Below are 144,179 nucleotides of genomic sequence, written 5' to 3' on the forward strand. Positions count from 1 at the left end.
TAAGGTGGTTTTTAGGTAGGAAAAGTTGAATTGTTTGTATTGGAATAAATAAATAGATACATATTCTACTATCAAAAAATATTTTAGTATGGGAAAAAATGTTAGAATTTCAAAATAAGGGTTGAATTTTTTTTTTTACTTCTACCATCATGTAGAAGCACCTCCCATGTTGTACACATTACCTCCAGACACCCTGTATATCTCGCCATAGAAGTTTTGCATAGTTGCTTTAATTTTATTAAATCCTTATTATTTCCTAAAATACATATGATAGATAAAATTATATTAAATCAGATTACATTACATTAAATAATATTAAACTACACAAAATTACTATAAATTACGTTAAATTATATTTCACAACATTGAATTACAAAGAGTTACCCAAAAATTACATTAAAAATACATGATCGAATTAAATTATATTATATTGCATTATAATATTTTGAATTGCGTTAAATTACGTCGGTTACAATTAATTACATTGAATAATTAAAATATTAAAATATTTTTAAATATAATAAATTAGATAAAATAACCATAAATTACCTCGAATTATGTATAATTATGATAAATTACATTATTCCATCAAATTACATTAAATGACAACGAACCAAATTAAATTGTGCAAAATTAAGTTAAAATACTTTAAATTAAATTTATTTTAAATTCAATTACAAAATATTATATTATTGCAGAATTCCAGTTTCCCGTTTCTTCCATACAACCTAAGAGTAGAGTTATGGTTGATAATGAAGGGTTATGAAATTGTGGCATTTTCAGCATGATTAACTAAATTAAATTTTAATTTGTAAAAATATATAAATATGAATATTTTTAAGTGAAATAAAACAACTTCAAATTATTCTATGGGTTTTGTGAATATCTACCGCAATGGCAGCAATGGCGTTGGTATCATTTACAATTAATTTGTTGGCATATTTCTCACCTACCCGTTTCTCTTACAGCAAATATTATGTACTTCATATGATTGGTTAAATGTAGACTAAGTCTATTTGTACCGCTCTACTCCAAACAGGAAGATGTGATTTCAGCAGAATGGCGCTATGCAGTAAACATAAACAATCAATATCTCTTTAAAGCTATTTTTATTACATGTGAATTCCATGTTTTATTATCAGTTGTTGGAACTGGAAAAGAGTTTTATCCAAGGGAATACCCATTGAATTAATAACACGCCTGTTTAATTCTGTGCATACATTACTTTGCTTGCATAATGAAGGCGACATTTGCCTCTGGAACCCTAAAATATTATTTTTCAAATCTTGTATTAGCGGTCAATGGCAGCGGGTGCATGGCTTTGCCATGGGTCATGTCATAATGAGTGTTTTTGATGGAGTCAACCATCTGGGTGTGGGCGTTTCAAGCCCTTTTAGGGATCAGTCAGACTCTAAAACCTCTAACCTGTCATTAAATACTTCTTTTAATGAGGATGCAAGGTTTTTGATACATTCTTAAAATGTTGTTTTAAATTTTGAATATCTTAACTGAAATATTTTCCATCACCTCTTTTCTAAAATATTATATTTATGTTTACACTTAAGTTTCAATGTCACGGTGAAATAGATAACTTTCCAATATCGGATCGATAGGCGTAACTACCGATTATTTTATACCGAAGCACGGTCTCACCGTTGATATCCAGACCGATGTTGATAACGCAATAAATCAGAATTCAATATACGCCGGCAACACTGACACTGAATTGACATTCCTAAACGTCAGACGGCCACGTAAAAGTTAAAAATACTAATAAATCGACAATGTCTAAATATTAACGTTAATAAACATTTGAAGTCCGCATGTACTTTTTGACACAAGTTCACGAGGTCATAAGTCATAACTTATCACTAACAACTTTTGTTTCTCGATGCAGGAACGGAATGAATTGATCGATTAGATGAACTAATTAAGTGTATGGATTTAAATATGTAGATTTCTTTCAATTCTAAGAGCTTCGTTACCTCAATAAGCCAGATATTTTGAATAGCGAACGACATTATCCAAAAAGTAGCGCATATTCAGGGCTGGCCCTGAGCCAACGCGGCGCCTGGTGCGAGTAAAATGTTGACGCCCCTTGTCAAAACCAGTCAAAGCCTTCATAGGTAGGTGATCACTGTAATCAATAATATTCGGATGATTTGTATTTTGTGTAGCGCTGTTTTTGTGAAAAATAAAAATGTGTTTAGTATTGATTTTGCTACTACGTAGCTAAAACGAAAACTTATTACTTATACTTACCACCAAAACACACTGTTCAGTGTTTACACGTGAACAGTAATTTTACATATTAAAATATTTTTTTAACTTCTTAGAAAGCTGTAAAGTCGTGTCTGAAATGTTGTTGCCGGAACACTAAAAGTAATTAGGTACTCATGTGTAGACATCTTCTGGAGTGATTTTGTTAAAAATTTGTCCTTATACTAATGAACAAGTTTTCCACATAAAATTCTATGAATTCAAAGTACATCAGAAATACCATGCAAAATTGTTGACTAAGTTAGTGAGTTTTCTAACTCATTGGCTACAAGTAGCGTTTTGTGTATACAAAATACCTAATTCCTCTCTGGATTTAGAGTGCAAATATTTTTTTTTTAAAATGTAAAATATATATTTTTTTGATAAGTTACGTCTTTTAGGAGTTAGGTTTAGTTAGGTACCCTCCAAAAACCCTTAAAGTTAGGTACCATCCAAAAACCCTTAAAGTTAGGTACCCTCCAAAAACCCTTAAAGTTAGGTACCCTCCAAAAACCCTTCAAATTGCTTAGTTTGAGCCCCGTCAACAGTCGTACACATTTTTTAATGTATTTAAAAAAAACAAAACTTAAAGACAGAATATTTTCTTCTAATATAGTTAGAGGAGAAAACAGGGGAACACAAAACTTCGATTTGGACTCTTTTATTTAGGTACTAGCGGAAGTCCCCGGCGTTGCCCAGGCTTTAATTTTTTTTACTCAGATGTAGACAGTGCCCTTCCTCTTGTTTCGAAGGTCATTTGTGCAAAATTTCATCAGTCTTGAGATAAAACTGTAGATATGTATAAAAATCAAATCCACCATGCCCGCCACAGTCACTCTTCTTTACATAAAGAGACTTGTGGATCCCCCGCAATGCTTTACTATTGCCAATATCTTTCTCGGGCGCCTCTGACTTCTGTTTACAGTAGTGAATGGTGCATTTATACATTCGAATGTATACATTTTAATGTATACCAAAATGTTACTTTAAAAAACTACATTACATCGCCTTTAATTCAACTCCGTATCTCTTTAATGTGCATAGATTTTGCATTAAGCATTCCTCGGGCGTCTCCAACATCGTCTACCATTTAAAAATCTCTAAACACTCCTGGCACTAATAACAACAAACTTTTAAACTTTCACCGATGTCAGTCGACTACTTTTGTTCAGGCTGAATTTTTATAAATATTAATAACGTTCCCGAACATTCCACAATATTCCAGAATGTTCAAGGATGTTCTGGAATTTTGTGGATGCCCCCGAATATTCTACAAATTTGTAGAGGGTGTACTTATATCTTCACGCACGCCCTTCAGATAAAAGCGGGAAACTTCTTCATGGATGGGGGATAGAGGGCTACCGCACCATATAACTCCCTTGATCGTATCGGGACTCGTTGCTGAGTTTTAGCGGTACGCACATTGTACACTTACTTTTATAATGTATATTGATAATGTGTTTTGGTATATTGTTTTGTACAATACCTATTACTGCGTTTCCTCTAATTAACCATCTAATCAGTGAAGCAATGACTTGCACAGCAGTCGATTGAATATCACATTTGAATACAAAAATAATCTTTATTAATTCATTCTGTAGTGGGAAAGAGAGTGCATAGATTTTTAAATCTTTTTTCCACCCTCCGTAAAACCATCAGTAATGTGAATGTTCCAATTCGTTGTTTTGTAACCTTAGAATAAATGGTTCCATGATGCACAGTGACAATTCAACATACCTTTAAAAAGTGATATAAAGTTCATTAAAAGCGATTAAAAAAAAACTAACCTATGTAACTTATTTAACCTAGTTTTTGTTCACTTTTCATGACTTTAAATCACTTTTTAAAGGTGTGTTGAATTGTCATTTTGATGAGTTATTCGGTCACTAGAATAAATGAATCAAATAAAATAATAATAAAAACACAGATTAGAAAATTTAAATTTTATTAAAAATATTCGACAATGACATTCAAAATTTTACATCACAGGAATAAATTACAATTTTCTTAAGCAGAAATGTCAAAAAGAGGACAAGAAATTAGTATAATAAACGAAGATATAATTTACGGTGAAAATGAATTTTCTAAAAATGAACAATTTTAAAAATAACCTGAATTAATTACACAAAACAAGATTAAATCAAAGGATATAAAAATAAATAAAAAATTAAGGGGTCGCAAGTAGATTTCATTTTACAAAAAAATATTTTAAAAATCGAAGGTTAAAATATTTGTGAAAGGGTCAAAACGTCAAAACAAACTAAAAGAACATTATACATATTGCTATTTTGCTATTTTACCCATAGTAGTCATTTTTTCAACAAATCAAATATGAGATTAAATAAAATTTCAAAATGCTAAAATCAAACTATAAAACGGACATGTAGCTAAATACTATCTAAGTCATGATTCATTAAAAGTAACCCTCGTAACATTAACTACATTTTGACATATACAAAATCTATAACGGTATTCAAAAGTTGTGTTTCGTAAAAAAAAACAAATATCTATTAAAAATACCACGGACAATGATTGTTAAATGAAAAAGTAACATTTGAGAATCTTTTAAGATTATGTAATAATAATCATATGCAGTCCAAGTAAGGCTATTGTATTCGATTTCATAATATTTAATATTGTTAAAACTCTGATAAAATTAAAGCAAGTATAAAAAAAGATAAGTACTTCAAAGTTATTTGTTAAAAAAACTTTTTCTTTACCAAACCCATACAGGTTTGACACCGGTAAAAGCCCAGAGATCCGGTTGGCCGGCATGAGGCTCCTTTGCAAAGTCGCTTTTGGTCCATTGGAATGGGGGGACGGAATATGGCTTTGGAGGATCAATTTGGATGTTTGTATTGACAACGTGCTCCAGAGCTTCTTCAAAATCTTTAGGCTCTTCTTCGTCACCTTCTGTTGATTCCTCAGACTCTGAAGACACGAAAGCTATGTTGGATTTACGGATTTTGTCAAGAAGGGCAGCAAGACCGAATTTTGCCTTCTTCCTGGTTGCTGGCGTGAGAAGGGACTCGAGGGATGCCTCAAGAGCTCTGGAATATGATGGTCCCGAAATGGCTTCGAAATCTTTGACTCCATCAGAAGTTCCTGAAAAAAATAGTTAAAATGTCAATATTTGATAAAGAAACATAAATTGTCTTCAAAATATAAAATAACCAACACCATTGGTCTAGGTGTAGTTTTCGTTAGCTGTGTTGGAAATCAACCAACCTTGCTAATGTAAAACAAGGCCCAGTTGTTTCGTAGAAATTCACGTGTAACACAGTCATCAAATAACCGTTCAGTGCCATTTTGATTTTTGACATTTGAAAGGTCGCGTTAAACACTTCCAATCAAATTGTAATAAGTTGAAAAGACAATGTTTCATTTTCATTTTAATTTCTGTGAAACAACCCGTCCTCAGGGTGCCTTCGTTAAGGTTAAACGCAACGCTCGTTGTATTCTACGTGTTCACAGATGGCGTTAATTAATTAATTTTGTTTAACTCTATGCACGCGGCCGTATCAACTGTTGTTACGGCAAAAAGTCCATACTCACACGCGGCCGTATCAACAGTTGATACGGAAACTTTGAATGCCGATATTCCAGCGGTCTTTTGACATAAATTTATTTCCCGCTCGCTTGAACATTTGTAGAACTATCACGATGCTGACATCTACAAGAATTTCTCGAAAATAAATTTGTGTTTCATTTAAAAACATCGATAATCAAGTGAGCCTCTTCGCGCCTTCGAGTGCCATAGTTTACAATTTTGTCAACGGATGGCGTTAGTTCAATTTTGTTATTATTTTGTGACATAAAATTTACGTGTCCAGTTTTAGAAAAAGTTTTCATAACAAAAAATGATAAGTGCTCATGGTGTTCCACTTGTGTCTATCAACGCAGTGGCCTAATTACACACACGCCGAGCGAATGGCGGGACCACATTCAAAAGATACGGTACGTCTTTGTATGAAATTTTATGTTTTTGTTTTTATAAACATCCAAGAGTGTTGACACACGAGGATTTGTTATCATATTGTGGAGAATAATCTGTTCTGTCTATATAGTCCAATAAATCATGCCAGAATGCTATAATTTGACATTTAATTGCGTGCATAGGTATTTGAAAATATGTACCGCGTACGGGTATAGATAAAACGGAGCAAATTAACGCGTTCAAAAGGTTAAATACGCTTTTGCAAGGTATTGCTTTACAACATTGAGACAAATCATTTGTTTGCGCCCGTATATACGCAATATGAATATGAATCAATAGTTTTGTTCGTTTAAAGACTTAATTCTTTCGAGAAAGGCACACAAATACAATATTTTACCGATGATTCAATCCAATATTGTATTTGTATGCCTTTCTTGATAGAATTGAGTTTTTATATGGACAAAACTATTTATTCATATTCATATTGCGTATATGAGGGCGCAAACAAATAATTTGTCTTAATACTGTAAAGCAATACCTTGCAAAAGCGTATTTAAACAAAATTAATTAATTAACGCCATCTGTGAACACGTAGAATACAACGAGCGTTGCGTTTAACCTTAAGGCTAAACGTAATGTATATTATAATCTACGCGTTCATAGATGGCGTTAATTTAATTATTTTATTAAAATACTCTTTTTGACAAACCTATTTATTCATATTCATCTGCTTATGTAAGGGCGCAAATAAATAATTTGTCTTAATTTTGTAAAGGATAACTTGCAAAAAGTGTATTGTTATAAAATACTTAAGTTAACGCTAACTATGACCTCGTGGACTATAACATACATTACGTTTATCCTTAAGTGTTTCTTTTTCAATCTACAATTAGAATAAATGAAAGATTATTGGACTTACCACTGAAGGCTTTGTTGTCGATAACACCCATGGGCACAAGACCACTGGTGTCTTCTCCAAGCCATCCATGGAGGTCTCCTCTTGCTCCAAGACCATGCCAAGATCCTTCATCTACCAGCCTGTCTTCAATTTCTTCAACACTATCAGACTCCAGATTCAGATGTTCAGCTGACGCACTTTCAGAGCCTTTGTCTTCGTCTGAATCACCCAATTTAGTAAGAGCAAGCTGTTCCAGGATTTCATTGACTTGTGAAGTGATGTCTTTTTGTTCTTGCAGTGTCAGAATTGAAGCGACACCATCCGAATCTTTTGATTCCACGTGGTTCTTGACTGTTTCCAAAGATTTGATGATCTCTTTCACTTCTTCTGAATCTGAAACGATATCTTCTGGTTCAACCTCTGGTTCATCTGGATTTGGTTTTGGTGTTGCTAGTTTATCATCACTGATGACTTCTCTTTCGTAGTGGTTACTGCGCATCAGAAGAAGAACAGTCTCAACGTCGACGGCTGTCTCAAATCCATTTTTGAATAAGATAGCTCTTGGTGATTTGAGTAGAGAGTACATGTCTCCATATTGAGATTCCATCTTTTTGATTCCAGAGATTTCTTTAATATCCTGAAACATGAAAACAGAACATGTAAATGGAATTAGAAAAAAGTAAGGTTAGGTTATGTTGGGTTTGGTTCGGTTGGATGGGGTTGGGTAAGACTAGGTTCGATGAGGTTGGGTCAAGTTAGTCTAGGGTAGTTAGAGTTCTTTAAGAAAGCTACCTGATAATGCGGGATTCCATAGTCGGCCCAATAGCCCTTGGCCCTGAGGACGTTGGTCTGGTCAGCAGCGTGAGTGTGTCCAGGCAGCTGTTCCACTTCCCAGAGAAGTCCCGGCCCTCCGCTGTGCCAGACCCTTCGTCTCAGCAACTTTCCGAGACTAGGATGCGCTCTGTAAAATAATATAGAATCATTAATATCAGTACTTGAAAACTAATACAAAAGGCGTATGGAGATTAGATGCTTTACGAAGCAAGAATACCTCCAACTATAATTGAAATAAACTTCTCAGGGTCTCTTAAATCAATGATTTATATATCTTTATACTTTATACTTTCCGAATAAACTATTCTATTGGTAAAAGTGGAGAGATGACATATTTTAATGCATTTCATAGCACTAATTTGTGAAAAATCACACAATGTTTGGTTTTGAAATGAGTATATGCTTAGTTCCTACCGGGATGTCATTTATCCAGTTCCTGCCTATCCTTAATCCTTACCTTGCTGGAAAGGTATTTGAAATTTGGAACAATGGCAAGAACATAGTGCAAATTCGAGGGCATTTATTTTGAAAACAGAAGAAGGATTGGGACCATAGGACTAGAGGTGAGTCATACTAGTTCGTCTTGATACTTGGAACAACTGGTACAAGTGAGAATAAATACTTATTTCAAATACCTCTTCCCTAGTATATCGCACTTATACTTAATTACCAGTGATGGTATGCCAAAAAGAATTTTTGTGTGGGGTATTGCTCACTCAGTGATTCCCCACAATTAATACGTGGGGGGGAGCTTTCCAAGGGAAAAATTCCCCACATTTTTTTTCGTGTCCTCTGGTGTATTTGTTTTGTGGATAATGCATATTTGGGTTAAAGGGGGATGCGAAAGACGTGCAAGACGCGCAATATTCGCAAGACGCGCAATACTCGCAAGACTCACAATACCCGCAAGACGCGTAATACTCGCAAGACTCACAATACTCGCAAGACTCGCAATACTCGCAAAACGCGCAATTATTGAGAACAGATACTAAGTACGAAAGTATCTTTGAGATATCTGTTCCAAACATCCGCTCTAGCAAGAGAAGCAAGCTGTTGGTGTTTTTCTTGTACTTAATCTCGTTGAAAAGTAAAAAAGAAGGAAATTGGCTATCTTGGAAGGGCATAATATTGTATAAGTACTCGTTACAGTGGTGAGTGATTGGTCAGCCTGTTTTCCCTCCTTCCATACACTGTTCATTCCTACAAATACTAGATATGCATCACCTAATTCCAGCAAACACCATTTCATTTTGTCTTGTTTAAATTATTTACAGTCCACTTTCATGTTATCTGAATCTGTAATCCGTAAGCACTTTCGGATGAAACACCAAGATCGACTGAAAAATACTACAGAAAGAAAATGCAATAGGTATGTGACAAAAGGAAGAAGCTTATCGCAGTTCACAATGTACTGTATTCAAAACCTTGGAGACAGATATTCCTAAAGTACGATCTCCGAACTCAGTAGTTACTATCTGTGCTTTAATTTTTCAACCGTCCACTTCCAAAGTTCCTCGCGTTGTTCACGATTCATACATAATGTGTAACATAAAAAAAAATTTAAAAAGTTTACACACCCCAAATCGCCGTCGATAGAAGAATGTATATATCTATACAGCGAGTTGTCAGGGCTGGTGTTAGTCTTGGTGAGTGCAGGGGCGGGGGCGGCCGTGGCATTCAGGGAGGTCAGTTTAGCCAAGTTCAGCACCGTCCATTGCATAAGGGCGGTCCCAGAGTTGACTCGGGAGATCAGGCGTGACCAGTGGAGTCCGTCAGCTGCTAGGCGGTTGGCTGCCATCACTCTGGGACCAATCAGGACCTTAAAGAAAAATAATTATTGAAGAATTTTTTGCAATAAGAGAACATGATTTTTTTTTTAATACCACATTGAATGAAGAGGCTAAAAAAACGAATAATTAATTAATAAATTAAAAAATAAATAAACAGTTTAATTTTAAGCCCTGTAGATGCTTGTACTAAGCGAAACCGGTCAGTTATAGAAAATTAAATAAATAATTTTTTTGGTTATAAACAAAGTAATTGTTTTATTTACGTCAATGTGTCGAACCACAAAGTAATTGCTTTCTACCAAAAACTTTATTAAGTCATTACTCGACTAAAAATTCTAGAAAAAACAGCAAATATATGATTTTTCTTCAACAGGTTTAAGTGACAGGTTTACTGTCACTTATTTTCGACACCTTCACAATTGTTCCAATTACTTTCCTACATATTCAAGCATTTTCAGAGATCATTTTCAGAGATGATGATAGGAAGTGAGTATATATAATCATTGCCACACAAGCGATAGCCACTCAAATACGTGGAGCACGGCTAATGCCCTTGAGCGATAGCTAGCCTTATTTGAGTAGCTGTGTATAATTTATTTTGAACTTCCCACAGTCAGCTAATATGTTTAATCGCTAGCTTGATTAAGCTTCTATCAAATACCAAAATATGTCAGTCAATAATTTTCCTCTCATGGAATATTCTATATAGGTAGGTAATATTTTGTGTCATGTAGTCTACGTGTAGATGTTATTTAAAATAGTAGTTTCTAAAAATTGAATTTTTTATTGTCTGTGACTATAGTCATTTCCGGTAGACCATAGACAACATACAGAACTAGTAATATTTAAGATTGCCCCAAATAATTACAAAGTAGGGCATTAAGTAACTGACATACAGTAATCAAGCGTTTATAAAATTAATGATTTTTTTTAAATTATATTGTTATGATGCAGGGCTAGACTCCTTTTGTTTTAATATTTTATTCATTAATTTATTCTGCATCATCACATTTATCCTCGCCGATTCTCTAACCTAGTTAGGAACTGGGCGATTGTCGCGGGTATTGGTTTTGGTAAAATTTCGAATCATAATTTAAAATTTAAAATCTGTACCGGGCGGAAACAGAAAAAAAACAAGAAAAAGACTTCCTTGCCTGCAGAGAAACCGAGGGTGGGCCTGATCTCTCGGCAGACGACAGTCACAGTTTTCCGGAGTGAAATTGTTTGGGAATGGTTTCCCTTTAATCGGAGTGGCGAAGTCTAATTTTATACGCGGAAATTGCATAATAAAATCGTATAAATGGTGTAAAATACGAAGTTCCATAGTGGAATTAGTTCCGTGGCTCGTTCGAATATTGTAACCACGCGGCATCATGAATCGCAAACGGAGTCAGACGTGTGATCTGCTTGAATCCGACCCATCCTTTATGGGATGAAGAAGCCAGTGGCTTAAAATATTGTGCCAGGTTCCCGGAAACCTAAGGATAGTATTCTTTCTCGCGGTTTGGCACTACGCCGACCGCATTTTCACCAGGGCCGTAGGGAGGCCTATTTTTCCTTACATAAAGGGAATCCTCGCCAGGATACACGGATGCGACCGCGGGCACCAGATTCCTCTTCCTCAGTCGCCAGATTACCAGTTTCCTGCCACGGACAGTCGCCAGGAGGCGGAACTGACTCTTCCTCTTGCTCCGTCTGGAGCCCCCTGGAGCTCAGCCTGATGAGGTGCTGCTCCAGCTCGAGTAGGATGTTACTTAATTAGCTAGATAGATAAAGCGTGGTCGGAACCTTGGGGGTAAGCTTATATCTAACTTTTATTATATTGTTTTCGTTATAACTCACACGGTAGAGTGTATAGACTTATATTGTATTCGAAATAATATACATTAATGTTACTCTAAACCTTCTTTCCTTGACTCTAAATTACACATTGTAACCTGACACATTTCTGGTTTCGAACCCAACCCCCTGAGAACCCTGGGATCACAAACATTCTTGTGGGTATCTAACCCTCAAGAATTGGCGCTTCCAGTACTGGATAAAGTTTGTGATTCCACATTCATTATTATAACCTAAAATGTCTGGTGAGTATTGTAGGCTGCACGTAGCAAGTAACCATAGCAACTACTCTACGTAGCAATATAAAACCTAAAAATATGGGATAAACAATGAAATATAAATGGATTCATTGGCTTTTAACCACAGTAGGCAATTTATAATATGTTTTTGTATTAATATTAGGAGGTATGATTTTTGGAGAGTGTGGCCGAAACCAAAAACAAACGCTTGGAAATGTCTATCGCTCAAGGCTTTTTTTAATTACTACGCTATCCAGGGGCATTTCTCTCAGACTTGGCCTTGAAACTCATTTGAAACCGCCACGCCCACCTCAAAATTCTTATAGAAAACGAATAATATGGCTAAAAGCTCAGATCTCATTGGTAAGAGTAGAAGGATTGGTTTGATCTCTCGCTCTCTACCATAATGACTCGTGTAACAGAAAAAGATGACGGAATTTTGCCGTTTGACAGTTTTCAAATCATTCCAACAGAATGAGTGGTTTATTTATACACGCGGGTTGTCATTTCGCGTCGAAAATATTGCGTGTTAAAGTTGTTCGTGATAAAAATACAATATAAGCCAGTATAGTGTTAGCGAGTTACAAACATATATTCAACCTACCTACGTAAGTTCAAGTTTAAAGTGAATTGACAGTTTTTAGGTTATTACGTAACATACTTTCATATGTCTTCCTCCACAACGTATAAATGTTATTTATTATATCGACCAACTTATTCGTGTTATTGATTAGTGTTATCCTGTATTGTCTAATTGTTTTGGTGAAATTAAAGTTTTGAAACATATGTAACAATGAGTTCAAAATAGGCAGAAAAATGTCGGAATTCATCGTCGTACTGTCGGACAATCATGTTTTGGAATTTTTCTTGTAATTTTGGGTTTCTTCTTCTCGGATTAACAAGTTTCATCTTAAGAAAATAAACTGTAAAAGTTCATTTTCTTAGTCAGATGAACCTTGCTCTCGGGAAACATTTCGACATTTTTCTGCTTCAAGGACATTTTTATTTTTATAATAGTTTTTTTGGGCTAGTGAATGAATAGAGTAGGCTGAGAGCAATTATTTTGTCTATGGTCGCATCTTTTTTAAATGGCCTTGAGTTTCCTCTACCTTGTCTACTGCTCTGCTCCGCACGGTAGGTACTGCTTGTATATCTGTGGTTAAGTACTGTATAATTCCGTTACATACAAAAAGCCCGAAGATATCGATCTAGAGAGTGGTATATTTATGACGCTATCACTCGACTGGATAAAGGTTCACCTCTTGATTTCGAAGATGATTGAAGCAAGATGGAAATGCCCAATGAATGGAGAAGAATAGCGAACTACCGAAGTCTGTGGAGAACACAGATCCTACCCTCCATCCTATTCTGATGACAATGAAATATAATCTTACATGATCGAACAGGTTAATTTTGGCCCATAGCTCCGGATTAAAGTTGTTGATGGAAGTCCCAGAGATGGTCATGTGGTGCTTGCTGCCAGCGTCACCGGAGATGGTGTAGTGCTCGTCCATGGAAGACACGGCGGCCGGGTAACCCGAGAAGCTGATGCTGGAGCCGTAGATCTTGGCGGAGGAGGGGATTAGGTTGTGGTGGTAGTTCAGCTTGTAGTGTTTCATGAGGCGGAGCATGGTCTTGTAGCTGGGAATAACAAAACGAATGAGTACATTAATTACCATCAAAATCATAACAAAATTTTCATATTTATTTTATAAGTTAACTAAGTCCAGAATTAAATTTATTTTATAAGTTAATAAGTTGAAGATTTCTAAAAACTCTATATAAAGCCCGAGTAACGCCGGGTACTTCAGCTGGTTGAGATATAAAGAAAAGCGTGAAGGCAAAACAATAAATACCTTCCAGCGGAGTTGTGTCCAACGATAACCTTCTCTCTCTTAGGTGTGACATCGTCCCCATCATCAGCCACGAGCCTTATGAAGGAAGCTGACAGACCGGGCAGGTCCTCGCCAGCCTGGGTCCTAGATGAGATGTTCAGCATCCTCTCAATGGTGGTGACATCGTTCATGGAGTTCAGCCAGATGAAGTCCACCAGAGGGATCTCAAGCTCGTTGCGGCTCTTCTTGACGGCGAAGTTCCAGCCTGTGGACAACCCGTCAACTTGGTGGTAGAAAAGATTTACCTAGAAAATAAAGATACAATACATATAATTATGTTATCTGGGTGTATTAACACACGTCGTTATGCTATGATTAAGATAGTTCAAAGAGCTCACAGGCGCACGGTTGAAAACCCAATGCAAATGTATCGGAAAACAGGAATTTATGCATACCTAAAATGTTATCATTTAAAAAGTTAAGGAGATTTATGTTTCTGTTCTCACACATCTGTACGATGACTTCATAGTGCTCATTTGTTACATGAAATCACCGTGCACGTGTTCTGTAATCTTTTAAGGCTGAATTATGCTTGCAACTGTGGGATTTGAGTAATTAATTAACCCTATTAACACGTGTAGACAGCGTTAGCCCAATAAATAGGAAAGTAACTGGTCCAACCAGCAGTTGTCCAACGACATTCGTACAGTTAGCGTTTCATTTGCAAATTCTTAACCAAGGCTCAAGGCAAGAAGAAGGCTGCAGTTTATAGTCAATGTCACTTATGTGAGTGTCCAGTGCAGCAAAGATATTAAAAGCATTTACTGAAGGAGCTAGTGGAAATATTAACATGGCACGGTCACCTCGGGAAACGTATACCTTTGATAGGAGTGGGAAGCACCAACAGCTGTAGGAAGTGTGAAGAGAATGAAAAAGCTGCGATGTATCTATAGTACCAACATCACAGCTTGGTAGGAAGAAGGCTCATGTACCTTAAAACCTATGTTGTGCTAATATGGAGACAAACAACCATTGACAACCGAAGTGAGATTTATTAAAGAGACTGGACTACTACCGTGATTAATTTTTGGGTTTTTATGCCATGTTGCGCTTCCTACTGTTTTGAACAGCGTTTGGTGTGCATCATCAGGCAGATGTATAGATTGTTATGAAGTGTGCGATTATGTATGCAGAAGTGATGCCATGTTGCAAGCGTTAATGCTCTTATGGTCAGTATTTCAGTATTAAGAAAATTAATGTGGTTTTTGGCGTTTAGTTTTGGTATAATAGTAAAGTATCGGATTCCAAGAACAAACTATTAAGATTAGCCTTGTCGTCACATAAACACACACTTACCACAATCTACAGATCTTTCTTGATGATGGACATGGTAACGCTCTCCGAAACGTTAGCTGAAGAAGGAGTACGCGCAACATGGCATAATAACCCAAAAATTAATCATGTTTATACTTTCGGCAGTGAAAATCTCAAGTCATATTAGACTCGACTATCTACAGAATAAGGTGGAACTTTAAAGAATGCATAATACACCGATGTCCTGATTTATGCAGATCTGATATATCTTGACGGAAACTATGCAGACCGTCGACATATTAACTGCATCAATAATAACGAAGCAATACAGTAACAAAACACATCTAACATGGTATTCAATAACTTTACCTGATGCCATAAAGCGTCTTCTTGATTCCTGATTCCTCTGCTTCTCACACCAGCCACGTTGTCTTCCAGCTGTTCCCGTATCTTCGCACAATCCGCAGCGTGATGGTTGCATCGAGATTCTGGAAACAAGAATTCACATAATCTAATCATCAACCGAGAATGGATGTTAGAAGTCAACTTGAATACCTACAATTATTCTCCCGCCTGCAATTGAAAGAATTCAAAATAAATTCTTATGTTTTCTGAGTTTTAAAATGGGAATCCAGCAATATTTTTGAACTACAACAATCTTTTAAATAATCTGAAAGGATTTTTACTGAATTGGAATTTAAATTGTGCATTTAGTAGTCCAGAATTGCTTGCATTGATAAGCTTTAAAATTCCACTACGTAATACTAGAAGTTGGAATTTATTTCAGTGTAGACATTCTGGGTCTGACTACCGGAATATTTATGTACTCCTCTTTGCCCAGAATACTAATGGAGGGAATTAATTATGCCGAATCAGTGGATATCTTCATGTTATCACAAAATAAATATAAAAGTTTGTTACTAGGGCAGTTCAGTTATAATAATACTTGGATGACTTGTATAGCGCCGTTTTTGTGCAAAAACACCTCAAGGGCGCTGTACAAACTTATAATACATTTCTACAGTGATCTATGTTATTACTTAACTATTTATGGAGAAAATATACAGTACAATACTTACCTGGTAGGTCACTTGAGATTAACACTTAATTATCATTATCTAATTGTTTATTGGCGAAATTTAGATACAGGATTTAGGACTTAATTGAAAAATTGAATATAACTTGACTTTCTCTTAGGGTTGGTATATTTAATTTAAGGGTACGACAGCTTAAAAAGGTAAGTTTTTAGTTTAGACCTGAATTCTGTTGGACTTGTTATGGATCTTAGTTCCGGAGGAAGTTTATTCCAAGCCTTCGGCCCAGATACTCCGAAAGCGCGATCACCAAACTTAGTATTTGGCTTGCGCATAGGTTCTATCTAGTTATATAATACATATAATATAATAAAGATACAAAATAATATAATAAATATATACATATAGTAAAGAAAGACAAAAAAAAAGTAAATTTTTATTATTTCTGTGTAAGCGTTCAAAGATGGTTTTAAAGGGAGATATGTAAATACGAATGTTAGAGGGAGCGCACTAATATTAAAAAAACTATAATAATTAAGCGAAAATGGTTAAAATATTTAATAAAACACGACTCGTTTAAAAAAGATAAAAAATCTCTCACAAATGCTTTAGTTGCATTTAAAGAGATACTGTAAATTTTTTCATGCCTATAACATATTAAATAACAGAACCAAACGTGTTTCGAATAATTTTCGGAGCTTACTTTGCGATTTTTTTCTATCGATCGATTTTCATATAGTTAACGTTTCGACATAACAAATGTACAGATATTATCTTCAAAAATAACACATTTTTTTGGAACTTTAAACTTAAAGAGTTAACGAGAAACTTCTTATAAATCGGTGGAAATTGAGTATGCTGGGGTATCATAAATAAATGAATATTGAATGAATGCATGTTTCGGCCAAATTTCGATTTTTGTTATGTAAATATCGCACTAGAGTCCCAACTGCTCCCAACTAATTGTATTGAGAATGAGACTACGGTATTCCCAATTGAGGTATGTTGTGAGGGGAAGTACCTGGCTATACAGAACTGGTCACCCATGGCTAGAGCCATTTCAAGCAAAGTTTCAATACTGAATGGTGGTCTAAGTACCAGAGATAGAATTTATTGTACAGGGTGCGGCGCAGGAATAACCCTATTTAAAAAAAAATAATAAAACAAAAAGCATGGGATATTTCATTTTTATTCTTTTTTCTTTACTCAGAGCCAAAATGAAGCACCCTGTATCATGTTCATCAAAACATTCATAAGCGTATAGTCTTCCTAATTGAAAACAAAGGCTAAAACAACAGTCCACAAACCTTGTCACTGTTATACTAATAACTAAGTTATCACTTATCAAGAGATAATAGACATGTTTATTATCTATACAAAATATATATTTAGTTCTACTAGGACAAAAATAGGACCTTGCATGATGAGGTTGTCTCTTACAGTGAAATTTAACGTTACATATTTACAAATTTGTCATATTGATTAGAGCATGCTGAGGAAAGAATTTTTTTAATTTTTGGAAAATCCCAAATAGTATAGAAGATATAAACCGCCAAAATGTTGGTATTTGCGACTGGCCGAAAGGCGTGTGACATCACGGTACATATTTATTTATTTATTTATTAACGGACAGTAAAATGAAAAATACAGGAGCACACAAAGGTACATGGAAGCAAAGACATAAGGCAGATATAATATAAGAAAATACAGTGACAAGACGAATCAAGTCAAGACTACGCCGTGGGTCAGGACCACAGGACACTTATAATAATATATATTATATCACATATGCAGCTGAACTGCAGCACTTCCATTCGAATTATGAATTGCGTATTGTGTGACGTCACGGGACACCATTGCATCCGTTTTACCTTGAAAGAATGTGAACTACGTAATTTTAAGAAATATCGAAAAATTAATTTGAGTGTCATTATTAATTCTCCACATATAATACACTTTAATTAAAATAAAATAAATTTGAGAAAATTTCATTAAAAAGTTTATATAAATTGATAATATATTATTACATACGACACATATTCAAAGATTCCATAAAACAAATAAAAACTAACAGAGAGCAGCTTCCTTCAAAGGTATGACGCTTGTAATTTGAATGATTTTGTTCAATGGTGGGTCGGAATTTCAAGGGTTCTCTCATCACTTGAGCGAAGAGATTTAAAGAGTTAGTGAAGGCTTACCTATGATGTTCTGCCAGTGCCAGTGGATGAGCTGCCAGGTGAGGGCTCCCTCCAGTAGTCCTGCGGCATAAGCCTGAACCCAGTCTGGGTAGGTACCGTCAGATTCTATCTCCAACAAGGACCACCTACAAAAAAAACACCGTTAGAAAATTATGGGCCAATACTGGTAAAATCAAAGACAATTTTTTAAACAACATTAATACATGTACATCCGCCACTCCTGGAAACAATGACCCCCAGATTACTACCCACCTCTAAAGAACTGCCAACACTGCCTACGAAATACTCCACTGCCAAAGAGAAATAGAAATATGCCGAAGAATACTCCTTGGCAGAGAGGACGGACCGCCAAACAACTGGGTCTTGGCACACACTTCTTACCTAATTCTCATTCACACATGCTCCTCTATTATATTTAAAAAATAACAGAAATGAATATATTTAAAATAAAAGTAAAAATATGACTGAGTGTAGAGATTGATAAGCAACTTACAAACATTATGAAGACTATGTAAAGACAACTAGAAATTAAATACAAAAATATAAAACTATAGGGCACCTCAGAACAGCCCTTCCTAGTGATAAGGACTGTAATATTTTTCCGACTTTATGTCCGGGTTAAATCTTCCCCACAGGAAAAACTAAACCCTTCCACACACTTTTCCACAAATGATCATCTAGTCAATCCACATTATTCAAGTGGATTATATAAGCATAATTAATACAAAATAATACAAAAACAACACGTCAAATCACCAGAGATCAAATGGGAAAATAAATCACCGACTCCAGATATTTTCATGTCAGCGGGTTCGGCTCGGTATAACTTCTAATTGGACCTATAAATCCTACTGATTCCTCAATACAAATATTTGAAAATTCATTCGTAATCCTACATGTATTAAAATGACTGATTTTTGCATTTTTATGTATAAATTCTTCGACAGATCTAATACGCCTAAATTTCTGTGGCATTATTTTTATACTCTGCTTTATAATTACATCATCTACAAACATAGCCATAGAAACGAATACAAAAATCAACCAATCAAAACAATGACCGGTCAGTGGTTGAGTGGGCATAGTGCTTGGGTCTCACCCGAGCGTCGCGTGTTCGATTCCTCGGCTGGCTAAGTCCTCCATCACAACACAAGCAACATTTTCGGCTTTCTGTGGTGGTAGTAGGAGATTTTCAAACATTGTTGGGTTATCCGTGACCCGGGAATGTTTGTCTTTCTTTTTAAAAAAAAAAAAAAATGTTTTTTTTCTATGATACATCTATTTTCAAAAGACTGAAGAGAGAAGAAAACAAAAAATTGGTTTGACTAAGGGCTGAACCCTCCTATCCGGGAACTGGAGTCGACAACTCTACGAACCGATCCAAATCCGGATAGTATAGGACTGATTATTAACATTATCTGCTATAATGTCATCAAATTTCTGATAAATGTGCATATATCCGTATGTGCATGCGTGATTGCCACCAAAAAATTAAAGAATGCATTCTAATCGGCAACGAGTCTATCTACAAAGTTTCAGCTCGATCGGATGTCGTGAAGTGCGTTGATTTTTGCTTCCGAGATATGAATTCATACACGAAAACAAAAGTGAAATTTAAATAGATGTATTTGAAACGATGATAAACTAATGTTTATAAGACAAGGTTTTATGCATAGCATAAAGGATAACAAATAATTATAAGCAATAATTAGTCAAATAAAATATCAATACAAATTGAAAACATCTCCCGAGTAAAAATAAATGCCGCCAACGGGAATTGAACCCGTACCTTCTGACATCAGATGTTTTCAATTTGTATTGATATTTCAGGCGACTAATTATTGCTTATAATTATTTGTTACTAATTCATTGTCTAGAAAAAATGAATAAATTTTTCAAACTGCTTTACATAAAATATTTTAATTGTAAGGTACTGTTTTTATTAATCATAAATTTGAATAACTTACATCAGTATGTATCTGTCTAAAAATATATTTATATAATGGTTACGAATTAATCGGAATTAATTAAATAGTGAGCCTCGAGTGAACCCTTGTTATTAGAGTTTTGTGTTGACTTAAAAACAAAAAAAAATCACATATTCAACATTTCGAGAGATGCATAATCGGTTGACGGTTATGCAACTTGGTTACTCGACCACCAATCACCAGAATATAATTTTAATTTGATGTATTTATTGAATTGGTGTGACATCCGCGATAACAACGGAAATTCGTCAATCCCCTTAACGTGCATGAGGTTTTTTCACTATAACTTAATCAAAGCAACGGAAGTTATCAATCGCTCCGCGCACCCAGACACATTAAATTATATGTTTTTTCAATCGCTAATTATTGCACTCATTAAGAAATGGCAGGAAGTTAATCTTTTCTTGATATTTCTTGAATTGAAATTATATTACATAATATTCTCATCAGTAAACAGTCGATTGAATATGAGAACAATGGAAAATATCTGTAATAAGTCGGCAACAACTAAGTTTATTCAACAAATCTGAATTATAAGCATTAGAAGAATTGAGAAGAAGACTTTCTTACTTTTTAAAGCAGTATTTTAATTTGTCTTGGTGAAATTTTGCATTTTGAAAATTACTGTCTCCCTCTGATTTCGAAAAGCTCTGCTTAAAGCCCGGGCAATGCCAGGGACATAAAACAGAACACGTGCCAAATACACGCTTTCAAAGCTTTACACTCAAAGCTAAAACATACACACTTAAAAGCTCAAAGACCTGTGTTCTCTCAAAGATCAAAACTCAAAGATAAAAAATCAAAGTTCATCTCTACTAGAGGACTCTAGATCAACTAAGCCTAATAAAAATTATGAAATTTGTCAATGTAAACAAAAGAAATGCACATTTCAAATTTAGAATGATTGTAATTAATGGAAACAAAATATTTTTCTGTTCAAATTTTGTAAATGACACTTAAATTCAAAGCAAATCCGAGACCTAGAGTTCATTGAACCAAAGTTACAGACATTAGTATGTTTGATGATAATGACATCAATTGTTTAGAATGTTTGGATCAATCTTTCTGTTGCATGTGTCGTTTGAGAGATTGAGAAGAGATGTTACAACGGAGCTATCAGCGGTATGTCCTTAACGACTAGGCGTTGATGAAGCTTACCCAGTGGTGGGGAGGTCGGGCCTGTAGTACGCCCTGGCCACGCCCTTGGGCACCTCGGCCAGCTCGTTGCCCTGCCCCCAGAACTCGATGCGGAATCCCGCCTTTGTGCTCCAGTACACGGTGGCTGCATAATTCCCGTCGTCTTCAATCCTGAAAACCAACTGCGTGTTATTACTGCATAAAAGATTTTTAGTATTGATATTTGGTTATAGTTTCAATACCGCCTAACAGATGTCGGTAGAGTGTGAAGATCTAAGTTATTATTATTCTGTTTAAGTAGTATTAAGATATTTCCATATGTGGTGGTAGTTACGCCACATGACAGAGACAACATGTCGGCTATACGTGAATGATCCTAGGTGATCCCTAGACAGTTCAGTTCAAGTTCCTTCCCTCGCCAGCTTGAGATCTATAGACATTCATTGTAATTGTCTCACGATAATAAAGTAACTCGTATCCTTTGACGGACTGAAGTTTTTACTGAAATCCTTTTTGTGAAGAATATACCAGTACATTACACTTTTCATGACTGTATAGAAAACACTTTCCAAAAGTGTTCTGATTTGTCTTGTTAACGACTAAAACAGTCAATTAATTAACTCTTCGCCAAACAAACGTGTTGTCATTTTGTATGTGAGACGTTGAGTCACCAGGGATATATTCTTCATGCTTTGTTAAAATAGAGTGAGGTTCAAATGTGATATACGCCCTGAAAATCTATGATCTTCTTGGATGGAGTTAATATTTTAAGAATAATGGCGTGGTAATCGCCTGTGAATCGGACATTGATTATTGAAAACAATTTTTAATTGATTGAGATTCTTGTTTAATCTTCAAAATTTAAAAAAAATATATTACTTTCAATGCAATATGTTTAAAACTATTTTAGGGTTTAACGTACTTCCCTTAGGACGGGTTGTTGTAGAGAATCAAAACAATTCATCAAATTTCAAAGCTCTGTTAAAGTCCCATTCATGTTCTGTGACAACTGGCCCATGTTGAAATATTAACAGACTTTCAAAAGAACTTTCTGAAAATGAGAATTTCAAATTTCAAATTTGACGAGTTGTTAAAATTCTGAGAAACAACTTTACTATGCAGCTATCCCCAATCAAACCGAGACTGCCAATTTAAAATTTGACTCCAACAGACGATCTCCATGCGTCACACGCAACTGAATTATGGTTTGATAATTTGATAATAATGTTCTTCAAAGTAGACCTCAGAAATGTCTGCGTATGTTAAAAGTAGCGTTCGCTTAAGGTCAGCCTCGTTGGAGTCCAAATTGACTCTTATGCATTAGTTAGTCACATTTTGAATTCAAGTAGCTTTAGCTCAGTTTGTATTGGTGACAGCGGCATTTAAAGAAGAACATATTAAAAATAATTAGTAATTACGTCTTACCTTTCAACCTCTCCAACGAACAGCGCCACTATGCCCAGAATGCCCATCCCAGCCAAGATATAAGAACTAATTTTGGTTTGCAACCAAGATGCCCCTACGACTTTCAACATTATACCGGTAATTGATTTCAACAAACAGATAAAATATTTAAAAAATTCTCCTTATAATTAATACAATTTATTTTGAATGTCACTGAGATTATATTTTTATTTGATTATTTGCCCCTTTTTAAAAATTTGATTATAATATATATTTATAAGATGAAAAAGAAATAGAGGACTTTGATTGCCTTGAAGTGGCAAGCTGAGAATTGGGTACTCTCAAATGTATAGTCGACCATCGAAAATGTTTTCTATTGATTTTATTTATTAAAATAGACTATTGTTATTATTTTAATAGAAGATTGAAACGATGGAAGCCGCCTTAGTCTTGTCGCATTTAAAGGCTTTCGTTTTGCACATCCGGAAATGGTAGAACTTCCGGGAAGCTGCTGATTGGTGGACGCAGCCAGCTAATGGTGGTATCCAGGCGTATCTCTTCTTCTAAATTTGATCCTGAAAGAAAAAAAAGAAATTGTTACTTATAAAAATATTTTTTTATTTTTGGAATAACTTGAGCAAAACCTCAAATATATTATACTACAGGGTTTTCCAATAAGAGGTGTTATTTTGAATAGCCAGCTATTTCGGTAGATGTTACTTTTAAAGCTGTCATTTTTTGACATTTGACAAGTAGAAACTACGCCATTAATAAAAATGGAACGATACACGCTTCAACAATGCATTGAAATTATTAAAATTCACTTGAGTGAATCAAATGCAAATCATCATGAGTAATGAGGCCCATTTCCACCTCGGTGGCTTCATCAACAAGCAAAATTGTCGCATCTGGGACTCGAAAAACCCAGGAGTTATTGTTGAAAAGCCTCTCTATCTTCAACGTGTGACTGTTTGGTGCGGTTTATGGTCCGGCGGAGTCATTGGGCCTTACTTTTTAGAAAATGAGGCTGGAGCAACAGTTACGGTGAATGGATTGCGGTATCGAGAGATGATTAAGGATTTTTTATGGCCGGAATTGGATGGTATTGATCTGGATAGCGTTTACTTTCAACAAGACGGCGCTACGTGCCACACAAGCAACGAAACCATTGATCTTTTACGATTGAATACCAAAATAACACCTCTTATTGGAAAACCCTGTACAATATTAGCGATTCATTAACGAAATTTTTAAACAGAAAAATCAGAAAAAATCAGAACCGCTCTCTTCGGTGCCTTTAGCTCAGTTGGTAGAGCGGTGACCCTGCAAGTCAAGGGTCTTAGGATCAAGTCCTAGATGTGACCGTATATTTTTCTGATTTTTCTTTTTCAAAATTTTGTTTACGAATCGCTAATATTGTCTTCAATAATTAAATATAATAATTATTATTATTAATCAATTTAATTGTAATTTAGGAGGAGGGTATGGATACCGCCGCCCAGGCAACAATTTATTGGATAACCAACACCTCTGCCATAGGTCACCCCAAATGGTTCGATAAGATTTTAAAGGTGAGACCTTTTGACCTCTCCAGCTGAATTCATATGTCCCTCACACCTGGACACACTGATCCCCAGATTTCTACAACAGATTCCTCATACCTCTTTCCTTCCCAGAACTTCCTCTCCTACCATTACTTAAAAAGACCCTCCACACAGCACCCCCAAAGATGGCCCTTAGGGAATTATTTTCTTCAGTGTGGAGCTAATTTAAAAAATATATATATTAATTTGTGTTGTTGGTGCATGGGTGCGTGATTTAAAATGGTATTCCTGCGTAAGGCGTAAAATTATTCTAGTTTAATAAACTTTTCATTTTCAAAATTGGAACTACCTACGTATAAATCGGTTCCATGATAACTCAACACAGTGACAATTCAACACACTTTTAAAAAGTGATATAAAGTCATTAGAAACGATGAATTTTTTTTTTCAACCTAACCTAACCTACTTAACCCAGTTAATAAAGTTTTTGTTTCATCACTTTCCATGACTTTATATAACTTTTTAAAGATGTGATGAATTATCATTGTGATGTTTTATCCAGTCACCGTATAAATCATATCAGACAAGCGATAAAGTAAGTGTCAAAATTATTTTATTAATTAGTAACATTTTATTTGAAATTTGTCTTTCTTTTTTTTATTTTCCAGATGCTTAGATGAATAAATATATTGAAAAACTTTATTGAGACAACGCTAAACTAAACTACTTCAATAATGTAGGTCCAGTGGACATACATTGGCCGGAAAACAGGGGTTCGTGATACAAAACATGCTGACACGTGTGTTTTATGAAGGTGATGACAATCGACAAATAAATATATTTAAAATTATACACGGTCGGTGGCTGAGTTGACATCACGCTTGGGTCTCACTCAGGCGTAGTGTGTTCAATTCCTCAGCTGGCTAAGTCCTCCATCACAACACAAGCAACATTTTCCGCTTACTGTGGTGGTAGTAGGAGATTTTCAAATATTGTCAGATTGTTCCCAACCCGGGAATGTTTGTTTTTCTTTTTTAATTAATAATATCATCTTTGGGTGTGACACTATGTACTAAGTCCTTGAATGTGTTAACAGGTATTCGATAATGCAATTTGCGTATTTTAATATGTAGGTAATCATGAATCATCCACAAGATTATATCCACTTAGATATAGAGATATAACTACAAAGTATGAAGAGGTTGCCGAACTACTCGAAAATACTTACAATTATCAATTAAAGCAATCATTTAATGATTTATTCTGCCTTGATTTGCTTTAAATGGTAAACGCGGTAATTGTAATACTGGTAATTAAGGTGGTGTAATAGAACAGGTGAAATCGAAACAAAATGTTGACTGATTTCTGAAATGAATATCTATTTATTTACTAAAGATCCTGGAATTGATTCCTAGTTGTGACCGTTATCTTTATATTTATTAGAGATCCTGGATTCGATTCCTACTTGTGACCGTTATCTTCATATTTATTAGAGATCCTGGATTCGATTCCTAGTTGTGACCGTTATCTTTATATTTATTAGAGATTCTGGATTCAATTCCAAGTTGTGACCGTTATCTTTATATTTATCAGAGATCCTGGATTCGACTTCTAGTTGTGAGCGTTATCTTTATATTTATTAGAGATCCAGGATTCGATTCCTAGTTGTGACCGTTATCTTTATATTTATTAGAGATCCTGGATTCGACTTTTAGTTGTGACCGTTATCTTTATATTTATTAGAGATCCTGGATTCGATTCCTAGTTGTGACCGTTATCTTTATATTTATTAGAGATCCTGGATTCGACTTTTAGTTGTGACCGTTATCTTTATATTTATTAGAGATCCTGGATTCGATTCCTAGTTGTACCGTTATCTTTATATTTATTAGAGATCCTGGATTCGACTTTTAGTTGTGACCGTTATCTTTATATTTATTAGAGATCCTGGATTCGATTCCTAGTTGTGACCGTTATCTTTATATTTATTAGAGATCCTGGATTCGACTTTTAGTTGTGACCGTTATCTTTATATTTATTAGAGATCCTGGATTCGATTCCTAGTTGTGACCGTTATCTTTATATTTATTAGAGATACAGGATTCGATTCCTAGTTGTGACCGTTATCTTTATATTTATTAGAGATCCTGGATTCGACTTTTAGTTGTGACCGTTATCTTTATATTTATTAGAGATCCTGGATTCGATTCCTAGTTGTGACCGTTATCTTTATATTTATTAGAGATCCTGGATTCGATTTTTAGTTGTGACCGTTATCTTTATATTTATTAGAGATCCTGGATTCGATTCCTAGTTGTGACCGTTATCTTTATATTTATTAGAGATCCTGGATTCGACTTTTAGTTGTGACCGTTATCTTTATATTTATTAGAGATCCTGGATTCGATTCCTAGTTGTGACCGTTATCTTTATATTTATTAGAGATTCTGGATTCAATTCCAAGTTGTGACCGTTATCTTTATATTTATCAGAGATCCTGGATTCGACTTCTAGTTGTGAGCGTTATCTTTATATTTATTAGAGATCCAGGATTCGATTCCTAGTTGTGACCGTTATCTTTATATTTATTAGAGATCCTGGATTCGACTTTTAGTTGTGACCGTTATCTTTATATTTATTAGAGATCCTGGATTCGATTCCTAGTTGTGACCGTTATCTTTATATTTATTAGAGATCCTGGATTCGACTTTTAGTTGTGACCGTTATCTTTATATTTATTAGAGATCCTGGATTCGATTCCTAGTTGTGACCGTTATCTTTATATTTATTAGAGATCCTGGATTCGATTCCTAGTTGTGACCGTTATCTTTATATTTATTAGAGATCCTGGATTCGACTTTTAGTTGTGACCGTTATCTTTATATTTATTAGAGATCCTGGATTCGATTCCTAGTTGTGACCGTTATCTTTATATTTATTAGAGATACAGGATTCGATTCCTAGTTGTGACCGTTATCTTTATATTTATTAGAGATCCTGGATTCGACTTTTAGTTGTGACCGTTATCTTTATATTTATTAGAGATCCTGGATTCGATTCCTAGTTGTGACCGTTATCTTTATATTTATTAGAGATCCTGGATTCGATTTTTAGTTGTGACCGTTATCTTTATATTTATTAGAGATCCTGGATTCGATTCCTAGTTGTGACCGTTATCTTTATATTTATTAGAGATCCTGGATTCGACTTTTAGTTGTGACCGTTATCTTTATATTTATTAGAGATCCTGGATTCGATTCCTAGTTGTGACCGTTATCTTTATATTTATTAGAGATTCTGGATTCAATTCCAAGTTGTGACCGTTATCTTTATATTTATCAGAGATCCTGGATTCGACTTCTAGTTGTGAGCGTTATCTTTATATTTATTAGAGATCCAGGATTCGATTCCTAGTTGTGACCGTTATCTTTATATTTATTAGAGATCCTGGATTCGACTTTTAGTTGTGACCGTTATCTTTATATTTATTAGAGATCCTGGATTCGATTCCTAGTTGTGACCGTTATCTTTATATTTATTAGAGATCCTGGATTCGACTTTTAGTTGTGACCGTTATCTTTATATTTATTAGAGATCCTGGATTCGATTCCTAGTTGTGACCGTTATCTTTATATTTATTAGAGATCCTGGATTCGATTCCTAGTTGTGACCGTTATCTTTATATTTATTAGAGATCCTGGATTCGACTTTTAGTTGTGACCGTTATCTTTATATTTATTAGAGATCCTGGATTCGATTCCTAGTTGTGACCGTTATCTTTATATTTATTAGAGATACAGGATTCGATTCCTAGTTGTGACCGTTATCTTTATATTTATTAGAGATCCTGGATTCGACTTTTAGTTGTGACCGTTATCTTTATATTTATTAGAGATCCTGGATTCGATTCCTAGTTGTGACCGTTATCTTTATATTTATTAGAGATCCTGGATTCGATTTTTAGTTGTGACCGTTATCTTTATATTTATTAGAGATCCTGGATTCGATTCCTAGTTGTGACCGTTATCTTTATATTTATTAGAGATCCTGGATTCGACTTTTAGTTGTGACCGTTATCTTTATATTTATTAGAGATCCTGGATTCGATTCCTAGTTGTGACCGTTATCTTTATATTTATTAGAGATTCTGGATTCAATTCCAAGTTGTGACCGTTATCTTTATATTTATCAGAGATCCTGGATTCGACTTCTAGTTGTGAGCGTTATCTTTATATTTATTAGAGATCCTGGATTCGATTCCTAGTTGTGACCGTTATCTTTATATTTATTAGAGATCCTGGATTCGACTTTTAGTTGTGACCGTTATCTTTATATTTATTAGAGATCCTGGATTCGATTCCTAGTTGTGACCGTTATCTTTATATTTATTAGAGATACAGGATTCGATTCCTAGTTGTGACCGTTATCTTTATATTTATTAGAGATCCTGGATTCGACTTTTAGTTGTGACCGTTATCTTTATATTTATTAGAGATCCTGGATTCGATTCCTAGTTGTGACCGTTATCTTTATATTTATTAGAGATCCTGGATTCGATTTTTAGTTGTGACCGTTATCTTTATATTTATTAGAGATTCTGGATTCAATTCCAAGTTGTGACCGTTATCTTTATATTTATCAGAGATCCTGGATTCGACTTCTAGTTGTGAGCGTTATCTTTATATTTATTAGAGATCCTGGATTCGATTCCTAGTTGTGACCGTTATCTTTATATTTATTAGAGATTCTGGATTCAATTCCAAGTTGTGACCGTTATCTTTATATTTATCAGAGATCCTGGATTCGACTTCTAGTTGTGAGCGTTATCTTTATATTTATTAGAGATCCTGGATTCGATTCCTAGTTGTGACCGTTATCTTTATATTTATTAGAGATTCTGGATTCAATTCCAAGTTGTGACCGTTATCTTTATATTTATCAGAGATCCTGGATTCGACTTCTAGTTGTGAGCGTTATCTTTATATTTATTAGAGATCCTGGATTCGATTCCTAGTTGTGACCGTTATCTTTATATTTATTAGAGATTCTGGATTCAATTCCAAGTTGTGACCGTTATCTTTATATTTATCAGAGATCCTGGATTCGACTTCTAGTTGTGAGCGTTATCTTTATATTTATTAGAGATCCTGGATTCGATTCCTAGTTGTGACCGTTATCTTTATATTTATTAGAGATTCTGGATTCAATTCCAAGTTGTGACCGTTATCTTTATATTTATCAGAGATCCTGGATTCGACTTCTAGTTGTGAGCGTTATCTTTATATTTATTAGAGATCCTGGATTCGATTCCTAGTTGTGACCGTTATCTTTATATTTATTAGAGATTCTGGATTCAATTCCAAGTTGTGACCGTTATCTTTATATTTATCAGAGATCCTGGATTCGACTTCTAGTTGTGAGCGTTATCTTTATATTTATTAGAGATCCTGGATTCGATTCCTAGTTGTGACTGTTAACTTTATATTTATACGTGTCTTGTTCTGTTTCATGTTTCGTTCAGATTAATTAGTATTATTTATTTATTAATTATCTTATTCTTAAATGATATATTCCGGAGAAGATCACAAATTTGAGGTACATCTCTAAATAGTATAAAATAAAGTCGTTATCCGTCTGTTTGTGCGTTTAGTACTTCTAAACTACGCAACGGATTTTGATAGGGCTTTCACTATAATTATGGTAATTTTCCCGGAGAGTTTATATGTATAATACATGCATATTATATTTATAGAAAGTACAGAAAAGTAGATATTTTGTAATCAAGTCGTAAACAATATTTTTGAGCACTTACATTGCTAACGATAGCCAAACCTTATAAGGTACATCAACATAATTTACTACGGAATTGTATAGCATAAAAAGACTCACATAAAAGCCCGCCACGGTATATAACTCCTATAGCCCAGTCAATGAAGGTTTTGTGTCGGAACTAATTCCCCGGAAGCTGAATTTTTCACAGATGTTAGAAGACCTTTAGAAATGTATTTTTACAAAAGTCCCCGACTTTCCCCCTTGTGCTTCCTTCCCCACCCCCCCTTGAATATATTTTTCAAAGCCTTCCGGAATACGCTAATATCTCCTTAATGGTTTTATAAAATCATATTATTTATTTTTTCTTTAGTTTCTTATTAGTTACTCTAAAAAATTGTATTCTTTCATTTTTGCAAGAAAAGCTATACAATCTCTACAATTTATTAGTAAAGGAAAAATATCAGTTTTTAAAATAGTATTTCAGAATATATTTGCACATAACTTTTTTCTGAGCCTGTTAACGAAAAAAAATAAATCAACAAAACTTGTAGACAATATTTCTAGCTATAAAATAATGTATATAATGATGGGTTTTAATTTATAATAAGGCACGTAGGCTGTTAATAAGGAGCACGGCGCGCCTCGGCTCGAACGCGCAGCGGTTCGCGGCGCAGCGAGAAATTACAAAAACCTTAGGAAAGTAATGATTAATTCATGTGTTTGCTTTTTTTATAACAAATTCATCTAACTTTGAAGAGTTTTATTGTTATTTCCCAGTTTTAGTTTCGAGGGGAGGGGGGGAATATAAATATTTTCCCCTGCCCAATGAAGCGCTTTCATTATCCACCAACCGCCGTGCCCCGGTCTGGCTAAACAGTCATTTAATGTTGTATGATTGTTTGTAACTTATTATTTAAATAAACCAAAAATACCTACAACAGCGTAGGACTACCCTTTCACAACATTAAAATATTGCAGACCTTATGTTATGGCGAAGTTCTAAAAAATCTTTTGTGGAAATTCTCACTTGTTTTATTATGTGCACCTATCAACAATAAAATACCGAAACAACAAATCACTTAAAATAGTGCATAGATCTAAAATGGTTTACTTTCAAAGAAGCTTCTTAAAATATACCTCAAAAAATATTATAATGACAAAACGGTTTGTAAATTATATTGTATACTTATCAATATTATCTATGACAAAATGAGGCAAATATTTAAATAATTTTCTAGTCAAGAGAGTCTTCCATTTATTCGTCATATTGGGGTGTGTTCAGACATGATAATCCGTTACGGTTGTAGCACATGGCAGAGCAGGTAAATCCAGATTTTCTGCAGTCACAGTAATTTCCTCATCCAGACTTGCAGGAATAGGACACCAGAGAAAGAAGGTCATTAGGAGCAAATGGTTTAAAAAATATCTTCTTTCCACCATTTTCATTTACATTTTCATACCTCCATCCACAGTTTATAGGGTTTAGTTTGTTTCGTAACCAAAACTGTACTTGCAAATAAACTCTCAACAAATGTTGATGACACGATTCTGAAGTCGGTGGTAGTTTTGCCAAGTCAAATTTAGATTTAAAAGCTGATTTTGTCGTTAGTCTGGTAAACTTATAGTATCGAGCTTCATTTCAATTAGAGTAGCTACCAAGACTATACATGGCGAGAGCGAATTTTTCTCCATTTTGCAACAAGTTCTCTTCAGTTGCATCTTTTTTCCAGAAATGCCTCAGCTGCGTGTTTTGCTTTGGGATTGTTTTTCATCATGTCAACAACTTTTATTTTTCCTAACCCATATAAAGATGGGGTCGTATCACAGCCCGTAATGGCATGGTTATATAGCATGTGTTTTCGAATATCTTTACGTAACATTATAGGTTTTTCTATGATGTAGAAAATTCTTGAAGGGGCCTTTCCACCAACATCTTTACAGAAAAAAATAGATTTTCCTCCAGGAGCAAGATTTACAAGTAATACCAAAAGATCTTTAAGTGATTGTTGTTGGCACTATCCGTGCCAACAACAATCACTTTTGAGAAGATGTTGAGTTGTTCGATACCGGTTAGTAAAATGTCAATATCGGCATCACCTGCGGCCGTGACTGTTTTCAAACCAGATTCACTAAATTCATGACACAGTGCTTCAATCATTTTTTGTTGTTGTTTTTCTTATTAGATAAGAAAGCTTCCTTCTTAGTCAAACAACGTGTAGTGCAGTTTAATTCAATATCGCACGATGAGTTGCTAGCCGACCTTCGTCTTTGCTCTTCATATTTTACAGTTGGTTCTTCAGGGTATCCATCGAAAACGACAATAGAATGTTTGCCAAATTTAGTATGGACGAAACGTGAGTATGATTTAATGATGTCTCCGTAAGTAGTTTAAGTTTGCCAAACAACAGAGTGTAGGAGGTATCCCCCATCGATGACTATTGCAGCATTTTCCAAAATCAACTTCGTCATGAATACTTTCGATAAATACTTTCGCCATACATGATTTTGTTCCTTTACGAAGGGAGACTTCATCAAAAATAGAAGGAGTCTTGAAGCCAATTCATATCCTAAGTAGGTCTAAAGCTTGCTAGGACTATCACTAATGCACAGTATTCTGTTAAATAGCTGCTGGGGGTTTACTGCAACTTGTCTCGTCCTAACAGTTGCGGATTTGAATCTTGCTGGGTAGTCACCAGTCACCATGTCTTTCCTTTTCAGTCGTATATCTCCAAAATTACATCCTTTCATTTTTTGCATAGCTGCCAGGTCCACCTCATAAGCGTTATCACAATTGACACTATTATCCGAAATAAACCCTGAAGATAAAGACACCAGCTCCCCCGAGAGCTTGGTGAACGGGCTGTGCTGTCTTAGCCATGATGTATATTTTCCTATATCTAGCTCATCCCTTTTCTTCCGTGATTCGCGCAGCTCAACATGCTGTTCAGTAAAATTAAATTCTATTCCGATGAATTCTTCAATGCTCTGTTGCACTTTCACGCAGTAAGTGGTTCCAAGTTTCCACTTTGACAAAGCGCTGTCAGTGATTCCACGCCCATGTGTCAAACCTCCTACTGACTTCATTGGTCGCATGAGACACTGCTCGATGATTATGTCCGTCCACGTACTGGACCAATATCTGTCGCTTCTTCTTATTGTAAAGTACCCATTTTCAGTAAATAGTTTATATTCTTCTTTAGTGATTCTTGATTCGAGTTGCAACATACTTTGAACGTACATATGTGCTGATTTTGCGTATGGTAAATGTCCTGCCGGGTGGAAAAATGGAAGCATATCAACAATAGTATTTAGGTGCATTTTCCGATTCCCGGACTTCCCTGCAAATATAAATCTAAGCATGAGGTCGATGCAATGTAGAAGGTAAAGCCACAACTTGGCAGTTCTACTCGATGATTCCTTAATCCTGTCTTCACTTGCTTCAGTATATGGAATCATCTCTTTTTGATTGTCATCATTATTAACTTCCTCCATATTTTTTTTCCACGTAACTAAATCTTGATACATATTTTATATTTGTCTTAATTTCCCATCAATATCTCGGTATTCTTCTCTGATTACGTGGACAAGAGACGCTGCTGTTAAAGTGTAGGCTCTGTTTTCCCGAGAATATTCATGTCCCTGGAGCATCTGGGTTACTGTTGAGGACGCGTAAACTGATTCCCATAAATTTCCCACATACCTTTATTTAAATAATAAGTTACAAACAATCATACAACATAATATGACTGTTTAGCCAGACCTGGGCACGGCGGTTGGTGGATAATGAAAGCGCTTCATTGGGAAGGAGAAAATATTTATATTCCCCCCCTCCCCTCGGAACTAAAACTGGTAAATAACAATAAAACTCTTCAAAGTTAGATGAATTTGTTATAAAAAAAGCAAACACATGAATTAATCATTACTTTCCTAGGGTTTTTGTAATTTCTCGCTGCGCCGCGAACCGCTGCGCGTTCGAGCCGCCGCGCGCCGTGCTCCGTATTAACAGCCTATGTGCCTTATTATAAATTAAAACCCATTTTTATATACATTATTTTATAGCTAGAAATATTGTCTACAAGTTTTGTTGATTTATTTTTTTTCGTTAACAGGCTCGGAAAAAAGTTATGTGCAAATATATTCTGAAATACTATTTTAAAAACTGATATTTTTCCTTTACTAATAAATTGTAGAGATTGTACAGCTTTTCTTGCAAAAATGAAAGAATACAATTTTTTAGAATAATTAATAAGAAACTGAAAAAAAAAATTGATTTTATAAAACCATTACGGAGATATTAGCGTATTCCGAAAGGCTTTGAAAAATATATTCAAGGGGGGTGGGGAAGGAAGCACAAGGGGGAAAGTCGGGGACTTTAGTAAAAATACATGTCTAAAGGTCTTCTAACATCTGTGAAAAATTCAGCTTCCGGGGAATTAGTTCCGACATTGGGTCTTTTTTTCCCTTCATTGACTGGGCTATAGCAACGCCGCGCCGGGTAAACGTCAGCTAGTGTAAGTATAAAAGGTCATGGGGGAGGTTTTACTGTTTTGTGGCATTTATGTCAAAAGATGGTTGGTGAAAATGCTGAACTGTCTGTGAGTGACGTTGAAAATGTCGATGGTCAATGCAGAATCATTAAGCAGTTGAGTCGCTCTGTTGATTGGCGCGTTCTGATAGGCAGAAGACCTCGCTTTCGGAGTATGAAAAGGTACATGGGATCTCTCACAAGTATACTTGTCATGGACATATATGTTAACCTCTTTCGATATAAGTGGATTAAGTATGGTTCCAGATATTAGTTTAAAAAATGTTTGCCTAAAAATATTTGTCGGCTTGATTCTAAAGTGTTGAAATCGAGCACTCGAACAAGGATGGATATAGCAATGAATGGTACATATACTATCTCATATTTAGGTAACACATAAACCTCTTTTGTACTTTTACTATTTCTAGGATATGGTTTTGTTCAGACACTGCAAACAAGGTCTTCATTACGTTGTTCGTATTGCGATTGTTTTGTAGGTATGTAGTATGTGCAAAGGTATGGGTACCGCAGTCACATATCAAATATTATAAATGAGATTAAAACTTCAATAAGTTAATCCTAACTAACAAATAGATTGTGTGCCAATTTACAAATAAATAACTAATTTAGTTCATGAGCGTAAAATTGAATAATAACCCTCAATCGTGAAGGTTTTTCTCGTAACCCGTAATACCTATGTATTTATTTACAAAACATCTACGTTTAAATTTGCATAACGTACAACTATCATTTGCTCTGTTATCGTCCTTACGTTCGTCTAAAAATACTTGAAAACACGATAAGTAGCATCTAACAAAACATAGAAGCATCAACTAATACCAGAATAAACGTAAAATGCTACCGAAATAATTGCTAAAGCCCTGGAATTAAGATAAGGTGTGTTTACTGGGAGCAAATCACGCGGCGGAATCTGACGACTGTAGTCTCCTGTCAACTTCTGTAACCCTGGTAGCTGGTAGATGGTAGCTGGTAGCGTCATAGGCAAATACGAGTACGAATCTGCAAGATACATTATTTCTACCATTAGATGTCATGTCCGATTAGCCCTGTTCACACTCGTAAAATAAAGTTAACGTTTTTTCGGAACCGTTGAAATTGTGAAACGGTTTTGCAGATTTTGGGATAACCGCTTTAAAAAACGCGTAACTAAGCCCGCAACAAACCCGCGCTAAATGATTCCACTAAAGCACAAGTTGTTTGAGAATTCCAGGCGAAATCTTTGAAATAGCTCCCACAACATTTTACTTAAAAAAGTTTAGTAAAATTAAGCGCATATAATAAACAGCCGCTTTCAGCTTTTAATCAAGTTGTGATCAAACAACATGATAGTTGTATAGATCAAAACATGTTCAAAAGCTGAAGCTGACCTAGTACCGGCGTACCATTCAAATTTCAAAAAACAAAGCGGCGCTAATTGATCATTTGACGATAATTTTATTTGTCAGTGAAACTAGGTTGTTTTCCACAAGTTTTAATTACGTTAAAACCTAAAAAACAGTAAATAGGTTTATCTTGGTGAGAGTGTGTGCCAGGAACGAAAGTATGTCATTGGATAATGGTTTGCGGTGCGAATGTCGCATGTCGTTGGAAGACAAAAAGAAAGTGAATGCAAAATGCCGATTACGACTTCAGCCGCATTCGACTGCAGATTTAAGTATAATTTGTTCAATAATGCGGATTCATTAGATCTCTATTTTGCTCCATTTGAGGTCGAAAATGGTCGAATTAAACAGGACTTTTTAAGTTCCTTAAAAAATTATTTGTTGTTTTTGAAGATGTAAATCCAAACGCTAATTATATGAAATTCCCACGATAGAAAAAAAGTCGCAAAGTAAGCTCCGAAAATTAATAAAAACCAGTTTTGTTCTGTTATTTAATATGTTATTGGCATGAAAAAATTTACAGTGTATCTTTAAATGCAACTAAAGTATTTGTGAGAGATTTTTGATCTATTTTAAACGAGTCGTGTTTTGTAAGTTTTTAGATTTTCACGGCTAAAAGCATTTTTGTTGTTTGTTTTTGGGGTGTTATGCCGTGTTGCGCTAACTCCTTCTTTAGCCGACGTTTCGGACATCGTTGCAGTGTCCATCATCAGGGCAGATCCGGTACATCTTCGGATCTACCGGATCTGCCCTGATGATGGACACTGCAACGATGTCCGAAACGTCGGCTAAAGAAGGAGTTAGCGCAACACGGCATAACATCCCAAAAACAAACAACAAAAAAGAGTCGTGTTTTATTAAATAATTTCACAATTTTCGCTTAATTATTATAGTTTTTTTTAATATTAGTGCGCTCCCTCTAACATTCGTATTTACATATCTCCCTTTCAAACCATCTTTGAACGCTTACTACGGGGCCATTCCAAAAAAAAAATCTCTTATAGCCCAGCTACACTACTCGCGAAGTTGATCGAAGTTGACCGAATACGATAGTGTGGGCACGAACTTCGCTTCGCTTCGGGCAACTTCGCTTCGCTTCGCCCGACTTCCGATTGTTGTCGGTAAATGCGACCGAGTCAAAGGACTCGAAGCGTCACGGCATAAATAACCCAATCACTGACTGGTTGGACTGAGTTACTCGCGAAGTTGCACGAGTGTGTGGGCACGCACTTCGAACTTCGGCTAACTTCGTCGAGGACTTCGTCGAAGCGAGTAGTGTAGCGGCCGCTTTACATTATGAAACCGTTTTTCTACGTTTATCTCAAATATCCATTCATTACAGTAGTGTAATTTTCCCTTTGCTGCGAAGACACGAGTAGCAGGTGTTATTATTTTAATCGTGGTTCTTTCAGAAAGGTGTTTGACTTCCAGATGATTTTAAAATAGTGTACTTGCCCTTCGCTCCGAGTGAATCGACACCATTAACCTGTTGGGAGCATGTATAGTAAGGTTTTCCTGAACTATGTATATATTATATATATATATATACACTTGCCGATTTCCACCCGCCACACAATATTCCCCAATTAGGAGTGCCGCCATAAGTCTTACTGCAGTGTTTAGTAATAATAAAAAAAACACTTCCCAACCATTAAACGGTGTTTTAGTTACACATTGAATAAAGACAGTACAAGCTCTGTTTTGAATTCTAATAAGAATTCCACAAAAGCAATTTATGCTTTATGCATGTGTAATAATGATTGGATTATTTGTATAGCGCCTTTTTCGTGAGAAAATCACCTTAAGGGCGCTAATTTATTTATTTAATTTACTCCTATCACTTATACTTAATACTAATTACTTTTGGCTTATAACTAAGTTTCATAGCTAGTGACTTATATCTAGTAGCTTTCAACTGGTAAACATAAACCCAAGAAATCAATGTTTATATTTTGTAAACAATGAATCCAAAATAACAAGGTTTTTAAAGTTTTTCTCTTGGTATTCTAAGTAAATTAACCATATATTTTTTATTGAATAATGATTTTTTTGAATGATGAAAAGTAAAGTGATAATTTTCTTGCAGATTCCCTAAATAAAAGCAATGCGTAAATTTCATATTCTGTAAAATTATTCGATGAAAAATATATATTTTTTTTAAATATTTCAATTTAGAAATATAAAAGTCAAATACAAAATTTAAAAGGAAATTGTATGTGGTTTCTTAAACGACATTTACCACATCTTCAAAAATAAGAGATATTAAAAATTGTCAAGTTTAATTAACAAATAAACTACCCTCTTCCACTGTATAATTTTAGTTTGTTAGGAAGATGTATTGTAAAACAAATAATAAAATTTAAACTAATATGTAAACTAATATGTAAAATAATAAATTTTAAATTACGTTCAAAATAATTTATTTTTAAATGTAGTAAAGTGCAAAACCTTGACTTTCTTCAGAAACAAAAATCCTGTTTTATTCGAATATTCCATCAATAACATAGCTTTAGAAAGAGTCACGGAAATGAGAGATCTTGGAATTATTTTGGACGAAAAACTAAGGACGGGTTGTTTCGGAGAATTTGAACAATTATTCATCGAATTTCAAAGTTCATTTTCAAGTTCTGTAAATGATTTTTTCTACAATGATATAATAACAGAACTTGAATAGGACTTTCACAGAACCCGAAAATGAACGTTGAAATTTGATGAATTGTTCAAATTCTCCGAAACAACCCGTCCTAAGTTTCACCAATCATATCCATCAAATTGTGAACAAAGGTATGAAAACACTAGGCTTCGTATTAAGAACAACTAAAAATTTTAATTCTTTACAAGCCATTAAACTATTATACGTATCTCTAGTAAGAAGTCTAATTGAATATAACTCAGTAGTTTGGTCTCCATCTTACAAAATTCACATTAACAACATTGAGCGAATACAAAAAAAATTTCTACGTTTTATAAATTTTAAATTAAATATCCCTGTCGAAGACTTAAAATACAATTTCTTATTAAATACTCTAAAAATACATACATTAGAAGATAGACGTAAAATAAACGATTTAACGTTCTTATTCAAAATACTTAACTCTAAATTCGACTGTTGTGAATTCCTGCAACTTATAAACATACGTACACCCACAGTAACAACACGACAAAATACAATATTCTACAGCAGCACACATAAGCGTAACTACATTGCCCACTCTCCGATACAACGACTTCATACCATGGGAAATCATTACTTGGGTGATGTTGACATATTCAATACCAACTTGGCAAGTTTTGTGGATCATTTAAAACATTTGTTTCAACAATACTCCTAAACACATCATGTAAACCAACAAATAGCTGTAATTTTATGTTTTTGTTTCTTGTGTTTGTATGACTTGTTGCATAGCTTTTATCAAATGTAATTTTATTCTTATTTTTTATGTTTCAAAGTAAATGTCAAATTAAAATTATACTACCAACCGTGTAAAAGCCCTCTGAGCGTTAAATAAATGAATAAATAAATAAACCACGTCTATTAGTAAGACAAATGTTTAAAAATTAACTAAAGCTTAAAATGCTAAAGATTGAAGTACGGTTAATTGTATTTAGTTAATATGCATTTGCGAGTAATGGTGGGTACACACCTGATCCCTTCCTATGCATTTCCAAATACTATTCACCACAATATAAACAAACCATTATATGTATTTATTTACATAGGTACGCCTGAGTCATATTTTCAGAATATTCACATGAAATTGGTATTTTGTAAACCCAATAAAAACGCGCAGGTTTTTCCCCAATAATACAATATGAAGCACTTAACACTAATATCACTTTGCACTTACAAAATAATGGGTTCGCTCGAGAAAGATAACTAAACGTAAAAAAATCTGTAATGCAGAATTCGCTGGGAGAGTTTTACTTCCCGGATGTATTCTATATTTATGTTGCGTTCGGTTTGCCAAAAGTGATACCATTTTGGCGTCAATTCAATTCACGACAGAAGCTCTTTCTACGCGATGGTGATTAGGTGCGCATTACAAAGCATTGACGACGGAATTTTTTTAAAGTCAATCGCACTTGAGGTGAAATGACACAAAAATGTTATTTATAATAATTATTTTTATTACGTCGAGGATAAAATGCAATATAGGCGTGAATACATTAATTATTCATTTATTACTTTATTAACGCCCTTTTTAGGAGCTTTCAAATATGATTAGTAAAAATGATACAGTATATATTTATTATACATATCTAAACTGTCTCAGTAACAGTCTTTTGTAATTTTTAAGTGAAAAATTAAAGATATCAACTGACTTGGTATAATTAATTCACTCTATAAGTATTCTGGGCGATGAGGAATACATATGGTAGTTAGTACCCGAATTTCTCTAGAGAAATAAATCCCGAATTCAATTTAGTATCAGGTAGTGGAATCCGAAAGCTTATCAATGCAAGCAATTCCGGACCATTAAATGCATTATTTAGAATTTTATATAGAAATACCAAATCAGTGAAAATTCTTCTGTCAGACAATTAAAGCATATTCATTTCATTTAAAAGAGTGCTGTAGTTTAACAATATTTCTGGAATACCATATGACACAGTCAACAATATTTCTGGAATACCAAATGACACAGTCAACAACATTGCTGAAATACCATATGACACAGTCAACAATATTTCTGGAATACCATATGACACAGTCAACAATATTGCTGGAATACCATATGACACAGTAAACAATATTTCTGGAATACCATATGACACATAAGACAATATTGCTAGAATACCATATGACACAGTCAACAATATTGCTGGAATACCATATGACACAGTAAACATATTTCTGGAATACCATATGACACAGTAAACATATTTCTGGAATACCATATGACACAGTAAACATATTTCTGGAATACCATATGACACAGTAAGCAATATTGCTGGAATACCATATGACACAGTAAACAATATTGCTGGAATACCATATGATACAGTAAACAATATTTCTAGAATACCATATGACACAGTAAACAATATTTCTGGAATACCATATGACACAGTCAACAATATTGCTGGAATACCATATGACACAGTCAACATTAGTTTGTAACTAGGCAGCGCCTGTTTTAAGAAAATAATCACGATATTTATTTTTGTTGCATTATACGTAATATCAAATTGTAAATTTAACGTGGTTTAATATTAATTTATTTGAGTAAGTATGTTTATCTTTATGTTTTTCATATTTATATGCTCCCATTTTCTATATATGTTTTTAAGTTTGGCTATTTCATAGTTCTGTTTAGGAAAAAAAATGCACTAATTTTGGGAAAATCTGTTTTGTTAAACAACGAAAAATGCCCACTATTATTGTACACAGGTTCCTAGTTTTATAATTTTGAAATTACCTACTGTTACCAGCTCTCAATCGTGCATGTTAAGTGACGTACGTGTACATTTGGACATTCATTGTTTACGTGGTTTCATACAGCTGCATACTCATTTGGACATATTCATTGTTTACGTGGTTTCATACAGATGGATACTCATTTGGACACATTCATTGTTTACGTGGTTTCATACGGTTGCATACTCATTTGGACATATTCATTATTTACGTGGTTTCGTACAGTTGCATACTCATTTGGACATATTCATTGTTTACGTGGTTTCGTACAGTTGCATACTCAATTGGACATATTCATTGTTTACGCGGTTTCATACGGTTGCATACTCATTTGTACATATTCATTTTTTACGTGGTTTCGTACAGTTGCATACTCATTTGGAAATATTCATTGTTTACGTGGTTTCGTACAGTTGCATACTCATTTGGTTATTCATTGTTTACGTGGTTTCATACAGTTGCATACTCATTTGGACATATTCATTGTTTACGTGGTTTCATACATTTGCACACTCATTTGGACATATTCATTGTTTACGTGGTTTCGTACAGTTGCGTACTCATTTGGACATATTCATTGTTTACGCGGTTTCATACTCATTTGGACATATTCATTGTTTACGTGGTTTCATCAATCAGGGATGTTTCTGCTCATAATATATTATTTTCATAAATACGGAAAGCTTAAATGACAATAAAAAGAAACAAAAACATATTGATCGAGAAAATAAAAAAAATAAAATAAACGATACATTCATATAGTTTCTGACAAATACTCGTTAAAGTTAATTTATCGTTACAAAAATAACGTCCCAAAATAATATGCTAAATATAAAAAAAAATACAAGGAGGAAAAACAACACAATGAAAATGAAAAAACAATAATGAAGATCCATTGAGTTCATTATTCTTATCAAGAGGAACGGTTGTGCGGCCTTTTTAATACAAAACTTAAATTTGGATTTGTGGCCAAAATACTTGACCAAACTGAATATTTTTTCAAATCAAAATTAGCCCGTCGTTCCACGGGTTGGTAAGTAATCGATATAAACCAAATACTGTAAGACCCTGCGCAGAAAAGTTACACACTGAATTGCGCTGTAGATCGTTACCGTTACTGCGAACTTCATCTTATACTTATGAAGATTGCTTTTGACCCGTGGGACGACGGGCTTAGTTGTGTTTTATTAAATATATTCACATCACGCCTTTAAAATACAATATTTTTATATTAGCGGGCTAACTCTAACAATCGTATGAGCATATCACCCTTTCAAAGCATCTTTTTACTGTTTTGAACGCTTACTACGGAGCCTTAAATCCGCACACAATTTATGTTATCTTTGGAAATGCTGTGTAGAGGATATTTTTGAGGAGAGGAAGGAGTGTTGTAGGCGGAAGGAAACATGGATTTTTATCCGGACATACATTCTTCCCCGTGCTGCTGTACGTGCATAACTGCATAAACCATTTAAGATTCCCTTATTAAAGTTAATATTTAACGAGAAGTTTAAAAGCTTACAATTATGTTTCCACGAACTGTTCTCAATTGACCTCTCCTGACATCGCGGGCCTTCTTTTTCTAAATGGGTGACGATTTATCATAAAACTGCCGTGCGCACTATCAAACAGTATACTTCACTTAAGGTTCTAATCAACATATTATTTGTTTTCAACATTTCATTTTTCTGACAATTTACACAATGGCATGAGCACTTTAGTTTAAAATTATTATAAAAACTAAACCACATTTGCAATTTCTGTTTGTTTAGTTTCATGCATTGCTTTAAAACTTCTTGCAAAAGATTAATTGCGTCAATTCATTACTAAGTTTAAAATTCACTTGCAATGATTCCAATACACGAGATTGGGTGTCAACTTAAGATTTTGAAATTTTTTGTTAATACACTTATGTCTAATTATTCTTGTAGTTCACTATGCTATCGGAGGATAGCTACTCTCAATATCAAGACAATCTTTTACACTTCATTAGTTTATTTACAAAAATGCAATATTTCCGAAAAAATTCAAATTGAGATGCGACTGTACTTAATTTACTATTATAACATTTTGATACACAAAAATTAAAATGAATTATAAAATTGATTTGTTGGATATTTTACTTTTGCAATGAATACTGGTATCCATGACTAGTATGTGTTTCAAATGCACTTGTTGATTTTAATAAACTCGTTTTTAAATTTGGGGGTAACTTTTCAACTTAGTTAATTAATGTAGGGAATGCGTATTTTTGCACGCGAGACGCTTTCATTAAAATTTAAACAGTTTTATATTTATAATTAGCTTCACTTGTGTTTTTAACCCGATATTTAAACAATTTCACTTGACGAAGGTCCTTGCACTCAATTTAAATTCGGTGCTGATTTTCTTTATGAATTTGGCAGAGGAAAACCACCGCGCAGCTCTTTCCTCCAAGGACTGGAAAACTGTGAGAGAAAAGTCGGCTTTTCTCGATTTTGCATCGTTTTTGCAAAGATAAAATTATCCGCCTATGCTTATCTATTTGCTTTTGAAAAGCCTCGTGAAGGTATTCCGACGTTCTTATTACACTTGTCAGGCGGAGAAACAATTCATATCATTCCATGTGTTACGCTATTTGAGTAATTTAATTAATTTGATTTCAAAAGACGTGTTTCGTTATAATTAAACAAAAAAATAAATCAAAACGTTTCATTTTTATTTTACAATTTATAAAAGTTTGAACTTCGTTTTAATTTCACATTTCTTTAAAATTTGCTCATGTCATTCATATTAACCGTTCAGGAATCTGACATATTGAAAGTTATGAAAATTACATGCATTTACCAAATACTTTTCTTGAAAGGTGATGAAATTCGCTTTCAAATTATATTATTAGAAATAAACGATTTTTCACTTAAATATTTTTTTATTTTTTTTAATATTAGCGCGCTCCCTCTGGGAGATTTAAGATTTTGAACAAACGAAGATTTACATTTTATTTATATATATATATAGATTATTTACTTTATTAATAATTACTTAATTTTTGTCGTATCGTTTAATGCGCAATTAAAAGTTTAAAAAAAACATTTAGTGGTATTTTATCCATCACGCCATCGTGCATATTGTTATTTTAGGGAAATCTATGTGAAGTATCAGTGACGATGAAAGTGCAATTACAGGTTTTTGTATCAACATCGTAACATGTCAGATAAAACCTACACAGAACCAAAAAAACCTAGATGGCTTTATTTGATAATGTTTATTCGTTTGGGCTTGTTGTCTGGAGATTCATAAAATCTAAGGAAGATCAACAATGCAATTAAACGTCTGTTTAGTTGATCTAATCAAAATAGATGAAAATATTTTTTTTAATTTTAATTATTATTTTTTTGGTAAACTAATGTTTAAGACAAGATTTTTTATGCATAGCACAAAGGGTAACAATTATTTTACAAGCAATAATTATTAGCCTGAAACACTCATCCACATTGAAAAATCTCCTGATAAAAGATACATGACGCCAACGGGACATGAACCCGTGTCCTTTCGATTTCCGGTCGACAGCTCTGACCACTGAGCTATGGCGGCTTATCTCTTATTCGCAAAATAATTCAATATATACTAGTGTTTCATTCAACAATTACTGCTTGTTACATTTTTTCACCTGAAACAACCAACTTTATTTTATATGAGAAAGGCATTGTAAGCGCTAACTCTCTCACTAGATGGCGTCGAGACAAATTGTCTACATTTTTTGGTGAAGATACCAGAACTTGTCAGATATTAATTAATATTTTTTTTGGTAAACTAATTTTTAAGGTTGGCGTCATGTATCTTTTATCAGGAGATTTTTCAATGTGGATGAGTGTTTCAGGCTAATAATTATTGCTTGTAAAATAATATTTAATTTTAGTTGACGTGTACCCGGCTCCAATTCTAGTGTACCGGAAAACTTTTGTGCATCTTTAAGGTCGATATAATATTATTGTAAAGAAATTAAAAAGTTTACGGTGGTCCTCGACTTCTTCTTTCATTCACTTCCTCGTCATACATTCTCCTTACACCCCTTTCTATGTTCAACACGTACGCTATATTTTACCACGCATAAATGTTTGATTCATTTCATCATGCCATGTCTCTGTCGAACGTCCCCGAGTTTTGCTACCACTCACTTCATGTACAAAAACAACATTGTAACTGTTGAAAAAATGCAATATATCGAGTTTTATTCGAGTCAGTAGCTCATTTCAGTGCGGAGATGATGAGTTATGCGACTTTTTCTACAATTCAAACTACTATCCAAATACTCCTGGCACTAATACGAACAAACTCTAAAATTTTCAGATAAATCGGTCCAGTAATTTTATTTATTTATTTATTCAAACGCGTTACGAGTTACAAGCGACAGTGGTGAACAGGATAATAATATCAATAAATTAAAGAACAATTAATGTGTACACAAAAACACTATTGCAAGTGATGCAGTTACTAATATAAGTGCAGTAAGTTATATAGTTTAACTAATTTATACTAGGCTTGTATAAAACCTGTCATAAATCGAAGTATGAGGAGTCTATGATAATAGTCAGTAGTGAATTTATTGTTACCCACAACATTAATTGTACTTGGAATAGCTGAGTAGGTATCGCAACTTGGCAGTAACAATTCAGGGCTATCAGTCTATAGGGAACAAACAAAGAAACATTCATTTTTATAAACATATATACTAACGTAAAATGTAATATTATGAGAGAATCATTTTAACAAGTTGAAGAGAGGAGATATTATTGTAGAATCAAAACAACAAGTGACACAAAACCAGGAAATACACTTTCATTGTACAATAAGTTATTTATACATACGAAGATAGCGGAAAGAAAAATAATTCAGTTAGATGAAAGTGATAACAGGTTCCATAATAGGTACAAAGCAGTGATGGGGAGTGCTCAGAATGCTCGGTGTACTTGATTTTCAATAATTTAGATGCATTTATCGGATAAATGTTTAATGTTACAATTATTATGTAATTTGTACCCGCCTTTTCCGATCCTTTTCTAATTGATCAAATGGAAAACAGAAAATGCGTTATAGCCCACACAAATACACCAATTCTACGTTCGATAGTTTTTGCTGCTTCGTGTTGAAAGATTTTTTAAACAGCTAGGACGGGTTGTTTCGGAGAATTTGAACAATTCGTCAAATTTCAAAGTTAATTATCAAGTTCTGTGACAGATTTTTTCAAGTTCTGTTATTATTTCAGTTCTGTCAAACAACCCGCCTATAATGATATAATAACAGAACTTGAATAGGACTTTTACGGAACCCGAAAATGAACGTTGAAATTTGATGAATTGTTCAACATCTCCGAAACAACCCGTCCTTAATATTTCTGACCGACTAATCTTAGAAAGTAGTTGCTTTGAGAAAAATTGGAAAGCTTAAGAAATCTGATAGTATTATTGTCCCAGCGTCTGGACGGTGTAGGCCAAGGCTGCCCAACCTTTTTAACAGTTGGGCCAAATTGACGATTTTGAATCACTGGCGGGCCACTGAATACCTGACGATTCCTATTTCCATGGGGGGGGGGGTTGTTAGAGAATTTCTATAAAACATAATTCCTCACAAAAAAAATTCAAAATGAGTGCTCCCCACCAAATATTTGAAATCCATGGGGGGGGGGTTGTTACGGAGCTTCGCTGAGAAAAAATTCCGCGCACCCAAAAACATCATATGTGATTCCCCACAACAATTTTTCGAATTCCATGGGTGGGGGGGGGGGGGGGGGGTGGCTACAAGATTCCATTTCGGACGCAAAAAATACTATATCAAAACCGGTGTATTTTTGTATAAAAAGTAAGTTCAACAGGTTAGATTTTTCGTCGCTGATTCTCGGTCTGAGTAGCCCAAATAGCGATACTTTTTCAAATTGGCGGATTGGCGGGTTTTTTGAAAATGGTTCACGCGGGCCACTTATAATTCGTTCGCGGGCCACATTATGGCCCGCGGGCCTGGGGTTGGGCAGCCTTGGTGTAGGCCCTCTGATTGGTCAAATTCATATTATGTGATTCGGATAAATTCTGCATTGGGGGTCTGCAGGCAAATATCGTTTCTCCTCATATAATTTTTGGATAATATCGAAGAAAATATGTTTTAGAAAGTTTATAATCCATTGGATTAATTAAATTACAGTGAAAATTATCCACAATTACGTGATTACGTTTGACGTTTGACGAAAAAAGCACGCGTTCATTCAATATGGCCGGCAATAGCTGGCCGATACAGAGCGCACCTCTGGCGGTGTAAAAACTAACCAAATAACTGGCGCGAATATTTAAATATGCAAAATTACTTGACCATTAAGCGTTTCATAAGAAGATTTCTTCTGGAAGTTTATTTAAACTTTGCAATGGCATTTTTAATTATTATTTATAATTTTTTTTGCTTATTAATTATATCTGATTTTATATTGACATGTTTTATAATTTCTAAAATTTAAAAATTATTTATTTGCGATGCTTTAATCCTGATTGTTTATTTATATCTTAAGAAATAGGGTAAAAATACCGTTTGAAGAGAATATGTTTAATTTTTTTATTTAGTATTTCAACTTTCAATTTATTAGAATAACCGTTATTAAATGTTATTTGTTTTATGAATATATTGTTTTATGCAATTTTTTTTTCAGGTCTTAAAATACTTCACACGGGATATAAAGCATCACAAATAAATAATTTCGAAATTTTAGAAATAAGAGAACATGTTTATAAAAGTAGATATAATTAACAAGAATTTTTTTTCTAAACTCTCTTTTAAATATTTTCCCACTTAACTGGTCTTTCATATTGTAATTCCTAATTCGTATAAACCCAGCCTACTCTTACCCCTCCCCCCTCCTTCCACTTCTTTTTTCCAATTGTAATCTATATTTAATTTTTGACTTCGGTGTATACTTCGTTCATGAAACATGTATTGGTTGTATATAATAAAGTGATGTTAAAAAAGTTATTTGTTTTTTAATAAAATAAAGTTTAATAGGATAACATTATTTTATCTATTTCCATTGTATATCAATGCATACGTACATAATAAAATGTAAACATTATATTTATTTATTAATTGGACAATTTGCATAGCGCCGCTTTTGTGAGATATCACCTCAGGGGCGCTATATTGTAATAATCTACCTTTATATATAGATTTTTACTCTCCTGATGAAGGTGTATATATATTCTAACTTTAAGCTTTATTAGATACAGTAACAGTTGTAGGTAAAGAATTACCACCAGTTGGAGTAAAATTTACACCTTTTAATTAAACCGACTGTTAATCTCATCGCACAATTACCCTCCTTTTATCCATAAACACGGGTACAATTAATCAATATGTAATAATCTATTATTTCAGTCAACCTTGTTATAACTATCTTTGATTGTTGTGACAAACTATACGATATTGATTAAACTTATAGACATTGACGGTTGTAACACATATTTAAGCACTGCAAGTCTCCTATGAGCAAATTATATTAGGTACCATAACAGTTAATATCAGTGCCGTGTAAGAAGTGCCGCCCGCAGGGCCTAGCAGCCAAAACCCGCGGAGCGGGTTTTTAACTGCTAGTCCATTATTATTTCTAGAGAATCAATACAAATGTTAACAAATTTAGTGACCAGATCTGAGTAGTCAAATACCTCTTGACATTACTTTTCCTTCATGTTGACGCAACTATTAATCTTCCATTAACACTGTCTTAGCAATTTTTCCCATCCTATTTTACCTACAAGTACCTGTCATTATCTGACTATACCCACTTACCCACGTGTGTGTTTGACATATTACAACAATAAATTCGACTGTCTAACCAGTTTATTGGTGGAGCCTGTTTGATGAACATCTCTTTGTGATCAGTGCTGTTATTGATATCAACTCAGGATAGAAGGCCTGTGCAGTGAACATATTCGGTTCCCTCAGTGTCTTTCGTATCTAACCTGGATGTTATGGAAGCGTGTGCATGAAATAAATCATATCTCCCGTGAGTGAAACCAACCATCAACATCTTTGAAGAACATCAAAGAGGTAAGTCGGATTCCTTCCTTACTTCATGTTCACCATCTCCAACCATAGCTATGTCAACTTCCAAGTTCACAATTATTTTTTACAGACCACTCTTGATTCGCCTATTGCGATCACACTTCATCCTTAGACTCTCTACTCCATAGCCTTATACATACACCAATTAGGACGCCATAATCCCCCTGGCTCTGGGCAGATGACAAAAACGGTGTTATATAAATTACCTAATTATTATTATTCACATACTTTTAAATACAGTTTGGTCTCCGGGTGAGTTCTGTAGACATTGATGGTGGTCAGAACAAAAAAAAGATTTTTTTTTGACATTTGCAAACATATGTGTCTATTTTTTGTTTTATTTGATACAATACTGTGCATATGTTTTTATAAAACATTATTTGATAATGTGGGCACCACTGGGTGCTTTACACATGCTGGGGATTAAAGAAGACCTTTAAATAGTGCTTTGTAATAATGAAGTCGGGCGGCTACTGTATTTTTACAACCTTGTAAGTGCGAATAATAAACATGTCACTATCACAAACAGCTTTCAAACTGGTTGAGTTGGGATTTTTAGCGTACTAAGCCAATGTCTATATTATCTGTAGATTGTCAAAAGTTTTACGGAAGCACTTGTTTTTTTTTACATAAATAAACATATCATATTAGTAGAAGTAACCGGTAATTAAAATAATAATAATGGGAGATATTAAGAAAACATTTATCGGGTATTTTCAGAAACTATGGAGTACCGTTAAAAACATGCCAAATATTTAGGATGTGGATAGGATAAAGTGGATTTTCAAGTTCTGTGAAGGTTCTATTCAAGTTATGTTATTATTTCTGCTTTATGAATCAACTGGCCAGTTAGGATATAATAACAGAACTTGAATAAAACCTTCACGGAACTTGATAATCAACTTTGAAATTTGATGAGTTGTCTAAATTCTGTGACACAACCCGTCCTTAAAGTTTATTTATCTTCTGATTCTGATCACTGTACTAAAAATGTGTAATTTTTATTTTTATTTGTAAAAAAATATTTTAAAAACGATCTAAAACTGCACATTCCGAAACGGTTCCAACTGGCTACAACATCATTACGACATAGAACCGGTCAGTGGTTGAGTGGGCATAGCGCTTGGGTCTCACCCGAGCGTCGCGTGTTCGATTCCTCGGCTGGCTAAGTCCTCCATCACAACACAAGCAACATTTTCGGCTTTCTGTGGTGGTAGTAGGAGATTTTCAAACATTGTTGGGTTATTCGTAACCTGGGAATGTTTGTCTTTCTTTAAAATAAAAAAAAATAAATAAATAAAAAAACTGCCAATGTCTGGTAAGGCGGTTGTCACCAAGGTTGCCAAATTCACGAATAAAACGAACGTGTCGTTATGGCGGCGAATCGAAAATGTCACAATTTAAATTTAAAATTTATTCGTCAACATAAAAAGAAAATTAAAAATTTCCTTCAATATTGCAATTTTTACCGATTTGAAGATTGAATAAACAACGAAAATTTTGACGAGAATTAGAAAATAACATTATTATTATTTTTTAAATTCTTGGATTTTCTTGGTCACATTTCTAAAGTTTTAAAGGCACGAATCCAATTTTAATTTATCCACTTGCTCGTCCTAATGAAGTTGATATTAACAAACTAATATTGAAACATAAGTAGTGGAATTACACGACCATTGGGAACATTGAGACAAGGGGTGAACACATTGTGATACACGCCAGGTGTACAGTAGGTGGTCAATTTTTTGTATATTTGCAAATTAGTTTTACATCATTTACAGTAATAATCTCACATAATTTTATACATAAGACGTACCATCATAATTAAAGCCAGGCTTGTGTGTGGAGGGGTACGTGTTATTATGTTCGTTATTTCTTTATATATATGTTTTCAGTTTATATTTTCAATGTGTTTTTAGATATGAAAATTTTAATCTTAATTGTTTTTTTATATTTTTGATACTTTCCGGTAGTGTATTTATTATTTATCCTTGTTTTTTAGTTGATATCACTTACGTGATAACAATTCAGCTATAAAAACTATGCAAATACCTAATATTATGGATCATAGTTCCACACAAATAGGTGCAACAATTAGGATACAGGATAGACATAGGATACATATATTTTCATACATCTAAATACAGAGTCCAAAATAAAATTATATAATTATATGAAAGCTCACTCGAATGACAAATAGTACAAAAAAGGTAACAGACCAAAGAGGCACACATAGAGGCACAAGAGACACACATAGAAGCATAAGAGACACACATAGAGAGTGATACATAATAAAAACCAGTGCAACATATTTTTTTATCAACTATTATTTTAGCTGGTTATTTAAGGTTTTTATGTTTTTATATCTGGCTAAGTTATTTATAGCTGAATTATTAGTTAAATGTGCCTAAAATAGATTATTATCAGTTTGAAGCTATACAATATTTATAAAAAGAGGGATTTTATAGTTTTATTTGTTTGTATTTTTAAAGTTAAATTCTAAATTTCCTTTACAATAAAAAATAAATTATTTTATTTTAAATTATGCATATTTGAGCAAAAGTACAAGTTAAAATGTTTGGAAACATCTCTTAATGTTTAGTATAACCTCCCTTGGGGTCAAAGAGAGTTACCCCATCTACCCCATCAGGGGTGCTCAAACTTGAACTGCTGGCGATCTACCTCAATATTATTAGATTCCGATCGATCGACTCTGAGAGGCTGCAAGTATGTATGATGCAGGATTGTCGTCTATGTAGGTAGGGTGTATCGTGGCGCACATATAACTGTATATATAGGGACGTTGCATAATTGTATGGCCACGAATCCACATAGAATTTGGAGGAACGACAGAAATTAGTTCGCAATATGCATTTTTTTAGTCAAGGTAGGTGGAGGTCTGCACTAAAAAGTCAATGAAAAAACTTATATTTATTAAAAATTGCAAGTTTATTGGTTCTTACAAAAACAAACGAGTTCCAGTTTCTAAACTTAACTAAATAATGACTTTGTATGTTGAAGCGTGGCACTGCATGTCCTCAGCATACTTTTCATACGATGGTACGTAATTACCGAGTGCTAATCGCCAGCACGATGACATATGTTCGTCAGTTAGTCGATTGCGATATTTTGATTTCTACAAGCTACAAATAAATAATAAAAAAGAAGACATGAAAAATGGGAAATTTTTCTCGAGATCGACTCAAAAAGCACTCGCGATCGACCGGTCGATCGCGATCGACCGTTTGAGCACCCCTGTTCTAGCAGAAGTAGTAAATTCGGATTCATTTATGATTTTTGTCTTTCGCACTTTTAACTAGCCCAACTCCTTTTTTAAGTAAAATCTCACAAATTTGCCGACCATTTCGAAAAGCAGTGAAATTGCTTTACTCCTCATTTTCTAGTTCTCTGACTTACTGTTGATATTTTCTAGCAAATAAGTTCTTAAATAAAAAGAAAAAACTCTAATGTAACTGATAATTTGGCCACCCACTGTATGTGTATAATATAATCTTAAGAAAATTTCCACAACTATCATAGATAAGAAATAGCGTTATGATTCTGGGCAAACGATTAAAAATAGCACACTTTAATGGTTGTGCAATGAACACTTTTTTATATCTGCAAATTTTATGAAATATTACACAAATAAACATAATAAAATAAACCAGTCTACTGGAATTTTCTTTCTCATACTTAAATATATATTTATAAATATCGTGCCAGGTACTTCACTACCTTTCTCTTCCCCATCTCCTTCCCCTCCCCAACTACCTTCGACCTCGCAACATATCCCAATTGGGGAAAACATAGTCTCACTGGCTCCAGGCGGTTGGAAGCAGTTAATCATAATAAAAATTGGGGCAAAACTACGATGTTTTTGTTTTCTGTGGCCGCAGGAAAACAAAAAAACGCTGTGGTAATGTTTTTTTTTTGTCCGATGTTTTGAAAACATTTGAATGCTGGAGACCAGACTTTATACGACTGTTTCAGACGATAATTTTCAAGCTAGCAAATAAAAAGTCGCTGCCTCGGTTTGAAAACTTCAACGGTTCTTTTTGCAAATAACAGAGGGCGACACTTCCGTTTATAACAATTCCAAACTGTACAGTCATTCAGAAAATAATACTCAGATGTAGAGTTATGCCGACTGTTTCGGAAGAAATTTTATGTACGTATTTCATTTAACGATAAATATTACTATGCATAAAGTCAAATACATCTTCCACTCTACCAATAATTTTAGTTTTATGGACTTTCAATAAAATAATATGCGAAACGAGTGTTGTCTATTTCCAATGCATTATATTTACCATTACTAGTTTACGATAAGTGCTGCTTTTTTATAGATTCCGTTTTCACCATACTAAAGTATTATGCGAACGTTTCTTTTATTATTGGGAAAAATGATAACTTCACAAAAGGCTTGAGTGGAATAACATGTTTATTTCAATTTAAAAGACATGAAAAATTCAGTGATTAGTTTTGAAATAATTGGTTGTAGTATGTTATTTTATTACATCTAGAAGTACAAACGGCAAAAAAAATTATCTTAAAATTATTCGTAATCCAGTCAAAAACACGATTGCAGGTCCTTAATGAAAGTATTGACAGGTTTCCTGGTAAAACTTTTATTAAAATACGAATGTATCGTAACGATGCGCCCTTGAGGCGATTTTCTCACGAAAACGGCGCTATACAAAAAATCCAATCGTTATTATTGATATCAGAACACGTGTTCATAAAAACCCTAATATTTACGGATTTCGTCGTTATTTATTATCAAGGCAAATGTAGGTGCATGAACACCTCGGGGGTTTAGGACCACAGGGTGTCTATCTACAAAAATATTGTTTTGAGATAAACGCTAATAAAGATTGGAATCTCATATGCCCAACTGTATTTCTTAAACGTCTATTACCGAAACCAAGCATAACTCAAAACCCCAATTTTTTACTTAGGCCCCTTTGATCCTAAGCCCCTGACGTCTCCTGATAAATGAGAAATTTACAAAATCAGGAAACGGTCTGCAATACCGTTTTTAACATGCAAAAAATGTGTATTTTCTTGGTATACCTTATATTGTAGGTAAAAGGCATTAAAATCGCTTGACAAACGGAGTCTAGAAACGTTCGATTTCAAACACAAAACTGGTTTTTATTTATTTTGTAAATAATTTTATAACAAAGCAAAAAAGTTAATCAAGTGAAACTGTCACAGATAATCTTAGCTATAATACTGTACTTTTAAAAAGTTGTTTGCTTAACGCGTTCATGCATTTCTATTGAAAAAAATATTTTGTTAAGTAGTTTGCATTTATATTTTATATTGAGTAATTTATTATTTTATTTGTATTCTACTCAAGCTAAACGATAGGAAAACATTCAATTTATCTAAAGCATATTTTTGGTGATCATAATGTACACCAATTCGTTAAAAAGATTAATCAAAATAGTGATTTAGCATTGCTTCGCCTTAACCGGATTACCAATACTTTGAAGTCCAAACAACCCTCTTTGGCAGTTATTATGTAAGATAACTAAAAATGTATTACTTAGAAAAAAATATTAATTTTAATAAATTAGCAGCAGTTTAGTGTCATTTCACTTCAAGTGCGCCCGGTTCTCTTTTAAACGCTTTCTTCGTAGATATATTTAAAAAAATAATTTAATATTCTGGAGCCAAACGTGAACAACATCTATAGAATTTACCAATAAATTGTGTGTACAGTTTACTTTTCAAGTAAAATCAGAAAAAAACTATTGATATATACTATAAATTACATTGGGTTGAAAAGTGTTAATTTCCTATTTATTTTATTTAATGCAAGTATTCCGATACTAGATTTACGTAGGTTTCATTATATTACAGTTTCAACTATAAATTACATTCCTTATCTTGTGCTGATATAAAATTATTAATGTTTGCGAACATAAAATTAGTTGAACGATTTTAGAAACTGGCAGAGAAATCAGATATCAGGTTTCTCCGCGCATAATATATTCATGAACGGTACTTAGCTAAAACAAATAATACTATTGAGGCCTCCTGAATCAAGTGCAAGATTTAATTAAGATCATTTTATGTTATTAAACTAACGTAGAAAGGTTGAATTTATTAATTACTAGTTGAAGTGTACCGGGCGTCGCTTGACTTTTCTCTACTTTCAATAAATATAATATCCATTTATTATATATAATATAAACCTTCCGGAAGAAAGTAGTTTCTATGAACCTGATACTTAATTTTTACTCTGGACTAAAAAAAGGGTATCTTCACAGACATAGGAATTAATAGACGAGAAGATAATGGCGAGGGGTAAAATCAACTGTTGAAGAACGAAGGGGGTAAGGCTGACTGTGATTCGTCAATAAACCAATCTGACAGTAAAATAGGCATCTCGCATTATAATATCACCATTTAGTTCATAAAAGTAAAATCTGCTTTTGAATGAATAGACATTTTTACATGGGAGCGCAAATTACTCGCCACGTTATGAACTAATTTGCGAAGTCCAAATTCGGCAAAGTAAGGCAGCTTCTATTTTCAGAGTCGTAGTTAGTTTCAGAGTATTTAGTTAAGACACTTTTACAAATGTTTCATAATTTACTTACCCCAGTAAACAACGATGAGCACACTTGAGAATCGCTACATTGTGATGTGATAGTATATGTTTCTAAAACTTATCCATATAATACGGTGTGAATAAGCTTAAAATAAAGTAAAATAATGCTTACTTATGGAATGTAATACGACAATTGGGTTTATTCTCTTTTTCACATCTATTTTTACAAGTTTTCATATCACAAGTCAACATTTTGCAGTGTTATTTAGTAAAATGAACCGATGATGCCTCGACCATAGTTCACACAAGAATGATGACGTCACGTTTTCAAATTTCACTTGAGGCCATACGCGAGCACAGCCGGCTCCAATGGAACCGGTATGGGGAGTGGGGATAATACGCTTTTAATCACTTAGGGCAGGTCTACTAATATTCATATGTCTATGGGTATCTTTGTGTTCTACTCGCAGTATTTATTTCAAACATCTAAAATATTTCTTAGCTACAACTTTTCAAACCAGTAACACATGATTTTGCTTTACTTTGTACATAGATCTTCGACCAAGGATATTATTAATTTTGTAGCAACGTTGGATAATTAGAATGCGTAAACTGTTCTTTGTAAATATATCACTACACAAATATTTTCATAAGAAGACGGAAGATGATCAAATATCCTCCATAAACGGATGCTTGCACACATTTTTCACTTCCATTTCACATTGCCTATCTGTGTATTTTTATTATTATTATTACTGTCTATTATTTGAAAATATTGAATGTATTGAATTGCACTATCCCTGCATTATATTCTGGAATAAAAAAATAGAAAATCATTCAAATAAGGATTTTGACCGGGAATTTGAAATAGTTTCTAAAGCTATAATTTAGTTTTATTGTATTTACATCGGCAATAGTAGCTTTTACGTCAGCGTGTGTATTATCAATGAAAAAAAAACTATTTCTACTAGGTACTAAGGAGACTAAAGAGGCCAGGAAATTCAAAACAGCTGCTCAAAAGGAGTCGAAGGACATCGCGGCAACGATAAAAGACAAGTACGGTCCAGGAATCGCAAAAGGTAATTTAAAAAACTATTTGATTTAGACGTTCTTTTGCGTTTTATTCGAAAATAGTTATTTTTTTAACTGGTGTACAAGATAACACTACGCATACCGATTTATAACAAGTTTCTCTGTAAATCTTTAAGTTCCAAAAAAATATATTTTTGAAGATAATATATACAATAAAGTGGTATTCAAACAAATTTAATTTATTTTAATTATTATGACTAATATTTTATCAGGAAATCACTTTTTTAACAAGATGTTTTTTCTTCGTGTAGAATAAAAAAAATATTTTAGAAATCATACGTATCCATTGACCACGTGTGTAGCATTTCCATTGATAAAATTTAATAATATTTATCAAAATTTAATTTCTTTTAAATTCCAGTTGAAACGCACTTGACTAAGCTCGTTATTTAAAGCGAGGGGAATCCATAATATTATCGTTAATTGATTACGCTATAGTCGTGACAAGACAAATTCATCATTATAACCTCACGACTCAGTGAAATTATTGACAACTACAAAGGATAACTGCTGTGAATCAACAATCAACATTTCCCTTGAAACATTACTGTATTCATCGGATGTTTGCAAATCTGATATCGAGAACAGATATCCATTAGAAGAATGTGCGTGACTTTATTAGTAATATAATATGTAATAACAAGGTTCTTCTTCTTGTGACCATTTACCGAAGTGTTTTGCAATGTCGACTATGTTTCAGCAAATAACAGATCAGGAGATACTGGTTAAGGGAGACCTTTTGACTTCTCTAGCAGGACCCTCCCTGCCCATTGCCTTGCACCGCAGTGGGAGGGTTGCATCCATACGTCCGTAACTCCTGCACCCACTGACCCCCAGATTCCTGCACACCCCTTTTTCCTTACAAAACTTCCTGCCCTTAAATAGACCCTCCACACAGCATCCCCAAAGATGATATAGGCCATGAGGGAAACTATTTTCCTCAGGCCTCCCGTGTGGAGCTATATAAAAAGATATATTTTAAAATTATTTTGAACTAACTGAAACCCCCGGCTTTGCCGGGGCTTTGAACGGAGTTGATTGAAATCTGATATGAACGGTAATTGTCCTATTATTTAGAACATGTATTTGACGGCCGGCATAGTCCAGTGGTAACGCATTGGACTGCCATTCCGAAGGTCGCGGGTTCGAACCCGGCGTGCGCAAATAAATTTTATTTGATTAATTTGTGTTATTTCACAATTAATTAATTAAAATAATATATAGTATATATAGTATATTTGCGGCACGTTCCAGAGTGGAAGATACTACCAGTATCGCCCTGGTGTAAGACCACCATTCAGAATTGAAACGTTACTCCAAATGGCTTTAGCCGTGTTTAGTGACTAGATCTGAATAGCCAGGTACTTCCCCACCTTCCTCTTTCCCTTCCCCACTTACCTTCAGCCTCACAACATCCCCCAATTGGGGATGCCATAGTCTCACTGGCTCCAGACGGGAGCAGTTGGGACTCTTGTGAGGTATTCACTATAAAAAAAAAAAAACGACTGTCTTCTTATGTTGACGTTATAGTGTGCAAAACTCCACAAATCTTGTACTAAAACTGTAGACATGTATTAAAAAAAAAACCTCACGAGAGACTATTTTTATATTGGTATGTATATGAATAGATAACTGCACACAGGAGGCCCTGAAGAAAACTCTTCCCTCAGAGCGCGTATCTTTGGGGATGCTGTGTGGAGTGTCTTTTTAGGGAAAGGGAGGGAGGAGTGAACCCGGATTTTCAAGATATCCGGCATATCAATCAACAACCGAGATGCTGAACACAAGAACTAGATTTAAAAACGACTCGTTCTCAAGTGGAAAACGTGAACCGTGTACTAATAATGATGTAGGGGACGTTTGGCAGAAAGTCATTATGAAACCGGTTGACAATTTTGTGAGGCACTCAGGACTTTTCAAAACTTTGTAAAAATTAGCACTCAGGACTTTCCAAAACTTTGTAAAAATTAAATTTAAATCTAAATAATAATAATAAATTTAAATGATGCTATCTATTATTAACTTTTAAAAGTATTTTAGTTTTTTTTATTTATTATTGTGACAGCTATTTCGGCGTTCAAGGCCATTTTCAAACTGTGGTTAGGCCACTTTTAAACGACAAATATATATAATTCTATTTACCCCCGCCCAATTTCAATTTTTATGATGTCTAATATGATTTATTACCGGTTATACTGATTTACTGGGAAAATAATTGCGACAGAAGATTCTCAATTCTGTGGGGTACTTTTAAATCTGTTTTCCCCACGTAATGTTTTCTTGTTTAATAATTACGTAACTGCCATTCGCTTATTTACGTGTGTTATATTGTTTGGGTCTTGTGACTGTACTGAGAAGTGGGAAATAAATAATTTAACTTACTTTATAATAGGATATTAACATACCAAACTCGTTACATAGTAGGTGCATAGTGTAAAAGTTAATATTTAGAGAGTTTTAAAGTAAATATGCAGGCTGGAAATAGTGCGACGGTTACGTAGGTCGTTTGCGGTAACATGTAGGTGAATGAATGAAGAACTGCGTACGAGAACCATCGGTCCAGCTCGTCGGCGCAACGTCGTCGGTCGACCGACAGTACGCGTGGCACTATTTCCAGCCGCCAACCTCAGTAGAATTGGACTTACAGATCTCCGGTGGGTCTCCCACAGATAAGATGTAGCTCGTCTCAACCCATCAGGAAACTGTAGCGGAGGCTCGCCTCAGCGTTGTGGAGTCTGCACTTTTAAGCTCAACCCTGCAACAAACAAACACACACAACATTAGTACATAATAACAGAAACCTGTCAATATTATACAAATTTGATGCCATCGAAAAAAAATTGTATTTCCTATAGAATTAACCATTACACCGCGTGATGTACGAGTATATATATATATTTGTATTTTATTTGGATTTATGCCCAGATGGGTTTTTAGGGTTTTTACCAGGGGCGGCTCGTGAATTTTGGATGTACTAGAGCGCTAATATTACAAAAATGGCATTATTGATGTTGTTGAAGCTGAAAACGATTTTTATTTTTTTTTCGAAATTCGATATTTTGTATGAAGATATTCAGGAAATCCGTGGGGCGCATGGCCAAACTAGAATAACAATAACAGCAGAACAAGAAAAAACAAGAACATTAAAACTAAAACTTAATATAAAAGAGGAGACAGTTTGTGCTCAGAAATGAGAATTTCTGAGTAGACATTTTAAAAAGGTACAACAAGGAGGCAACCGAAACCAAACAACTAACGGAAGTTTTAGAATATGGCTTATTATAAAATATTAAATAATTTTGTTTTTAAAGCCCGTTTAAATTCAGCCAAATTCTGGAGATTAGTAAGAGGTGAAGGAAGTCTATACCAGATGAGCGGGCCTGTTACACTAAAAAAATCATAGTAAACGGCTCGTGTTTAATTTGAAGTGGGTTAATTTCCACTTTCAAGATTTGCATTCATTCATTCAAGGAAACAAAATCGAATACATAAAGATAGCAGCAAATAAAAATGTGCGGTAAAGAATATGAATGCAATGTCGGTAGTTCTTATTCGAAGTATAATACAATTAAATAGGAGCGAAAGAGATAGGGTCCCATTAGCTCAGCTGGTAGAGCGGCGCCCCGGCAAGGCAAGGGTCCTGGGTTCGTGTCCTAAATGTGACCTATCTTTTTCTGATTTTTCTGTTTCAAATGTTCGTTTAGTAATTGCTAATATTGTCTACAATAGTGAAAAATATTTATTTAAAAATAAAATATTTGATATTATCTAAAGGACTACAAAATGAAACTATCCTACAGTGTGTGGTAATTGAAACAGAGTTGTGTAACATTATCCTACAGTGTACGGTAATTAAACCAAAGTTGTGTAAAACTATCCAACAGTGTGTAATAATTGAACCAAAGTTTTGTAAAACTATCCTACATTGTGTGGTAATTGAAACAAAGTTGTGTAACATTATCCTACAGTGTACGGTAATTAAACCAAAGTTGTGTAAAACTATCCTACAGTGTGTGGTAATTGAAACAAAGTTGTGTAAAACTATCCTACAGTGTGTGGTAATTGAAACAAAGTTGTGTAAAACTATCCTACAGTGTGTGGTAATTGAAACAAAGTTGTGTAAAACTATCCTACAGTGTGTGGTAATTGAAACAAAGTTTTGTAAAACTATCCTACAGTGTGTGGTAATTGAAACAAAGTTGTGTAAAACTATCCTACAGTGTGTGGTAATTGAAACAAAGTTGTGTAAAACTATCCTACAGTGTGTGGTAATTGAAACAAAGTTGTGTAAAACTATCCTACAGTGTGTGGTAATTGAAACAAAGTTTTGTAAAACTATCTTACAGTGTGTGGTAATTGAAACAAAGTTGTGTAAAACTATCCTACAGTGTGTGGTAATTGAACCAAAGTTGTGTAAAACTATCCTACAGTGTGTGGTAATTGAACCAAAGTTATGTAAAAATATCCTACGGTGTGTGGTAATTGAACCACAGATGTGTAAAAGCATTCTTTCTTGCTTTGTAAAGCGTCTTTGAAGTATTTTTACATATTGAAAATATATTAAGAAATTGTAGGAGAAATTTAAGTGGAAAAACACTTCCAGTTATGAGATTACCTTCTTTGCTTCCCTCAAAAAAAGCTATTATTATATTAAATTTTTACCCGTAGAGTCCAATTTGTTAGCTTTTCGGAACAGCTCATATTATGGTATCATAGAAATATTTGTGTCTCCCTTACCCTCATAGTAAGAAATATGAAGTAACGGTGTTAGAAAGAGAAAATATGAAACGCAAAACTTGCTATTGTTTATCTATCTGCATAGACAGACTGAGCCACAGTCACATAGATGTTAACAGAATAATTAAAATGTACACATCTATGAAATCAAAGGTACGGACCGCAATTTGAGAACAAATTATGAAACTTTGTGAATTTTATATTAATTGTTTTTATATGAATCGACAAAAAGTACAGTGGCAATAAAGATTTCTATGCATACGTCTAATAATACATTTGTCTGTAATTCAGTGTTTATACGAAAAAATATAAGGCGAACTATATATAAATAACGAATTTTGAAAGCGTATTTTATCACCTTTCTAAAACAGTTTTTAGTTTTCGGATACGTTCGGAAATATCCCATTTATTTGGACTTTCTGAAAGCATTTTTAAGAAATATAATGGTCAATATGCCAGAGGCCTAAGGGGTTAATATGAATTAAATTAGCAAAATTTAAAGAAATGTTAAAACCGGAACTAAAATCTAACTTAAAAATTGTGATTTATTTCTGTTTAATAATCATGAAACAAATCACGCGTCTTTGGAAATCAAATTAATTAAATGTATCTTTAAGAAATATAACAATCAATATGCCAAAGGCCTGAAGGGTAAACTTCAGAAAATAGTGTAAGTTATGTCCCAGTAAATAATGAAGAAGTGTACAATAATAGTACCTACCACACAACAAGCGCAAATCGCTAAGCACAATATACTGGAAGCGAAACTACAACATATCCATATCCTGCCAAATAACCCAAGAACGTGCAAGTCGTGCACGCAATGCATTGTTTATTTCCGCTATTTAAATGCATTAATATTTAAATAAGATTTTGATTAGATTTATTACCTACTTTGTGATTATATCAGTGTTTTATGACATTTTTATAGCAAACGCAATCATTTTATAGACACGTGAATAGTTCAAAAAGATAATACAGCATTCCCGCTATGCATTGCTAAAAATATTGACATTGATTTTCACGTGCTGCATATAAAAAGAAATTCAATATTCATTTTGCAAGAACGCAAAAATCTAGTATGATGATGTTTCACTTTGGATACACAGATGGCAGTACTAAGCTTTAGAATATATTTCATAGATGGCATTACCTCTTGCAATAAAAACAATCAAATCATTGCCTAAAAATAAAGGAGATAAATAATAATAAACGTATTTTTTGTTGATATTGAACAGGTTTAAGCACATTATACACAAAAGTTAATTAAAGTATTAAATACCAATTGATTGACATACTAATCGTGAAGAAAAGTCTTGTCTGTGCTTGCCTCCTACATAAAGATAAGTTGTGAATCATTATTGTTTTAGAGATGTGAATTCTTCGTAAAAATGATTTAAAGTTTTTGTGATTGATATCTAACTGAAAATACAAATGTTATGACAGAGAAACAATTCGTGTAATTATTTTCATGACAACCCATGAATGAAAAATCGGTGACTAACTCGAATAATTCATCAAAATGACAATTCAACACGCCTATAAGGCGAAGCTTAAGGTTAAACGCAACGCTCGTTGTATTCTACGTGTTCACAGATGGCGTTAATTAATTAATTTTGTTTAAATACGCTTTTGCAAGGTATTGCTTTACAGTATTAAGACAAATTATTTGTTTGCGCCCTCATATACGCAATATGAATATGAATAAATAGTTTTGTCCATATAAAAACTCAATTCTATCGAGAAAGGCATACAAATACAATATTGGATTGAATCATCGGTAAAATATTGTATTTGTGTGCCTTTCTCGAAAGAATTAAGTCTTTAAACGAACAAAACTATTGATTCATATTCATATTGCGTATATACGGGCGCAAACAAATGATTTGTCTTAATATTGTAAAGCAATACCTTGAAAAAGCGTATTTAAACAAAATTAATTAATTAACGCCATCTGTGAACACGTAGAATACAACGAGCATTGCGTTTAACCTTAATGCCAAATCACTATTTTAATTAATCTTTATAACGAATTGGCGTACATTGTGAATAACAAAATATGCTTTAGATAAATTGAAGGTTTTCCTATCGCTTCGCTTGAGTATAATACAAATAAAAATATAAATTACTCAATAAAAAATATAAATGCAAACTACTAAAAAAAATATTGTGTCAATAGAAATGTATGAAAGCATAAAGGAAACAACTTTTTAAAAATACATTATTATAGCTAAGATTATCTGTGACAGTTTCACTTGATTAATTTTTTTGCTATCTTATAAAATTATTTAGAAAATAAATAAAAACCTGTTTTTGGCTTGAAATCGAACGTTTCTAGACTCCGTTTGTCATGCGATTTTAATGCATATTACCTACGTTATACGGTATACCAAGAATACACACATTTTTTCTTGAAGTTTCCTCTTAAAAAGTGATATACAGTCATGAAAAATGACGAATGAAGTGAGGTTTACATGTTAGTTTTTGATCATAGCTTTTAATGACTTGAATTGGAGCAGTCTGCTCAGGGCCCCGACTTGTCAAGGTGCAAACGAGCCAACCTTGTGCCCTTGAGGCTCTTACTAGCGCTAGGGCCGGCCCTGTGTTGGGTACAGTAAGACGTACACATATAAGTAGGAAGATACCTTCACGTTATATTAAAAAACTTACCTTTTTTAAGGATTTTACACTAGAACTCATTTTTAATCGAAGGTATTCATAATAGTTTTAAGCCATCACAAATTTTCACTTTGGTAACTACTGAGGAAGGAACTGTCTAGGGTCACGAAAAGATTTTTAATGGATATATTCTCGTAATTAATGCTTTTTTATACATATTTTTAGATGCCGATAATTGCTTAAGAATCACGATTCATAGCAACTTTTTCAAACATTTTATTATTATTCTCTGATAACAGAATCTGTAAAATGGCCAGAGGTCAAAGGAAGATAAAATAATTGCATTATTGGGTTTGACGATCAATGGAAATGTTTAAAATTACGCAATACTGACAGCCGCTTTCACAAATCTAACTGCGCATCAAAAGCACGATCGAAAGGTACCTACCGATATGTTTGATTTACTCAAACAGCATCCCTAAATATGACACCATCCTCTTATTCTACGTATACATCCGCGATCCGAACTGCCGAACTGAACCTCAACTTAGGTATATACAACCTATAACGAAGCAACCGCAAACGGCGCGAAACGCCTCTTGCAGTTGCTTCGCCCCTTTCCCATAATTCGTAGCTCGGTTCACGTGTCGGTTCGCAAATGTATACGTACCATTAGAAGTTAAACTCTAAGTGTCACACTAGTTCTGTAACACAAAGTGGCTTTTACCTATGCGAAATTAGGGCCTTTCGTGTGGAGATAATGTTGAAAAAACTATAAAAGTGACCTAGGCTTAGTCTATATTGACAAATGACAAGGGTTACGGGGAAAGTTTAACAACTATTTTGAGACTTGGGTCAAAAGAAAGTCACTAAACTGTCTCTTAAGTGACAAAATGTCACCGTCAACGGAATCGCTGTTGATTGGCAGGTTTTGACAACAGAAGCTCTCACTTTCAAAAAACCTCTTTGTCAACGATATTAATCTTTGTTAAAAATGTATTTATGTTTCAACGTTTTCAAAAACGTGACCAAATGGTCTAGGGGCAAAGCTATCGACTAGCAAGTCGGAAGCGCAAGAAAATCTTATTTAATTGATTAGTGTTATCACAATTTAGAAATTAAAAATAATATGTAATATATTTGCGACACGTTGCAGAGTTGAAGACACTCTCAGTAACGCCCTGGTGTAAGACCACCATTCAGAAATGAAAATTTGCTTGAAATGGCTTTAGATGCGTTTGGTGAACAGGGGGCGTACTCTGTATCTAAAAAACAAACCAGTAAGTTCGTTGTTTAACCTTTCCTTGCCGGTGCTATCAACTGAGTGAACATGGTCTCTAATTAATAAAATATCTCTGTAAATATATTTAACACAGAGTTCAAATTTTAGGTATTTCTCCGCAATACATCAATGTATTGCATTAAGTAATTACAATATGTAAATATTTACCGACTATACAGGGTGTATCGGCACGTACCCGACAAACTTTAACCAGCTATTCCTTAGCATATTTGGAGTAAAAAATCTTATTTGCACTTTGCTGTCCGGTAACGTTTTATTTTAATAAAACATTTACTATTCATATTTTCACCACATGTCACCACTGTTTTATCCTTTGTCAAAGTTTGAAAACCCATCTGGCAATATTTTATTCGAATTCCGTTGAATAATGTACGTGTGTACCTATATTGGCGCGCTTTTACAATCACAACGAAATGGCACGGCACCATTCGTCTCATTTTTAACTATTATTATTTAGTGTGTGCGAAAGACCGAAGTCGCTTTTCGACTTTTTTTTTTTTTTTTTTTTTTTTTTTTTTTTTTTTTTTTTTTTTTTTTTTTTTTTTTTTTTTTTTTTTTTTTTTTTTTTTTTTTTTTTTTTTAAAGAAAGACAAACATTCCCAGGTTACGAATAACCCAACAATGTTTGAAAATCTCCTACTACCACCACAGAAAGCCGAAAATGTTGCTTGTGTTGTGATGGAGGACTTAGCCAGCCGAGGAATCGAACACGCGACGCTCGGGTGAGACCCAAGCGCTATGCCCACTCAACCACTGACCGGTCCTTGCTTATAACAGCTGTTGAACACGAAAAGCAATGCCAATGACAGTGATGTAATGTGGAAATTTTTAATTTTTTTGTTGATAATTGAAAAAAAATGCTACCGGACAGCAAAGTGCCCATAACATTTTTTACTCCAAATGTGCTAAGGAATAGCTGGTTAAAGTTTGTCGGGTAGGTGCCGATACACCCTGTATAGCACCGGAGGGCAAAGAATTTTTGAATACCGTAAGGGAAGGGTTAATACGGGTTTGTGACGTGGCTAAACCTTCGGCAGGAAAGTTTCGAAAGATAAAGAGTAGGCCCCCAGTTCTGAATACAAGGTACTTCCCCACCTTTCTCTTCCCTTCCAGGGGGACCGTCAGCTTCACAACATACCCCAATTGGAGATGTCATAGTCTCACTGGCTCCAGACTGTTGGGAGTAGTTGAGACTTTTGTGCGGTTTCACAATAAATAGATTAAAAAAGATCTCAGAGTGCAAAATAATTTTACAAGAATGTGTCAGTTTAAAAATGCATGCGGTTACAACGACGGCTTCTGGGATATTTGTACATATACACACTTATAACTTTGTTGCGTTTGTTTAATTAATACTTGCACGTGTGAAATATCACCCGTATTATGAAATGTGTATGACCTAGTAACACAATATTAGCACAGTCGATGCGACCGAGAAAGGAGATTAAATTTCGTCTGTGGCTTATCTTCACTTCGGCCTTTATCAAAGGTGATTTTATACAAATGTTTTCTTTTTAATATTTAATATCAAACCGCAGCAATCTTGATTTAATATCTCTTGTTTTCTCAGCATATGTACATTACCTTCAAAGTTTACATGTTTTCTTTTTAGAGATGCTTTATGAAATTTGCATAGTTTTAGGTACTCTGAAATTCAAATCAGTAGAATTAATTTCATCCTGCAACGTCCTTTCTACCGTACAAAGGAATTCCTCAAATTATTTTGTATGATATTTTTTTTTATTGTTCATCAAGAAAAACATTTTAAATGCGTCCGAAACCGAGTAATAATTCCTTACTAAGAATTTTTCAATCAAATTTTTAACGAATCATAGTTATTTATGCAAAATAAAAACTTTCTATAATGTTTATAATATATTTATAAAATATGAAACTTTATAATTTTTTCTGTAAAATTTGAAAGTATTATATTATCATCAGCGAGATATTATCATCAGACTAGATATTATCTATCATCAGGCGAGATATTATCTTCAGACGAGATATTATCATCAGACGAGATATTATCATCAGACGAGATATTATCATCAAACTAGATATTATCATCAAACTAGATATTTTCATCAGACTAGATATTATCATCAGACTAGATATTATCATCAGACTAGATATTATCATCAGACTAGATTTTATCATCAGACTAGATATTAAGTCCAACAGAATTCAGGTCTAAACTAAAAACTTACCTTTTTAAGCTATCATACCGTTAAATTAAATATACCATTCCTGAGAGAAAGTCCAGTTATATCCAATTATGTCCTAAATCCTGTATCTAAATTTCGCTAATAAACAATTAGTTAATGTTTATTTTTATTTTATTTTTTTTTTATTTATTTTATTTATTTGGGAAAATCAACAGATTATTTACATATATAAGAATAAACTAAATAATAAAGATAAAATCCAATAACAGATTTTCACTTAAAATTATAATAATAATAAAAAATATTAAAACAAGAAACTAAGGGTTCTGTACCCGTGGCCTGAGAAATTTACAAAAAATACAAAATTGTAAATAATAAATAAAAAAATAATAACAGATCTAGGAACACAAATAATATACTAATAACCAGCTAAATTTCAAAAATTTAAATTTAACTGATATACTAATAACCAACTAAAATTCAAAACAAAATGTATTGTAAAATTTAAACACAGCAGCAATCAATAACACTACACAATAGCAATAATAACAATATAATAAATGTATACCTACAACTAAATTGAACACATGAGTATAAATTGGAAGGTAAGTAACTGGAAAGGATTCAAAGCAATAACATGATAACTTCAAGTAGAATATTTAAAATTATTTAATGTTAGTTATTACATATCTTTTAAAGGTTCCTAAATTACTTGAGAATATGTCCATATCATTAAAATTCTTATTAAATATACTACAGGCTCTGAATATAAACGCATTTTGTCTTATATTAGTAGAACATTTATGGAGATGAAAAAGTGATTTTTCTCTAGTTCTAACGCTCGGAACTCTAAAATTAATTTCAGACAGAAGGGGAGAACAATCAATAAAGCCATTGATAATTTTATGGAGATATATTATATCTGCGGAGTCTCTTCTAGTTTTTAATGGCTTAAGTCCATAAAGGTCCATCGAGCTGTTTACGTCAAGGCTTGAATTTAGTTTGAAATTTAAATGATGGACAAATTTTCTTTGGATGGCTTCAATGCGATTTATGTAAATATTATATTGAGGATTCCATATGGGAGAAGCGAATTCAAGATGACTGCGAACATAAGAAAAATACAATATTTTAAGTGTTATGATATTATTAAATTCTTTTCCAATACGGAATAAGAATCCTAGCATTCTAAGGGCTTTCTTAACAATCATATCAATATGAGCCTCAAATGTAAGTTTACTGTCAAGTATAACACCTAGATCACGAATTTGTGTAACTTTTTTGAGTAGTTGGCCAGCTATATGATAATTATGGTCAAACTTAATTTTATTTCTAGTGAAGGTAATTACATAACATTTAGAAGTGTTCATGTTGAGACGATTGCGGATACAATAATCATTAAGCCTATACAGATCTTCTTGTAGTTTAAAGCAGTCAATTATAGAATTAATAGGCAGGAATATTTTCATATCATCAGCGAAAAGTAGAACATTTGCATAATTAAAGCATTTTATAATGTCGTTGATGAAAATTGTAAACAGTAACGGTCCCAGGTGAGATCCTTGGGGCACACCTGAGGGTATATTTACAATCTCAGAGATGAAGCCATTTATTGTTACTCCCTGAGTGCGCCCATTAAGATAGGAGACTAACCATCTATATAAATCCCCATGAATTCCCAAAGCTAGTAATTTGGACAAAAGAAGACTGTGGTCAATTTTATCAAACGCTTTTGAGAAGTCTGTATAGATTACGTCAACTTGGATTTGATCATCCATTGATTTAGTAATATTTTCAATGAAAATGGCAAGATTAGATACAACCGATCTTTTTTTCATAAAGCCATGTTGGTTCACGAGTATTACAGACTCGATGCAGTTATATAGTTGTTCATGAACAATTTTTTCAAAAATTTACTAAAGATTGGTAATTTAGATATCGGTCGATAGTTCTGGACATCATTTTTAGCCCCAGACTTAAAAACAGGTGTGATGAGAGCTGAGAGCACTCTTCCAACGATCAGCAAAGATACCTTCTTTCAATGAGGATTGAAAGAGCAATAATAGGGGCTTCGAGATTACCTTGCTACACATTTTGATAAAGAAAGCCGGAATTTTATCACTACCCGCACCCAGTGAGCTAGAAATAGTATCGATTATTTTTTCTATTTTCTATGTTAATTAAGTGTTACTCTCAAGTGACCTACCAGATAAGTATTGTACTGTATATTAGATAGTAACAACATAGTAGAAGTGTATAATATACTTGTACAGCGCCCTTGAGGTGAGGTGATTTTGCACAAAAACGGCGCTGTAAAATTCATCAAAATATTATTATTATTATTATTATCGGTTTCATGATAACTCAACAGAGTGACTATTGTACACACCTTTAAAAAGTGATATAAAGTCGTTAAAAAGGATGAAAAAAAAAATTAACTTAACCTAACCTAGTTAACTCAGTTAATAAAATTTTTGTTTCATCACTTTCCATGACTTTATATAACTTTTTAAAGATGTGATGAATTATCATTTTGATGATTTATCCGGTCACCGATATTATCGTCAGACTAGATATTATCATCAGACTACATATTATCATCAGACTAGACTCGTTTTGGGTTTGACGAACGGACTTTTTCGGCCATTGAATCCTTGAGGTCATTCAAGTCCTTCTCCTACCAACTACCTCCTACACACCCTCACGCTCGTGAGGGTAACCTGAGAACCGCACGAGAGAGCGGTCTGGGGTTTGCTGTCTGCTGTCTGCTAGCCAATAAACTAACCAACTAACCGGGTGTTCAGGATTCGCTAAAATATTTTTTTATTACGTTTTAATGATAATAAATCATAAAAATATTTTTCAGGTCTTTCATTTAACTTGTTCTTTGATTTATAAGATGTAGATAACGACGAATTTACACTTAAATATTCTATATATGTAAAATTGAATGTTTTTTTTTTGTTTTTGCCCTATAGACTGTTTGTGCCCTATGGACTCAAAGACTACTGAACAGATTTCGCAGAAATTTTCAAAGTGTGTTTTTATTGGTGCCAGGAGTGTTTAGAAAGTTGTTTGCCCGAGGAAAACTTAACGCATTAACTCTGCATTGAAATGATATACGGATTCGAATTACAGTCGATATAATGTAGTTTTTCTAAAGCAATAATCTGGTATACAGTAGTGAATGGGGATAAATTTCGGGAAGGAAAGATGTCTAAGGAGAATTTACAACGTGGAAGGGAATGGCGGAAGAAGTTGGGTAAGCCCGAGTAAAGCATGAAACAAATACTTGTGTTCAGTAAAGTTTGGTCAAAACTTTACTACAAACCATTCATACCTCCGAGCTAGTTCTCAAGAATAAAAACGGATAGGTCATGAAAACGGTCCTCATGTTCCAAAAGCAAGAAAACAAAACAATGAGTGAAAAATACTATGGTTTGAGAAGATATAGATGAGTCATTCCCAAAATGGTCTACATTGACCCCCCTCCCCCTCATATCCCCCAAGTTCTCAGACTTTCTGACAGCACATTGAAGAAATATACCGATATAAGAAATATACCAGTATAGGCAATATATCGGTATAAGAAATATACCGGTATAAGAAATATAACGGTATAAGAAATATACCGGTATAAGAAATATACCGGTATAAGAAATATACCGGTATAAGAAATATACCAGTTTAAGAAATATACCGGTATAAAAAATATACCGGTATAAGAAATACACGGGTATAAGAAATATATCGGTATAAATATACCGATATGCCAGAGTCCTGAAGGGTAAATATTCAACTTAATTCAGGATTTCATCCGGATTCCAGCTCTAGGTCTTTGGAAAATCGTCGGCAAAATAAACAGGTGATTATTTAATAAAATGTATTTTTAAATTTGTTAAATAACTACAGACAATTTTTGAGCCTGCTGTGGTCATTTGATCCCTTGCGAACGAAACCTGTTTGGGGCGAATCAAGTTTTCATGACCACGAAGCACTATATCTTGGGACGGGTTCGCAGAATGGTAAATACTCTCAGTATCGCCCTTGTGATAGACCACCGTACAGAAAGGAAACGTTTGTTGAAATGGCTTAAACAGTGTTTTTTGACCAGATCGGAATAGCCAGAGCCCCTCCCCACACCCTTCAGAGACAATGATACTTTGGCAATTGGGGATGTTATAACACCACTGGCTCCAATAAGCAGTTGGATATATTGTGTGGTATACACATACAAAATATAGTGGAGTGTACAGTACACGGTTAATTCAATTAAAATAATATTTTCTCCTGGTATTTTTTCATGAATCCTCGTTTTTAATGGGAATACCGAACAAGAGTCCCAACTGCCTGCGAGACTGAAGGGTGTGGGGAGGGAAAGTTGAGAAGTACCTGGCTATTCAAATATGGTCACAAAACACGTATTTGTCAGAAGATTTCTGTTACAAGGACTTTCACCAGGGTGATACTGAGAGATATATAAAAACCAAATTCTGTAGGCCGTCAATCACTAATTAATAATAAAATATAATAAAATTTTCTGTGTTTACCAGGAAACCTATTGGAACAGGAAAATGTTAGATGATTTCGTCAGAAATAATAATGATGACAAAACTATTACACGCTTTATACTCTACAAGTACATAGTCTCCGTTCTCCAGCAATTATATATAAGTACTTGGAACACAAGTAAACTAGCAAAAGACTAACTACTAAATAGTTTTCTCGGAAAAACCATGAATAATAAGTTATTAAGTTTATTAATGAAAACGTTTTTGTGTATGTCGACTCGTATGTGGAACGATCTACCGCCTTATGTTTTTCCTCCTTCAAGACCCGCATTAATAATCCTTTCCTACAGCCCCTTCCTTAACCTGCCTCACAACGTTGTGATTACCCTGGGTTACAGTCAAAGATATTAGAAGAACGAGATATGCTATGTTGTCCGTCGGACCGTAGGCGGAGTACTACCTAATTAGGGTACTTTGAACGGTATCGGGACGTGTACGCACAGAAATCTGTTCTATGTATTAGTGCGGCTACCTTAGCGTAAGCGAAGGTGTGCAGTAGTATTGGTGAACAAAACCGGCGACACTCGGAAAAACAATTCCACACAGTACGAACTGCTCATAGCACATCTCGTTCTTCTAATATCTTTGGTTACAGTGAACTTCATACACTTCCATCTCTACTAAATATCGAATTTTTCAAAGTTTCCAAAGACACTGGTGCCAAAAATTACCATTCTTTCAGAAAAGGTAAAAATTACAACCATTTCAAATTTGGACAGCACATATTTTTAAGAATAATGACTAATAATAAAGCTGAAATACGCACCTAAGACGAAAAAGGCTCAAATATTATGCACTAACGACCAAAGGGGCTCAAATAAGTTTTATGCATCTTGCAAAGCCCGCTATGTGAGTTTTACCAAATTTTACAGGGGAAGCAAAAAACTGGGATCGGGCAAGAATTTGAGTAATCTCAAAGTACATTGCCTTTTGTATGCTGATTGCTAACAGTATGGAAGATCTACGAAGGAAGAACGAAGTATGCATGAAGAATGAGTTAATGATGAATGTAAAAAAGTCTTAAGTCACGGTATTTGAAAGAGAGAGTAATATAGTTGTGAATGATGAATACTTGGAGCAGGTGAAAGAGTTTATGTGTTTAGGAAGTATGTTTAAGGCTGATAGAGATATTGAAAGAAGGGCAAATGCAGGTAACTCCATTGAGGTTATTGTCTCAACAAACAACGTTTGAATGAGTATTGTGGCCAGATTCCTTGATTTGTTAGAAATGTTTGGTGTAAAACGTTTTGCTGAAATCTGGTATATTGCCGTTTTTCATGACGTTAGTTTCTTTACATGCTTAGGTGCTGTGAACATATCATAATGTTTTGGTTTTTGCAGTGAACAGTGTGATATTATACAAATGAACTGAGATTACGATATAGACCGTGTGCCCAATGTACTAGTGAATTTAGCGGTCACGCTAAACCGCAAACGCGCAAACCGTGGAGATTTAATCTTATAATACAATAAATTAGCACTTATAGTCATGGGCACGCGCAAGTTTATAAAATATATCACTAAACAGGAAAACAGTGCTTGAAATTTGATGACAGTAGTATTTTTTAAAGTGCTAAAACAGATGAGCTTTCACTGAAAGGAAATCAGTAGCTGTATGGAGACAAAGACGTGGAGTCAGCAGCCGAACGGAATTGTTTAGTGTACAAAGGTATTAGTTCCTACCAAATGAAGTGGATCCATTTAAAGTTTAATAAATAAAAGATTTCAACTATTGTTAAAGTCTGGTTGCCCTAATGAAAGCTCGCCTCAGTCTGGGAATTCCGTCATACAAAAGCTACCGCACAAAGAGCCTTTGTTCAGACCTGACCTGTCCCACGCTAGAGCAAGCTGGCCCCCACTGGACGGTGTTGTATTGCTTACTGCGCGTCTGCTGCTACTACTGGGTCGTCAGCCTCGTAGGCTGCTGTTACAAGACCTTACCAGGGCAAGGATTGATTTTTGTTATAGAGTTTTAAGTTGGCAAGAATCAGCACGCCGTTTCATACTAGAATTCTAGAACCTATCACGACTAGCATTATTTCCATTTACACATAGACAACAGCACTAAAAAATCTTTATGGAGGTAGACTTAAAAAACACAAAGCATTTTTCCAATGTCAACTTTATTTCTATTGTAAGTGCAACGATCTTTTTGAGTTGGTAATAAAAATATCAACGAAATTTTCATCGTGTAGATTTATTAAACCAATCCTAAATAGAATCTAGATTGAATTTACTAGTATTTTTTTATTATTTGCCATTTGTGTAGGTACAGATCTTTTCACCGAACAGATCTGTACAAATGAATGCAAGGATGATATAAGCGTAATGAGTATGATTAAGAAAGGGACGCTAAGATGGTTTGGGCATGTAGAGAAAGAAAAAAACGAAGAAAGGAGTGTAAAGTGTAAGAAGAATATATGACGCAAATTCGAATGGTGGAACAAGTCGGGGACGCCCGAAAAAGTCATGGCACGACCAAGTGAATCAGATTTTTGTGTCGGGCCATGTCAAGAGTCAGAATAATTTTTAAGATTAAGATTTTTTAAGATTTTAATCAGACTATGAATGAATGTGAATGAGGCAAGGAGTGTGTGCCAGGACAGATTTGTTTGTCGATCCGTCCTCTCTGTCTACCCCTGCGGGGAAACGGCGTGCTGGTTAGTTTTGTTTTTTGTTTTTTTTTTTTTTTATTTAGTTAGTTCTTTCACCTTGAACCTACGAAATACTTTTGACAAACAAATACTTTTGCTTGGACCAAGGCAACTACATATTTACGTAGTTGCGTAAAAACATTATTTGACTTCATTTTACGCATGACATGAAACGCCCTTGAGGATATATATATATCGCTATAAAAATTAGCCGTTTAATAGATGATTTTTCCTTATTATTCATAAATCGGTGGCTTGCTTCTGAAAGGGTCAAAGTAAGTTTTTCGACAAATTGAGTTATCTTACACATTCTAAAAGAACATTTCGACACATTGAGTTAACTTCCACATCCTAAAAGAACTTTTCGACAAATTGAGTTATCTTCCGCATTCTAAAATAACTTTTCGACAAATTGTGTTAACTTCCACATCCTAAAAGAACTTTTCGACAAATTGAGTTATCTTCCGCATTCTAAAATAACTTTTCGACAAATTGTGTTATCTTCCGCATTCTAAAATAACTTTTCGACAAATTGTGTTAACTTCCACATCCTAAAAGAACTTTTTGACAAATTGAGTTATCTTCCGCATTCTAAAATAACTTTTCGACAAATTGTGTTAACTTCCACATCCTAAAAGAACTTTTCGACAAATTGAGTTATCTTCCGCATTCTAAAATAACTTTTCGACAAATTGTGTTATCTTCCGCATTCTAAAATAACTTTTCGACAAATTGTGTTAACTTCCACATCCTAAAAGAACTTTTTGACAAATTGAGTTATCTTCCGCATTCTAAAATAACTTTTCGACAAATTGAGTTATCTTACACATTCTAATTCGACAAATTGAGTTATCTTCCGCATTTCAAAAGAACTTTTCGACAAATCGAGTTATCTTCCACATTATAAAAGAACTTTTCGACAAATTGAGTTATCTTCCGCATTCTAAAAGAACTTTTCGACAAATTGTGTTAACTTCTACATCAAAATATATATCATACTAAAATAACTTTTCGACAAATTGAGTTATCTTCCGCATTTTAAAAGAACTTGTCGGCAAATTGAGTTATCTTCCGCATTCTAAAAGAAAATTTCGACATATTGAGTTATCTTCCGCATTCTAAAAGAACTTTTCGACAAATCGAGTTATCTTCCACATTCTAAAAGAACTTTTCGACAAATTGAGTTATCTTCCGCATTCTTAAATCACTTTTCGATAAATTGAGTTATCTTCCGTATTTTAAAAGAACTTTTGGATGTTCGGGTGCCAACTATGCACTAAAAAGAGCAAATTCTACATAGGCCTTTGTGAAATTTGAAAAATTGAAACTGGCCCTTTTAGAAGCAAGCCACAGAAATATAAGTTTATTTTATAACCAGTTTTACCTACGCTTGTCTTCAATTTTAACCTGATATACTTGTAACCCGCCGGAAATATTAGTTAATTCAAGATATTGTCTTCTTAGATGTGAATCTTCCTTCGCATCGCACACATCATTTCCAAAGATGAAGAGTTAAAAACTACACACGGAGAAAACTATACTATATATTATTTTAATTAATTAATTGTGAAATAACACAAATTAATCAAATAAAATTTATTTGCGCACGCCGGGTTCGAACCCGCGACCTTCGGAATGGCAGTCCAATGCGTTACCACTGGACTATGCCGGCCGTCAAGTGGAGTGTGGAGTTAACATTAAAATTTAAAAACAAGCATAGATTAAAAGAAACCGCGGTGTTTTAAATAAAACTGTTTTCCAATAGAAAATCCTTTATTTTACATAGTTTGTCGCTTATTAATTAACTTATCCAATTTCCAGGGCAAATATCAACAAATCACCGCCATCTAGACGGCTCCCACAGTAAATTTGCCTACTTACGGGCGACACGTTGCGAAATACGCGTGAAAGTGAACGAAATCTATGTCACACCGATAACAAATACAACAAAATAGGCTAAACACGTGACTTTATTCAGTACCGCGACGATAAATAATTGTGCGTACGCAGACAATATATTTCGATGAGCATAACATTTATTTTAATACAGTTATTTATGTAAACGCACTCAAATCGTGTTTACACAAACTGGTTAGTGCATAATAACAAGTTCTGAAATGTTGCTATGTTACTTACCCGTGTATAAAAGGGCCTCCTATTTGCATATCAAGGCACTTTACACGTCAATAGTTTGACTAACACATCTACCTCCTAATTACATTTTCCACTTGAAATAACAAAATGATATTTCAAAAGGTTGGGATAGAGCAGAAGTCCCGAGCTCGATTCTCTGTCACATATTTTACACATATGCTACTGTGCTTGAAAGAAAATTGATTTGACATTTACCATTTTACTCTTCATTTCCATTGACTACCCTTTATTTTAAAAGACCGGAGAATTTTACAAATTCTTAGTTGTTTACATTTTTTACACCTTTAGTTATTTACAACTGGACTGTGAAGGCAAAAGGTTTCTCACTTTATGGATATATCTAAAAGGGTGAGTTTTAAATTTAGCTCACTCTACTGAACCACAATTTCTATGAATGATGTGACAGTCCGTTCCAGGCAATGCCTTTCTAATGTCGTGGACTATGAAGGCAAAAGGTTTCGGACTTTATGGATATGTCTAAAAGAGTGAGTTTTAAATTTTGCTCACTCTACTGAACCCCGAATTCTATGAATGATGTGGAAGTCCATTTCAGGCAATGCCTTTCTAATGTCGTGGACTGTGAAGGTAAAAGGTTTCCGACTTTATGAATATGTCTAAAAAGGTGAGTTTTAAATTTAGCTCACTCTACTGAACCCCGAATTCTATGAATGTTGTGACAGTCCATTGCAGGCAATGCCTTTCTTGAAAGAATTGAGTTTGATACGGACACAACTATTTATTTTGTATATATTTTGAAGCATAACTTGATAAATAATTAAATCAGCTTGATCTATGAATTAGCACTTTATGAAAAAAATTAAGTTGTAAAGTTAACGTACGTTATAATCTAGGCGTTCACAAATGGCAACATTTTAATTATTTTATGAAAATACACTTTTTGCAAGTTACTTTTGTCCGTACAAATACTCAATTATTTCAAGGAAGGCATACAAATTCAAAATTGTATCTGTGATTCAATCCAATATTGTATCTGTGATTCAATCCAATATTGTATCTGTGATTCAATCCAATATTGTATCTGTGATTCAATCCAATATTGTATTTGTGATTCAATCTAATATTGTATTTGTGATTCAATCTAATATTGTATTTGTGATTCAATCCAAAATTGTATATGCGATCCTGACAGTATCTACCCCTCTGGGTATTCTCTTGTAATTCCTTCTAACATGGTTACGAGCGTGTTTTATGAAGCGTGTGCTATAATATGGAGCGGGCAATGATCATTTCAACATATCAAATTTAATCCACCAATAAAATGGTGATAAGTATGTCATTTCAGAATGGCGTTATCGAGATCCGCAGAAGTCAAAAGGTCAATTAAACTCATAAAGATTTACCGCTTTTATAGCGCTAATAATGCGAGAAGTTACAAGTTACAACAGGGCTTTCATTGGTCTGACCATGAATACGAGAATTAAAGGAAACATTACAATAATATCCTATTTTGGCCCATTTAATCACATAAGGCGATGCACTGCGTCGTGTAACATTTGGAATCGGGCCGCTAGCAATAACAATCCTTACGTAGATGGCGATGAGGTTCAAATTCCGGCTAGCCGCCTGGTTTGCTTTATGCAAGAAAAAAAAATCGTCAAAAATGTGTCGACTGAGACGATGTATGAATGTAAATGAAGCAAGGACTGTGTGTCAAGATCGAGTTATTGACGCTCTATCCTCTCTGCCTATACCTGTGGGGAAACTGCGTGAAGGTTAATTAGTTAGTTAGTTAGTAGAGAAAAATGAGTATTGCTGATTCATTAAAATACTGTTAAAAACGTGACAGCATGCTATTATTTGCTGATAAATTATTTGTAATTTCATAATGTATTGGAACACGTGTTTATGCAGCTGCGTTCTTTCGATTCACTCGTTAAAGTCCTGCAGTCCCGTTTTTTACAGGAATACGAATAATTTGAAGAAAATTTTAGTAAATTATTTTTCTCAGTGTTTACTATTAGTTTCCGGACGCCGTGTATATTGTGCTGCTATTTTATTTTTATTGTTTTATCACATAATATTGTTGAACTAAGCACCTGCTGACAATCTATGTACTTGCAGTAGCTTAGCGGTTAAACTAGTCCCAGCAAGAGCTCGTACAGATGTCATCGATGTTTGTCCTCTTCCTTCTCACGCGTCTTGTTTGAAAATGAAAAGGACAGAAGATATTAACGATGACGCCTGGGACTAGTATACACCCTTTCATTCTGTTTATTTACAATAAAAAATAAATTTTCAATTTTTCTCACAGTAGTTGCCTTTCTATCCAAATTCTGACCTCAATAATGTAAAATGTGGCGAATGCCGATTCTTTTATTTTGCCTAAATAACGCGTAGGTACTAAAGTAGATACCTAGTCTTTTATCGATCGATGCACTCAACACAAAGAAAACCTAAAAGATTGGAATCACTACCTTTTCTTATTCTAATAGAGTTCTAATTGATCTAATCACCTGAATTTAACTGGCGCTATAGCTCTTGTATCCACTGTGAGTAAAATAATACGCCCGCTTAGCTGCGAAATATCAGTAATTATTTACAATTGGTTGACACCATTGATGTATTAGTCTATGGTTGACACGAAATAAAAAGTGAAGATAGGTTACCGAGACAACGCACTTGGTATCATTGAACTAGGTCCAGTGGACTTACACAAAAACATGTTTATTTATTTCTATTCTTTTTTATATACAGTTTACTACTAGATGCTGATTGACCTCTGTCATTTAATGTAATGAAATATTGTTATATATGTTTTCTTAGGTTGTACTGCTTATATTAACTTCCATTTATTATTTCATTTTCAACTACAGGGTTTTCCAATAAGAGGTGTTATTTTGAATAGCCCGCTATTTCGGTAGATGTTACTTTTGAAGCTGTCATTTTTTGACATTTGATAAGTAGAAACTACGCCATTAATAAAAATGGAACGATACACGCTTCAACAACGCATTGAAATTATTAAAATTCACTTGAGTGAATCAAATGCAAATCATCTTGAGTGATGAGGCCCATTTCCACCTCGGTGGCTTCGTCAACAAGCAAAAATGTCGCATCTGGGGCTCGGAAAACTCAAGAGTTATTGTTGAAACGCCTCTCTATCCTCAACGTGTGACTGTTTGGTGCGGTTTATGGTCAGGCGGAGTCATTGGACCTTACTTTTTCGAAAATGAGGCTGGAGCAACAGTTACGGTGAATAATTAATTGGATGGTACTGATCTGGACAGCGTTTACTTTCAGCAAGACGGCGCTACGTGCCACACAAGCAACGAAACCATTGATCTTTTACGATTGAATATCACAATAACACCTCTTATTGGAAAACCCTGTATTTTATCTTAACTTTTCCGTATACATTTATAATATTGTTATCACATGTTATGGTAGGATAATCTATACTTGCTATTATGTCTTCACGGTTTAAAATGTATATAACTTTATATTTTAGCTATAGTTATGCATGTTTCAAATAATATCATACACAGTATATCCTAGTGAGACAGATACTCGCGCAAAACAACTTTGTATTGATAATAAAAAATAAAAATTAAATAAAAAAAACATAAGTTTTGTTAACACCTCACTAGGAGAACCTGTGCTGAGGTCGCGTGTATTGATAATGTGTTATTATGCCGTCATAAGTAAAAATATAGTATCCTAATACTAATACTAATAATAATAATAATAATTGGATAATTTGTAGATAGCCGTTTTTGTGAAAAATCGCTGAAAAAGGGCGCTGTACAATTTATTTCCTAGGATCTACATTTGTTATTTAGAAGAGATACCAAAACATACTTACCTGGCAAGTCACTTCCGACAAACACACTTATATTAAAAATTTTATGCTTGTAAAAGATAAAACTGCACGCAGAGGACACTATATCAAAAAAACACTAGTCATCGCATGACCTTAAGTCTGCTATAGTTTTTATTTTAATTTAACTGTATTTTAACTGTCTTAAAAAGCCTACAAATCGTTAGTTGTACTAATTCGTAATACGCTGCAACTTTTAAGTGCGTAAACGCCCTCTAGTTCTATATCTATAACGTTAAGGCGATGCACTACGTCGTGTAATATTTTAAATCGAGCCGCTATCAATAACATCCCTTACGTAGATGGCGATAAGGTTTAAATTCCCATTAACACCATTCGCCTGTTTTGATTTATACAAAAAAAAAACATGGCCAAAAAGTGCCTTTTATTTTATGTTGTGGATGTTCAGGCATAAATATTTAATTTTTTTCCGATCATTTTATAAATAAATTAATTTGCCACATTATACTATAAAATCATAACCGAAAATGGGTTCGTACGTGGGAGATTTTTAACTTTAAAACAGTTTTCATAGGCCTTACACATAATTTTTTTCTGGGCTTATAAAAAGACTTTTTCGAAGGCCAAAATGTATTATACGCGCAGTATTTAATTAAAGCATCTGAAACATTTCTAGGCGACCAAATTTTCAAACCTAAAAACACATGATTTTGCATTACTACGTAGTGCATCGCCTTAATACGCACTTATTATTTGAACGTCTATGTTTTTCATACATGTACAACGTTTAAATTAACAATTTACTGGAAAAATATGAGAGTTTCTTACTTGCCACGTATCTTTTTGTATCGTTATGTCATTGATTGACATACCGCCAATCTAACAACAAATATCTATTTGCTTTTATCCTTTTAAAGTGTCAATTTACATTTCCTCCAAGCATTTTACTCCTAGCTTCACAACTGTTGACACTTTCAATATCCTGATCAATTAGTAAGCAAATAGTCGTAAACCAGATTTCAATGAAAGTTGAATCATTAGCATGCAATCATGAATACATTGAATATATCAATATTTGAAATAATAGTTGATGCAATTTGAAGTTCTTCTGATGCAATTGTTGAACTTTATGGCGAAACGATTGTCTTGTTATGATGAATTCTTGAAATCGTTGAGTAAATAAATAATATTTATCTAGCAGCTATTCAGTATTCATTAGATAACTTTCAAGGAAGTGTGTGGAATAAATTGAAAAAACAACCACGCAGATTTTGACAGGTCAGGACTTGCGCGAACAAGTTGTTCTCTAGAGATCCAGCTTCGTGGGATTCCTCGTGGGTAAGGTTGTATGGGGGCAGTATAATAACTAAGCATAGGTACATGAGTTCACTCACTTCGTGTTTCAATACAAAATTACTGTAGAAAAGAGGCGGGTTATGGACATTTTACACGATGCTTTTTTGTCCAGTTTCCATAAAAAAAGACGTGTTCTCTTTTGGTATTTAACATCTGTCGTGTTTCATTGTTGTACATAACTATATTATGTCGAAATGTTGCATGTTTATTTCGTTTGGTATTTAAAATATTTATTACTAAAACAATTGTTTAGTAGTGGTGGTGAATGTGTATTACTATTCGGTATTGTTAATTTCAATGATTTGTTGACTGTAACGGCAAAGGCACGACAGATGATTTCATGTAATCTATCGTTATATTCAAGGTGTTACCATATTTTGCAGATTAAGTATCTTCCCAAAATATTATTTCTTTTCTGGTGGCAACTGTCTACCTGTATGCAATCTAAAAAGTATGAAAATAACATGATTTTAAAAAGCTCTGGACAGTGCATTAGTGTGATTTTGTATGAATGTTATTGAAGCCATGGTGAGAAATTTCCAGGCAGCTATCTTGTATGACCAACGATAGATTGGTATGCAAAGTGGAATTATTAATTACTAGCTGTACCCCGCCATGCGTTGCTGTGGCTTAGTCTGTGCAGATAGAGGGAAAAAAGCATGTTTGTCCAACAGATGCAGCTGTTTTTTTTTAAAAAAAAACATGTTTTACCTGTCACAGATAACATCTATATAATATATAAAAACACACGCGCATTCGAATGCAACCTTGTGTAATAATTTCAAAGCAATCAACGAACATTTACATTTTTATTTATAGATAGATAGGTTGGTACTATTCATATATTGTAAATATAAATATAAATAACGGCTTATAATTGTTGAATTTGATGAGACAGGGAATAGGATATGGCAAAAATTATTACAAAATTTAAGTGTGTACATTATTTTTAAAGGCATTTTTTTCATAAGGGTTCCAATATAGTTTTCATATGGGGATCGGTATTAAAAAAGAATCGTGTAAATCGCCCATAAGAAAGGATGTTGTTATTTTTCCCACGTTTCCATTGTTTGAAAGGTACTAGGTACCTTATACTTAATTCAAACAGGACCAAGCAAAGAAATAATTTCGTGATTTTTTTAAAATCGATTGAAGGTCATTATTCTGCGAGGTATAATTTATATTTATAAGTGATAAATACCTTACCTATAAAGCCGTGAACGATGAATACCTGGAGCAGGAGAATGAGTTTATGTGTTTGGGAAGTATGTTTACGAGAGATGGGAGGGCTGACAGAGATATTGAAATAAGGGTAAATGCAGGTAACATCATTAATGGACGACTGATCGCGGTTGGCGATAGCAAAACACGTCTAAAGGACCACAATGGAGTGATGATACCAACCCTGATGTATGGCAGTGAGGCATGGCACTGGCAGAGGAAGGACGAAGAAGACTAAATGCAGTGGTAATGGAATCCCTGAGGCGTATATGTGGTAAAACAATGTATGATCGTGTGAGAAATGCGGAGATTCGCAAATAATACAATGTACAACAAAGAAAGGAGTGTAGGGAGAAGAAGTTGGGGACGCCCGAGGAAGATGTGGCACGTTCAAGTGAACCAAATACTGGAGTCGGGCCATGTCAAGAGTCAGACTAACAGAAGAGTGTGTATTAGACGATGTATGAATGTGAATGAGGCAATGAGTGTGTGCAAAGAGCGAGTTGTATGGCGGTCCGAAATGGTGTGTTAAATGAAATTGTGTTGAAATATGGTCTTTAAAAACCGTAATTTCTAGGCGGACGTAACTATTAAAAGCCCGCAACATTTTTTCCGTCTAAGTTATGCAGCTTTAAAATTTTAATATCTTTTAATAGTAGCAAATGAATGTATCTACCTAATCTACAGAAATGTGGTTAAACTTATTTTTTCCATGTTTACACACATGTTTTAAATTCTAGTTATCTATATTATTTTGTTTGCTAAGTCCTCAATGAGGCTTATCTTCTCTAATCTTGATTAAAAATCTTTTACTTTCGACTAACACAACTGAGCATAAAAATACTGTAACATTTCTACCTACCTGTGTAATGTTGAGAAATCTTTATAAATCAAAACTAACAAACCATCACGACGTTTCCCTCAGGGATAGGCTACCATCCACATTCGATTCCATTTGCTCTACATGTCCAAACCATGATAATAATAATACTGTGATGATTTGTATAGTGACGTTTTGGTGCAAAATGTTTAATGCGAAACATACTAAAGGAAATGGTAGGACCACTAATGGGACACTGCCATCTCAAGAGACACGTGCAGCTGTTGAAGGTGAATAACCCCAATAGATGCAGGATATATAAAGAGAACAAAGAGACTCCAATTCACCTATGGTGCCATGTCCCGCCCTGATGGGAACAAGGCTGAGCTGTCTGAGAAGATACACCAGGAGACAAAGCCAAATATCCAATACTGGTGAGTTTTATCAAATAAATGAGGAAAAATAGGAGACAGCACAATGAGATCATGGCTTGTTTGCTCGCGGGAATTATTTATCCGTAAATCTACTCTGCTTCACTTACAAATTATAGATTTACAATCGCAAAGCTACTTCACAGAAAGGATGTATTTTTTTATATAAGTGTGTTCCTGGTTCACAGTTTCGAAATAATACGAGACGGAAACTGAAATAGATTTTCCAAGCCAACATTCTTGAAGGGCGACTTATTTCCAGAAATAAATTTTCTCCGCTTTCTCTCACTCAAAAATAATCAATTCTCCATTCATGTTACCATGTTGGTGGAGCTTACAAAGGTATTTCAATTATTTCACTTAGCACGACAAACATTCCAGAAATATAAGTCAAACATCTGCCAAACACTAGATATTATAATTATTTTTGATGATAAACTAATGTTTAATTATCATTAAAAATAATAACATTTGACAAGTGAAAATATTTCATGGATAAACGAAGATATAATGTCTCGACGCCATCTAATCAATCATTTAATCATCAATGCATTTCCTACAAAAGTTGGTTCTTTTTTCTACTGAAGATCCTGAAATGCTAGCACATATTGAATAATTTGGCGGGTTTTGAATAAGCCGACGTTTACTTAAACCCTCAACTAAAATACTTATCTACAGTCTATCAAATCTATTCAATTTGGTAGGCGGGAATGGGTACCGCCGCCCTGGGAACCATTTATTGGATGACCAACACCTCTGCCACAGGTCACCCCAAGTGGTTCGCTACGTTTGGTGACTTAGCAGGGGTGCCCGGGTTCATGGGTTAAGGTTTGCCCAGGTCTTGGTGGCGGGTGCGTCTGCCCACCTTCTGCGTGGCGGGCCGGTTGGGAGATGCTGGTTGAGGGAGACCCTTTACAACCGGTTACCGCTGTCCGGGCCGCTCGATAGTACAGGGGCCCGACCCTCAGGCTCACGACTAAGGGTGGGCTGCCCCATCAGCGAGTGAAAAAACCCCGCCACTGTTGTTGTGCCGGTTCGTGACCGGAGGGGACCCAGCAGCAGCGTTTGGGGCGCATTGGATGCCCTCTCCAGCCGGACTCTCCCAGCCTATCGCCTAGCACCGCAGTGAGTGGGCTGGAACCAAACGCTCATCACTCCTGGACAGCCTGAACCCCAGATTCCTACCCACCCCTAATACCTTTCCATTCCAGACCTTCCTTTCCCCTCATACCCTTAAAAAAGAAAATATTAAAATCATGAATATACAAAAAAACAAACTTAACATCATTACAGCGGCGAGTAGCAGGCGTCCCCGGTGCGGGCCAAAACTGTTGGTAAATTTTGCCAACATTCGCGGTCTGCACACTAATTTAAATTCAGTACATCACCATCTTTTGTCCCAACGTCCCAACCTTCTTTTCCTATCCGAAACTCAGATAGCCGAGCTGCCAGACTCCTCCTATCTGGACTGCCCGGGCTTTACCCTCGCAAGCAAGTTCCGACTCAAAGGAGGAGTCTGCCTCTATAGTCGAGCTGACGTCAACTGTGTACGACTATTGAGTCTGGAAAACTCCAGATTCGACGTAATGTGGGTGCGCGTCAATCTTGCCAGTACGGCAAGATTCTACGCTTGTCTATACCGCTCACCGAACCATAGCGAATCAGACACTTCCGAGCTCTTCAAACATTTGAGAGATACTATTGATGATCTCTTGCCCCGCTACCCTTCGGCCGAGTTTATTGTTCTGGGGGACTTCAATGTTCATAACGAACCATGGTTGAAGTTCTCTGGCCCAACGGACTCAGCTGGCCGACAGGCGGAATCCTTTGCCATTTGCTACGGATTAGAGCAACTGGTTCAGGAGCCTACAAGGGTTCCTGATGTCCAGACTCACCGTTCCAATCTGTTAGACCTATTCCTAACTACTGTGCCACACGGTTATAAGATTGACGTCACAGCGCCTCTGGGATCATCTGACCACTGCCTAGTGACGACATCAATCCCCGTTAGCCTCAGACCAACCAATGAGAGGCTGAGGAGAAAAGTGTGGCACTATAGGTCAGCAGATTGGTTCGGTATGCGGGCCCATTTCAACGCTTTTCCGTGGTCAGCTGTTTGTTTTCGGACTTCGGACCCTTCAAGATGTGCCCAGGAGATTGGTGAAGTCATCAAATCGGCGATGGATGGCTTCATACAATCGACTACTAAAGAAACTGGTGTGGGCTCTAAGCCGTGGTTCAGTCGACAATGCTCCGAAGCAGTTCGACGAAAAAACGCGGCTTACCGAGCCTACAACACATCTCGAACGCCCGAAAGCAGATCAGCATACAACAAATCGGCAAAGGAATGCAAGAGAATCATGAATAGGTCAAAATTCGAACACGACCTGCAGATCAGCAAAAAGCTGGCTGCCTGCCCGCATTGCAGCAGAGCATTCTGGTCCCTTGCGGGCTCAATAGGTCGGAATTTTTGCAAACCCAGTTTGCCACCTCTTGCCAGACCTGACGGCTCACTAGCAAACACCGCCACCGAAAAGGCTAACTTATTAGGAAAAATGTTTGCGGAAAACTCGACCCTCGATGACGGAGGTGCTGTTCCGCCGTCGGTTCCTCACTGCGGCTTCTATATGAAAAAGCTGAGGATCCGGCATCGGGATGTACTCCACGTTATACGGGGGCTCGATGTTAACAAAGCTAGTGGACCTGATGGAATACCTGCCCTGGTATTGCAGAGGTGTGCTGCAGAAATAGTTCCAGTTTTGACAAAGCTCTTCAAAATGTCCCTGAAGTGTGGCACTGTGCCCTCTGGTTGGAAAAAAGCGGTCATTCACCCTATTCCCAAGAAAGGTGACCGCTCCAACCCGGCCAACTACCGCCCCATAGCGATCACATCAGTTCTGTCCAAAGTGATGGAACGTGTGATCAACGACAAACTGCTCACATACCTCGAGAAGAACAAAATTATCAACGACCGTCAATACGGATTCCGGCGGAACCGCTCGTGCGGTGATCTTCTCGCGTATGTGTCGCATGTTTGGGGGCGGTGCCTGGAACGTCACGGTGAGACCCAAACGGTCGCACTAGACATATCCAAGGCCTTTGACCGGGTCTGGCTGGGCTGGGCGTACTGTACAGGGCCCGCAGATACTTTAATAATACACAACTGCTGACCCTGTACAAATCGCAAGTGCGCCCTACTGTCGAATTTGGCAGCCATCTCTGGTCCGGAGCCCCTAAATACCTGAAAAAAACCCTTGACTCTGTGCAAAAACGGGCGGTCCGTTTGATAGATTCCCCAATCTTAACAAACGGACTGCAATCTTTAGAGCACAGGCGTCAGGTAGGTATGCTGTCCTTGTTCTATCGGTATTACAATGGAAGATGCTCTGAGGAACTAGCGTCATTGATCCCTTCGGCACCGGTGCGTAGTCGGGATACACGCCAAACGCGTGCCCAACATTTGTACACGGTTGACATTTGTCACACAAGAACGGGTCGCTTCTACGATTCGTTCTTGAGTTCAACAGCTCGGCTGTGGAACGAACTGCCGGCCTCTGTGTTTCCTCCCTCCTACAACATGGGACTCTTCAAGACCCATGTTCACTCCTTCCTCTCCACAAAAAGACCCTCCACACAGCATCCCCAAAGATGACATAGGCCCCGAGGGAAATTATTTTCCTCAGGGCCTCCTGTGTGGAGTTAATATAAAAAAAAAAAAAAAAAAAAAACAGAAGACATTTAGTTGAAATCAACTGTTTTTTTTAAAGAGACTTTGCATGCAGGGGAATTCGACAAGATTGCCGTTTTCACGGCCATCTAGCGATTAAAAATAATCGATTTAAATGTTTATTCGCATAAAAAACATACGTTCGAGTTCAGGTACGAATAAAACGTTGCCATTGTGAAGCTAAAAATCACGATAAAAATCAATGAAAATGTTCCGTATTATTGTACTTTTGCGGTTCGCATAGCAACAGAACGCATGGCAACAGCGAATGACATTATTTAGCTAATACTCGTGGTTTAAATGTATTACCGTGGATTTGTAGCCGTGAGAAAATAATGTTTACGCAAATGGCAGATTACGCTGGCATTTTAAAATTCTTTTAAGTTTGTAATACAGAAGATGTGAATGGATGAGTGGAAAATTGAGGTTGGAAAGTACCTACCTGGCTATTAAAATCCGATACCTAAAGCCATTTCAAGCAAATGTTTAGATTCTGAATTATTGTCTTCCCCCAAGGCACTGAGTAGGTACCTATGTTATTATTCACTTCTAGTTACGATCGTTACAGAAGTTCATTGTATCACATTTAAGGTATGAATAGCACAAAATCATAATGATTAAATTAACTGTACCTTATTTTATCTTTAAATTGCTAATTTATTATTTTTTTATTTCAGTTGCGCGGCAAAATTCCCTCATCCCGCTATAACGCCAAAACCTGTCTCCCACTCTATCCGTCCTGTATACTGATAAACACATATATTCTTGTATAATTCATTATATAGGTTTATTACATTTTTCTACTTCCATTTTTTATTACTTTTTACTTAGTTCGGATTTTAAATTTGTAACTTAGTCCTGTTTTTTTAATATTTTATTCACTAAATACCAATATATTACCGTTTCAACTATCTGTGAACATTTATAATTGGTCTGTTTATTTTCCATCCTCTTTTGTATATTAAATTAATATTTATGCTGTTTATGTTAATAAAAAATATTGTATTTATTATTATGGGTTACAAAAATATTCTTTTAGTAGATAACGTATAGTTGCTATTAATTTTTTTAAACTCGCTCAGTTAAAATCACGGGATATTGTACATATATATTTTTTTAAACATTATAAATATTATGATAATGTTGGTCTCTCTGGGTACTTTGTCCAAGCTGAGGCACCCATTTTACAATTTAATAAAAAGATAATATAAAAAAATAAATTGTAATACAATATTGTAAAGCTGAGATGAAATTGCATTCATTGACATTCATTGCGCACATTGTCGATATGACTAATAAAGCTTTCCAGATGCTTGGCTTCCTATGCACAACTTTAATTGATTTTAAGTCCTTAAATTGCATGGGAACGCTCTATATTTCAATAGTTGTCAAGTGGAATATAATTCACCATTCGGTCCCCTTTGTATAAAGTTCACTCTAACAATACAGAACGAGTTCAGCACAAATTTCTCAAGAACATAAATCTTAGGCTAGCGCCACACTTGACGGAAATTCCGTCGCGTAACTTCCGCGACGGAACGCCAATACATGTAATTGCATATAAATTACAAATAGCGGGCACACTACGCGGAAGATCGGTCGTTCCGTCGCGGACGATCGGTCGCTCCGTGGCGGACCGCCGACACTCGCGTCTGTTCCGTCCTCCGCGCACCGATCTTCCGTCGGCGGAAGATCGGCAAAGTCGCATTCCAAGTATTTGTATGCATCGCGCCACATTCGGCGGATAACACGCGGCGACTCGATTTATTATCGAAGTGCAAAATAGAGTTTGCCTTTGGGAGAGATATAGCCGTTCTATGTTTTGTATTTTGCTTGGTAATATAGTCCTTCGTTAAATTCAGCAATACATCAAATGATTGTATGAACATTCGATAATATTCGAATGCTTTATCTGGATAATGTCTTAGTTGCATATACAAGGTATGAAATTGCCCAATTTCTAGTCGAAGAGTATTTATGGGATGAACCCAATATTTACGCTTTCTTTTTCTTTCTTCTTCTAATGCCTCATAAATAGCTATCACTTCTATCGGATCTATTACGACCACGCTGTATAAGCGTTGGCAGTCGACTGATAATCCGCCACTGAATATTCAGTGTGGCTGCAACGTATGGTAACGGATTGACTCCAGCGGAAGATACGCGACGGAATTTCCGTCAAGTGTGGCGCTAGCCTTAAGCTCAAAATTACAATTGAATACATTAATAATTATGTCAGTTTGATGAATGAATAACAAATAATAAATAACGCTGTCTGACAGGAGAATTACGACAAATCTGATTGTGTTAATACAGTAATTAAAAATTTAATTGACAGCCCTACCATCACCGCCACTATTAAATTCCATATGCCGTCTAGGAACACAAGACAAAATTTAACATTCTTCTGTGATACATTCACAACCAACCTTCAGACACACTCACTAACCAATAGGATGCATGATCTTGGCAAAGGGTTTGGGGTGACGATAGAAACATTTACTGACTCCATCTATAGAACTAAGCTTAATCTATACCAGCGCTTTGTCGAATCCTACAATTTATAGTATAGCGATGGTAATGTAGTTTTAATGATTTGTCTTATATGTAGTATTGTTCTAGTTACTATATTATTTTATGTTACTGTTACATGTTTTACTAATATTGTTTCATGTTCAGTTTATCAGTTTAACGGTATTTCATGCTTTAAAAAACTTTGTGTATAATTTTCGATAGCTCACTAGGTATATTCTGTTCTTAAAATTCGTAAAAAAGACCGGTTGGGCGTAAAACGTAAAGATAAAAATAAAATATAGAATAAAATAAAATACAATAATAAAGGTGGTAAAAAATGGGTACATATTATGAAGTACGGTTGTATATTGATAATGAAGTGTGTATTGTAATGGTAATGTGTATTATAAGGTACGGTTGTATATTGATTTATTGATAATGAAGTGTGTATTGTAATGGTAATGTGTATTATAAGGTACGGTTGTATATTTATAATGAAGTGTTTATTGTAATGGTATTGTGTATTATGAGTTACGGTTGTACATTTATAATAAAGTGTGTATTGTAATGGTATTGTGTATTGAGTATAATATATGTTTCATGTTTTACGAAAATTATTTTTGTAATATTGCATTTTTGGTTAGGTGGTGCATTTTTTAATTTTTTATATGAATTTTTTTTTTATTTCCTTCATTTTTTGTAACGAGTGAAAGATTTTTGAATGCTTTTATTTTCGGTATGTGTGGATCTTTGTCCAAAGCTTGTGTTTTCCGTCGGAGTTTTATGTGTTTTTTTTTGTACCTGTGGTTGTCTTACTGGTCAATTAATGATAGTTCGTGTTTTTTTTTAATTTGTTTTTTGATCAAAAATGTAGTTTTGTAGTGTTTTTACGCATAATTGTAAGTCATAGTAAGTAAGTCAAACATATTGAATTTTAGGAATTGTGAAGCTGAAAGATTTAAGAATGAATACATCAGAACAGGGACAATTGCTGCAGAATTGTCAATAAAAAATATTCACAAAATTGTACTAATTTATAGAATTCTTGACATAATTGAAAATGAAAATAATTTTCTGTCAAAATATAATATAATACATAAAAAGTACACTACCGCTTGTCTTAGTTCCTATTTTGAAAATGACACTTAAATTTAAATCAAATCCGAGTTCCCGAGTTCATTGAACCAGAGTTACGCAGGAAATTAGTATTTTTTTTTTAATTTTAAATTCAGTTTCATCTTAAATTTTGGTTTGTTTGGTATTTTTCGATTTTAAATACGCAAGTCGTGTTATGCCGTGACTTTTAACTGGTAACAATAGTTAAATAGTGCATCTTATCACATGAAATTTAAATTACTCAAAATTTAATTACGTAAGTAATTGTCTCATTTAACGCTGATCAGCTACAACCATTCGATAAATAACCTCAAATTATGCATCGGCATTTACATTATTATCTACCCCATTTTAAATAATAAAGTACCTAATTACAGTTTAAAGTCTGCTAACGAGTTTTTGAGTATAACCATTAATTTAGTTAAAAAATGCTTTGATTTTATATGTGCCTTCTTGTTTGGATGGCTCATTATACCAGAGCTTAAGTTTGCAGCACTATGTCTAATGTACCCACTTAACAAATCAGTCACCTTCATGGACCGTAAATGCTGATTATCGTAATTCTGTCAATTATCAAGAACAGTCTAGAACACGGCTTTCCAAACTTTAGAATACAGTGACCAACTTTTGTTTGAAACGACTATACCTCTGGTAGGGTGAACTATTGCGTCAAATTGTACAGCTTTTCAGCCTGAAATGTCCATGTGAATGCAACTATTTTTAGCTCTTCTTAATTATGGGGCTTAGAAGCATCCATGTGACTATCAAAACAAGACAATAGCCATATTTTTCAATTACCTTAGTTTAAACACAACATCAAAGTATGGCGAAGTAAAGATGAAGATGAGAAAATTGTATAAATTAAGATTCAGCATCAAGACAACTCACGATCAACAAACAAGATGAGAAAATCAACTAGTCAACAAATATGAAAATGAAAAAATCAATAACCTTAAAACGAACATGAGGAAATCGTCTGTACCTCCCCTGTAGGGCTTGTTTTTTTTTTAAATTAACCCCACACAGGAAGCTCTGAGGAAAAAACATTTCCTTCAGGGCCTTTGTCATCTTTGTGGATGCTGTGTGTAGAGTATTTTTAAGGAAAGGTGAGAGAGAAAGTTCTGGGTAAGAAAAGGGTATGAGGGGGAATCTAGGGATCAGTGTGTCCAGGAGTGACGGATATGGGAATATATCCCTTTCACTGCCGCAAAAGGCGATGGGTCAAGAGATCAGTTGGAGTCTGGGCAGGCACATTCTGAACACACCTTACCAGATAACCCGGGCACCCCGGCTAAGTCACCAAACGTATCGAACCGCTCGGGGTGACATATTACAGAGGTGTTGGTTATCCAATAAATGGTTCCAGGACGGCGGTACCCAAACCCGCTTTCCAAATTGATTTTTGTAAGCCTGTAACTATTGTGCGGTATTTACATTAAAAAGGCTATTTAAATGTGTAAATTTTTGTTGGTTCTTGGGAACATACTGGAAATTTGAGAATAAATTATTTTTCTAACTCTATTAATTAGTAATAAAATTTTATAATCAAATTAATGATAAACTAATGTTCTTAAGACAAGGTTTTGTCCAAAGCACAAAGGAAAACAAATTATTATAAGCAATAATTAGTCGCCTGAAATATCAATACAAATTGAAAATATCTCTCGAGTAAAAATAAATGCCAGCGGGAATTGAACCAAGAATTGATCAAAATGTGCGGGTTCAATTCCTACTGGCAGCATTTATTTTTACTCGGGAGATATTTTCAATATATATTGATATTTCCGGCGAATAATTATTGCTTATAATAATTTGTTATCCTTTGTGATATGCACAAAACCTTGTCTTAAAAACATAAGTTTATCATTAATAAAATTATAAAATTTTATTATTCGTCGGCAGCATTTATTTTTACTCGGGAGATATTTTCAATTTGTATTGATATTGCTTATAATAATTTGGTTATTAATTAATGTTGGGATAATTCGTTCGTTCAACAATAAAAAAAATAAGTATTTTAATAATAATCTTTTTTTTAATGAACCATTAAAAAAACAATCAGTAACTCAACAATCAGTTCTTCAACATTGTTTTCAATATCTGTAATCATTTATTGCAATATTATACCGCAAAGGCTTCAACAGATTTGTATACTTTTCTGAATAGAATGCAACTCACAGATTGGAAGTATTTGGTTCAGAATCTAGAATGTTCTCTGCTAGACGTCACTTAATGTTGTTGTTACGCTCAATTAAATGTAATTTAAATGATACACTCATTTGTTGTACACGCTCTTCGCGGTTCAAAGAATTGGACTGGCGTCATAGATACGAGTATTACATAGCGCACAATATGCGGTGCATTTTCTTTATGGCGAAGCTTAATGCTAAATCACTATTTTGATTAATGTTTATAACGAATTGGTGTACATGACAAATCCCAAAAAAATGCTTTAGATAAATTGAAGATTTTCCTGTTGTTTCGCTTGAGTAGAATACAAATAAAATTATAAATTACTCAATAAAAAATATAAATGTAAACTACTAAAAAAAAATATTTTTTTCAATAGAAATGTACGAACGTGTAAAAGAAATAACTTTTAAAAATACTGTATTATAGCTAAGATTATCTGTGACAGTTTCACTTGATTAACTTTTTTGCTTTCTTATAAAATTATTTACAAAATAAATAAAAACCAGTTTTGTGCTTGAAATCGAACGTTTCTAGACTCCGTTTGTCAAGCGATTTTAATGCCTATTACCTACAATATTAGGTATACCAAGAATATTCACATTTTTGGCTTTGTAGCTTCCTATTAAAAACGGTATTGCAGGCCGTTTCCTGATTTTGTACACATTTACAATATACACATTTTTGGCTTTTAGTTTCCTCTTCATACGTTTGCGATAACGCCCCCTTCTGTTTTTCATCATGTGTTTTTGGTTTGAAAATTTGGTCACCTAGAAATGTTTCAGATGCTTTGATTAAATACTGCGAGTAGAATACATCTTGGCCTTTGAAATAATCGAGTATTCTTTAGATAAATGTTTTTATAAGCCCAGAAAAAATAATAATGTATAAGTCCTATGAAAACTGCTTTAAAGTTCAAAATCTCCTACTTACGAACCCATTTTCGGTTTTGATTTTATTGTATAATGTGGCAAATTAAGTTATTTATAAAATGACCGAAAAAAATAAAAATATTTATGCCTGAACATCCACAAAATAAAATAAAAGGCACTTTTGGCCATGTTTTTTTCTTGCATAAATCAAAACAGGCGGATAGTGTTAAGAGGGAATTTAAACCTTATCGCCATCTACGTAAGGGTTATTATTGATAGCAGCTCAATTTAAAATATTACACGACGTAGTGCATCGCCAAGGATGTGGGTCATACTCTATCTTTCCTATCCATATAATAATGCATGTTTAAAAATTATATTTGCAATAACTGTTTTTAAGATACGCAAAATGTAGTCTTGTAACTTGGTAAGTTTAAAAATATGAGGAGCACTAGATTTAAAAAAAAATTTTAAGTGGGGTGGTTGAAATATGTTTGAGAACCTGTGGTTTAAACTGGCAAAAATTCTGGTTATATAGGAGATTTCTATTTGGGAGTATCACCGCTTCGGAAACAATGCCATAGGTTAACTCCAGAGATGTGCAAAATGGGTACCCAAAACCATTTGAAATGCAAAATGGAAATGGGTCAAAACTTTTCCATTTGAAAATGCAAAATGCAAAATGGTTTTCAGAAAAGCATTTCAAATGCAAAATGCAAAATACCTATTTTCAAAATGCATTGAAAATGCAAAATGGTTTCTGAGGTCAACAATTAAAATAATTATAGAATTTTTAAACAATTTTGTCATTTAATAATGGACATCAATGTAGAACAAACATATTACATGATGGTAAATCCAAAAACACCACGACTACAGATTATGAGACAACAAAAAATTTGCGCGGGACTAATGTTGCCAACGTAAAAACATAGAAACTTAGCAGTTAATATTACAGCGTCATGGCCCCATGTTCAGTATTTGAATCAGTATTTTTTGTAATGGTATCACTCAATTGCCAGGGCTCCTACCAGGGAGCAACTTGACAAATGTAAATTATCTCTCATAGCGAGGTTGAGAACCGACTGATATTTGGGGCTTGATGAAAAAAAGATGAGTGGAGATAGTAGGAAGAATGTTGCAAAAAAGCATTTAAAATGGAAAATGCATTGAGAAAAGCATTTAAAATGCAAAATGGAAAATACCCATTTTGCATTTTGCATTTCCATTTGAAATGGATTTATTTGAAATAAAGCACATCTCTGGTTAACTCAAGGTTTGATTATGTTTGGTGACTTAGCAAGAGTTCTCGGGATGAGGTTTGTTTATAGGTCTTGGCGGCGAAAGCATCTGTCTGGTTGAGGGAGACCTTTGACCTCTCCGGCTGAACTCTCTCGACCCAAAAAGACCACTACACAGCAACCCAAAAGATGACACAGGCTCCGCAAAAGTATATCCGTAAAAATATTCTTTCTAGACTTGCAGAATAGTCAATAGATGTCGCACGTTAAAATAAAAACTGACATTTTTATTTTTCTGTTTCAAATTTTCGTTTGAGATTTGTTTATATTGTGTTCAATGATAAAAAAAATTGTATCGTATGTATTCCACGTGAAGTAGGAAGAAAAACCCGTTTCACTGCTTTTAATCTTTCCACAGACTTGACCGGTAACAGGTTATCGATAAGGTCCAAGGTAGGTACTATTAAAATGAACTACCTTATGCACAATGTACATTAATAACCTTACTTGTAACATGTTATATGTATAATGTAAATGGTATATATCGCGTGGAATGTACGAGTATATTGCACACTTACGTAACTATTGCATTTCCCATTGCCATAGAACTTACGGCCCTTTTTGTAGTGCTGAAGTTAAACTTTGCCAGTTTATATATAAATGAAAATGAATGTTTCTTTGTTTGTCCCGTATGTATACCTATTCCATTCGTTCTTATTAGTGGAAGAAATCGGGGACGCTCGAGAAAGACTTAACGCAATATCTCGGCGCTGAAATGAGGTAAGGATTCGAAATAATCCGTAGTATGATGTAGTTTTTTAACTATAACATTGTGGTATACGGTAGTGGATGTAGTTTTTTAACTATAACATTGTGGTATACGGTAGTGGATGGTGGAAGAAGTCAGTGATGTCCGAGAAAGACATTAACAATAGCAATGCAATGCGGAGTCTAACTTCTATCAGAGATAGGAATGGCCGATTCTAAACGCCAGAATGAATTTTCATCACTTATTTTTAGAACTGAAACTCTCCAATTATTGAAATAATTCATAATTTCTAAAAAGAAGTTATTCACAGTTATATATTTTAGCATTTCGGGGAATTTCGCGTATTGAATCACGTGATTGCATTTGTGTATAAAACGGCTGTGCACACATTGACGAAACTAATTATCAGGTATTTCTGAAATCTCACATTTTGTAATGTTAAATTGAATTGAAAAAAGTTGAAATTATTATGCACAAATTAATTGAATCTATTTACATAAACATGAATGTTTCTTTGTTTGGTGATGAAAATCCTAAATTTTGTTTTTATGAATAAGACATGGCATGATTAAGTCAAAAAAATACTTATCACAATAAAATTATATTCTTTCCATCTTAAAAATGCACCCAGCTTTCAACCTCAAAACTTTACTCCAAACCATTCACAACCCCGAGCAACTCCAGGTACACGTCCACCAAAACTAGCATAATATTGTAATAACAATGCTAATTGACTTGTATTGTACACGGAGTCTGGAAATTCGTGATAAAAGCGGGAAACTCGTGTATCTACAAAAGATGTTGTTTGAGGAACGAACAAGGGTTGGGATAGCCGTATTTTAAAGGGCTATTCCACACAGATAAAGCATGAATGAAGTCTATGGCTTGTGACAGGCGAATGCGATAACACAATTCGTAAGGTTATTTCACAATCAACTTACCGGTGGTGGCGAATGAAATCTGTATCTCGAGAATCATCTGTCAGCACTGGAACGGTGATCGTTGTACGGTAGCACTCGTTATTTTGAACTGGTTGCGATAAAATACGTATTAAGGGATTATTCCTATAAATAACTGGCGATAGTGTACACATTGGTTTTTACAGGACGAACGTTTTTGTGCGATAGAGCGCCTCACGGCACTCCGTGGTTATAGCTGACGTGTGTGAATTTAAACTACACAGTTCAAATTCTGACCATACTATTGGTTAGCACACGGCCTGTCAAAAGCAATCGGCGTGACGGAACAAATGGAGAAGCCAACAAACTTATTTTTATCGAAGCATTTTTATTTATTTTTAAATAAGTGTGATGTAGATTCCACCAATTACCCGCTTGAACTATGCGTTTCCGGATACCGTGTATAACAAGCATTGAGGGTAGATAATCATTTTAATCCCACGTAATCATGAATGAACTGAACAAGACATATTCAGATACATATGGTATATCCCACCATCACCAGCATCAGCGGATTTGAATGACAAACGAATATCCGGCTATGTCGTGTTGTTGTATACAAAACAAAAACACAATTTGTTCTCCAGCCTCCCGCCTGGTACGGACATGAACCATTATCACGGTAAATGCATTGGGAAATACATAATGCTATCCGGAACCCGCTTTAGAAAGTGGAAATAATGGAAAGCTGAACGTGAAAAGTAAGTTAAGTTAACACTGACTTTATGCACACTAATAATATAATATTTATAAGCCATGACGTTATGGACTTGATCACCGTTATTTTCATTAATACATGCCGTGCTGTAGACAATGAACGGACAGTAAATTTTCATACAAAACTTAAATTTAGATCTGTGGCTAAAATACCCAACTTTTGAAAAATATTTTTTTTCGAAAGATATAGAAATATGTGGTACGTTATTTATTTTTTGTTTCAAATTATATTATATGGGCCATTAAAGAAATAGATTTTTTTATGGTTTTAGAGTCAAGTTTGGCAATTATTTGTGACAGTGGTAATTATTACAAAAATAATCTCACCTTTGCTGATATTCAAATATAATGAAATATAAAATAAAAAATATTTATTGTTAAAAAAACTATTTTGATGGTTTGAAATTTTATTTTTAAATGTTTGATTTACGTTGGAACACAAATTTGTCGAATACATAGACATATGAATATTAGTAGACCTGCCCTAAGTGATTAAAAGCGTATTATCCCCACTCCCCATACCGGTTCCATTGGAGCCGGCTGGGCTCGCGTATGGCCTCAAGTGAAATTTGAAAACGTGACGTCATCATTCTTGTGCGAACTATGGTCGAGGCATCATCGGTTCATTTTACGAAATAACACGGCAAAATGTTGACTTGTGATATGAAAACTTGTAAAAATAGATGTGAAAAAGAGAATAAACCCAATTGTTGTATTACATTCCATAAGTAAACATTATTTTACTCTATTTTAAGCTTATTCACACCGTATTATATGGATCAGTTTTAGAAACATATACTATCACATCACAATGTAGCGATTCTCAAGTGTGCTCATCGTTGTTTACTCGGGTAAGTAAATTATGAAACATTTGTAAAAGTGTCTTAACTAAATACTCTGAAACTAACTACGACTCTGCAAACAGAAGAAATTTACTTTGCCGAATTTTGACTTCGCAAATTAGTTCATAACGTGGCGAGTAATTTGCGCTCCCATGTAAAAATGTCTATTCATTCAAAAGCAGATTTTACTTTTAAGAAGTAAATGGTGATATTATAATGCGAGATGCCTATTTACTGTCAGATTGATTTATTGACGAATCACAGTCAGCTTCACCCCCTTCGTTCTTCAACAGTTGATATTACCCCTCGCCATTATCTTCTCGTCTATTAATTCCTATGTCTGTGGTCGAATATAAATTTTAAATTCAGACACAAAAAAACGTATTTTTTATATTGTTTATTTATTTCATTTATCTTTCATTATATTCACATAGTAGAATGGGAATGGTTATTTTTTTAATAATTACCATTAACTCACAAAAAAATTCCAAAGTTTTCTCTAAAATCGTGTAAAATTGAATTATTTAAATACATACTAATTTACATACTATTTTACCTCCCTTTAAATTGCAGCGCTTGAATGAATCGCTGATCTCAAAGTAACATATTATTTATGCAAAAATTCCACAGTTTGAGTAGCGTACGCAGAAACATTGCTAATTTATTAAAAATCTCTTAAAATTATTAGTAATATGGTTGAAAACGGGATTGCATGCCGTTTCCTGATAAACTTTTAGTAATTTCCTAATATATAGGAACACATGTTCATGTACCTACATTTGCCTTTATAATGATAGTAATATAATGACAAAATGCGAAAATATTAAGTCGTATTCATAATACAATCGTATTTGACTAAAAATTTAAAGGGAACCTATCAATTCATTCGTTAAGGGCCTGCAATCCCTTTTTTAAACGGATTACGAATCATTTGAAGAAATTCTCAATACATTAGTAATATTCATTTTTGACCGTGTATATAAATAAGAATAACAGCGTTTGTACAAAAACTTAAAAACAACGACCCATGTTGAACATTTCTTTAAATGAATGCAGTGCTTACATACACCACACAACCAAATGGTATAAACATGATTATAATTTATCGATATAACAACCTCTGCAACATACTTTATCCTTTGCAGCGGGCACAGAGGTCACGGGTTCAAAACACTAAAGTTCATAATAATATGTATTGATAATATACACAACTAATAAATTGAAATACATCGAACGTATTGCATTGTTTCAGAATGAAACACTTGAAACAAAATCGCCAGATGCTTTCCACCTGGAGCCAATGAGACTACGGCATCGCCATTGAGGTATGCTGTGAGGCTGACGATAATGAGGGGCAAGAAGATGAGGAAGAGTAAGGTGGGAAGATCTGGTCACAAAATGCATTTGCATTATAAGTTATTTATTTATTCAACCGCCATAAAATGGCTTTTACAATACAGTGATAATCGAATTACAAGCGTACAGCGGTAAACAGGATAATAATAACAATAAATTAAATAAAAATTCATGTGTACACAAAAACACTATTGCAGGTGATGCAGTTATTAATATGAGTGCAGTAAGATAATGCATAATTTAAAATAAATATATACCAGTGTAACAATAGTTGGACTAATTAATACTAGGCTTGTATAAGAACAATCATAAGTCGAAGCATTAGGTGTCTATGATAATATTCAGTAGTGAGTTTATTGTTACCCACAACATTAATTGTACTTGGAATAGCTGAGTAGGTATCGCAACTTGTCATTAACAATTCAGGGCTGTCAGCGATTTAATGATAAATAGCTAAGACTAATAACTTATCAAATGTCCTGAATCAATTAATTATTTGTGGTAAAATTAGAAGTAAGTGATGAAGGAAGAAAAAGGTGTAAGGAGAATTTGTGACTTGTAAGTGAATGGTTAAAGAGGTCGAGGACGCCCGAGAAAGACATGGACAGTGAAATAAATACTTGTCACCATACAATAATATTATTACCACCATGTTGTCAAGTACTCTAGTTCACAACCTCAAAACTTTACTCCAAAGTCCACGACCAACGTCTGGTACACGTCAGTACATAGTACTTCAGGGTTTTCCAATAAGAGGTGTTATTTTGAATAGCCCGCTATTTCGGTAGATGTTACTTTTGAAGCTGTCATTTTTTGACATTTGACAAGTAGAAACTACGCAATTATTAAAAATGGAACGATACACGCTTCAACAACGCATTGAAATTATTAAAATTCACTTGAGTGAATCAAATGCAAATCATCTTGAGTAATGAGGCCCATTTCCACCTCGGTGGCTTCGTCAACAAGCAAAATTGTCCCATCTGGGGCTCGGAAAACCCAAGAGTTATTGTTGAAAAGCCTCTCTATCCTTAACGTGTGACTGTTTGGTGCGGTTTATAGTCCGGCGGAGTCATTGGACCTTACTTTTTCGAAAATAAGGCTGGAGCAACATTTACGGTGAATGGATTGCGCCATCGAGAGATGATTAATGATTTTTTATGGCCGGAATTGGATGGTATTGATCTGAACAACGTTTACTTTCAACAAGACGGCGCTACGTGCCACACAAGCAACGAAACCATTGATCTTTTACGATTGAATATCAAAATAACACCTCCTATTGGAAAACTCTGTAGTAAATCGCCCAAAGCGCCCCTGAGGTGATATCTCACAAAAGCGGCGCTATACAAATCATCCAATAAATAAATAAAATAAATAAATTTACTCTTGTTTGCCATGTCCTCCGTCATTGCACACGCATTAACGATAATTATTATGATAGTTGTTAGTTGTAAACAGTTTTTTTTAAATATAGTCAGTTTATTCGTATCCCGGGAGTGGCTCTTCTTTCTAATAATAAGAAAACAAACATTGCATCAATTCTCAACTATTCAAGGTAAAAAGTATAAGAAGATTATAATAACGTCCAAAATCAGCAAGATAACGGAATAATTACCGTATCGCTGTCGAGGACATGGCTAAATTATTTTTATCTGATATTGTTAATCATTATTAAACATAATGCAATATTATGTAGGTGCATAAATTGCATACCTAAGCAAAACCAGTGCACCTTTTCGTAATCTTCTCTTCCATTTCTAAGCAAACTAACTAACTGACCATCACGCCGTTTCTCCACAGGGGTAGGCAGAGAGGACGGACCGCCAAACAACTCGGTCACACCACACACTTCTTGCACACACGTCATTCACATTCATACATCGTTTCATAAATACTCTTCTATTATTCTGACTTTTAAGTAGCATCTTTTAGTAGAATGTAAATAATATCTTTTAGTAATGAAGTGTAATTTCTATAATATGTGCCTATTAAAAGTGCGTTGGTTAGGTTAGGTTAGGTTCAAAACCAGCGCACTAGCAATGGACATTTTGCTCTAACTATTTGTACGCAGGGCCATGAATGTAAGAAAACAATTTAGTTTTTAATTAAAAAAAAAATGTTTGTCGTGTAGGTTTTTTTTCTTACTAATAAAAAACACCCTTTCAGGCACAAAAAGATGAAAATAAAAATTTAAAAAAAAAACATCAGATATAAATATGGGGTCCGGGGGTAAAATATTCTACTTGATGGTAGAAGTAAATTACGTTGTTTATTTTTCCCATACAGAAATATTTTTCCATAAAAGAATATTATTTTATCAATACAAGTAATTCAACTTTTTTACCTGAAAACTACTTTAAAACGTTGAAATTTCTAAAAAAGATGTGCACCTTTTTTAGGTACTTGTACTATCACCTTGAATATATGCTTTCACCAAAAATTGTATGTTGTGTTAACATACATAAATTTCGTTCTATAGGTATATGGAAACAAAAGTGCGGTACGGAAAGAGTTAAGTCCCACAATATTTGGTGTAAGGTACAACATATTATTTAAAATACATTCGCACTATCCACTATTACACTATTCAGATTATTGACTCAGTGGGTATCGTGAACGATCTAGACCTTGCCATCTGTTCAAGGCCTTCCGATCTGATTTACATAGGCTGTCTCATAAATAATCTAACCAACATTCTGTCATTCCATTTCCACATATTATGGTGCTGTCAATAGCACTAACACCCAACACGTACATAATCAATTATCGCATAACCCTCTAAGTAAGCCCTTCATTAATCGTTTGATTGATCAACATAACCAATTATATTAAAATATAAAATGTTACTTAAAAAACATAAATTATTTCTCTGGCAGAGTGGGAATAAGGTGTTTTTGAGCTTGGAAAAGGCGTATTAACTTTTAACCCCTTAGGCTAATTTGTTCGATGTTGGGAAGAGTTCATCTGGGCTCATAGAAATCGTTGTATCTCCTTTAATGTTATGGTGAGAAATATGAACTAAACGGCGTTAGAAAGAGAAAACACCAAGCTTTATATTTAAAAAAAAAGTATAAAATAGCGTCACTATCCGCGTTTTTGTGCGCTTAGTGCTTCTAAACTACGCAACGGATTTTGATAGTTTTTTCACTGTCGTTTAGAGATTCTTTTCCGGAAGGTTTATATATATAATACATGCATATTATATTTATAGAAAGTAGAGAAAGAGAAAATATGTACGGGCACTTACATTGCGAACGCTGGCTAAACCTTATGATAACATACATCAAAATAATGCGCAACGGAATTGTACATCTTAAAAGGGCCTATGGTATATGTTTAGCTCCTAAGGATAACCCCCAGCAACGCCGGGTAGGTACATATCGGCTAGTATTCAATTATAGAAGTCAAGCACAGAATAATTAATATGTAACTACATTGTGACGAATCAAATTTAGACAAAACAGAATGTAACAACACACCCCAATCAAACAAAAGTCGCAATTTGAGAAAATATTGTGAAATATTGTGAATCATGTATTTTTGTTTATCTCTGAAGGTTGTTTTTTTCTCAGGAATTTGTTTGAAATGAGATGTGTGTATGCTATGATATTGATCTCTCAAAAAGAGGAAGTCATCGATGCTTATCAACGAGCTTTCTACAAATGAATATTCGTTATCTCCATTCGGAAGGCAAAAAATGCGATACAGACGATAGTGGAATCAAAATCTATCATCAAGGTCGACCGAACAAGAAATATTTACAAATTTATAGTTCTAGATACAAAGACAATTTTTACTCCTAGATAAATTTCCATCTGCTCAATGCAGGAATGTAAGAAAATGAGGATATTTTTGTATTTTACCATAAGCTGTGTAAAAAAATCAGCTTCACTCAGGAGGCACTGAGGGGATGCTGAGTTGATGGTCTATTTAGGGAATGTTTTGGGAAGGAAAAGGTATGAGTCTAGTATACAGGGTGTATCGGCAAGTACCCGACAAACTTTAACCAGCTATTTCTCAGCACATTTGGAGTAAAAATGTTATGGGCGCTTTGCTCGCTGTCCGGTAACATTTTTTTTCCATTAAAAACAAAAAATAAATAAAAAATCCACACTCCGTCACTGTCATTTGCATTGTTTCTCGTGTTCAACAGCTGTTATTAGCAAGTGTGTCAAAAAGTGTCCTCGCTCTTTCGTACACACTAAATAATAATAGTTAAAAATGAGACGAATGGTGCCGTGCCATTTCGTTGTGATTATAAAAGCGCGCCAACGTAGGTACGTACGTACATTATTCAACGAAACTCGAACAAAATATTGCCAGACGGGTTTTCAAACTTTGACAAAGGATAAAACATTGGTGACATGTGGTGAAAACATGAATAATAAATTTTTTATTAAAAAAAAAATGTTACCGGACAGCAAAGTGCCCATAACATTTTTTACTCCAAATATGCTAAGGAATAGCTGGTTAAAGTTTCCGCCGCCAAGACCTTGATAAACCTCACCTCAAGTTATAATAATTGACAGGTATTGTGGGCAAAGTAGACAACTGAAATACCTAACTTAAAACCGAGATTACTCAATGTTGCGGGTAACATATAAGAATTGTCTTTAATTTAGACACTTAAGTAAATTAAACATATGTATTTACCGAATTTGACACAAAAATCAGTGATGATAGTATATAACTGAAAATTGTTTTTTTAAATACAGCTTCCCGTTAATCCAGTAAACCAAATACTTTCGCAGATCGAGAAATCCCAGTGATGATATAATATTCGACAAGTGTCAGTAAAATTTTGACCAGTGAAAAGTAATTTTTGAAAGCGAATGACATTCTTCCAGATATTCCATTAATTTGGGAACTCCCTCATAACCCTAATAGTTCAGTTGTTGTCTCACTTATTCATAAGAATCAGAAAGAGACGTCACAACACAACGTAACCGTACCTGCCCGTATCAATGATTTCTTTGTTTACGTAACGATGATGACATAAATCATCCTCAAAATGACCACGGCAGAAAAAATTGAAGAATTTCTGACCTCGTACAAGTTCGTACAACAAATAATCATTCCAATGAACCCAAATTAGCGGCAAAAACAGAAAATGGAACACCGCCTTCATTTGATATTCAGCGCCGCCCGATGAAGTCGGTAAAGTCGGTGAAGGAGTTCACTTTATCGGAAGTGTAAACATACCGTAAAACAAGTTTACAGGCGGCGCGGCGGCGTTCCGATGAGGGTCATTGTAGTACGAAATATGTCAGAATCTAATGTTCTTATGGGCCGTGCATCGGCTACGACAGCGCGGAAAGGATTCTATTTTAACATCAGAAGGGCAAAGAGAGATACAAGAAGATAATGCGATTCGAAGCCCTTTCAATGCACCTTTCAAAGTATCGTTCACACAGTGAAGGAGCGTTGTTACTAAGTTAACCATCGAGGCAACAGGAAATGAACATAATGCAATCCGCAACTGTTTGAATGTGCCTTCAAAGCACCGTTCAAACAAATTAGTTATTATGATGCATCCAAGGTATTGTTCACCCACACTAATACTGTTCTAAGTCAACCATTAACATAACAAATGAATGGCATAATGCAATCGAATGATGCCTCCCAAGCACCGTTCGTAGTTCACGTTATACACCCAGAGGAAGTTTTTTTGTCTTAAATTATGTCAACAATAATGTAGGTAACAGATGTAGAAAATAATGCAATCTTTGAAAGCACAAAGAAGTGTTAATTGTTAAGCTAATCAAACTTTGTAACAGAAGAACATAGTGCCTTGCAAACTTGTAACAGAAGAACATAGTGCATTTGGAAATGGAAATACAACTTGGACCAAAAAAGCCCTGAAGAGCATGCGATTTTGTATGAATGTTATTGAAGCCAAGTCCCTAACATTGGTTCTTCTTCTTGCGGTGTAATCTTTTACATTTGAGCTTTGAGCTTAACCAAAATTTAAGGTTATGTCACTATTCCTATTTTAAGCACATGTCAATATTAATAAAAAGTGTTTTAATAAAATAAAATACTTTTTTGTTTTAAAAAGTGTTTTGTTATCTTCCTTTTTTGTAATAAAAATATGCAGTTATAACGGCAGATGTTTTATTGTGAATTTGATGAGACAAGCAATGGGATATGTTATTAAAAAAAATAAGTAGGTTTTGACTTTTTTCATACATCTTTCCTCTCTCCCCACGGCTTAAATTTTTTATCAAATACCTCTCCGTCCAGGGCTTTTTAAGTTAATTCTTCCACATCATCTCGGAATGTGGAACTAAATAATCAATTCGGGTTGTGTTAGGTATGTTCAAACTTTGAATGCACTTTCCAAAGCATCGATCACACGCAGAGATGAGTGTTTTTATGCAGGTAACCAACCAAGTAAGTTTGAGTAAGGTTTATGTGATGGTTTATGTTTGTGGTAACATTCGTTTGTTCCGCGGACAAAGGTTATAATACAATATGGGTAACAGTCTACCTGAGTTCAACAGATGCATGTTGGAAAAACCTACAATACAAAGCTTCACTTTCAAAATATTAGTCATTTTTTTCACATGAAATAGTGTTACGTTATTAATAATAATACTTGGATGACTTGTATAGCGCTGTTTTTGTGCAAAAACACCTCAAGGGCGCTGTACAAACTTATAATACATTTCTACAGTGATCTATGTTATTACTCAACTATTTATGGAGCAAATATACAGTACAATACTTACCTGGTAGGTCACTTGAGATTAACACTTAATTAACATTATCTAATTGTTTATTAGCGAAATTTAGATACAGGATTTAGGACTTAATTGAAAAATTGAATATAACTGGACTTTCTCTCGGGAATGGTATATTTAATTTAAGGGTACGACAGCTTAAAAAGGTAAGTTTTTAGTCATTAGTCATTAGTTAGGACGGGTTGTTTCGGAGAATTTGAACAATTCATCAAATTTCAAAGTTCATTTTCAAGTTCTGTGAAATATTTTTTCAAGTTCTGTTTTCATTTCAGTTTTGTCAAGCAACTAGCCTATACTAATATAATAACAGAACTTGAATAGGACTTTCACAGAACCCGGAAATGAAGGTTGAAATTTGATGAATTGTTCAAATTCTCCTAAACAACCCGTCCTACATGTCATGTCATTTAATTATTGACAAGTTATTATTTGTGAAGATTGGTTTGAATACTTAATAATAAATTATAAAGCTCTCAGAAAGCATTTATAAAAAATAAATTGTTTTATATTTTTGTAAAAAGCAATCACTTTGTGGTTTGTTACATATAATAAAAATAAAAACACCTAGTTTGTTTAGAACTATGAGTTTTAAATTAATTTATTTTCGCTTTAAATTCGCGTAAATAAAGTAATTTGAAATTTGTGGTATTACACAAAACAGGGGTTTTTATTTTTATTATTTTGTTATTTTTATGTTCGAAATCAATTCCCGGAGAAGGAGGTGAAACAATGAAAAATTCGTACATTGGAGCAAAAAAATCATTACATATCTTTCGCGTAATATATTATAGTTAATTTTCATAAATAAATGTTCGTTATCAAACAAATCACTATCGTTTACGATCCTTATCATTAAATTGTTCATATCTATTCACAAAATGTGAATAATATGTTTTTCAAAAGAAAAACTCTTCGCTTACCAATGACAAATCGAGTAATATAGAAGAAGAAAAAAAAGTTTAAAAATACTAAAAATAAATAAGTTTAAAAAATCATAAGCAACAATCATTTGACATTAACAGGTCATGTAGGCTACAGAAAAAAATCATTCAAGTACAAAATAATAATAACAATAATAATAATGTAGGTTCTTGACAGCTGCAATTTCAGAAGCCAAATGGTTAGCTATAACTTTCAAAAGTTATTCCGTTAACTATCAATAAAATAAATAATATTATTTTTTGTTATAAAACATACTTATTAAAAACGAAAGGACAATAAAGAATATTAAGACTGTAACTGAAGATTAATTAATTGCTACTTTTAAAATAATTGTAGGTCTTCAAAATTTTGAAAACTAATTTAAACAAAATTACTCATACAACACCGACTTCATTAATACATATTATTACAAAATATTACAGGTTATTTATTGCGTGAATCACTTATCATTTCTGTAAGTTTTCTAGAATTCCGAAGACTGTCAACTTCCACGTTCTATTTCCTAGAATACCGTAAAATGAAAAGTTAAAAAAAACACTCACCAGTTTAATTATAACCAAGCACTTGTCTGAAGAAAGTTCTGACAAATAGATAACTAAAGGGCTACATTTGAAAGCACGTTGGATTTAACTATAAACTGAACACCGACCACACTAGTTCACATTTGATCAATTAATGAAATCGAAATCTAACTTTCAGCAGTTCCAACTTATTCTTGAAATACGGCGAGGAAGGTGTGCTGTAACTTGTATCTCGTATAGCACCATCTATGAATATACGCCGGAATTAAATACAGAAATATTAACATATTTTTATGGTACACCGAAATCTCTGAAAGTTTTCTCAAACTATTTTATCAACTTTATGCTGAAACTGGTTTCAAAATGAGACGGAAGATTCCTGTTATTTTCAATCGGGATTATTTACAGATTATGAAAATAGTACTATAATTTGACCATAGAGAAATGACGCGGCAAAATTACGAACTAAATTAAAAACATATATCCGTATTATTTGCGATGACACCATTCCAGATTTTACCGGAACACTATAAATCAATTTAAAATGTCATGAAATCCACAAGGTGTGCAGACGGCCAACAGAGGAACTAACGAATATATTAGATAATACGTAGCTAATAAGGTACGTCGAAATCTATAATTGAGATCACTACTAAATATGTGTGAAGAATATGGCATAATAACAGAAGACGGAATTGATTGCGTTCCACCACGAAAATCCAGATACGAGTAAGCTGCTCCCCGTACATTGAATAATACATTTACGAACGTAAACTACTTTTGGCACATTATTACGATATCGAACGACAAAGGAGAAGCCTCAGCACAGTGTCTAATATGATTGCCCGCAGATTTTGAAAATGCAGCAATACTATTGTTCAGCGCATTCTCTGCCGGCATGTATACGTGTGAGACATGGTTTCTACCTAACTTGCTCGATGGAACGACTCCGAATCCTATATAATGTCAGCCACACTACCAGCACCAAGCGCCACTCCTGACTGAGAATTTCCACTTCCAAGATATGCATTCATTAATTCATAAATACAAAATCCAAATTCAAACATATGTATTTAAAATCTAATTAAGTGCGTTAGATGACTTTTGCTTTACTTTTTCTATATAATGACATCAAATCAAGTTGATGATTTCTGCTTGCATGCCCGCGATAATTTCGATTGACAGCCTGGAGTGCGTAGAATAAATAAGAGCACAAGAAAAGGACACAATTGGACTTTAAATTTGAATGCAGAACTGAGTTTCATCGTCATCACTATGAAATTTAAAAAGGACGTTGTCAGGCAAGCGTGCAATAGCACGAACGCGCGCTAAATTGGCTACTGGGCGTGCTTCGTGATCCAAAAGTCTTGCAAATGGAATAGAAAATGCAACACGACATAATAACCCAAAAATTTATACCTACTTTTGGCCGTGAAAACGTAAAATCATATCATTCTCTAAATGGATAAAATAATAACACACTTTGTAGTGCACCACAATTTAGATCTGGTTCAAAATAAATCTGATTGGGCTGTCAGTTATTAATTCAAATAAAAAGTGGTGTATTACAAAGTTTGTTTTTTCATTTTATGCAACGTATCCGGGATATTTTAGGAGTAAAATAAAAAAAAAACTTTTTTTGAAATTCTTGTGTTTTAAGGTAGGTTTTAGGCAAAAAGATAATTTTTTGTATGGAAAAATAAATATTCTTCTATGGAAAAATATTTTTGTAAGAAAAAATTAACATTGGAATTTTGAAAAAGTTATTTATATTTTTTACTACTACCATCATGTTGAAGCACCTCCCGAAGTTAGCACACTTTAACACCTGAAACTGTATAATGTCATACAACATAGTACTTCGTTCCTTCGAAAAAAAATACTGCTTTTCATGTGTGTCAAAATTCAGCATGCATATGTTTGTGCGCTCGCAAAACTCGAAAAGCAGTCCACCGATATCGCTGACAATTTCAAAGTTTGTTCTTATTAGTGCCACGAGTGTTTATAGGGTGGTTTTAATGGTAGAAGGAGTCGAGGACGTCCGTGAAAGATATTAGCAATAGCGAAGCGTTGCAGACTCCACTAATATTTTTTAAACATTCCTTATTACAACAGGTTAAAACTTGTTATAGGTATAAGGAATTTAATTCAATAAAACTCCGGCTTCAACAAACATTTGGACTTTTATTGTGATTTGTGAGTGATTGACAATGGCTCAGATATCTTATTTGGCAGGCGGTTGGAACAGTATGGACCCCAACCTAAAGAGGAAGCTACAAGCCAAAAATGTGTATATTATTGGTATACCTTATATTGTAGGTAATAGGCATTCAAATAGCTTGACATACGGAGTCTAGAAACGTTCGTTTCAAGCACAAAACTGGTTTTGGGCATGTAGAGCGAATGAGCGAAGATAGGAGTGTAAGGAGGATATATGATGCAAATGCGAATGGTAGCAGAAGTCGGGGACGCCCGAGGAAGACACGGCACGACCAAGTGAATCAGATACTCGAGTCGGGCCATGTCAAGAGTCAGAATAATAGAAGAGTATGTATGAGACGATGTATGAATGTGAATGAGGCAAGAAGTGTGTGCCAAGACCGAGTTGTTTGGCGGTCCGTCCTCTCTGCCTACCCCTGCGGAGAAACGGTGTGGTGGTTAGTTAGTTAGTTGTAAATAATTATATAAGAAAGCAAAAAAGTTAATCAAGTGAAATTGTCACAGATAATCTTAGCTATAATACTGAATTTTTTAAGTTGTTTCCTTTACGCGTTCATACATTTCTATTGACAAAAAATAATTTTTAATAGTTTAAATTTATATTTTTTATTTGTATTCTACGCAAGCGAAACGATAGGAAAACCTTCAATTTATCTAAACCATATTTTTTGGTATTCGTAATGTACACGAATTCGTTAAAAAGTCACCTTAAGATTATTTATTATCCTCAACTTATTTATTATTCTCGTTAGCTAACGCCATCTATGGGTGAGCTCATATACTAATATCAGGGATATTACACAACCTTCACAGAAAAAAGTTTAAAACACACTATGATTATTTTTAAGCAAAATCTCTACGCATTCATTGTCCTTCACTGTCGTTTTGCATATTGAGTCAATCTTGGAAAAAAATCATTTAGATCGATAATTAATAATTATATATCAGGACTCAAAATCAAAATTTTCAAATTTCACTTTCTGGAATCTGGGCGTAGAGAACATTCTAGTAGCTAATGGATTCAAGACCGTGACTCATTGCGAAACAATTATGAAATATCTTTGTTTATTCGTTGTGTCACCTTTCCGTCATTACTTTATTCTCTTCTGTAAAATTTACTAAACAATATCATAAATGAACTCACTTCGTGTCCATTTATTATACCTAATGCATTTAACATTCTATAATCATACACATATATGCATACTAATCAGAGATGTGCATTATTTCAAATAAATCCATTTCAAATGGAAATGCAAATTGGGTATTTTCCATTGTGCATTTTAAATGCTTTTCTAAAAACCATTTTGCATTTTAAATGCTTTTCTCAATGCATTTTCCATTTTAAATGCTTTTTTGCAACATTCTTCCTATTATCTCCGCTCATCTTTTTTTCATAAGCCCCAAATATCAGTCGGTCCTCAACCTCGCTATGAGAGATAATTTACATTTGTCAAGTTGCTCCCTGGTAGGAGCTCTGGCAATTGAGTGATACCATTACAAAAAATACTGATTCAAATACTGAACATGGGGCCATGACGCTGTAATATTAAATGTTAGATAGCAGTTTCTATGTTTTTACGTTGGCAACATTAGTCCCGCGCAAATTTTTTGTGGTTTCATAATCTGTGGTCGTGGTGTTTTTGAATTTACCATCATGTAATATGTTTGTTTTACATTGATGTCCATTATTAAATGACAAAATTGTTTAAAAATTCTATAATTATTTTGATTGTTTGACCTGAGAAACCATTTTGCATTTTCAATGCATTTTGAAAATAGGTATTTTGCATTTTGCTTCTCAAAATTATTTTCTAAAAATCATTTTGCATTTTGCATTTTCAAATGGAAAAGTTTTGACCCATTTCCATTTTGCATTTCAAATGGTTTTGGGTACCCATTTTGCACATCTCTGATACTAATAGGTATTCGGCCAAAAAAGTTTTGAAAAAACTATGCCTTAAAAAAAAGCCTAGCATTATAAATTTTCCATCTCATTATAAACATCTGCCCTGGTGGAGGACACTGCGAGGTTATATAAAATTAGGCTCAAGGGAGAGGAAACGCAACAAGGCATAGTAACCCAAAAACAAGCAGGATAATACTTGATCGTGATATTCTAAAAGGTATCACAAATGAAAGTCTGTCACAAAAATAATGTACGCCATTCTTGACATTGTATATTTGGTACGTTTGATATTTTGTTAATGCGCTCGGTATTCATCTTGTCTCATCTATCTTTTTTTATATTAACCCCACACAGGAGGTCCTGAGGAAAAAAAATTCCCTCGGAGCCTACGTCATCTTTGGGGATGCTGTGTGGATGGTATTTTTCAGGAAAGGAAGGAAAGTAAGTTCTAGAAAGGAAAAATGTTTGAGTGATGGGTGGTTATCTAGAGAGCAGCATGTCCAGGAGTGGCAGACGTGTGATTTATGGGTAAAGAGAGACCTGTTGGAGAGGTCAAAGGGTCTCCCCAAACCAGCATCTCCCGATATGGCCACGCAACTGATGGACAAGCGCATCCTGAAAACACCTCACCCGATAAACCCGGGCACCCCTGCTAAATCACCAAACGTAGCGACTTGAGTTGTCATGGAACCAGAATCAATAGAGGGTCCCATGTGTCAATTGTAGGTGCCCTCGACTGGTGAGAAAGAAATTGTGTGTTCGCGCCAGTGACATATTATACAGGGTTTTCCAATAAGAGGTGTTATTTTGAATAGCCCGCTATTTCAGTAGATGTTTCTTTTGAAGCTGTCATTTTTTGACATTTGTCAATTAAAAACTATGCCATTAATAGAAATGGAAAAATACACGCTTCAACAATGCATTGAAATTATTAAAATTCACTTGAGTGAATCAAATGCAAATCATATTGAGTGATGAGGACCATTTCCACCTCGGTGGCTTCGTCAACAAGCAAAATTGTCGCATCTGGGGCTCGGAAAACCCAAGAGTTATTGTTGAAAAGCCTCTCTATCCTCAACATGTGGCTGTATGGTGCGGTTTATGGTCCGGCGGAGTCATTGGACCTTACTTTTTGGAAAATGAGGCTGGCGCAACAGTTACGGTGAATGGATTGCGCTATTGAGAGATGATTAATGATTTTTTATGGCCGGAATTGGATGATATTAATTTGGACAACGTGTACTTTCAACAAGACGGCGCTACGTGCCACACAAGCAACGAAACCATTGATCTTTTACGATTTAATATCAAAATAACACCTCTTATTGGAAAAACCTGTATTTAGATGAGACATGAAATGGAAAAAAATAGGTTTCACTTTTTCCGTCCAATGATCGACAGGAAACTACGAAATCGGTCTAGGCGAGTTATCGCGAGTGATACAGTAGTTTCGAGAATAATTAGTACGGAAAAGCGTCTCATTGTATGTCTTTATTTTAAGATAGCGATCAAACGAATCCATGTTTTTAAAACAAAACAGTAATTATGTATGGCAGTCCAGATATTAAATATTAACATTTGCACAATAATGTAATGCAAAACCTATACATAATATCAGCAAGCATTTGTTGAATGCATCCGCGTATGACGCAAACCTAATAGTTACATATTATATTGTGATTCACGAAGGTCAAGCAAAGTGCGTTCTATAAAAATAAACAGAGATGGTAATATCAGTTTATACTAGTAGAAGGGCGTGGCTTTAGTTGTTGCTTGCACACATTTTAGGTCGGTATGTACATGAATATATTTATTTATTTAAACTCTTATAGATACTCTTCAGGAAAATTTTATCATATTAAACAAAATATTTAACAAAAAATCATCCCGTGAAAAACATTTTTTTTACTGTTTATTTTATTGATAAATGATTTAGAGAGTACATGTGGTTTTTTGTGATATTTCACCCTCCATGCTAGGGATGACCCTGTGTTATTGCGGGTCAATTTTACAGTTTGCGGACATAGAATCTATACATTACTATAATATAAAAAAAGAAAAATTATGTATAGCTAGTTTGGGTTGCAAGAAGAAGATGGAGAAGTTAGAGAATTATAAAAATATGAAAAATTTGAGAAATTATTAGTAAATAGATCACACTAATTAATTATGTACATACTATACCGCTAAGTTAGGGAATAAGGATTTATAATGTTTTGTCTGAAAGATGATTAAATTGATAGAGTATAGAATGAATAAGTATTGTAGTTGTAATGTATTCCGTGTGTGAGGATCCATTTCGTAATTTGTTTATTAAAGGAATGGGGTTGACTCACGGTTTTTAGGTTTTCAGGGATAAGGTTAAGGATTTTAGGAGCTAGGAAGAAAAATTGTGTTTGAGCTGACGTGGTATGTAGTGAAGGTACTTTGTAGTGACCGTTGGTTATTGTTCTGATGGTGTAGTTGTGTTGTAAAAGAGTTTTTTTTTAATATTTGAACAGGAAATGTATTAGCGAAAATTTTAGGTGGAGTTGTCGTATGTTTAAGACCTTTGGAGGGGTATCTTGTTGGTCGCTTGGTAATGACACGTATTTTATTATTAATGTCTTTTAAAACTTTACTGAGGATTGATTACCTGGAACTGGAGTCGAAAACTCTAACAACGTAGCCAAATGCCGATAGTGAAGGACCGAGATTTGTTTCATATATAAACTGATGTAATGTGATCCGATTTCCGAGAAATGCATAATATTTCCGTGTCTGTACGTGATTGCCACCAAAATATGATATTCTATTCTGCATTGTCATCGACAACGAGTTTATCTGGCGTGTTTCAGCTCGGTGTCAGGAAGTGTGTTAATTTCCCAAGAATTGCGTTCATTCATTACCGTAGACAAAAGTGAATTTCAAATAGATGTATATAATAATATATTCTACTGTAGGAGGTATTCTATAATTATAAAACTTGTAATTTCACGTTATTTTCGTCGTTATATTAAATTTTACGAATTTATTTTTAATTTCTGTGACACAACTGGCCCTTATACTATCAGACATTGTTATACTGCGTTTATTTTTTACTAACATCCGCTATACCGAAGGGAGTAAGTATTTTTCTGGTGTAAAATGCGGTTCTTTGACACAATTTTATTAATTTCAGGGCAACATTGTCACAGGAAAGGCATTATTACCAGTCACAGCAAGGAAAACAGGATGTGGCTGAAATGGGAAACAACAAGATTGGGAGTACGCGGCAATTCAGATCTAGCCGCTTATCACAATCCAAAATGGACTTACACACACGAATACAATATTTATAAAAACATAATAAATTGCATACTAATACAGTAAAAGTGGTAAGAGAAGCATAGGTAATGAGGGTTGAAGGGTCAGAAGTAAATGTCATAAAAATCTGTTCGGAATGTAGAGTATCGTTACGTACTATAAACTATAACTATCGAGTATCGTTATGTACTATAAACTATAACTATAGAGTATCGTTAAGTACTATAACTATACTTCCGATTTTAAGTCCGGGTTAAATCTTCCCCGTAGGAAAAACTAAACCCTTCACTCCACACACTTTTCCACAAATGATCATCTAGTCCAGGTGTGGCGAACCTTTTTGGGCCCGCGTGCCAAAAATCCTCAAATATTATTTCTAGATTGTGTGGCGTGCCCAAGCTGTAAAAAAAATTAACCAAATAGATAAAATAAAAATAAAAATATTTTTATTAATAAGCTTAAAAATTACAATAGAGTTTCATAAAAATAAAGTCATAATCAATAAATGTACATATTAGTTATTTATCAATGAGATTTTTGCTGTTGTACATTCGATGACAAATTCTTAATTTCTGGATCATATTTCGTCACTTTTAGTAACACACACGACCAACTGGATTCATCAGTCATTCTCGTTCTTGAATCACATTTTATGAAATTCATTTCTGAATATAATGACTCACAAAAATATGTAGAAGAGAAAATTGATAATATTGCTCTTGCTAGTTTTTTTAAATCGCTAAAGATTTCTGGAATGGCTTTCCAAGTTCTCATTATTTCTTCTTCTGCATTTTTATTATTTATGTTCGTTAATCGATCGCTTTCATCGTGTTAATTTGATTTGATCTGGCTTTTCTTCTGCAACAAGTTTTTTTGTGTTTGGGAAATATTTGAAGGTGTTAGATACAACGCCACGACCAAAAATTTGTAATTTAGCTTGAAATGCTTTGATTAAATCAAACATAACAATAATTGTTTTGTTAACGCCTTGCAATTTAATATTTAATTCATTTAAATGTAAGCACAAATCAGTAAAAAACATTAATTTTGAAAGCTATTCGAGGTCTAGTAACTCATTATATTTTTCAATGAGATTCTCATTTATTAAAAAAAGTCTAACTTCTTCCAAACACTCAACAAATCATTCAATCTCATAAATAAACCAATCAAGTTGCAAGCGTAAAAAAAATATTCCTATCGATTTCTCTGGAAAAATTGTCAGTTTCGGCGGGGAACATTGAATGGAATTTTCAAATGTAACGTAACATAAATTTGAGTTGAAACAACCCAATTCTGGTTTGAAAAAAATCAACAGAATGACTGTTACATTTGAAAAGAAAATAAGAATATGAACGATTGTTGAGATATTTTTGAAACAACTGGTCAAATCAAAAAAAAATATTTTTTAAACATAAAAATTAAAAAAAAAATTAACTTAAATCGTTAGTGTGCCATCCAAATGATCAAACGTGCTATCTCGGGCACGCGTGCCCTAGGTTCGCCACACCTGATCTAGTCAATCAACATTATGCAAGTGCATATAAGCAAAATAAATACAAAACAATACAAGAACAACACATCAACTCACCTGAGATGTAAAATTATTATTGGTATGTGTGTTAATATTATACAGCTTGTATTTAGTTACAAAGTAAAATATTTATATTTCTTTAACCTCTTTACTGTGGATGGGACACCGGTGTCCTCCATACAAAAATCTATGATTTTTTCAAAGCTACTTTAACCCTTATGTGCAAAGGAACTGTGTGAGGAATTAGTTCAGAATCGCTTGCGCTATATTATTGATTTAGAAAATATGTATGCTGCTTCTCTGACGGCTTTGGAATAAATTATCCACGATTATTCGGTGTGTCATTTTCTTCTCAAGATCACGGATGTCATCACAGTCAACAGGTAAACTATAATATATTTTTTAAAAAGACACATTTCAGGCAACTTAACTTAACTTAATTTCGATTCCTGGTGACCTTTCGCAATCGCGATAGTAAAAATTTCCATCTCTAGATAGTGATGATTAAGTAAAAAAACATTGATGTTTATCATTTTTACATTTAAAAACAAATGTTAGCATTTATTATTAGTACCCGCAGTGCATTAGTTATTTAATGTGTTTTAAATAATAGGGACAAACAACAGAATCAGTTATTATGTGATGGCTAAATGGTAATATTACTGTTTCCAAATTTTTATTATTTATTAGGTCACCGGATGAATCATCAAAATGATAATTCATCACATCTTTAAAAAGTTATATAAAGTCATGGAAAGTGGTGAAACAAAAACTTCATTAATTGGGTAATGTAGGTTAGGTTAGGTTAGGTTAGGTTAGGTTAGGTTAGATTAGGTTAGGTTAAAATTATTTTTTTCATCGTTCCTAATGTCTTTTAATCACTTTTTAAAAGTGTGTTGAATTGCCACTGTGTTGAGTTATCATGGAACCATGCCATCCTTCATACAATTCAATTTTTCAATTAAGTCCTAAATCCTGTATCTAAATTTCGCCAATAAACAATTAGATAATGTTAATTAAGTGTTAATCTCAAGTGACCCACCAGGTAAGTATTGTACTGTATATTTTCTCCATAAATAGATAAGTAATAACACTGTAGAAATGTATTATAAGTGTGTACAGCGCCCTTGAGGTGTTTTTGCACAAAAACGGCGCAATAAAAGTCATCCAGGTATTTTTTTTTAAACTTCCTTTTAGTTGTCCGGGTTAAATCTTCCCCAAAGGAAAAACTTAACCCTTCCACACACTTTTCCACAAATGATCATCTAGTCAATCCACATTATGCAAGGGCATTATATAAGCAAAATAAATACAAAACAATACAATAATAACACGTCAACTCACCAGAGATCAAATGGGAAAATAATTCACCGACTCCAGATATTTTCATATCAGAGGGTTCGGCTCGGTAGAACTTCTAACAGGGCCTATAAATCCTACTGATCCCTTAACATAAATATTTAAAAAATCTTTTGTTATCCTACATGTATTCAAAATGACCGACTTTTGCATCTTTATATATAATTTTTTTGATAGATCTAATACGCCTAAATTTTTAATTAGAGAGCTAGGTATAATGCCAGTAGCCGAAATAACTAATGGTAATATTTTTGTAGTCTGAGAATGCCAAATTCTTTTTATTTCATTTCCTAAATCTGTGTATTTTCTTATTTTTTCACTAACAGATTTTTGATTACAGAAATTATTAATATTATTATTATCCTAGATTTTTCTAGAGGCTTTTTTAAGATATACAATTCCGTTGTACATTATTTTGATGTAGTTTATAAGGTTTGGCCAGTGTAAGCACAATAATGTAAGCACCCGAAAATATTTTTTTACGATTTGGTTACAAAACATCGACTTTTCTCTACTTTCTATAAATATATTACGCATTTATTATATAAATTCTCTAAATAATAGTGAAAACCTTTTATTATTATTTCCGATCGATATTTGTCAAATCAACCAGATTGTTCCGTAATAAAGTCCGCCATAGTCCGTCTAAACAGTCCGTCTTACTGCCACCATAGCACGTTCCTATATCTGGGGGTCGTGCGGTATAAAATCCGTCAACTACTAATACTAACCCGTTCTTATCCCCTCGTATTTTCTGTTACGAGCAAGACCGCTTAAGGCAGAACACACTGGGACAACGTACGCGATACACGTATTACTGCGTTCCATGGTCAAAGTGCACACTGGTTCTACACACGCAACGCAACGACGTGATAAGTGGTCTCTACTTCTAAAGTACGCGGCGCGTCAGTTCATTCTACGTTTATCTTTATCTGTTTCACTTGTCAGCAGTCTCAATTCATAGCTTTGTCATGTTTTTCGATTCAGAGTGCGAATTTGAAGACGATTTACTTAGTTTATTATTTTACTAAGCTAATTGACAAAACAAACAACCATAGATATACCAAATAAAACAGTAAATGCATAGATAATACCATTATTCATAGAACTCGTTGGGGGCATGACGACATCCTCTCCATTTTGCGCCGATCTGCACAGCCCAGATCGGCTCAGCGATGTAAACGTAGGTTTGCGTTGCGTGTGACAAGTGTGTTTCCAAAGCATTTATTTCCGTAGAAAATTTCTAATGACTCAGCACACACATTTGTCAAGTGCAATTTGAAAATGTGATTAATAAGAATACTCCAGATTAATTTATTAGATGTAAAGCATCAAGATTAATGTGAATATCCACTTTTTATCCATTCTAGATTAAATTGTAAATTTCACAAAAAACATCTATTTAAAAAGTGTAAAATTTTAATAAATGCTTTACAAAACACGTAATTGTTTTGCTTTCAAACTGCACTTCACACATGTGTGCGCTAGGCCATCGATGTATTGATTTTAATTAGTCTATCTAGATATATAAATACGTTGCTTACGTAGAGTACGTCGACCCAGTGTATTTCTACCTTTATGTTGATTTAAATTGCGATCAGTTTTCTTCCAAATAGTGTACATCTCGCTTCTATAGCATTTATGTTTTGAAACTATGTGTTAAAACAACATTATGTTGTCGTCAGTCAATAAACAATAATTACCCTTGATCCTTATGTCCATATTATCAAAGACCGGTATAAAGTGTTCGCGGGGTATCTAAATGTGTCAACACATAAGCTACCCGGAATTTGGCAGTCTTAGAGAATTTCAAGCTTGAGGAGAGGAAAATAGGTTGGATGGTTCGCGTCTCCGCTATCGCTTACATTTGGCAGAAAATCATCGACACTTTGCTTGTAGCGGCGAACATATACGTAGATAACCCTCGAAGAACCGAAAGTAATCATTTATTTTATACAATATACGGGTTTTCCAATAAGAGGTGTTATTCATAATTTTCATAATTTCTACTTTATTTTCATTATTTTAACAAGTAAAGTAACCTATTTATTTGCTGATTGTGTTCATTTTATCTCATTAATATCAACAGTTTAAAATACGGTTGATGTACACTTGAGCAATCTACTGAACTGGGAACCAGTAAAAGTGTCACCTATTATACACATACATTGCATGTAAAAAAAAATACTTAGATTAACAAGTTATCAAATATTACATTTATATAATTATATAAACCTATGTATATAAATTTCGACTACCATAATACGGGCGTGTGTCTAGTGTGGTAGTCGAAAAGCATGTAAAAACTGTACACATTAATATTTCATGAATAAAAAAAAAAAAAAAAAAAAAAAAAAAAAAAAAAAAAAAAAAAAAAAAAAATTGTTATTCAATCGTAAAAGATCAATGGTTTCGTTGCTTGAGTGGCACGTAGCGCCGTCTTGTTGAAAGTGAACGTTGTCCAGATCAATACCATCTAATTCCGGCCATAAATAATCATTAATCATCTCTCGATATCGCAATCCATTCGTAACTGTTGCTCCAGCCTCATTATCGAAAAAGTAAGGTAAAGTAAATTACCTATGTTTTTAATGTAAAAAAACATAAAAAAGCCACGAAAATTTCATTTACAATTTTTACTCCAAATAATGTCAAGAATCACCAGTTAAAGTAGTCCCTTAACACCCTCTATATATATATACATTATTGGTAATCCGGTTAAAAACAGGATTTCATGCCCTTAACGAATGAATTGATAGGTTTCCTGTTAAACTTTTATTAAAATATGAATATATTATCACGATGTCGGAACAAGTGTCCGTAAACATTCTAATATTTTCGCATTTCGTCATTAAATATTATCACAGCAAATGCAGGTGCATGAAAACGATTTCTTGTATATTATGGTCTGCAATCCCGTTTTTAACCGGATTACCAAGAATTAAAAAAAAAAATTAAATTCGATAGTCCTGCTTCCTACCATCTGGAGCCAGTGAGACTATGGCATCCCCTATTGGGGCATGTTATTGGTCTGAAAGCAGATGGGAGGGGAAAGTGATGGGAGAGAGGAAGGTGGGAAAGTACGTGACTATTCAGATCTAGTCACCATACACGACTAAAGACATTTCAAGCAAAATTTCAATTCTGTTTAAGTATACTATATTAGGCCTTAATTACGTGAGTGGTTAGGTTAGGTTAGGTTAATTATGAAACAACGCAAATTAATTAAATGTAATGTTCTTGCGTACGTCGCGATTTGAACCTGCGACCTCCGGATTGCTAGTCGAGAGCCTTACCCCTCGACATACTGGGTTTATTGTACTAGGTTTTACAGATTAGATGATGAAGTTCTAACTGTTACCACTTCTAGAAATACTAACATGGTATATCATGTTAGTGAATTTGATATAGTATATTCTGGTAATTAACCAAAGAAATATACTATATAGATAAATAATATACAAATTAAAGACACAATAAAATGGCGGAAAGAAATACGAGCAAGGACAAAGATATTTGGAAATAGCTAAAGTGTAGAGTAGTGGTTAAATAGCGGTAGTGTAACATTTATCATAGGTAGTATGAATTTTTTACAACAATATACCTAAATGCTGCGTAAATTTGCTGCAGTAATTTATTCGAAAATTTAGGTGCAAAATAAAATAATAACTGACCGGTTGGCTGAGTCGGCATTGTAGGAGATTTTTAAATTATTGTCAGGTTATTCGTAACCCGGGAATGTAAAATGTAATGTTCTTCGTGGCTGTATCAACTATCAACGTGTTCACGATAGCAATGCGCGTGTCCCTCCAAACCAAACCTAACCTAACCCAACAACGTTCCTATTCTTCACACGCTCTATCTATTGGGTACGGTTAGGTTAGGTTTGTTTAATAGTGTAGACGGTACCTACCAGCGATAAAGCCATAAAGTTAATTTCCTTATTATTTTCCTTATTCCTCCTGTATCTAAATTTCGCCAATAAACAATTACATAATGATAATTAAGTGTTAATCTCAAGTGACCTACCAGGTAAGTATTGTACTGTATATTTTCTCCATAAATAGTTAAGTAATAACATAGATCACTGTAGAAATGTATTATAAGTTTGTACAGCGCCCTTGAGGTGTTTTTGCACAAAAACGGCGCTATACAAGTCATCCAAGTATTATTATTTATTATTATTATTATGGCAACATTACGTTTCCAACACAACGATCCGTCAGTCCGCTAACCATTTCGTTATGATTTCATTCTTGATTTCTCCTTTTTTCTTTCTGGAACTTGTAATCCCAAGATGACTCAGGAAAACTGGAATTCGCCCAGCAGATCGTCTTTCTGCGTACATAAACAAGAGAAGCATGTTAATACAGGTACAACCCGAGGGCTATACTAAACTAGTGTCACATTGTTGATTTTTGATTTTAGAACGGATTGTTTGACGCCTCGTATTTGTGCTATGACCTAACATTTTTTTATATAATTGACAGTTATAAATATACTTTTTTATATATTTATAATATAAAAAATATATTTATATCTCCTAACTAGGGATTTTTATTCCGAGGCGGACTATAGGTTGTTGTGATGGTGTATAAATACTTAGGCGAAGCTTAATACCAAATGACTTTTTTGATTAATCTTTATAACGAATCGGTGTACATTATTAATACCAAAAAATATGCTTTAGATAAATTAAAGGTTTTCCTATCGTTTCGCTTGAGTAGAATACAAATAAAAAATAAATTACTCAATAAAAAATATAAATGTAAACTACTAAAAAAAATTTTTTTTCATTAGAAATTTAATAAACGCATAAAGGAAACAACTTAAACAACTTATTATAGCTAAGATTATCTGTGACAATTTCACTTGATTAACTTTTTCACTTTCTTATAAAATTATTTATAAAATAAATAAAAACCAGTTTTGTGCTTGAGATCGAACGTTTCTAGATTTCCCTACCAGGTTTATAGCGCAAGTGTCAGTTAGGAATGCTGTCTATCGGTATTACAATGAAAGATGCTCCGAGGAACTAGCCTCACTGACCCCTTCGGCACCGGGGCATAGTCAGGAAACAGAATTACAATTGTAATGTTATATTTCGCATTTTGGAATATGCATCGCCTATTTGGAATCCACAATATAAACTTTACATAGATAGTATAGAACGAATCCAAAACAAATTTAAAAAATATATATATCCCACAGATTCAACAATAATTTTGAGTGTACATTTGAAACTTTGCAGCGAAGACGAGCAGTAGCTGACTCAATATTTATACACAGAATTTTAAACAATGAGATTGACTGTACTGAACTTTAGTCCCTTATTAACTTTAACATACCTTTGAGACGTACACGACATACAGTGCTATTCCACACGCTAAATTATAAAACAAATGCAGCATCTAATTCGACAATTAACCTACCTCTTCATACTCTAAATAATATTTGTCTTAACTCTAACATTGACATTTTTTCGGATTCACTACCCAAATTCAAACGTGGCATCATGTCAATAATTTAAATAATTCAATGCGCATATATACATACAGACACACACACACACACCTATAAACTACACAAGTCACCTGGTAATTAAGGAATAAACATACCACTTAGCAGACATTACAAGGAAACATATCATAGGTACACAACATGAAGTATCTTATTCCTGTATATTGTTTCATCTCTGTAAATCATGTACTGTTTGTTTCTATAATATAAAATAAAAATAAAAAAATAAAATGTTCACTATTTCGGTTTAATTATTATCGTTTTTTTTTAATATTAGCGCACTCCGTCTTACATTCGTATTTATATAGGCATCTCCCTTTTAAACCATCTTTGAACGCTTACTACGGGGCCTTAAACACGCCTGAGAAGTTTTCAGATTAGAATACACGATATATTACAATACACGATCGTTACTTCTTCGTGAATACTATTGTCTCATAAAATAGGCAAATATTTTGTTATCTATTAAATAGCAACACCACGAATATAAAATATTTATCAAATGTATCGTATGTGGTTTGATAACTACTGCTATATTTCAAACATTTCTTGTGTGTGCATATAACGTTCCTCCTGTGTGTATGAATTGTTTATATTCAATAATAATATTCTATTTACATAATGTAAAGTGGGTTACGTGGTAGATAAGTGTCCATAAAAATACTATAATTTTTTAATTGCTTACAACAGTCGTATTGAAGCTAATTTATTTATATTAAGTCTACCAATTCCTTAGTTAAATTTAAAAATTTGATTAAGATTTTTGTATTGACAGACGATTGTCTTAATATTTTTTCATCCTTGTCCTTTCATAATAAGATTTTATATAAGTCCCATTTACTAAAAACTGAATGTCACCCTATCTGTCTTTTTTATCTACTTTGCTTCTTCTTTTGAATAATGATTTATATTTATTTATTTATTTATAGAATACACGATAATACAATAATACATTTTCTTACATGTGATACATTAAATCACCACACTAGGCGGCTGCCTGTCTCGTGGCGACCAATGGTATATAGTTAGTATGTGAGGTCTAGTGTTAACATATGAATTAAATATTTATACATGTTTAAAGTATGAAAGATTATATTAGAATGAATTATAATAGAAATAGAAAATATAAAAGTGTTAAAGTAGAAAGCAGAAGACAAAAAAAAGTTATGGTTAGTTATTATGATTAGTTATGGTTCAAATATTGTTACAATATACTGTCAAATTACCCATCTGGTAACACATCTAATACTTATTTTTTTCTTTAATTTTGAAATATTTTGTGTTTGTATGTAGAATTACTTTATGTTTGTGATTACTCTTATGCTTGCTTCACTCTAATGTAAATTGTTAACCTCGATACAGGCTCAGTACTAGTGAGGTGTTTTATGTATAGTGAGATGCAATAAATAAATAAATAAAGGTCAATCTCATGACAACCGGTATGACAGAGTTCATATTGCAAAAAAACTCAATGTAATTTTTCGCTGCCAAGGGAATTAAACCTACTCATTTTCAAGGGCATACGATATACTTATTTATATTTTTAAAGTAAATTTTATTTACTTATAAAATTTAAAATTTAAATCTAGTGTACATCTATTCTAAAACTACTATAAAATATTCCATTACCTACGTATTAATATTTAGACTTTACAGTGTTGAGACATAACCCACGAAAAACTGTAAGACTTTTGGCTTCCTTAAAAAGGAAGTCCATTGAACATGTTGAAACCTTTATAATAAATATTGTTTTGTGTTGCCGATAAATTTGTCTTAGCCGTGGATATATTAGTACTAACACTTTTTAACATTTAATCTGGTAACATTTTATTTTTTAACTTGTATATCTATAAACACTAGGGTTTTATATATATATGTGCTCGAATTTTACCTACTTTCCATAAATATAATATGCATGTATAATATATGTAAACCTTCCAGAAGAAATTCTCTAAATGACAGTGAACTTAGAAGAACTAAGCGCACAAACGGTTAGATGCGGAAAGCAAATTTATTTTATAATGTTTAGAGATAAAAGACCATCACATTATGTACAACACAGCGTTTGGTTGATAAAACTGAATAAACTGATCACATATCACAACCATAACCATGTTTTTCTTTCGTAGTAATGCAAGTTCTTAAACACCGGTAAATTGTTTATCAGGTGCAGTCACGGATGTATTTTTGCACTTTGTTTCAATACAATAACATTAGAGACGAGATGCTAATAATTTACCCAGTGTTCTTCAATATTAAGGCGAAGCTTAATGCTAAATCACTATTTTGATTAATATTTATATCGAATTGGTGTACATTATGAATCTTTAGATAAATTGAAGGTTTTTCTATCGTTTCGCTTGAGTAGAATACAAATAAAACAATAAATTACTCAACAAAAATATAAATGTAAACTACTATAAAAAAAAATTTCTCAGTAGAAATGTATGAACGCGTAAAGGAAACAACTTAAAAAAATAGAGTATTATACCTAAGATTACTTCTGACAGTTTCACTTGACTAAGTTTTTTGCTTTCTTATAAAATTATTTACAAAATAAATAAATACCAGTGTTGTGCTTGAAATCGAACGTTTCTAGACTCCGTTTGTCAAGAGATTTTAATGCCTATTACCTACAATATAAGGTATACCAAGAATATACACGTAATATACACACTTAAGAATATAAAACCTCTCGACTCCCATACAAAGTACCACACCGGTTGAAAAAAATCTAGCCATTTTGAGACTGGTGACGTCACGTCCATACATTTAGTGCGATTTTGGGTGACCCGAAAAATTAAAACTTTGAAATTTATTTTAACCGTTAAAACAAACCATAATAATTAAAAAATAAACATGTTTTTAAGCTAGAAGGTTTATTAGAATATTTCAACATTAAAAATTTTGTATACATCCCTGGTTCGTAGTCAAGTCGAATATAACTCCTCGATCTGGTCCCCCCACTACAAATTACATTCAGATTCAATCGAAAAAATTCAACATAAATTCCTAAGACACATTAATTTTAAACTCGGTATTCCCATTGAAAATATAAATTATAATTACTTGATGAAAAATCTAAATTTATTAAAACTCTCAGATCGAAGAATTATATCCGACTTAATATTTATGTTCAAAATTGTAAATGGTAGTATAGACAGTCCTGATTTAATTAACCTCATTGAATTTCATATACCCACGAGAGCTACTCGTTCTAAAATTTTGTTTAAATGCAACAATATCAGGACTGAGTATTCCAAACACTCGCTTGTACCTAGGTTGCATGAAGTTAGTAATAGATACGCAGATGTGGCAGATCTATTTAACTGCACGCAAGGTAGGTACAAGAGGGCTATGCTATCAAATCTTTTCAATCAATATTAATTAAATCTAATTCTACCTTATTTGCACTATAGAAACTTATGTACTTGTATCTCTTGTTTACTTACTTACTTACTCTCTAATGTCATTTCACATTCAAATGCCACATATATTTGTAATTCTTTTTTCAAAATATTTCTACGATTTTAACTGTGACATGTTATCATTGTTTATGGTATATTTATACCGTTTATATTAAATAAATTATTGTTTTTTTTAAATGGACTGGTTTTTTTTTTAAAATTAGGAACACGACAAATATATGTTAAAGGTGGCGCAGAAATCCTTACTCGATTACCTAAGGCAGTAACTAACATTGTTTGTAAATACAAATAATTGGTTTGACACTATTATTATCAATCAACGTTCGTCAACGCATATTCTGTTTCTGTTTACTTCACAAATGTCAAAGTCGTGATGACATAAGACGCCATTTTAAAAAATGAGAGAATCTTCCGATAGGGTGATAAGTGAAGTGATAACGTTTTTTTACTAGGACATTACAAAAAATAGCACAATACAATCTCGACAATTAAGTTGGACCAGTTGCAGATGAAATTTTGTTGAAATCGAATCTCGTCCTTGATTGGGAAAGAAAAATATAATTAATTTAGAACGGAATGTTTCACAGAATTTGAACAATTCGTCAAATTTCAGATGTACTTTTTATCGTGAAATATCGTGAAACAACCGGCTCTCAGCCTGAATTTTCACATAAAAATTTGATGATTTTTTAAAATTCTATGAAACTATCCGTCGTAAGCGTATACATTTTCGTACGACTTTTGGTACTGGTACACCGCGGCCGCCTAGTACCACGAGAGAAATAAGGTTAGTTAGTAGGTGTAGGTACATTTATTTATTTATTCATAAATTCACGCCCGGCTGGGCTTTTAAATGTTATTTTCTTTTTTTTTTTTACAAAGAACACAACAAAATCAAAAAGAAAATAGAAGAAATAATAAAACACAACCTCTTAAACAAAAACAATATCAAAACCATAGACATATGAATATTAGTAGACCTGCCCTAAGTGATTAAAAGCGTATTATCCCCACTCCCCATACCGGTTCCATTGGAGCCGGCTGTGCTCGCGTATGGCCTCAAATGAAATTTGAAAACGTGACGTCATCATTCTTGTGCGAACTATGGTCGAGGCATCATCGGTTCATTTTACGAAATAACACGGCAAAATGTTGACTTGTGATATGAAAACTTGTAAAAATAGATGTGAAAAAGAGAATAAACCCAATTGTCGTATTACATTCCATAAGTAAGCATTATTTTACTTTATTTTAAGCTTATTCACACCGTATTATATGGATCAGTTTTAGAAACATATACTATCACATCACAATGTAGCGATTCTCAAGTGTGCTCATCGTTGTTTACTGGGGTAAGTAAATTATGAAACATTTGTAAAAGTGTCTTAACTAAATACTCTGAAACTAACTACGACTCTGAAAATAGAAGCTGCCTTACTTTGCCGAATTTGGACTTAAACTTTAAATTAGTTCATAACGTGGCGAGCAATTTGCGCTCCCATGTAAAAATGTCTATTCATTCAAAAGCAGATTTTACTTTTAAGAACTAAATGGTGATATTATAATGCGAGATGCCTATTTACTGTCAGATTGATTTATTGACGAATCACAGTCAGCCTTACCCCCTTCGTTCTTCAACAGTTGATTTTACCCCTCGCCATTATCTTCTCGTCTATTAATTCCTATGTCTGTGGTCAAAACGAAATAAAGTGGAAACTAGGTACTCTACCATGCAAGATGGAAAAATATAAAACTAGGAAAATTACAAAACTTTGGTAAGATAAACACAGCTTCTTAGTTTCTATAGTTAAATTATATTATTTTTGATATTCTTCTTTCTGAAATAAATTGGTTAATGACTTGTTTACATTTGGTGAATGATGTGTTGAATATATCAACAACATCCTTATAGTCACTACTCACTACCCAAATTTTGTACACGGCGAACGGGGGTATAGAATTGAGATTCTGTGTTGGAGTTATCACAATAGAACGGTAGATAATGCCTCGATGTCCAAGTCTAGATGTTGGACTGTCAGACACTGTTCAGATATCTGAGTAGGTAAGAACAATTGATTCTTGGATAACTTTTCTAAAATATATCCTGAAAAAAAAGAGTAATCGTTCAATTGAACCGTGGTACGGTTTACCCTGGTTCGTACGAATACGGCTCATCTAAAAGCGCTAGCTCAATTGTGCGGCTCGTTCATGAACGACTCATCGCTGCTATCAAGAATGACAGATAAAACCTATGTTCAAATATGAGGACCACGAATATAATTGATTTTAAGGTAGAAAATTGTAAGATTAGTTGAGACGGTTACAAACAGAAATGCAAGGCATGTTGAATTGATCGATTAGTCGGTTAGCACTATCGACCGTCTCGTTAAAACACCAGGCTTGTATCAGTGACATCATCTGCAACTAAATAAACAGTCATTTAGCAGGCAAAGGGTTTGTTTGTCTGAAGCTAATACCACTACTGATAGACATGTTGTATCGTTGGTATAAAGTACACTAGATAAGAAAACCGCGAGAACATTTATTACATACCAATCTATGTGTTGACCTATGATAGTTCAATGTGTCAATTTTACTGTGCCCATTTGAGACTTCAATGCTAAAAGCGCTTCAATCAATGTCCTGTCCAATCAATATCTCGCCAGGTCTTCCGGCTTCCGAAGTTCTACTGTAGCGCTACGGAGTATTGGCCCACTTACGGGAATCTATAAAGGGTGATTGCAAGACAGTTAAATATCGCGAAAAACATCGTAAATACTAACTTGTTGTTCCTATTTTACAAGCCACAACGTAACTAAATAACCATTGTCTTTTACAAACACATTTATTCTATTTCCCTTAGTATTATTGATAGGACACGGTTTGCATTGCCCCCGTTAACACTCTAACCTCTAAAACTCTAAACATGTGTCATCTCGCATATTTTCCTCATTCGCCTGACAATGTGACAATAAACCCAGCCCCTTTAAGCAAAGTACATTTGAATAGTTCTACAGGGTTGCGGGTTGTTATTGGGTTAATTTATAATAAAATAAATAAAAAAAAGTTCAAATTGTGGAAGATTAGGGTGGGTTGTTTTAGAGAATTTGAACAATTCGTCAAATTTTAGAGTTGATTTTCAAGTACCGTGAAGGTTCTATTCAAGTTCTGTTATTATTTAACTATTTGAAAATTGTTTAAAAAAACTGAAATAATGACAAAACTTGAATAAAACCGTCACAGAACTTTGAAATTTTATGAATTGTTCAATTTCTCTGAAACAACCCATCCTTACAGTTTAATTTTCTTATTTTAATCATCGTAATAAAAATATGTAGTTTTAAAATTATCATTCATATTTATTTATTTCAAAATAGATCTAAAACCGCGCATTCCGAAACGGTTCCAACTGGTTACAACGTTATTATGATATAGAGAACGCCAATTAGAACGAAAATGCCACCGAATTCACAAATAAATAAATGAAAAATCCGTTTTAATTTATTCTTCAACATAAAAATAAAATAAAATTACTTTTACAATCGTAATTTTTTTTTCATATTTTCGAGAATATAAACGTCAGTATAACCTATTCAATAAAAAAAAAACTTTAAAATAAAATTTAAAAAAGGATCAATTTTGCTACTAATTCCCTATCTCGTACAGTCTATTTCAATGATAATGGAAACCTACAGAACACCATTTTATTATTATAATTTTTTATAAGTTATACCTAATAAGTGTTCGGTTGGCAGCGGGTTAAAACAAGAGAGAAGGCCACCTATTGTTAGATATTGCACTAGGTCATAGTTTTACGACTGTTCAACTGCATTTCTTGTTGAGATTCCAAATATTGGTATCCCTAGGAGCGACGTCATACTGCACATTTTGTGGACGCAAATACTTTTTATTACACAAAGATAAAGAAGATGTCTATATAATAGATTTCAGATACTTTGTCTGATAAAAACAAACAAAGTTTTCTTGACAAACTTGTTTCGATGACAAGTCAATTCAAAGAATTCACCACACGTATTTGGCTTGCGCTTAGGTTCCATCAGTCTGCCTACAGCTGATGATGTTGCTGATCTAAGTGTACGAACACAAAGAACGCGTGTTTCGGCTTTCAGATTAGCCGGCGAGTAAGCGGCCGACTGGCGCAGGCGCGCCGACAAGAATGTTTGTATCTAAACGTGTGAGAACGCACATAGTGAAGGCAGGTTCAGATTTGTGTCCGCGCGCTGGCGCGTCGAGAAGCTTTACCGGGATGAATTCTTAATTCCTACTCGCCGGTGCGGCCGGTTAGTGAAGCTTGTTTTGGAAGCTAGTGTCAAAACATAAATAAACAAGTCCTGTCAAAATGAGTGACTTACTAATTGCTGCTGTTTTTAACAAATCGCCGATTTGGGATAAAAGAAGTTTACATAGCAACAGAAATGTTGTCGACAAAGATGTTGTCAGTAAGGATATGAATGAAAACGGTACGAACAAAAGTAGGAACTAAGAAAATTTCATAATAACCTCAAATGTCACGAGTGAAATAAGGTATATTTAAAAAATCTTTCATTAATAAATAAAATTCAAAAATTCACCATGACCTTTTCTACTACTATTAATTGGATGAAGACCAATTGTTTTATTTCTTAATTTCAAGAAAGAATTCTACAAAAGTAAAAAAACTTCTTCCGACGAGGTTGACATTTTGTTAAAACTGACAGCTGCTATCAGTCTACCGAGCAAATGGCGCGGATTTTACCGGCGTTCTATGTGTCCACAACTCGGCGCCTATCTTCCTCGGCGGACTCAGGCACTTAGTGCTGGTAATCTGAAAGCCGAAACACGCGTTCTTTGTGTTCGTACACTATGAGTTGACTGCCTCAGAGCAGTGTTTTCCGGGACGCATAGTTCAGAGATGTAGGGTGGGGCCATTTCATTGATAGATTTAAACACCATCCAGCACAATGTATACCTACAATATATTAGTATCCATTGATTTTATGCGTGTAATCTTATTATGGTAGGTTAGTTATTATAATATTGTAGGGCCTTGTTCAGTTGCAACCGTTAACATTTTAAGTTTTATAGATGGTTATTTATCAGTTGTATGAAGTTTGATACATGTTTTATTATTAAGGGGATTACATTAATATTGTTGCGTACTTTTCAAATTTATTTTGAGAATTTGAGTAGGTATAATTTGTTTATAGAATATTATGTGTAATCATTTAACCTATATGTTATATTTTTGTGTTGTAATTGTTTTATTTGATTATGTCTATTTGATGTACACGCTATATGCTTATGATTTTTATGAATATGTCCTACGTATTTGCCTGAGTATGTTGCCTATGTTATATCTATATATTGTTTTATTTGAATATGTCTATGTGATCTATACGCTATATGCCTATGAGTATGTCTGCGTATTTGCCTGAGTATGTTGCCTATGTTATATCTATATATTGTTTTATTTGAATATGTCTATGTGATCTATACGCTATATGCCTATGAGTATGTCTGCGTATTTGCCTGAGTATGTTGCCTATGTTATATCTATATATTGTTTTATTTGAGTAAGCTACGTGATCTATACGCTATATGCCTACGAGTAGTATACGTATTTGCCTGAGTATGTGGCCTATGTTATATCTATCTATGTATTTTATATCTTTTATTGTAATCATTTATAATATTATTATACTGTCTCTATTTTCTGTATTATAATTCTCGTTATATTTATGTTTTATTATAGTAATTGTATATCGTAAAATTGGCCTGCTGACAAACTGCTCTATAATAAAAAGGAATAAAAAATCAAAACATACCATCACGGCATATGACGATAGTTGTAGGTAGAAAGGATGGGCCGTCACACAACTTGGCTCCAATTCACATTCATACACACCTACACGGATAAAAATAAGTATTGATAATTTATTATGAATCTCTTTAATTTATTGGTAATTGGTAACTGTCGGTAGTGCGTCCAAATGCACCAACAGGGGAGACCGAGGCCGGTAGGCGCACTTTTTGTGTTTCCATGAATAAATAAATGATAAACGAAATAATCACATTTCAATGTTTCGTATCAGTTAAAAATATCGCCAAATAGAAACAAGTTTTGATATAAATAAAAAAGATAAAGCTCTTTTTGTCTTATTTTTAGAATATTTTTTGAAAGCTTGCACATTCGCCTATTTACCCCTTCCCGGTTGGTTGGCGAAGACCAAATAGGTCAATAAAATAAAAATAAAATAAATAAATAAAATAGCCAACCTGCCAACAATCGTTATTAAATAGTAAAAGATCCTTTACACGTATTGTAGTCAACATCACGCTTAATCATATCACGTTATTACATCATTAATATGTATTATATTCAACCGTTGCCGGTTAGAAGGCAACTGCGGGACCGTGTTCCTCATCGATGCAGCGTTGCCGCATGGTTTAAATGGCTGTTCTCCTACCTACCCCTTCGCCAACCGGCCCCAGTTTCCCCTATATACAAATTCAAATTTGTGTTTGTCACCTCAAATTTCATTAGCAACAAATTGAAAATTAATTATTATTTATTTATTTTATTTTATAATATAGAGACAAACAGTACATGATTTACAGATATGAAACAATATACATGAATAAGATACTTCATGTTGGGTACCTATGATATGTTTCCTTGTAATGTCTGCCAGGTGGTATGTTTATTCCTTAATTACCAGGTGACGTGTGTAGTATAATAGGTGCGTGTGTATTGTATAAGTGAATGTTTGTGTGTGTGTGTGTGTCTGTATGTATGCGCATTGGACAGTTTAAATTATTGACATGATGCCACGTTTGAATTTGGGCAGTGAATCTGAAAAAATGTCAATGTTAGAGTTTAGACAAATATTATTTATAGTATTAAGAGCTCGGTTAATTGGCGAATTAGATGCTGCATTTGTTTTATAATTAAGCATGTGGAATAGCACTGTATGTCATGTACGTCTCAAATGTATGTTAAAATTAATAAGGGACAGAAGTTCGGTACAGTCGATGTTATTGTTTAAAATTCTGTGTATAAATATTGAGTCACCTACTGCTCGTCTTCGCTGAAAAGTGTACACTCAAAGTTATTGTTGAATCTATAGGTAATATATTTTATAAATTTGTATTGATACGTTCTATACTATCAATGTAAAGTTTATATTGTGGATTCCAAATTGGCGTTGCATGTTCCAGTGTACTTCTGACTAATGCGAAATATAACATTACGATTGTACGCGGATTACTAATTACTTTACTTACACGTAACACGAAACCAAGCATTTTATACGACCTATTAACGATTGATGACAGATGTATAAATTTTATGGCGGCAAGGTTCGACACCCCGAATGAAATATTGTATTTGTAAATATGTAAATGTTGCTTAATTTGTATTTGTTATCGCACGGTTTTGAAGCGACCAACCTCTGGCCCATATGGAAGGTCGCAATTATTTATATGTACATGCTTCATAATCATGATACAGGTATTGAGAGTTATTTCTTATCATTTTATAGGATAAACTCTGCACCGTTGCATTATCAACGATACTTAATTACGTCATTCGTTATTTTATCATCAGAAAAACTTGTCACAAATACTTTATGAGGTCTGCCACATGGATAAAACTAACCTACCTCAAATCGTGGATATCTGAATGTTTATTAAGTTTTTTAAAGCATTTTAAATTATTTCTGATGAACGCACAACTAAAATCTCAATTGTTTCCAGAGGGATCCCAACGGATGTAAGTTATTTATGTTTAAGATTAATAAAAATAGAAGATTATTAACAAATATTATATGTAAAACGTTTTTCAACTATAAAATTAGCAGTTAGCAAAAAATATTTTTCTAGACAACGAATTAGTAACTTCTCGAGGGATCCCTCTAGAAACATTTGAGATTTTAGCAATGCGTTTAGCAGAATTAATTGAAATAATTCCCGCAGATGAACTTGCCAGGACAAATTCGATCGTAGTTTCGACGAATACGCCGGTCGGCGAATATTTTTGTATTTGTCTTCTTCACTTACGTCAGTTGTTAAGATTCTCAATTTAATTTATAGTATTTGCTAGGGCATATTCGATCGTAGGTCCGTCCAATACACCGCGGCCGCACGTCTTATAATTTTGTCTACGTCTTCTTCAGTTAGGTCGTTAAGATTCTGACTCTCACGGAAGTCATCAGATTCACTGAATTTATGTTTGTTTTGTGTGGGTACTTCTCTATACTGGAAAGGGCTCTTACTATAAATAAGATTTGAATGAACTACCACATCCGGGAGCACTCCTGTCCCGGTGCCACCGTTCCTCCGGGGATACTGATTTATTTCTGACTTGGAACTCGTGCTCTCAGAATGGGAAGGTAATTAGAGTGTAATCAGTCGATATATGGAAACAATAACTTGAAGCCAATATGTAACGGAATAAGCAAAATAAATACCAACATATATTTCATTTATGTTGGACCTTGTTTCAATATATTTTCAAATTTTAAATGTGTAACTGTAATACGTATTGTTAATTTAAGTATTCCTATAAATTTAACCAACTTAGTAACTCGTAAAATGTCCTCCGCAACACGTGAACTTCTAGCGTGGAGGACAATATATTCTCTTGTACACGAAAACCATGTAAAGTTGAAATAGTAACAAATTAAACATAAATCTTAAGGGGCGTTTTTGTTGCATTTTCTAGGCTCTTCTTTCTTCGTGGTTATTCTTAGATTTCCGGATTCTACCATGTTATTTTATGTTTTGCTTGACTCCGCGTAAATCTTCTTGCTTTTTAGCACTTCTTTATTATTCTTAGCTCGTCTTGGTTCTTCTTAGCTCCGCTAGGTTCTTCTTGTATCCGCTAGGTTATTATTGTCTCTTCATGGCTTTTCTTGGTTCTTCTTGGCTCCACCTGTCTCACATTGTCTCTTCTTGGTTCTTCTTGGCTCCGCCTGTCTCTCATTGTCTCTTCTTAGCTCTTCTTGGTTCTTCTTAGCTCTTCTTAGCTCCGCTTGCCTCTTATTACCTTTTCTTGGTTCTTCTTGGCTCCGCTAGGTTCTTCTTGTATCCGCTAGGTTATTATTGTCTCTTCATGGCTTTTCTTGGTTCTTCTTGTATCCGCTAGGTTATTATTGTCTCTTCATGGCTTTTCTTGGTTCTTCTTAGCTCCACCTGTCTCTCATTGTCTCTTCTTGGAGTCTTAGAGTCGTTGACTAGTGTAATAATTGGGAACCCCCGGTGTACTGCTCCTGCTCCATGACTTATTCTTTTACAACTCTTTCATTATTGTATATGCTATTCTGTTTTTCTTATTTTACTATTCTTATCTTATTTCTTTTTCTTACTGTACCAGCTGTTGCAGATGATTTCCATTCGTTTATATTTTGTTTTTTGTTTTTTTTTTAATTAACTTGTCTTGTACTTTTAATTCTTATTTTCTGTTTTCTTTTCATATGTTTCTTTTTCCCTGTCTAAGGATAACACACTGTTTTTCTTTTTACAGACACTGTAAGCACTCTTATATATTTGTGTTTACTAATTATCTCTCTTACTTCTTATTCTTATTCAATACTTACTGTCCTCTCTACAGACCATGCAGATCTTATTTTTACACCTTTACTTTTGTTTTTACTTATTTCCCGTTGCCCTTATGTGGCACTTTTTGGATTGATTATTGTTTTTCATTTTTCCTCTTATTTTCTCTTCTTTTTGCATGTATTTTTTCCGTTTTTATTTTCTTTTTTTTTAGTAACAGCAACGAGTTTACAGGCGAGAACTGAACTCCGTTGTCTGTTTTGTTTTGTTTATTTTCCCCATTAGGGGTTGGATAACGGGCCTCGTCCCCGCATGCACGACTGGAGCTTCTTATTATTCTTTCTTACCGGGGGACTCCGCCAATCACCTGCGCCACCCCTGATGAGCGTTGGTGGTCAGAGGGGTGACTGTGCGGGCTGGGGTAACCTCCACCCTGCCTCCGACCTCCTGACGCTTCTTTCCCCTAGGTTCTTTAGGGTTTTATCCCTCTTTTTCCAATACTTATCTTCAGGGCACCACCGGGTGGTCGGCTAAGGGGTGTGGAAGTCCTGACCTGCACCAGTCGCCCCAACCACCACCAATTTCTCAACAGGACTGCCAGTCGTGGTTCGGCGAAACTCCCCCGTCACTCTATTGTTTTCTTTACTTTTATGTGTTTACAGGTACTGGAGTGTGGGTCCCCTCCACCAACTATCTGCCTGACACTTGAACTTGATTGTTTTGTTGTTTATTTTTCTGTGTTGTCCTTAGTTTAGTACTTGTAAGCGCTTGCATACCGCTTCATAACACCGTATGCGGGGACATTGAAGGCCTAGCTTCATTTATATAAATTGTAGAGCCGTTTATTCAAAAAAATTAGATTCATGCGAGAGCTCCGAAGGGGTGACCATAAGTCACCTATACCGGGGTGGGACAGGGTGGGTGTACCTTCAATGTCTCTTCTTGGCTCTTCTTGGTTCTTCTTAGCTCCGCTTGCCTCTTATTACCTCTTCTTGGTTCTTCTTGGCTCCGCTAGGTTCTTCTTGTATCCGCTAGGTTATTATTGTCTCTTCATGGCTTTTCTTGGTTCTTCTTGGCTCCGCCTGTCTCTCATTGTCTCTTCTTAGCTCTTCTTGGTTCTTCTTAGCTCTTCTTGGTTCTTCTTAGCTTCGCTTGCCTCTTATTACCTCTTCTTGGTTCTTTTTGGCTCCGCTAGGTTCTTCTTGTATCCGCTAGGTTATTATTGTCTCTTCATGGCTTTTCTTGGTTCTTCTTGGCTCCACCTGTCTCTCATTGTCTCTTCTTGGCTCTTCTTGGTTCTTCTTAGCTCCGCTTGCCTCTTATTACCTCTTCTTGGTTCTTATTGGCTCCGCTAGGTTCTTCTTGTATCCGCTAGGTTATTATTGTCTCTTCATGGCTTTTCTTGGTTCTTCTTGGCTCCACCTGTCTCTCATTGTCTCTTCTTGGCTCTTCTTGGTTCTTCTTAGCTCCGCTTGCCTCTTATTACCTCTTCTTGGTTCTTCTTGGCTCCGCTAGGTTCTTCTTGTATCCGCTAGGTTATTATTGTCTCTTCATGGCTTTTCTTGGTTCTTCTTGGCTCCACCTGTCTCTCATTGTCTCTTCTTGGCTCTTCTTGGATCTTCTTGGCTCCGCCTGTCTCCCATAATCTCTTCTTGGCTCTTTTTGGATCTTTTTAAAAATTTATTTGTTCTTTTTAGCCCTGCTTGCCTCTTCTTGTTTCTTCTTGGCTCTAAAAATAGGTAATTCTTTAAATTTTTTTTCGAAGAAAACTTCTTCTAACTGCTTTTCACTTTGTGATGGGATTATTTATTTTTTATTAAAACACAAATGTCCGTGGTATTCCAAGTATAAGGAAATTATTTTGAGCAGTTATTCTAATCATTAAAATACTGTCGTCTAATTTAATATGTTTCCGATTTTCCTTGCGTCAATAGAAAATTCTTGCAAATACGTCATATCGCAAAATAGCTGCCCACATCTCACATTAAGATAAAATTTAATGATTTCTTCCTACGTACAAAGCAATAATGTTCTGCTGATTTTTCTCTATCCAAAATCATCTAGAGAAAATAATAAAGGGAATTCGTTACGGAATACCTTCACCATTGATATAAAACTTATTAGGACCCATAACTTATTACTTTTCGTTTAAAAAACTCAAATGGAAAATTTGTCCTTGATGATCAAACCTTTTCTTCCGACGCGGATTTTTAGCGGTCGAAGATTAAAATGAGAGATCGCCAAAAATCTGAATCTCTTTTTTTCATTTAGATCTTATTTATTTAACTAGAAATAACATATATATTACACATAAACATATTACACACTGATATTATTCACTTTCATTGTTTTGTTGATTGAGCATAAAACTGAGCAATTTTTTTTTAAATTTACCCATACTTTTTTCATTTTTAATTTCGTCTGGGAGGCAATTGTATATGTTGCTTCCCTCGTAACCAATGGATTGCTTGCCATAATGAGTATGTATGGTGTTTAAATGTATTTTATCGTGTTGCCGTGTAAAGTGTGTGTGTACTTGGGACGTTTTAATGAGTTCTGTATTTGTATGTATGAGTTTATTATTTATTTTGTAAATAAGAAGACATGTATTATATTCATATAATTTTCTTAATTTTAATAGTTTTGTTTCCATATATAATTTTTTTGTTGATGTTCTAGATTTGAAGTGAAATAGTTTTTTGATTACTTTGTTTTGTGTTACCTGTAGTTTGTTTATATATGTTTCACATGTATTTCCCCAGATTTCAACCAAGTAGTTTAAATGTGAGTGTACGAGGCTATAATATAAACCTTTTTTAATTTTATTTGGTAACAGATATGATATCCGGCTGAATACGCTAATTAAGGGGGTGATTTTATCTTTAATATCTTGAATATGCTGTTTAAAAGTTAGGTGTTTATCAATGCACAGTCCAAGATATTTCTCCTGTATCAGGATTTGCAGGTTGTTATTTTCAATTTTTAAGGGTACATGAGGAGGAATTATTTTACGAGTTGAGCTTAAAATCATGTATCCTGTTTTTTTAACATTCATTGTTAATATATTTGATTGGAGCCAACTGTTAATTTTGTCTAAGTCACTCTGTGCATTTTCTAGTAAGATGTTTAAATCTTTACCCCAGTAGAAAATTGCAGTATCATCTGCATATAAAAAAATATCACCGTTTAAATCTAATTGGGAGATATCATTTATATAAATTTGGAACAGAAGTGGTCCTAGTATGGATCCTTGCGGAACTCCGTAGTTTATTGGTAGGTGGTTGCTATTTTGATTATTGATGCTAACGAATTGCTTTCTGTTGCTAAGATATGATTTGAATAGATTAAGAGCAGGACCAACTACACCAATTTTCTCGAGTTTCTTGAGAAGTATGTCATGGCTTACTGTATCGAAGGCTTTTTGAAGGTCAATTAGAATAGATAAAATATAATTTCCACCATCAATGCTGCTTCTAAGTTTACTGATTAAGTCATTTACTGCCGCAAGTGTGTTTGATTTTTTCCTAAAGCCATATTGTTTTTTATATAAGAACGATTTTTTTGATAGAAAGTTGTTTAATCTATCGTAGATTACACGTTCAAAGATTTTAGATAAGATTGGTAAGATAGAAATGGGTCTGTAATTTGAGGTATCCGTTTTGGACCCACCTTTGTGAATCGGTATTACCTTAGCAATTTTGCAACTATCTGGAAAAGTTCCCTCTTTAAGACACTGATTAATTAACTTTGATAAAATAGGAACCAATTCTGTGGAGAGACTTAGAACTGTCTTACATTTGAGTGTATCATAACCAGCGCTTGCATTTAGTTTTAAGGATTTTATTATTTTACTTATTTCTAATTCCGTGGTAGGTTGAAGATATAATGATTCCATGCTATCATGCACTAATGTTATTTCATTGGCTAGATTGTATGTGATTTTGTTGTGTATATTATTAGCTAAGGAGGAGCCAATGTTACAAAAAAAATTGTTAAAGTGGTCGCATATCTCTACGTTGTTTGTGATTATTTCGATTATTATTTTTATTAATTATTATTATTATTATTATTATTATTTATATATATTTTATATAGTATCCGGAAACCAGTGGTAACAGTAAAAACTAGTGAATCAACATCAGATGTACACTATAGACAAATTATACATAGTTTCCGGAAACAAATGGTACATGCGGAAAACTGGTGAATCAAGATCATATTTCCACAATAGATAGTGTCCGGAAACTTGTGGTTCAGGCGGGAAACTAGTGAATCAAATGAAAAATATACATAGTGTCCGGAAACCAGTGGAACAGGAGGGAAACTAGTGAATCAAACGAAAAATATACATAGTGTCCGGAAACCAGTGGAACAGGAGGGAAACTAGTGAATCAAACGAAAGATATACATAGTGTCCGGAAACCAGTGGTACAGGCGGGAAACTAGTGAATTAAATGAAAGATATACATAGTGTCAGGAAACCAGTGGAACAGGAGGGAAACTAGTGAATCAAACGAAAGATATACATAGTGTCCGGAAACCAGTGGTACAGGCGGGAAACTAGAGAATTAAATGAAAGATATACAGTGTCCGGAAACCATTGGAACAGGAGGGAAACTAGTGAATCAAACGAAAGATATACATAGTGTCCGGAAACCAGTAGAACAGCCGGGAATCTAGTGAATCAAACGAAAGATATACATAGTGTCCGGAAACCAGGGGAACAGGAGGGAAACTAGTGAATCAAATGAAAGATATACATAGTGTCCGGAAACCAGTGGTACAGGCTGGAAACTGAAATAAATTAAATCAGATAAAAAGAATAAATATATTTGTTTAAAGAAAGGTAATAGAAATTCAAATCAATAAGCTGACGATATTCTACACAGCACAGTTTGCCCCGCGGGATATTTTTTACTGAATAAAGTTAACATAAAAAGTCTGGTTAACGCTTTTTTGATTTGCTTAAATCTTGGAATAGCACATACAATCTTTTGCAATTTATATCGATGTCTTTCAGATAAAAAGTAGCTACACAGCATGGTTTGGAAATAAACCATCTCGGACGAGCGTAAAATGCCTGATAAGTAATTTTATATACAAAGTAAAAAGAATACGTGCTGGAAATCATAATAATTTATATTTCGACGAAATTAAGCGTGGGCTTGTTGAGAAGAAACTGGAAATTTATTCTGAGAATTAATTATCAGACAGGCCTACGACAGACGTACAATCGAAACTGTATAAGATAATGTTATGGTACTTAATGATAATTATAAAGAAATGTGCCTCCGTGAGTAACATACATTAAATCTGCACTGTTCAGAAATACAACCTTAAGACGACATAAGACTCTAATAACGGGGGTTTGCTCTACGCTCACATTTTAAATATTTCCGATGAACGTATTACTATAAATCTTTAATATTTTTAGATGGATTCCTACCGCTATAAGCTATTTATATTTAAGATTAATAAAAACAGGACCTTACCATTTTTATATAAAACGATTTTGAAAATTTTATAAAACGTTTTTCAACTATAAAATTAGCGGTTAGCACCAAATTTTATGTTTATAGATGAACTTCCCGAGGGATTCTTCTAGAAACATTTGAGATTTTAGAAACACGTTCTTTAGAAATAATTAGGTTTATTATCAAATGTTCGATTTTCTAGGCCTGCTAAGGCAAATACGACCGTAGGTCCATCCATTACGGCGGGCCGCGCTCACGATATTATTTTTACACGACTTCATCACTTATGACGTTATGAATCGCACTTTATTTTAAAGATTTGATAGGGAAAATTCAACCGCAGATCTATCCAATACACTATATTTGCTCAGCGGCTGCTTCACTTACGACGTTAAGATTCTGGTTTTATTTTAGGGTATTGTCTCGTCTTAGTGATAATAAATAAGAAATGGAC

At 34.1% G+C, this 144,179-nt stretch overlaps 1 protein-coding gene across 1 annotated transcript; it reads right to left on the reverse strand.

Annotated features, from left to right (window-relative positions):
• Positions 1-4,200: 4,200 nt before the first annotated feature.
• On the reverse strand, positions 4,201-109,610 carry lama (phospholipase B domain containing lamina ancestor). Its single transcript, XM_089636427.1, has 12 exons — positions 109,466-109,610; positions 59,748-59,857; positions 22,728-23,281; positions 21,324-21,473; positions 18,178-18,302; positions 15,315-15,433; positions 13,653-13,936; positions 13,191-13,437; positions 9,506-9,747; positions 7,887-8,055; positions 7,116-7,731; positions 4,201-5,364 (listed from the first exon to the last, which is right to left on the reverse strand). Exons 3-12 carry the CDS (start codon positions 22,835-22,837, stop codon positions 4,976-4,978), a joined length of 2,451 nt encoding a protein of 816 aa, XP_089492553.1. The 5' UTR covers positions 22,838-23,281; positions 59,748-59,857; positions 109,466-109,610; the 3' UTR covers positions 4,201-4,975.
• Positions 109,611-144,179: the final 34,569 nt, after the last annotated feature.

This window comes from Hesperophylax consimilis, chromosome 10 (assembly GCF_061612785.1).
Source record: "Hesperophylax consimilis isolate HC1 chromosome 10, BYU_Hcon_1.0, whole genome shotgun sequence".
In the NCBI taxonomy this organism is placed as follows: domain Eukaryota; kingdom Metazoa; phylum Arthropoda; class Insecta; order Trichoptera; family Limnephilidae; genus Hesperophylax; species Hesperophylax consimilis.

Bases quoted from the DNA above. Each gene is read 5' to 3' on its own strand.
- lama (XM_089636427.1), bottom strand. From the start codon at position 22,837: ATGTTGAAAGTCGTAGGGGCATCTTGGTTGCAAACCAAAATTAGTTCT. The intron at 18,303-21,323 runs GTAAGCTTCATC...TTTTTTTTGTAG, and splicing joins CCCGACCTCCCCACCACTGG to GTGGTCCTTGTTGGAGATAG. The intron at 13,438-13,652 runs GTATTTATTGTT...TGTTATTCCCAG, and splicing joins GGACACAACTCCGCTGGAAG to CTACAAGACCATGCTCCGCC.